Genomic DNA, 144,179 nt, shown 5'->3' with positions numbered 1-144,179 from the left:
AAGGACCTGCTGCTTGGATGGGATACCACATGTGGATAATACAAGAAAGAAATCGAGTGTTGTAAAATATCCCACCAAATCCGAGGCCGCCCTTTTTTGTAAATATATACATTTCTAAAGAAGACATTTTTAGGATTTTTTACAGAGGTATTGATTGTTGATTATTTCCATTTTATTTTTTTAATGTATGTTCCTGTCATTTCCTGCAAACCTAGTAAAGATATTCTGATAATTGAAAACATTCTCTATCATAAATAATAGAGGCTGAAAGTGGCAACTAGCAGCAAAAATTATAATTTGCCATGGAACTTCAGTCATATTTTATCTGAAATCTGACTAGATTACAGGGTCTGCATGCATGGTATGCATGGCATGACGACAAGCACGCACTGACATATCCCTAAAATCAGTTAGCTGCAACTTGTGTATCACACCCATCCCAGGTTCAAACCCCATTGTGGTATTCTATTGTATAAGCGGCTAAATAGGGTGATCATCATTTACTTTGAATGAGCCGTCTCACACATATTTTGTTTGAGGACAGCTGGATCAACCTCCTCTTTATTACATCTTCTCTGGTACATATGTACATGCTACACAAGTCAATCCATAAATCAATCAACACAATTTAACACAGCATTTAGTCAACACCTACCTCTGAAAATGTTTGACACTAACTTTTTACGCTTATTTCGTGCTAAAATCAGTTAATAACAGAAAACAAAAGTACAACTAACTTGTATTTGTCATAGTTTTGCTTTCTGCAAGCATGTAGCTTGATAATCATGATAATGAAGTACGCTTAAAACTATTTACTGTACACAATCATACGTTGCTATGCAAAACTGGTTCATCATGGTGTTGATAAAACTTTCGAAATGAAATGATTTCAGAAAAACTGCTGCACCCATTTTCACAAACATGGTATCATTCTGCTCTTGAATAATCAAAGAAACTCCATGAATATAAGTTGACTTAATATTTCAAATCAAAATGGAGAAATAATAAGTTTATTTTCATGTTATTTGCCACGTGAAACTTCAACGTCCTCCTACTCAGCACTCCAGTACATCAGCGTCACCAAAACTGTTCAGGGAGCTAGATCAGAGTTCACATGAACCAAACATGCCATCAAACAAACTTTCCCATTCGCTAATTATCTTAAACAATATGAATATATCCAAATTACCAATATCAAACTTTCTACTATGCGTTCAACATAGGGACATTTAGTGGGCGGGGCCTAAAATTGGACACTCAAGTGGGCCCATTGAATGTCAATTTGGGTTGCTGTAAATTGATTTTCCTCACAGTATTACTATAGAACCTAATGAAGCCAATATATTAAGTGGTACCACCTTTCTCTGTGTGGTGGCGCTCTAACATGGTTCTAATAATGAGCAAAATTATTTGTTTGTTAAACTTGTGACTAGGACTATAAGTATAATTACCAATGAATACGTATATAATTAACCCTAACCCTAAACCCAAAACTATAACCCTAAACCCTAAATCTAACTCTAACCCTAACCCTATAACCCTAACTAACTCTAACCCTAATCCTAACCCTAACCCTTAACCCTAACCAAACCTTAACCCTCGGACTATGCGGTTAGTGATATATGAGACCGTACGTCACGAATTCCTCCTCTGGTCAATTTTGTTTTATTTCGTGTTTAGAAAATATATATCATAAGCTTTAAAATGGTATATGATTTGACTTCAAACGAGCGTAAGAAGACCGTAAGTCTATATTTGGCATTTTGAGATATGATCATTTAAACTTTTTAAAATAAGATAATTTGGAAACCAAAGAAGCTATAATATTGATACTTCTCAGGTACATGGGTATAGGCAAGAAAAATCATTTTGTATATCAACCAAGTATATATCTGTAATATTGATCGATTTATCATTTTTGGACTTACGGTCTTCTTGAGCTCGGATTGAAACAAAAGCTTATAACTCAAAACTGAATGCAGATGTTGGAAATATTTAACCATATTGGTAATCTATGTGTAAAGACGAGCAATTTGACACCATGTTTGTTAAATTTGAAGGTTGTTTTTAAAATTTGACCTCCGTTGACCTTTAACCGGATGTGACCCTCTAACTCATTAACATGGACAATTTTTCATTTTGACCCCTCACGTGACCCCTATAGGGAGGGGGCCAAATTCCAATGTCAGGTCTTCATATCCAGAATGTCTCTTTTTCCACATTGCTGGTAATAAATACATAACAGTCATAATTGGCGGTCATTTCAAAACATCCACAAGTCAACGAGGTTCAGGAATTTCCTCTAATTGTTAATTGTTGGTTATACATACCTATACAAAATACAATGCTTTGTAACCCACCACTTGAACAGTATTTAGCCAAAGCAAACATAGACCAGAGCTATTACGAATAATTCTATAGACATCTATAGTCGAAGCTTATCATCTTCATCAACAATAAGATTATTGATTGGTTTAAAATGAGATACTTGTCGCACCAACTTGATGTACCTATGAATACGACCTTCATGCTCATTTTACACTGTAACTCAGAATACAATTTAGGACATTTACGGCTCACATATTGCCACCCATTATGGTTGCAGAAAGAAAATTAAAGCGTCCGGCACGTCCGCGTGATTTACCACGAAGACGACGCGGAGGTATCGTTGTTAATCGGTGATGAACAACGGTGAAACATTGAATCCCTAATTGAAGTACAACTTGTTCAGGTATATGTATCTGTAAAACGTGGATTCCAAAATCTTGTTTATATATAATATTATTGGATGCTTGTTTTGAGGTTCCCGTGTTATAGGTCCCCGTTGTTGAGATTTCCATAGGGCTAAAAAACGTGACCCCAAAATAACCATCCCATACAGGCTCGTATCCACGATTTGGCGATTGGTTGGACGTCTTGTTACAAGAGAGTTTGCGAAATGCAGTTCAAAAGCAGAAACTTCAAAGTCTAGAAGCTTATAAAGAATTATGTATTCAGAACCACTCTGCCGTTAAAGCCGCTAGAAGTCGAAGTGAACGCGAAATTCATAGTGAGCCGTAAATTATGAACGATATACGTCAGTTTAAGAAAAATAGTTTCAACATTCCCTCATAGACTACATAATTGCCTTTTATGTATTATTTAGTTAAAAGACTACTAATATTGGAAATCTAATTTGGTTTGGATAAAAAAACATGCCACATGCTGCTGAAAACTACTGATTGAATTAGATTAGAATAATTTTCTGTTCCAAACGTCAAGCTTGGTATATATATACTTTTGTGTGTGCTCATGACGTACACAAATTCATCTTGCGAATTGAAGTTTTCTCATGACTCCAACGGCAAGGGGATTAAGTTCCCGTATGGATAAAAATGGCCTGATTTTACTGGAGCGAGCAGTGTAGCGAATATCTGCGAAGTGTAGCAACTGTGAACATTATTTTACAACGTTCATTGTCATAGCTACACCTCTATGCAAATAAAGATGCATGTGATTCATGAATTGTATTCGATTATTTATCTTATTCATTTAGGCCTAACTAGTGTACCCCTATTTTGCAGAATGGTCTAACATGTGTCACTGCTATACGTGTACAATCTTTAAAAACACTCATCAAACACAAGTTATACAGTAGGCCAATATGAATGTGAACCAAATTATTATTAAAAGAGTAGGCCTATTATTGCACAAAATGTTTAAGCATAAACATCCCAAACCACCTTATTTTTGGAATTAACTAAATTATATTGGTACATATAACTCAAAATAGTAGGCTTCATTGCAGGGTTCTTTATATTTTCACATTAAATTACACTAATTATATAATTACACATTTTCTAACTTTGTGGTCTTGGCCAACTTTAGACGTGACTTGGCCAACTTTAGATGTTCATGTTTGAATTATTCTGAAATAAACTGCATACAGCAATCTCTACAAACTTTTTAGTAATCACCCATAGATCCTAGGATCGTTTTCAGGGGCCTCGAGCAATTCACTCTCATGAATATTGCTTGACAACATTTTCCAGTATGTCAGCGCTCTAATCGGAAACAATAGAACAATAAACCCTGCAGAGCGTTGGTCTTGATGATGTGTTTAATAATTTTAAATTTAATTTGTATAAAGTCGTATAAGATGTATGGATCCGGGGTATGGATGATGCGTGTTGAGGAGATGAAAGGGTATGACATTATGCATGGTGAGTTGGGGGTGTGTATGGGCGAGTGGAGTGTATGTTTGTTTTATGGTGGGGCGGTAGTAGCTTACATGTGGGAGTGGGAGTGTGAGTGTGATTTTATGAGGATGAACGCAGGTGTTATTTTTATCATAATTATTTTATTTATTATATTTTATTGCAATTTCTGTGTTTGTGCAATTGTGGTCTTGATGATGTGTTTTTAATAATTTAAATTATGATGATGTGTTTTAATAATTTATTTCTTAATATTTTTGAATAATTTATCATTTTGTATATTTTACATTGTTCAATTACTGTATTTGTGCAATAGTGGTCTTGATGATGTGTTAAATACAACTTGTACATAAATCGTATAACGTTGTGTGTGTAGGGGGTGTGTATGTGGGAGTGTGGGGGTGATTGTATGAGGAAGAATGCAGGGTTACTGTTATCATATTTTATTTATTATATATATTTTAGTGAAATATCGTATTAATTTAGGTTTTAGTCTATGTACATTAATGCATTGTATTTTAAAAACTTGTGTTTGTTAGTAATATTTTTAATATCCACACGGACATGTGGAAGATCAATATTGTATTGAACATGTTTTTACCGTGTATAAATTAAACGCGTGTGCGAGCCCAGACAAACGAGAATAGGCGTCGCGCAAGCGTACGGTACAAGCGAAGGCCTAAGGGTAAAAACGCGTGGAGCGTATACAAATAAAGAGCGTTAAAGTTAAACGTGTTTAATTAAAAAAATGCACGCAAAACGGAGAATACATAAAATATATTTTAAAACGTGGCGCAAGCGAGCGTTACAAGCGAGGCCTAAAGGTTGAAACGCGTGGAGAGAAAAGGGGAAATCGCGCGAAAAAGTATGAGAAAAAGGGAGCGCTGAAGAAAATTATGATTAAAATGTAAAACTGTTGAAACTAGCATTGAGTCCATTGGGTTGAAGGGTGCCGAGTCGGAAGATTAATTTCTGTTCCATGTCTCTTCTGGCTTGGTCGTCACCGTGGCATTTGTAGATTCCGGAAATCTTGATGTGTGTGGTGTTGTGTCCACTGCCGGAGAAATGCTGAGCTACTGGCAAACCTGGCATCCTGAGGCGGATTGATCTAAGGTGTTCTGTAAATCGATCCGCCATTCGTCGTTTGGTCTCGCCTATGTACAAGATGTTGCACTTTGTACACTGAATAGCGTAGATGACATTGGTGGTGGTGCAGGTGAAGGTTTCGGTGATTTTGACTGTTTCTTTAGGTCCCACGATGTTATCGGTGGATGATATATGCTTACAAGTGTTGCAGCGTGGTCGGTGACAAGGTGATGTGCTGCCTTCTTGTCGTCTGTCGGTAGGGCTGGTTATAGAAGAAGTTACCATCTCATCGCGAAGATTTCTATCGCGGCGATAAGCACACAAAGGAGGCGATGGGAAGATTTTCTTAGTGGTGCTATCAGCCTGTAAGATGTTGGCATTGCGCTTGATGATCTTGGCAATTCTGGTGTTGAGGGGATGGTAGGTGAGAACCAGAGGTACTCTATCAGATGTTTGTGATGCATTCGAAGTTAAAGCATCAGTTTGAGTCATGTATAGGCATAGAAATAGTGGCGTACCCAAATGCGGAGGGGCAGATTCACCCCTGTGAGAAGTCTTGGGAGGGGATGAGGGAGCAAGATGGGAGGAGGGGATATGGAGAATGAGAGGGGCCTACAGGAGGGGAAAAAGATGACAAATGAAGAAAAAGAAATAAGGAGAAGCAAATAAAATAATAGAAATATAAGAACAGAAAGAAAGAAAGAAAGAAAGAAAGAAAGAAAGAAAGAAAGAAAGAAAGAAAGAAAGAAAGAAAGAAAGAAAGAAAGAAAGAAAGAAAGAAAGAAAGAAAGAAAGAAAGAAAGAAAGAAAGAAAAAAAGAAAGAAAGAGGAAGAAGGGAAGAGAGAGAAGGAGGGGGTGATTAAGTTATTGTAGGCCTAGGAAAGAATAAGTACAGAGAAAGAAAAGAAAGGAATGATAAATAAATGTAATAATGATTATTGTAAAAATTAAACACATAATAAAGCAGCCATTCGATGAATGCCGTTATGCGTTACGTTATTAAAACGCACAGTCAGATGTATTTTGCACCTGCCAAACACAAGTCACCCAATTTCGAAAACTAGACGTTGAATGTACACTCTCAGGAGTATTGATCGGCAACATTTTCCAATATGTCAGCGCTCTATTCGAAAACAATAGAACAATAAACCCTGCAGAGCGTTGGGATTAGCAACAATTGTGTAGTATAATTGTATTGAAGACGAGGGTAGCAAGATTCATCGTTACAGGTGACGGTCACGCAGAAGGAAGGGGGCTCTGAGTGACCTATGTACACGAACAATAATGTTAAAGACCATCTGTAAAATTGACTCATACTGCAGTTACTGTCCGTTTTCCTATACACAATACACAGTGCTCTCACCATTGACGCGTGACCTCTACAAACAGTGTATGTTATAGGTATATGGGCATTGCCTAGTTAACATCAATGTGTGAAAAATAACCGGCCAATATTTTAACTATTCTCCAAACTTCTAGCAAATATATTTCTCTAACATGACCTAAAATTACAGCTAGGTTAGATGTTCAGAAGGGGTCGCACTTTCGTAGAATATGAGTGAGGGCAAAGCATAGCTAGCTCATAGCTAGCCAACTCCCCGTGTTAATTGAATGGAGATTTGACCGAAAATATTGAGCTATATTGGTAACGGACCGCTGCGTTCTGAAGGATGCCACAAAAAAACGGTACAAGCTACATTTAAACTATTCTAAATAGGTTCTAGAAAATATAGTTTTGTAACATGTCCTAAATTTTTAGCTAATTTAGATGTTTGGAGAGGGTCGCACTTTTGTGTTTTAGGAAGGATATGTAAACGACAAATAACACCAAAAATATGAAGAAATTATTTCCAAACCGTGTTAAGTCAACAATCATTATGTTGCTCATTTTCAAGAATGCTGGTTAACAAAAAGCAGGGCATTGTCTCATTTCGTGAACAAAGGTACACATACCATTGTTTCCTTTCGTTTCCTTTATAATCGGTTACCCAAATGAAGCTATAATACCAGCTTTATTGCGATGTCGCACATGTAAAACAGACACTTGTGCACAACCAGAGAAGATCTGATTTAATCAGTTGAGCTGCTTCAATGAGTGTTATCTTGGTTTAATAGCTTTTAATGGGGTTTAAGTCCTGCAAAGGTCGAGATGAATTCTACTGTAGACATGACTGCATCATGTAAACTGTTGATTTCAAGCAATGTCGGATTCAGCTGCTGCACACTCGGAATTGTGCTTATGACTTGATGAAAATCATCAATGGATTTTAAATCTTTAGTGTAAAATTTCAAACGTATAATTATACGAGCGTAATGTGCAATATTTCATTGACATGATTTGAATTTTACAGGAGAGTGTACAATATTTGTCTGTCTTTTAACATGTCTTGAGTGACAAAGAGAACAGTATTTACCATGATATTGATATGTCATGTATTTAATTTTACAGCAGAATGTGAAATATTTAGTTATCTTTTAATCTTTTTTAAGTGGAAAAAGAGAATCATTACACAGCCGTTGACGTTAGTCACGGCTGTGTCTTTTTTCTTACAGGATCTTCTTCTTTCTACTTTCTTTCTTTCTTTCTTTCTTTCTTTCTTTCTTCTTCTGCCGACCATTACATTTGCTCTAGCATTTACATACATGCATCGATTTTAACCTAACTTGGTCACAATCATCACTGACCATGCCCCCCTCTCTCTCTATGTGCCATATACAGTGACGTGGGCGACCATGGAATGCCAATCCATCCTGTTCTTTGCCAATCTCAACAGCTTGATGTTATCCACACCCGTCCAGGCTGCGATACTCTGAAGATATGTTGTCCTCTGGCGCCCTCTGTCTCTCCTTCCATTAATCTTCCCCGTAAGAAACAAACACTCAAGATCATCTTTCCTCATAGAGTGGCCCAGGAAATCAAGTTGCAGTTTCCGGATCTTCCTCAGGAGCATCCGTTGCCTGCCAGCTCTATGCAATACTGTTTCATTTGTGGTGTGACTAGTCCAAGGGATCCTCAACATTCGTCTGAGGAACCACATTTCCGTTGCTTGCAATCGATCTTCCATTGCCTTTGAGACTAACCAGCTCTCGCAACCATATTTCAGAATTGGTAGTACATAGCAATCTAAGACCCTGAGTCTTGTATTCATGGTGATATTCAAATTACAAAGGAGGGTCCTCATCCTTGTGAAAGTCTCTTTGCCATTGCAATTCTCCTATTGATTTCTCTGTCACACCTCCCATCTGTTGTGATCCAGCTTCCCAGATAGCTAAACCCATCAACTTGCTTCAGATTACCCTCATGGATTTTAATGTTGCAGATAGGAACATCCTTTTGCTTTGTAACTACCAGACACTCAGTTTTCTTGCAGTTGATGAACAGTCCTTTCTTCTCACTTTCAGTCACAACTTTGTCGACTATTTGTTGAAGATCTGACTCAGATGTAGCTATCAGGACAGTGTCATCTGCGTACCTTAGATTGTTAATATTTGTCCCACCAATCTTCACTCCTGGTAGATCCTCCAGTTCTCTTAGTATCCACTCGCTGTACAAATTGAATAAATCTGGCGAAAAACACATCCTTGCTGCACTCCTTTCTTGATTTCAACAAACTCCCCTACATCATTGCCCACTCTGATTGCTGCTGTCTGGTTCCAATACAAATTTCTGATAATTCTCAGGTCTTTTCCATCAACATTAATCTCACTCAAAATATTCAACAGTTCCTCATGTTTTACGGTGTCAAATGCCTTGGTGTAATCAATAAAACACATATACAGGTCTTGCTTCATTTCTATCGCCCTCTCACATAACATTCTCAGCATGAAAATTCTGGTCTGATTTTATTCCTTGCTCTCTTCATCAACACCTTCAGCAGGATCTTCACTGCATGACTCATTATGCTTATTGTCCTGTGTAACTCACATAATATAGCTCCAGGTTTCGTTGGTAAAGCGATAAAGATGGACTTGCTCAGCTCTGGAGGAATTTCACCTGAGTTATATATCTCATTCAACACTTCTGTCAACTTCACTATCCCCAACTCATCTAAGTTCTTAATCAGTTCCACTGCTAACTCATCAGGACCAATTGCTTTGTTGTTCTTCATATTGTGAACCACAGATTGCACTTCAGATTGCAGAATATCTGGGCCGTCAATTTCCCGATTGATAGTTGGCATTTCACCTCTCTCATCATCAAATAGTTCCGAGATATATTCAGTCCATCTTTTGATGATCTGGTCCTTCTCCACAATGATATCTCCATCCTTCGACTTGATACATCCAGCTGAGGTACACCCCTTCTTTCCACAAACCTCTTTAATAATCCTGTGCATTTCTTTGGGGCTTGTATGCCTCTGCTTCTCAAGCTCATCGCATCTGCTGTTGAACCATGATTCTTTTGCATCAAGACACTTCTTCTTGACCATATCATCAAGTTCCTTGTACTTGTTTTCATTTTTGACCTTTTGTTGTCTTCTCTCTTCCATCAAATCTAGAGTGTCTTTTGTCATCCAGCTATGTTTATTTTGCTTTTTCCTTGGTGGAATCACTTCTTTTGCAGTTTCCATGATCGACTCTAGGAAAATCTGCCATTTGGTATTGTCTTTGTCCCCTTCATCTTCCAGCACCTCAAATCTGTTGCTCACTTTGAGTTTGTACATATCTCTGATGTTGCTGTCTTCTTTTAATGCTGCGAAGTCAAGTTTTTTAGCACCTGTTTGCTTCCGTATCTTCTTGAGCTGCAAATGAATTTGACTGATAACTGGCACATGGTGACCATGGTGACCATGCCCCTACATGGCAATAAACTGAATCTCGACCTAGTCCCCTAAAATCCTCACACGCTTTGCGCATGTGCAAGTACTAGTCTGTGTCCAAGACTTTGCGTGTATTCATGATGTATTGACCAGGCGACCACGTAACTGTATTTGCCGTGCTTGAGATCACTTGCCTGTACTCGGTAGTCTGGTTCTGGTTCTGGTATAAAGACGCCGTTGTGCTAAAAGCATTATTAAAGTCGGTAGTCGGTAGCATACAAGTGTGCTAAAATCATGAAAAATAAACTGTTACTTTTATGATAAAAGAAAATGTGTAGGCCACTATCCATAGAAATATTAATGCTTTATGCAATCAACTATCATAATGCCGTGAGTTGGTTATAGGCATATGCCTAGCTTAGGCCCTTTAAGATTTTTTTTAAAAGGCACGACGTGACTGCATGTTAATTAGGTAGGAGTATTAATTAATTACATATTATTTTCTTTATTTTGAAACGAGTGGTCACATCCCAATATCAATTTTGGCACTGCAGATATAATTATTGCGATTTAGGGTTGATTTTATACATTGATATTTAAAATGCAGGGGTGTTTCAGTATCACAGTTAAGAAGTAAAAAAAAAAGTAGCAAATTGATAGGCCTGTGTCATTTTGAGAAAATGTCAAATAGGCCTAAAGATCAAATAGGACTAGGCCTAATTAAATATTTTGCAATTTTGGACGCCGGAATTATTAGGCTAAATAAATAAAAAAATAAGTAAATAAATAAACATGTTTCACGTCTCCTCTGGCTTTTTTTTTAGGTTTTTTCAATTTATAGGCCTATATATATATTTTTTTTTTTAATTCAGTTTATTATAGGCTAACTTTTCAAAACATACCTAGGCCTAGGCCTATGTCTATGAAGTTGAGATGCTTTCTATAGCCTAGCTAATATAGGCCTACAAGAAACATTTTTGGAAGGTTTTGTGATAATTAGAGGGGTCTTTCCCGGTACCTCTCGGAAAAACAACTTAAAAAAATGGCTTCCTCCTTTTTCGTGGGGGGGGGGTGGCATGACATTGAGGTGGCAAAGTAAAAATTGCCGCAAAAAGTGGAAAGTTTCTTAATTTTGGGTTTTTACTGGGGAGGCAAGAGTTATGACTGGGGGCATTTTCCCCCTCATGCCCCCCGTGGCGCCGCCACTGCCTGTTGTATCAAAAAACAGCCCTATGGATATTTACCGGCAATTTTGCGATAAAAAAATAAAAAGTCCCCTCTTCCTCTTCTTTTTTTAAAAACCCGGATGTGAAACATGTTTGTTTATTTTCTTTGTGTAAACATTTGTTTATTTATTTGTTTATATGTTTGTTTATTTTTTATTTGTTTAAAACTTTGTTGTTATTTGTTTGTTTGTTTATCTTTGTTGTTCATTTTGTTTATTTGCCTTTATTTTGTTTGTTTTTAAGTTTGTTTGTTTATCTTTGTTTTAATTATATTGATGATTTGTTTGTTTATAAGTTTGTTTATTTGTTTGTTTGCTTGTTTGTTTATCTTTGTTTACTTTATTATTTTTTTTATTTCTTTGTTTAAAAGTTGTTTATCTTTTTGTTAATTATATTGCTTATTTATAGGTTTATTTATTTATTTGTTATTTATGTTAATTACTTCGTTTGTTTGTTTATTTTTTTGTTTATTTGTTTGTTTATTATTTTGTTGTTTTTTGCACATTTGTTTATTCGATTATTTGTTTGTTTATAATTATGTTTGCTAATTTGTTTATTGTTTATGCGTTCGTTTGTTTATTTGTTTATAAGGGTTTTAATTTATTATCTATGTATTTGTTTGTGTGTTTATAGTTACTTCCAGAGTGGTGTAAATCGTTTTCATTTAATAAATTAATTGCTAACCGCTGCTTGTTTACTTGTTTGTTTACTTGTTTACTTATCTGTTTACTTGTTTGTTTACTTACTTGCTTGTTTACTTGTTTGTTTACTTGTTTGTTTACTTGTTTGTTTACTAACTTGTTTGTTTACTTGTTGTTTACTTGTTTGTAGACTTGTTTACTTGTTTAATTGTTTGTTTACTTGTTTGTTTACTTGTTTTGTATTTGTTGTTTACTTGTTTGTTTACTTCTTTTGTTGTTGTTTACTTGTTTTGTTGTTGTTTACTTGTTTGTTAACTTGTTTGTTTACTTGTTGTTTACTCGTTTGTTTACTTGTTGTTATTTACTTGTTTGTTTACTTGTTGTTTACTTGTTTGTATACTTGTTTACTTATTTGTTTACTTGTTTGTTTACTTGTTTGTTTACTTGTTTAGTTTTTGTTTACTTGTTTAATTGTTGTTGTTTACTTGTTTGTTTTCATGTTTACTTGTTTAATTGTTGTTGTTTACTTGTTTGTTTACATGTTTACTTGTTTACTTACCTACTTATTTATTTAATTAATTATTTAAGTATGTATTTATGAGTAAAATGAATGATTGAGTAAGACGGGAATTGAGTGAGTAAGTGAGTGAGTGAGTGGGTGCTTTGATTAGCTTATGATTGATTGGTTGATACAATTATTGAAATGTTGATTTATATGTTAATTGATATGTTGATTGATTGATTGAATGACTGAGTAAGTGATGATCTATATTGATCGCATATGAGTGATTGAATGAGTTATTATTATTTATGTATGTATTTATTTATCAATTTATTTTTTTATTTATTTATTTATTTATTTTATTTTTATTTATTTTATTTTTATTTTATTTTTTTTAATTTTTTTTTAATTTTTAATTTTTTTTAAATTTATTTATTTATTTATTTATTTATTTGGAGAAAGATGACTATCAAATAAATAAATATATAAATAAGTTAATAATTGTATTATTTATTTAGCTACCTATTTATCGTCCAGTTGATAGGCCTACCTTCGCTTCGTTTTATTTTAAAAAAAAATAATAAAATATTATTTCATCTTCAATAGCTTTCAATGACGCATATTAAAACTAAAAAGAAGCATTTTATTCCGGGATTTTATTTCGATTATTAATATTATAAATCCAGGCAGGAAGATCCAGGGTTATATCATTTATGCCCGGTAAGGCCAAAAAAAAAAGTGTTTGTTTGCCCAGACACGACCGACCCAAGAAATCAAAAAACATCATACATTTTTTTTAAATAAAGAAAATGATGTTTTTCACCATAAAAATGCCAAATTACACTTGAAAGTTAATATTCCTGGCAATCACAGCTTTCATTTTTCCCATTTAGCCCTCCCCAACCATGCCAACAATATTTTACCATCAATCAACATCAATATCAAGAACCAAGCATGACAAGTACAAGTACATGTATGGTCTGGGATTTTGTTCTCCAGCCTGATTTTGTTACCAAGAGGTTTAACTTTATATGGTATAAGGTTGAAATACATTCATACACTCCTATATCAAAGCAGCTAATCAGAAACGCGGTTAGAAAAGTATGCGGAGTACATTGATTGTGTATAATGTGCAATCCGCGTACTACGCGTAGTGCTTACGCACGCTATCGCATAGATTTTTCGGGTGGGTTGATGCATTTATATTTGGTCCTATTTTCCACCATTTTTAGTGATAGTAAACACAGCAAAATCACATGGTTTTTTTCTTCTCGTGTATGAAATACTATTCAAATAGGTTAATGAATGTGTATTACTTGTTGCTCGAGAAATTGGACTAAATAATGCACTTGCGCTACGCATCAACATCAGCATGCATGCATTATTTTTGTCTAATTTCTCTCCCAGCAAGTAATACACGTTCATTAACCTCTAATTTAAGTTTGACACAAGTACAAAATGTAAGACTGAATGTTGTATATTTTCTCTTACCCCACTTGCTGCAACACGTGTACAGATCTAAAAAAAAAAAAAAAAAAAATCGACCTACCGACCCACTCCTTTCTACCCCATGTCTGGGCAAACAAACACTTTTTTTTGGGCCTAATTATGGTAATAATTGTGGCCATAAATGTTGTACTTGTACTTGTAGGCTATCAACATCAAACTAAATTCCCCGCGAAATGCAGGCAATGTAGCAACGTTTCGCGAGTCGTGCATGACACCGTGATTTATTTATAGACTGCATGCACCGCGCGCTAGACTTGTGTGAAATGAATCGTACTTGTGCCGTGTGCAAATTTAGGGGAGTAGGTCGAGATTCAGTTTATTGCCCCTACATGTCACATGAAATTCGTGGGGTCAAAGGTCACGTAGGGGTCACAGGGGTCAAATACTTCCGGTATAAAACCAAATTCCTTCAAAAAATTTATTAGCTAAGAAAAACATAGGAGAGTGACGGTATGTGCACACAAGAATTAAGTTTACCTAATGTATATGTGATATTTTTTTTATTTGGGGTCAAAGGTCATTAAGGGAGTGACCGGTCCAAGACAAAAAAACATTCAAAATGTCCCTTCTATCACAAATAACATGGCAGAGTGATACTGTGTGTACACATGCATTGACATAAGCCAATGCCTATGGGGTTTTCGTAGATTTTGGGGTCAACGGTCATTAAGGGGTCACAACACGGCTGTGTTCGTGGTCTTAGACCACAGCTAAGTCTAGTTTATACCTGTATCATGATAAAACAATTTTGTATTGTTATGTAATCGATGCATTCATTTGATTTCACGAAGGAACTCTTGATAAACTTGATGCTATCATTGATTTACATGTACAGTCCTTTTTCCTAATAAAAGTGGCACAATTGTGATTTTACCCTTGCGTTGTTAACTAAACATATCTTGAGGTTAAAACAAGCAAATTGAACAGAACAAACGGCATTCGAGAGCTAAGTCTGTACCCTTGAAGTTGATCTAAGCATCATGTCACAACAGTATTTTCTAATAGGCAAAGAGGGCGCTTTTTACTTGCACATTTTTGAGACAGGCTGTATATATATAAAAGCGGAATTGTTTAACGTTTTATATGAAGAGGCATTACAAATACATTGTTATTGTACATTATTTTGTAAGAATGTTTTGGATCCTTCTCGTAACTCGACATCTAAAATACCATTATTGAAATGTTCATGTTTTTGATTTTGTTATTTCTCTTTGTTTTCACAAGGTCCACTAGCTGGAGCACTGAGTAAACGATTTTCAGCAAGATGGACAGTCATCATATTCTGCATAATATCATCAGTAGGATTAATTGTTGGATCTTTGGTTTCATCTGTACATATGTTATCGATAGCCTGTCTTTTTATTGGTAGGTTAATGACAAAGAACTACGTTTACCACAAAATAACTATAAACGATTTTCCTTATATGTTGTAAACTGATTTAGAAGTGTTTAAACATCGCTCACTTTGTAAAACTGTAGACTGTAATTAGTATCTAGTATTTATTGTATCAGAACAGCAAAAATAGGTTGAAAGAGTACCATAATCGCACAGATGTTACTCAAAAAGGGTATCACAAAATCAGTTATAATTAGGGTAAAATTTTGGGTGAAATAATTGTACTCAAAAACACCTTGAAACGTGTGCTTCTCTTCAGGCCTCTTTGGCTGATCGCTACCGGCGGATTTATGTATGTTCATCGCGACTTATAACAGTACTCGTCCGAGCCTCTCTTGAGCTTGAATACATGTTCAATGAGACCACCCGTGAGGGCCAAATGGTTTTGTCTTCTACACAACCAATGACAAACCTTTGCCTTATCTTTTCCATATTTCAGGTTTCGTCATTGGTGCCGAAGCAATTGTCGCGGGAGAACTCGCGAGATATTTTGATGACAAAGATTACAGCAAAGCAAGTGCATTTTCTCGTGCAGGCGTTTCCATCGGCATAACTATCATGCCACTTCTGACACAGTTCCTTAACGATGTCTATGGATGGCGTGGTACCATGTTGATTCTTGGTGGTATAAATCTTCATTGTGTGATATCTGGTGCGTTACTGAGACCTGTTTCTTGTAATCCACAGGATGTTCCAAATAGACAACATCGCGCGTCTTTACAAAATGAAACGAAATACGATTCCGAACAACAAGAGACTGGACAATGTTGTAAGATTGTGAGCAACATATTGTACTCTTTGGATTTGGAGCTATTCTGCAATGGTATTTTCCTGACTAGGATGGTATACTGCTTTGGTAATGGTTATTTACTGACAGGCTGGCTGATATATCTTGTACCTTCTGCCATGGATATTGGTATTTCTCCATACAAGGCCGCTTTTCTGGCAACGCTTGGTGGAATTGGAAACTTTTGTGCATATATTTCATATCCAGTAATAGCAAAATTGTTATCGAACAATATCATCTTGTATTCAAGTTCAGTTTCAAGTTGCTTGTTTCTTCTTTTACATCCACTTTCCTCCGCTCTGCATAGCTACATAGGAATGGGCATCTCTGCAGCTGGACTTGGAGTTGGGCGTCCATTGGGAATACTTGCGGGTGTTCAGATTGTAAAGGAAAATATCGAGCATAGCAGAATGACAAATGCCTTCATGTGGAACTTTGTGGCATACAGTATAGGATCAATTTTAAGTGGCTTCCTGTCAGGTGAGAATCAAGTGTATTTGGCATGTGCGAGGTGTGCGTGTGCGAGGAGAGGAGTAGGGATGGGCGTGTGGGAGTATCATAGATGGGATGGCAATGTGTGTGCGGGTGGGGGCCCAACTCCACTCCACTCCATAGAGTTGGGTCTTTCTTCCACAAATATTGGGTTAAAGTGGAGTTTTGTTTACCCTTGAATTCTGCTTTTCACTACAATAAACCTTCTGTTTTACATATTAGGTGCTTCTACTTGTGCAATTATTAGATAATTAACAAATTTATGTATTGTCCATAACCAGTATTTCAAAAAAGGGTGTAACTTTGAATTGATGTGATGGGATTCAATTTTATTCAATATCTATGCTGACCAACAGATCGTTCTACGGTTTCACGATTTAAATTACTATGTCCGATATTGCCGAGAAGGCATTGAGACAAACAGCTTGCATGTGAAATGTTCTAAAGGTTAATGATCGAGGATGAAAAGAATAGATTAACTTTATCATGTTTGTCTCCCTATGCATGAGCGCCCATGAGTGCGTATATTTGTTGGCCTTTACAATATTTTCTTATGTTCTTGATTAGGTATGAGGTATATTAAAATAAAAAATAGTTTTATTAAATGAAATCCTAGCACAAATAAATCGTCTTCATTCAATTCTATACTGTGTGCATATTTGTGCTCTCTTTAAAGCAAGTAGAAATAGCTTGTCAACTTTCAACATGGGAACATGTTATAAAGTATCTGTAAAAGATATAGCTCAGCGGCCAACAAAAAGTAATTGTCTATAGTAGGCCCTGTACGAGAAACAAAATTTTCTCTCTGAATTTTTACGTGTAAGAAAATCAATCGCATTATCGTGTTCACTCTACATGCTCTAGCGTAAGTTTGGGCCCTATTTGACTCATTGGAACGTTCGAAAGGACCCCCCCCCGCGACTGTCAAGGTAAAATGAATCAAGTATAGCTATTTATAACACATCTTCTTACAGAACTATAGCACTTAAAGTATACGGTATTAGAGTAAGAAGGGCCCAACTCCAGTTTGTATTAAATTTAAGAGCGATTATCTGAGAAACAAAGATACCATGGGTAAAAGGTGGAAGATGGGGGTCAGATCAGGTCAAATTTCAACCATATTTTGTCAATATACCGTATTAAGTTTGGACAAGTGTTCACAGTAACCAGTTTAAAAATATCTGGCATGCCTCCTCCTGGGAAATATGGGACCCCCTAAAATATGCCCCTAACACGTTTTCCCCTACCTGGTAAAATGCTGTTTTATACCATTTTTGACCAATTTTTTGCCACCTAAGACGAGCATCATGAATATAATTTTTTTTCACAACATCTTTTATCTTTTTTCTTCCTAGAAAAATTTAAAACAACCAATATTTATATTGGGATGTTCCATTTATTAACAGGGTTAGTAGCCCATATTTCACATTTTACAACTTTTGAAAAAAAAGTGAAATATCCCTCTACTTTGTGACGTCATTATAAGAGTTCCTCAATCTTTCTGAAATTGTACATTACAGGGGAGAACCCTTGCACATAGGTTATTCACGTAATGCAATAAAAATCATGGAGACTTTTTTTACTTTTCAGTAAACACAAACATGAATTATCTCAATGTATGACATTAGTATAATTATACTGTAGGCTATATTACACCAACATCAAGTGAATGATTTTTTCACTGTAGCAATCCCTTTTCTTGAGTCAATAGTCAGTTATTGCATTGAGAAGTAAAAGCATCGCATTTTAAGAATACTAACCAAGTGCAGGGGTGCTTCTCTTTTACAGCACATTGGTAAAATCGCCAGTAAATAATGCTCCTTGAATATGAGCTCCTAGCTCCTGTCACAAGCTCTCAGTGCTTAAACTGCTCAACAAAAGTTTGGAAAAAATTTTCAAGCATCTGTATCTCCAGTTATTTGTGACATATTCATATCGTGTTGCATATCAATGGATAACTACAATACTCCCCTTTTAATGACACCCCATTTAAAAGAGAATAATGGTCAATTTGGAAAATTCTTTTTGAGACCCCACTACATTCACAAGGCGTGTACAATGTTATTGTTTCAAATTGGGTGTCATTGTAAGGGGATAATTGTAGCTATCCATTGATTATGCAACACGATATGAATATGTCGCAAATAATTTGAGATACAGATGCTTGAAAAAAACTTTCCAAACTTTTGTTGAGGAGTTTACATGTTAGTGGTATTATGATTATTATCAGAGAAGATCTTCTCATCTTCTCTGTATTATGAAGATCACAAGCTTCTCTTCTCCTATCAGCACTTTGGATATAAGAACTATGCCTAGTAGGGACCCATGTCCCAAAGTACTAAATCCTAATATCATGGGGGGGGGGGTAATCTTAACAATCTTAAAACTAGGAGTGGGCTATAAATGGGTAGTGTTTTGTTTTGTATGGGCTGAGAATTTTGTGTGTGTTCTATTTGACCCAGGACATAATAATACCATATTTTCGGTGTGGGGTCAAAAAATAAGTGCACGACAAAAATCCAAAATGGCCGTAATTTTCCCTGAAAATAACATTTTTAGCCATGTATTTTTTTTTTAGTCTTTTTATTTGGTAGTGGTGTCTAGCAGCGGATCACTATGTACAAACTCAATGGGAAATTCCATTTTTTGTGCCTCGCAGTGCAAAAATGTTGGAATTTTCTTTAAAAACTAGTGTATATCAATAAATTTAATATCAAAAGAATTTGTTATCTGAACTTTTATTCTGTAAAATAGTTGAAACAATAAACTGCCTTGAGCTAATGATAGGGGCATGTGCTTTGAACTCAACATCTAAAATGGGTGAGTGGCATCACATTTTTCACGGTGGTCATTAGTTTTTTTAATGTATCATTGGAATAAAAATAGATTTGATAGTAAATGTGGTATCAAATGACAGATAAAACACCAATTGACCTTTTCGGTAAACCCCATAAGCCTTTGCGAGTACATCTGAGAACTCGTCATTTGACGTCACGCCGACTTGAAATGCGCAGTGAAGATGTTCGATAAACGATGTGCGCATTGACGAGTTCTTAGGTGTACTCGCAAAGGCTTATGGGATTTACCGAAAAGGTTAATTATTAATTATGGAAAGGTGTCATTAAGATATCTTGAACATCTATAGCATGGGACTCAATCCAATTGGCCAAGGCAGTGGTGGTGGAGGTAGCGGGGCACTCTGCACAAAACTGTAAGCCAAGTGTTCATTTTGGAAGCCTCGTAGGCGGTGTGCAAATATGTGGCGATTTTCCTTAAAAATGAGTGTTTATCAATAAATTTGGTATCAAAAGAAAGCTGACATTATTATCTACACTTTTATTTTGTACAAAGTTAAAATAGTTAGCTGATTTAAGGTATATGATAGGCCAATGTTCTCCAAGACAATAAGAAAATTAATCTATTTCAGACACTTTTTGAAGGGTTGTATCATTTTACGAAAGTGATAACCCCCATACATTTATATATTGCAGGAAAGCCCTTACTCCGATCTGTGAGAAATGACATAAAATAAGATGCAAGGTTAACACAGAATTGTTAATGACATTATACCCCTGTACCACTGTTGATGTTTTGACTCATTCACATAAATGTAGCGTTAGAACCTTACATGTGACCGTGTTTCTGAGTCTCTTGTTGGATTCCTTGTTCAATTTCCTTTCATAAAATGTATACTTTTATCATGCTGTGGGTATGGTTTGAAACATATGGGCATTTGAAGGTGAAAGAGTGTCGCGAATTTCAAAAATCAGTGTGTGACGAAAAGTCGGCGAGGTTTAATAAACAGAATGCTTTAAGGGTAGACGAGGTATTGTTGGTCGAAGCAACCTAAAAATCGATTTTCATTTAATATCTAGATCAATATATTATTGAAAATTAACACCTTGATGTTTTGCAAAAGTTCATTCTACAAATCGTATACTTTGCAAACTTGCTTAATTTATTGTTGTTAATGAGTTATGTACGTTTTACAAAAGTGTTGCTGTTTCAGTCCTCTTTACAACGTAACTCAAGAACCGCACCACCTATAAAAGTATATCTGTGATATTTTAATTCTTCTACCCACTCGCTATGAATTGAGCAATGCAGTTTTTGCCAAAGCTCACTACCATTCGTAAGATGCTGTGAACTACCAAATCACAACAGTTTAAAATAATTAATAACCTTAATTGTAAGCATTTACACTTATTTTGAAGCGAATTTCTCCAGTAACATTTGGCAAATTTCCTCATCATGTAGACATGTAAATTATACATTTTACCCCCGGAAAGCCAGTATCGGGGGTAATAAATTTTCTTTTCCTGATCTTTTGTCACATACCACTGTCAGCAGGAGAGAAGTCAAACCAAGTCGTGTGTAACAACCCTTACCCTTCTTCCCTGGTGACAGTGGTATGTAAAATATGATCACGGAAAGAAAATTTATTATCCCCTATATTGGTTATTCGGGGGTAAAGTTTGTAAGGACATGTCTGATATATGGGTAAAATTTACAAATAATATGTATAAATGGCCGTTGCCACGGAAACTGGAAACTGCCACAGGCACAATCTGCTGCTTGATAGTGTCCTAGATAATATCATCAGTGCCAGGTGGTTGCTGCCAAATATCATCTCAGCTCCGGTACCAGCGCGCAATAGGTGATCCACTTGGAAGGTTCCATCACTTCCCCATTACCATAAGGTAGAACCCAATATACCAACTTTAGTTGCCTCCCTCATCCCAGATGACAGCAACAACATTTTTCTGTGACCTATGACCTCTTGAAATTCATAAGTAGGCATACAATGCATGTTTTTTGTTGTTGTAATTTTGGGCAGAAAGAAAGAACAGTTTACCAACCCATTTTGCACACTTGGCTTCAAAATTAGGATTTTTAACATTTATAAAATTGCTGAAAAGGCCATTACACCCCTCTATGAAAATGGAACAATCCAAACTTTTTCTTGTCGTGACAAAATGTGTATAAATACTAAGTCTACAGATTGGCGTTACTATGTAGCTCTAGTCACAGATATTGGAAGTTAGTGCACATTTCAAAGTTTTTGTGTCTGAGAAGACAACCATAGGGGGTCAAATTGAGGGGGTCCAGTATCTCCCAGTCGGGGGTCCTCAAAAATTGAATACATGAATACAAAAGCCACCTAAGTCCATAGGAAGTGATTTTGAGAGAAAAACCTGTGTATCATTTTAATTCCTTCAGTTAGATTTACCTGGTCAATATGGTAAGTTTTACGTGCAAATGTGTGGATTAACCTGTATTAGGTATGACGATTAGCATTTCAGGGACTTCGTGGGGTTCATTTTAAATTTTGGACTTAGGTGGTTTTTTGAATCATATACAAAGACAACAATGTTAGAATGAGATTACCACTAGTAAGATAATACAAAATAAAGCACACAGGTATGTATAATGTTGATAAGCATTCTGCCATGTAATATAAACCACACACTTTCCTTTATTAAACCCATTTTTGTTCAAAAGTCACTCTCTAGCAATGAATGTGTTACAAGTGGACTTTTATACATAATGGATTTCAATCAATGTGTTACAAGACTCAAATCATGGAATTGGGTGATTCTTTCATACATGCTATTTTTCACATGCTTAATAGACACAGAGAATGAATTTGAGTTGTTCTTTCATACATATGACAGGCCTATGTATAGCAACAATTTTCCATGCTTAACTCAATTTGGCCAAAGTATGGACTTAGGTGGCTTTTGTATTCATATATTCAATTGTTAATACCTCCACTGTTATAATACTTATGGACACATGTATGATTGACGAAATATGACCAAAATTTGCTGACCCCCATCTTTCACCTACCCAGGCCCGTACGCAGGGGGGGTGCGGGGGGTGCGACCGCACCTCCCCAAATTTGCAAAAGTATACAAAAAGTCCCAAAATTTAAGAATTTGCGAGCGTAGCGAGCTAAAAAATCAGGTTTTTAACGCTTTTTTGGTCAAAAAAGATCCAAATTTGGGGAAGAAAGTCCACTTTTCACAAAAATCGCCCCCCCCCCTTGGAAAAAGTCCACTTTTTCAAGATCAGCACCCCCCCCCCAAAAAAATCTTGCGTACGGGCCTGCACCTACCACCTGAGTCTATCAAGTAAACTCTCTTAAGACCTGTGCTGTTGCCATGGAAACATCACATATCATTTCACATGTATGTAATGATCTATGTTCATGTATTTAAAGTCCCCTGAAGATGAGAACATTATGTCTCTAAAACGAGCAAATGTTTGGTATATTTTTCACCTTGCTTATATTTTTTTCAATAATAACTCCCGAAGCATGTAAAATCAATCTGACGAAGGAAGCAGTATTCACATGCTATAAATCTACAAGAGCGTACCCCAGATGTTTTTAAACAAAATGCTACAAAACATCTTGTTTTGTATTATTTCACAAACACCGCCATACTTTACCAAAAAACGTCATCCTAGTAGATTAAGACAACGTTTCATTACGACATGTGACTAAATGGGTTCCCTCTGAGCACCTATCATTGCATGACTTCCCTTAATACCTCAAACATTATCCACCATGTTCATTTCTCGAGACACTTTGGTCACCGTCAAAATATTGAAGTGTCTTACCAAGATAAAAGCAGCGTGTTTTTTCCGTGAATGTAGTACAATTCGGATAATAATTATCATAACAAATTACGCTTTCCGTTCTTCTTTCATTTCAGGATGGATATATGACGAAACTGGAAGTTATACTATATCATTTGTTGTTTTAAGCGCAGCTGCTCTCTTGTCAGTAAGCCCTCAGCCTTTCGTAGACTGCAAGCGCACAAAAGACACAACAGAAGCTACGCAATATTCTACCGTACCAGAGGATGAATTAAGGACTTCCCATGCACTACAAAAGTGTTTAGCACCAGAGTTTCAACTGCCACTTTACTTTTCAAATCCCATTGAACTCTATGCAAAAGCCCGGGGGGGCACTTCAATATGAAATGGATATAGGTGTAGGGCTGGCACTTTCGCACTAAGGGGCATTCGGTGAGAGCAAAATGTAAAAAATATGGGGTCATTGGGTGAGAGCATGATTTTTGGCATTCGGTGAGAGCAAAATGTAAAAAAATATGGGGTCATTGGGTGAGAACATGACTTTTTTTTAAAATGGAATCTTTGGGTGAAAGCCGAAACAGCGCCGCAAAAACCTCGAAAATCGAATTTCTAGTTCCAAATGGCTTCAAATTTCACTGTTTTTTTCAAAATAAGTAACAAAATCAGTGATAAATGAAAGTTGCTGTTCAAATTGAATTTGTAAGGGTCTTTGGGTGACAGATCAAATGGAAAAATAAGGGTCTTTGGGTGACAGAGCATGTGTTCGTAAAAAATATGGGGTCTTTGGGTGACAGCGATGCTGAAAAAGGGGTCTTAACAGCCCTACATACGCGTCACCTCCAAAGTTGAGTGCCCCCCCCCGGGTGCAAAAGATGTTGTATGGTCGATTTCAGAACAAAAGTGATGTGTGTATAAAGGATAATTCACACCTTCTGTAGATAACATAAAATGTGAAATCGACTGGCATATTTACAGTGTTTTTATAAATTTTATTGTTGACTTAACTGTCCAAATTCAAATTTAACCATGCATTTCTATGCAGTAGCAGAGCAGTGGTGTCATGATTCATTTGCTCGGTCATGTATTTCTATTGGCATGACTATCATGCCACTTCTGACACAGTTCCTTAACGATGTCTATGGATGGCGTGGTACCATGTTGATTCTTGGTGGGATAAATCTACATTGTGTGATATCTGGTGCATTGTTGAGACCTGTTTCCAGGAATCTACAAGATGTCCCAAACAAACAACATCACGCATCTTTATAAAATAAAACGGAAAACGATTCCGTACAACGAATCAACATTTTGTACTATTTTTGTACTGTAATGGTATTTTCCTGACTAGAATGGTATACTGCTTATGACATCAACAGGATGGCTGATATGTCTTGTACCTTCCCAGCAAACACAAAACGTTTTCGACATCATTCGCAAAAGGTTATAAAAGGTTGTCAGAAAACGTTTAAATGTCGGGTTATATAAAGGGTATATTAAGGGTATAAAACGTTTTCATAAACATGTTTTGATAATCTACTGCCCAGCAAACACAAAATGTTTTACACTAAACGTCTAAATGTCGGGTTATATAAAGGGTATAAAACCGTTTTAATAACATTCCAAAAACACTTTTGAAAACTTGATAGAAAACATTCTAAAGTATGTTATTTTGGGATTGATAAAATATTTTGCGAAAAATGTTTGCCCAAAATATTTGCAATAACGTTTTAAAAACGTTTTGTTGACCTTTATATAACCCTACATTTAAATGTTATGAAAATGTTTTGAAAACAACATCTTAGGAACATTTCTGTGTTTGCTGGGTGCAAATATTTTAACATAATGTTATATAAGCGTTGACAAAATATTTGGCAAAAAAATGTTTTCAAAAATATAAGGTAAAGTTAAATCGAATTCTGGAAATAAAATTTGCAACTTACATGCGACAGTTGCGTCCGGTAACTCCGAACTTCATCAGGCATCTGATTGGTCAATATACATAGGCTCAGATTACTGAATTTTAAAATGGTTGACCAATGTTTCACACTGTATATTATAAGATTTTAAAAAGAAGACAAAAAACATTTTACCGCTTTAAATCTTTTCGCGTAGGTTTCTTTTATTATAATCAAAATTGAATCTCAGGATAAAGTTTCGAAAGAAAGAAATGTGTTAGTTTCAAACATTTAAAAGGGCATTCCCCCACATTTCTCCAAAAAAAGTTGAGATTATTATATCACTGAAAACCTCTGGCTACCTAATGTTTATGAACAAAATATTTCTTGCAGATTAATTCGTTTAGCAAAGATATCGTGAAATTTGAATTTCGCTATACCAGAACGAAATTACAACCGTAAACATTGTCTATGGAGCAGTGTAATACTACATAATCGTGCATAACTCGCAAACGCAAAATCCCACATAAAATAATGACAGTATCTCAGAGTCATGATTCAGAAATTGAAGACATGCTTATAATGGAATATAGTGGAATAATACATGTTGCATCAAGTGATTACTTTCTCAAACCTTTATTTTCAGAACATAGTCAGCAATTTTATTTTATGAATGTATGTGTTGTTCAGGAACTTAAGGGCCATACAGAATCCAAATATTCGACGTAGAAAGTATTCTTTCAACAAGTATCATTACAACAAGTTTCCACAGACTGAGTGACAAACTTTAATGAGCTGTGATATCATCACCCAATTTACATCTCGGAACTAATCCTTTATTATGCTAAATAGCCTTCCCAATTTTACGTGCTGAAGGCCACACTCTCCATTCCATGTAAACATCAAAAGAGTAGCTAGCTATTTTCCGTGTCAAAAAATGACAGAGGATTTCTAGCGCACTTGTGAATAATATTTAAATGGTTTGCCAAATATGGGCATAATGGCCAATATTTATGAATATTGCATGATACTATAGGGAAAAGAGCCTGATGGTGTCCAAATCTGGCTAGAATATACCCAGCAAACACAAAACTTTTTCGACATCATTCGCAAAAGGTTTATACAAAAGGTTGTCAGAAAAACGTTTAAATGTCGGGTTATATAAAGGGTATATTAAGAGTATAAAACGTTTTCATAACCTTAAAAACATTTTTGATAATCTACTGCTCAGCAAACAAAAATGTTTTACAGAAAACGTTTAAATGTTGGGTTATATAAAGGGTATAAAAACGTTTTAATAACATTCGAAAAACATTCTTGAACACTTGATACAAAACATTCTAAACAGAATGTTATTTTGGGAGTTGAAAAAATATTTTTGCGAAAATGTTTGCCCAAAATATTTGCAATAACGTTTTAAAAACGTTTTCATGACCTTTATATAACCCGACATTTAAATGTTATTAAAAGGTTTTGAAAAAACATTTTAAGAACATTTCTGTGTTTGCTGGGTTCAAATATTTTAAAATAATGTTATTTAAATATTGACAAAATATTTGGCAAAAATGTTTGCAAAAATAGTTTACAATAACATTTTTTTAAAACATTAAAAAAAAATATTGTTGTAATGTGTTTTCATACAAAACGTTTTAAACCGTTATCATGACCTTTATATAACCCGACATTTTAATGTTATTAATACGTTTTTACCTAAACCAAAAGCCAAAATATAACTTATTTAAAACGTTTTTGTGTTTGCTGGGTACTTTATGGTCAATACTATCGAGTGAGTTTGATATTTTTATGAACGAACTGTAGCATGAATGGCAGCACGCAGTCATCCACATCCACATTCACTACGAAACGAAACGAAACACCTAGAAAGGTGCGACCATTGCCTTTTTTGTTCCTTATGATTAGAGGAAGAATTTGAGGTATTGTACAACGTGATCGGACCATGTTGGTTTTTTTTAAATAACTGAGCCCGCCATCTTGGATTTGACCCCAAACCTCATCAGAAAAATTGACAGCAAGGTTGATTTAATTCAGTGGTCCATGTAGAATAGATTTAAGTTCAAACAACAAAATAAACATGATTGAACTTCTCACCAAATGACGTAAGGCCCCAGACTGATGAGTGTGTGATTTATTACGTAGTCAATTCACCACACACGGGTATTTGGGAGATGTCCTCTAACTTTCTAATGTTCGTTATTAGATATATCAATTCTTTTAATCTTTTAACGAATGTGTGTCGACGGAAACTCAATTATGTTATGTCGAATGTCTCGTGGAAATATGTCATCGACCTAACGTCATCAAACATTCGTTAGAATTTAAACATTACTGGAAATAGAATGGGAATAGATTAAATAACGAAGACTTGTTGCAAGGAATATTATTTATAAAAAAAAAAGTCTGTAGCGGGCCTTAGTCAACTTTCCCGAGTATGTTGTGGCAATGATAGGACCTATATTGATTATCCTCTACGACCAATCAATTTCGATCCAGCTGAAAGTGTTGAACAAGATATTTATGCCTGGAACAAAAACTTTTCGATTATCTATTAATCGATTCATCTAACTGTGTAGACAAAACACAAAAATATCGATGATGAATATTACTGTCCGCCGTTACATATTTATATGCAAAGTTATTATATTTTTGTCGATACTGTTGCGCAAAACAATTCTGTATTTCAACAGCAGCCGGCCATGTTGTCGGCGTCATGTAAAAATTATTGAGTTATTGCGGTGTTCCGTTAAATGCAAATTAGGTGATGCGTTGTTCAAGTTTGCTTGGCGCGAACTTGAATGGATTGCAAAGGGAGTTATTGCAAAGGAACTTGATGGATCAGCCCGTTTTGTTTTTGATACTATATGGTAGGCCTATGAGGAATTAATACTTAGAGTAGATGATTGTTGTTAATACCAGTTTCAGGTTAATACCAATGCGAACTTGCGAATAACAACGCTACCAGATCAGAGGACCTGTACTGGTTATTGCATCTAAAACAAGCGGTAAGTTTTGATACAATTCTTTTTAAGTTGAAAATATATACTAGTAATTCAAAGTTAGATCAACTCATATATTGTGGCGAATAGAAAAACGGAATAATAAGGGCTGACATGAAAGGTAACAGACAGTCTAAAGACAGCAGGAAAAAAAGAAGAAAGAAAGAAAGTTAGTGCCCCTATAAATTCTGGTGTATATGGCAGAGGTAGTCCAAATAATCAGACCCAGAACAAAATATTAATTTCTGACATGATCTTGTACTGGTGGCAGAGGATAAAAAAGAGCAGTCATAACGAATTAGGTGAAAGTTGGGGCATGTGTAAACATTACAAATACGCCTAAAAATCAAGTTTGAAAATAATTAATTTCATATTTTAAATGATCGTGTACGCTCTTTTAAAATGAGTTTGGTTAATTTTCAAACCTGATATTTTGGCATAATTTACACATGTCATAACTTATACCTAATTGGATTTAGTCAAATTCAGTGTGTTTTAGAACAACAGAGCAAGTTTGAATTAAAGTCTTTAAAATCCCCAATAGAACACCAAATTTAAGTGGCTAAGAGAGTATGTGAATTTTCTTTCATTTTTATCATTAGTTTGGCTTAAAATGACCAGAAAACTTACCTGACAGTTGTTACTAATATTTTTTTAAATAATATTTGGCAAAACATAACCAAATTAAATTTTGACCGAATTCGTAATACCTCTTGATAAATTTGTGACTATTTTTGCATTTTTCTCAAAAAATAATAATAATAACACACTGGTAACAAATGTTATGTATATCCAGAGAAGATCTTCTCTGGTATATCATACATGTCATAGGGTTAAGGAATCCAGGTACTACACTGGAATTTCAGTGACGCAAGACAGGCAGTACGTTATTTATGATAAGAAAAGAGGTACCGCTAGAATGTACCTCATTTCTTAACATATGAACCACTTGTCTTGAATCATTGAAATTTCAGTGAAGTAATTGGATTCCTTGACCCTATAACATACATAACTTTTGTTACCAGTATGTAGTTATTTTTTGAGAAAAATGCAAAATTAGTCACATAATTTATCAGAAGGTGTAGTACCACCATAATTAATGTAAAAGAGTGGACCACTCGCCAATAAGTGAAAATGTTAATCTTTGAAAAGAGGTGGAAGTAACAAGTTAAAAAGTGTTTTTAGTAGAGATTTTATCTTCTTTTTTTTTCATTTTGTAAATAGTTGAGAATAAGTTTGACCATATTTTTGTATTATGCTAAAAACGTAAAATTTCACTATTTTTGACTAATTGGTTGGTACTAAGTTGTGGTCCATAGGTCAAATTACAAACAATATTACAATATAAAAATACACAAAAGAACAATCGATTAAAATAGTTAAGAAAAATATTCCACAATAGATATAACACACAAGAACAATCGATTAAAATAGTTCAGAAAATTATTTCACAATAGAATATAAACACACAAGTATCACATTATTGCATTAAAAAGATTCAGATTACAAATCATTATAAGGTCAAGTTATTTGTGATATTTACGCGGTTTAGATATTTCTGTATTTTCTTGTTCCATATTCTGCTTTCCATTCCCTTCTAGTTCCCACCTTTCCCTTATTCCTTTAACGCTCAAGTTTTCTTTATTTTATGTCCTTACCCGGCAAGCCTTACCCTTTCCCCTGCAATTTTGTGCACATTTCCTTAAACATTTGTTAATCCGGACGATCGTAAAATTCATGAAAATTCAGATTTTGGTATACCTTTGTCTTTGCCATAGATGTACTAAGTAGCCTGCTAGTGGTTCAGCCGAAAGCTAAAGATAAAATAAGACATTTACATGTAATCTGTAATTTTAAATGTATATACTGTCAGTATATAAATTAGCTAAACGTATTTGAATGGTGCTTTAACTTCGTCAGTACTGCTGTTTTCGTCGTTTTTTGCCAAATTTGTCATTTCAAAAATACCAAATGACAATTTGAATGACTTATCCTTCACCTTTAAGGCTGGTTCAAAGTGTATATTCGAAGGCGAATATTCGGCTTCGAATACTTTTTGGTCGTCAAAATATATGCGGCTTCGAATATAAAACTATGAACCGGAGAAAGATATATTTCTACAATTCACAGCGTTGCCCGACTGTTAACAAGTATTGCCCGTTTAATGTCTGAAAATAAAAATGAATAAATAAATTAATAAGTTAATAAAGAAATAAATAAGTCAATAAGTGACCATGCGTTTTAAGTGGAGATGTAACATTTTGCGGTTCATAATATAGGCCTACCCCGGGGAGGCCTACAGCCTATGTAGTTAAATTTGGTGTCAAACTAAAGCTTGTGATGAGACCAATACAGTAAGCATAATAAATAATGTAAACATTATTAACATTTGCATAATTTGCGGGGTGGAGGATGATCAGGAGATCAGCAAATTGAATATAAGTGACCCCAGTGGTCATATAATGCAAGAGGGCCATTTCTTTTTTCACATTTTGTTTACAATTCACTTTAAACTGCATACTTTAACACCATACAATCATATTCCAGGTAATTTAATTTGCTTTGAGAAGCAATTTTACATATTTAATTTTCTGTAATTATCAAACACATGGCTAATTGTTATCTAATCAAGTATAACATTATAATTATAATTATAGGCCTAGATAGTAATGCGTTGAGTTTTTAAAAGTAATATCCGCCTTTTTTTTCTTTCTTTTTGAAATGACATACTCGTTACAAAAAACAAATCAGCATGGAAAACATTTTTTTCGTCAGAGGCAGATATTTGGTCTATTCAGTGTCATAAAGCTACAAATAGACGATCTTTTAAATTCATTTTTAAATGGCTTTTTCTTTTTCAACCTTATTGTTTGTATTTGTAATGTTCACACAATTTGACAATGTCCCAACTTATACCTAATGTGAATCGAGCCATTTAACATGTGCTTGTAGGACAACGATTTTGAATGAAACATATTAATTGTGATATTTTAATTCCCCTAGAACACCACAGTTAAGCGTCAAGTCCAAAATTGTAAGTGGGTTTTCTTTTATTTTACCTCATTATTTCGTTAAAATTACTCGAAAACCCTCCTAAGAGTTGTTACTGATATACATTTCATAATTTTCGGCAAAGAATAGCCAAATAGTTGACCGAAATCGTATATTTGCACCAATATTTGACTGAAATCGTATATTAGCATTACCGCCCCTTCGTGACTTTATTGCTGCTAAATGTGAAACGAGATTACTTGAAATATATATTTCAAGAGTTGAACAAGTTTCAACTCTACGAATATATTTCTGAAATATGTCTATCTGATTGGTTGATGGTCAAGAGGATTACGGCATCCTCAAAGTCTCTTGCTGTAATTCTCTAATCGATATCTATTATAGGACCGATCTTTTGAAATCCATATACAACCGTGTCAAATGAAATAGTCTCGGATCATAATTTGTGCACGATACAACGTTGATACTTCAGATTTCGGAATTTTATTTAAAATAGGCATAAATCACCTTGAACAGGTTGAATGCTGGCAAAAGTAGATAAAATAACTATGGGTCGAATTTACATTAATCAGTGTCCTGGGCCAGGATAACATGTAGGACTCCTTCGCACTCTAAAACAATACTTCACCAAATGTCCTTGCTTTCATTTTCTCATTTAATTTATTTTTATTTTTATTAATTTCTTTATTCACTGCCTATATGGTCAATCCGGTATTGCCAAACATTTCTCGTCCATTACCCGTGTTAATCTATTTATTTATTAAAATGCACCATCTATTAAATTCCTGTAATACAATGTATAGTCCTAGTGTATTTTGATAACAAAGTTGTTTTTATTTTTGATTGGAATTTGGGGTTCCATAGATTTACAAGGGGTCAATTTTTACACGATTTCATATATAAAATATGTTTGGGCATGGCGGAATTAATATATGATTAAAAATAGACATACTCTTAGGCCCCCTTTTTTAATGTTTGTACATTATTAATATTAATGTACAAAATGCAAACGAATGTATATATTTGACTGTTTTGTAAACATTAATTTTGATGTTTACTCATAATTATGTCTGGAAAGTCAGGAAAAAAAAAAGGAGTATCGATATTTCCTGGGAAAGTGGATCAGATGAGCAGTGAGTAAAAACATTCGCTCTAAATGTTTATTTGATTTTTATTTTTTTAATGAATTTATTAGGCCTACTGGTAAAGTGAAGAAAAAAACTCCAAACGCACTCTAGGATTTTTCATCAGCAGCAGTAGAAATTTCTCTTGCATAGATTTTCGGGTGATCTCGCTTGGATTTAGCAAACAATGAACTGTTCACTTGTAGGTTATGTTTGTAAGCCTAAATATCATATTATTTGCATAAAACATAACTTACCATCACTACAGCATTGGAATGCTATTGCCTGCCAGGCATTTTCCTTTTTTTGGACGTCTTTATAGTCCCTTACTTTTATGTCATATAAAATGGGTACGCTTGTACCGCACTAATAACGTTTTCTTTCAGTTCGTTATCAGCCATTTTGGAACTATCCAGACGCATTTTGCACAACTGTGCAGGTTAATTTTCATTGGGGATTTTTGAAATCATCGTTCGTCGAACGATATTCAGGTGACCTCGAGCCTTTCATATAAATCAATAGTATCTCGCTATCAGTTGCGCGATATTTAATCCGACTCAACTCGGCGTGTCATCATATTTTATTCGTTGCCGTATATATTTTGACGTCACAAAAAGTATCATGATGCAGTCATGTCTACAGTAGAATTCATCTCGACCTTTGCAGGACTTAACCCCATTAAAAGCTATTAAACCAAGATAACACTCATTGAAACAGCTCAACTGATTAAATCGGATCTTCTCTGGTTGTGCACAAGTGACTGTTTTCATGTGCGATATCGCAATAAAGATGGTATTCATAGCTTCAGTTGGGTAACCGATTATAAAGGAAACGAAAGGAAACAATGTTATGTGTGGCTTTGTTCACGAAATCAGACAATGTCGTGCTTTTTGTAAACCAGCATTCTTGAAAATGAGCAACATAATGATTTTTGACTTAACACGGTTTAGAAATAATTTCTTCATATTTTTGGTGTTATCTGTCGTTTACATATCCTTCCTAAAACACCAAAGTACGAGTATTTCCAAACATCTAAATTTGCTAAAATTTAGGACATGTTACAAAACTATATTGTCTAGAATTTTAGAAGAGTACTTTTAATATTGGCCGGTTATTTTTCACACAGCGACGTTAACTAGGCAATGTACTATTACCTATAACATTAACTAAAACACCAAAGTACGAATATTTCCAAACATCTAAATTAGCTAAAATTTAGGACATGTTAAAAACTATATTTTCTAGAACTTTAGAAGAGTACTTTTAATATTGGCCGGTTATTTTTCACACAGCGACGTTAACTAGTCATATCCCCATACTGTTAACGTAGGGCTATTTGTAAAGGTCACGCGTCAATGGGAAAGAGCACTGTGTATTGTGTATAGGAAAACGGACAGTAACTGCAGTATGTTCGACAACGAATATTCGCCTTCGAATATTCACTATGAACCGACCCTTAAGCAATTTATCAACATTTTTGTTTTTTACACTTGAGCTCAGATCACTGAATGGGTCTTTAACCCTAAACATTCGACGACTGCTCATATTATCATTATTACACCAAATAAATACAAAAACGTTGGTTTTTTGTCTGTTTTGTGGTGGGTTTTTAAACATTTGTCAAAACTTTTCAATAACATTTAAATGCTGGGTTAAAAACTTTTTGCATGAAAAAAGCACCTCAAAATTGGGGTTTTATTGTTGACAAAATGTTAGTATCAGTAAACATTTAAACGACATGTCGGGTTATATATATAACAACGTATAAAACGTTTAAATAACATTCAAAAATATTTTTGAATACGTGCTGCAAAGTGCAAAATATTCTAACCTAATTTTAGTTTAGTTGATAAAATATCTTCAAAAATATTTGCCAAAAATATTTTGCAATAACATTTTAACAACATTCTTTTAAATGTTATTAAAAAGTTTTAACCAAAACACGTTTATAATCTTTTTATAACGCTTTGAAATCATTTTCCTGCCTTTTTGCTATGAAATTAATTTTCTCGGTAAAATATAAAACAAATTAATTTTTTCCTTCAGAAATGTCAGTTAAAAACCTAGTGCTAGGACATACATTTTTTTTAAATCCTGGTGTTAAAATTAGGCATGAAATTGTGTCTTTTAGTGTAAGATTTTTTATTTTTATAGGCCTTAACTTCGGCCGCGAGCTTTTTTCAGAATTCATTTTTTAGCGTTTCAAACTAATATAGTTTGTTAAATTAAGATATTTCCCACCTATGTAAGGCACATCGTGTAGGTCTATATATTATAGTTTTGTCAAAATATCTGTTTTGATTTCACCTTTTTTTACAAGTGACTGGCAAAATGTCCAACCAGTACTCCATATCTAATATAACCAGAAAATATTTTTGGAAATATCATTATAGTTACAAACATTTGACAACATTGGAAAATGTTTTGAAAATGTTTCTAACCTGATTATTATAATCATTCAACGTTTTAAAAGGTTTTTGAAGACTTTTGTGTTTGGAGAAGCTTTTTTTATATTTATTTTTTCTTGAAGTGTGTTTGAACTCTAAGAAGCGGCTATATTTTTCTCACGGCATTCAGATCAATATAAAATGTTAATAATAGTCACTAGACAAACAGTCACAAACTGATAGTAAACGCATCGAAAAAAGAAAGTGCCCCCTTGATTGGGTGGACATTGAACACACTTAGGGCCAGTTTCTCGAACCATGGCTAGTGGTCTTCCTAAACCATCAGGCTTAAGCCCAATTAGTCATATATACCAGCTCAGGTTACAATTTCACAACCTACATCACCTAGAAAGATAGATCAATCAAATGGATAGCCTGTTGGTTTAGGAAGCCTAACTGCTAGCCAAGCATGATGACCAAAACGTGTCCTTTTTGTAGAGGTTAAAAGGCGTTGAAACTCATAAATTTTCTCATTAATTTCTCGGTTATCCCAATTTATTTTTAAACATATTGTATGCAATATACATTTTGTAAATTCAATCGATTTTGAGAAAACGGCATAGGGCTACAGCAAAATTTAACATTAATGATGTACCAATAAAATGGCGTGCGGTATCATGCTGCGGATAACAAAATTGTCATTTTGGATTTTGTTGCTTTTGATTAATAATGTGCTCAAAGTTCTGACCAACCAATTAAGTGGGAACTTTCTTTTTGTGATGTGTTTGTTATGATTCTATATCGAGTCGATTTCCGAATTCTCAAGGTCGATTCTCGGGGATCGATTCAGGCAGTATTGATCTGATCATCTGTCTTGGGGTAAATCAGGCGCTGGCTTATATACGGTGTTACTGCTTGTTCCCCAACTTTCTTCTCTCTTTCCTTATTTCCACCTTTCATGCCGTCTTTCCTTCTTTCTCTTTTCACCTGAGACTAGTAACAACAATTGGTTTTACAATTCTCGGTATCCCTCACCATTCAAGTTGCATGTCCTTCTTAATAGGGTCCAAAACCTCAATTCCGTGACCATTCTTTGGCTAGTAAGACTTGATTTCACTTGATTCTATGGACCTTCTACAAAAAAACATTAGCCCACGTGTCCCTCGCAACAAAAAAAAAGATGGCTGCCGGCGCCATTTTGAATTTTTTAACCAGAGCACCTATAATCATGTACAAAGACACTTTTTCGGGTAAGTCAAGCACAAGGACCCGATTCTGACATTAGTTTGACATTATGGTGTCTTTTAACCCAAAAATCCAAGATGGCCGCCGGCACCATCTTAAAAATTTAGTTTTGAACCATGAGCACCTAAAAATCGTGTACAAAGACACTTTTTTCGGATAAATCGACCACAAGGATTTGAAATCTGACATTATTTTGACGTCATGAAATAATATTTGCCCAGATCTCAAATTAATCGTCAAACCTTACTAGCCAAAGAATGGTCACGGAATTGAGGTTTTGGGTCCCATTATTCTATCGATTTTTCTCCTTCGTACATGCTCCACAGACTCAGGCAGATAAGCATAATGTCTCTTGTGGCTTAATAGGGTGCCATCATGGCCATTGCGATATTAAACGGTCTTCAACACAGAAAACGTATCAAGAAATATGTCACGGTCTTGTTTGGCTGTAGACACAGATAACACAGATAGGCATATACTTAAGGGGATACTACACCCCTCGATAAATATGTGTCTATTTTTGCATATATCTCAAAAACTAATAACACAGTGGTAACAAAAGTTATGGTTTTTTTTTTTTGGTTTTTTTTCGGTTCGTTATTTATGATAAGAAATAAGGTACCGATAGGATGTACCTCATTTCGTATATGGAACCGCTTGTCTTGAATCACTGAAAATTTAGTGTAGTAATTCATTGGATTCCTTGCCCCAATAATATACATAACTTTTGTTACCAGTGTGTTATTATTTTTTGAGAAAAATGCAAAAATAGTCACAAATTACCACAGGGGTGTAGTACCCCCTTAATTGAGACATGTCTTCAATAAATGTCTAGATTGACACATCGTACTGTCAGTTTAGACGTAAGAGGGAGATTCTGGGAGATATGATTTGTGACTGGGAAGCGTTTCAAAATTCGACTTTATAACTATGATGTTTTATATTGTGTTTTCTGGTAAGACATATTCTTATTTGTTCAATGCTTTTGTTAAAGATATATCTAATCTGCAAGACACTATTGCTAAGAATATAGGTACGATGCATCAGGATCGTTCATGAATGTCGATTGTAACAGTCAGATCCAAAATAATGTATAGTAGGCCTACTCATTCCATAATATGGAATCCATAATTATATTTCAGTTCCTATCATGTAGGAACCTTGTCCACTCTGCAATTGCTGTAGTGTTGAAGATGTTGGCTCAAAGGTAGTCCGACGAGTAGAACCTTTTTTTCTAAGTTACCAGACTATACTCATTTCACACTATCATCACTATCTGACATGGTGCAAGAAAGACGAACCGCGAAAGTCCAGTGACCGCGCCGCCCCAAAAACGGGGAGGCGCGGTTAGTGTATTTTTGTGGTTAATCTTTCTTGAGCGATCAGAGTTAAAGTATAGTTGGTAACTAAAGAAAAAACAGGTCCTACTCGTCGGACTACTCAAAGGAGCCATTTGGGACGGGGAACAAATCTCTTTATGAAAAAGGACGAGGGGCACACAAATTGGACAGAGTTTTCAAAACGTCAACCTCCAAACGTGCCGACGTCAGCGCGCCACTAAGAAACACCACAGTCATGATTTGCAGAGTAAAAATGTTCCTGATATGAAATAAAATATGTTGAATGAGAAATACATTTTTGGATATGTTATTACAGAACTTATTTATTTAATTGACTATTGCCAAGACACGATTTTAAGTGTGTACTGGTAATTATGGAGTAACTGAGAAACGCATGCACACATTTTAAGGAACTAAAATAGTTTTTGTCTTCATAAAGAAACTGTTTGCTCGCAGCAAAGTAGTAATTGCGTTTTTAATCTTCTTTAATTTTACAGAGGTGTAGTTTCTCAACCAAGCACTTTGACACCAAGACGCACCAAAACCAGACATCGTTACTCCACTCAAGAAAACATCGGTCCAAAAGATGATATCTCAGTCAGATATACGGCCGTAACCAAGACTCGAACGGGCTGGGACGAGTGGAAGAAATCCAGACCCATAACATCAGCACCCTCTACTTCAAGCCATGCCCGTTTACACTTCAATGGTCTTCTTTCTTCCCCTTTTCTCTACTTTGCAAATAGGTATATTTTGTAACCCCGAAGGTTGGGTCCGGGGGTAGGGACCCATCTGCTACCATGGCTACTTTCCCATTTTTCCTCCCTCATTGTTTTTGTCTACTTCACCCCATATCATTCCTCATCTCCTCTTTTCTTGTTGTATCTCGTTTCTCTACACATATAGGTTAAATACCACTATTAGGGCCTGGGCGATGCATGGAAATACAAAGATGAATTATTTGTTTGTGTGGCAAAAAGACTGCTTTAAAATCACTGAAATTAACCAATTTATATACCCAAAAAAGTACATTTTGGGTTTTGATGCTTCAAAATGGTGTATTTTCTCTCATTGTATGGCAATTTTACTGTGATATTATCAAAATTCATCCGTGCGGCATCGATTTTTAGTAAATATTCGCCCTACCTATAATTGTAACTTTCAGCTTCGAGGACGCACTGTCATTTTACGGTGTTTACGGTTCACAAGAAAAGTATCATGTCAACTTATGCTGAGTTTTTGATCATTTGGCATCTAAATCATCTAGTTTCACCTGATATTGGTGGTAAGAGTTCTAGATATGAGAAAATTCCTCCCGAAATTAGCCATTTTCCCATTGAAAACCGTGTAATAGATTATTAGTGGTATTTAACCTATATTCCAAATTCACCGATTTTCTTCCAAGCACCATCACCATGATCACATTCCACACACCACTTCACTGACTTCAGAGTGAACATGAACATCATTTTATCAGAATAGTAACATGTTTGTTTTCTTTTTTATCTCGTTTCAGCTACTTTGATATTTTTATATGTTTTGTTTTCTTTTGTTATTCATTATGTTGTTTATTATCATTGTTTATGCGAATGTAACTTGCCGCTAGCTGCCGCGCCGCTGCGATTGCTTCACATTGTATCATAATGCTATTGTATTATCGCTATCAAGCCATGCCATGCCAAATAACTTTTATATAAATGTTGTTTATCTGTAATAATAATTAATAGTTTAAGTTAAGATTACTCAAAGGTAAGACACATTTTATTTGTTTATTTTGCATTTCTTACTTAACTATAATATCTTAAACAATAAATACCGGTACGCGTCTTTAACATATTGATTATAATGTAATATGAAAAATAAATTTTAACGAAATAAAATAAGTTGAAACTTCTTCTTCTTTCTGAAAAACCTAAAAGTTTTCAATTAATAGATTTACAATGTTATGCAACTTTCAAATAGCTTCGAACATTTCAAGTTTTCACTTATTAAGCAATTTCAGGCATTCTTCTGATATTCTTAGAATTCTTATAATAATAATTCTTATCTTATGATAATAAATAAACAGAATAAACAAATATGATAAAACAATATTAATCATTATCTATAATTGTAATATAGTGCAATGAAAGTTGAGTGATTATTATTGAAATTTATTAGAGAAAAGTTGCAATTGATTTTGATTTTCAACTACTACTACAGCGACATTATTAACAACGTCATTACCAACCACACTCTCGGCTGCATGTGCTTCGCACTCCTGTGAGAATGGAGGTACCTGTGATGACAGTGCTGGAGACGGAAGGTATTTATTATTCTTTTGCTTGATTTTGGTTGTATTTGGTATAGGTTGGATTCCGTAGGGAGATTTCTATTGTTTATTAATGTATTATTTTGTTAGCTTGTCTTGTTTCCTGTTTCTATTTATTAAAAGCCAACAGAAAAATAAATTGTTTGCCTCATTTATAACTGCTCATAATGTACGTCCACTTGTTTTGTGACGCACGTTGTTTGTCTTTTTATAAAGCCAGTAAGTTGATTTTTTTTGTCCCAGACATTATTTTCAACAATAGTCTCTAATATTTAATTTTAAACATCATTTTAGCGAACAATTATCAATTAGAAAAAAAGCCATTCATTATGTGTAAAAGCAAGTTGGGTGAAAGGTTTTGAGCAGCGCGTATTATATAATAATTTATCTGGATTGCTTATTGAGAAAAAAAGTTTTAAAAAATATCAACACAAAAATGCTCGCGTTGGGTATTTATTTTTTACTTTTTTTATCCATTAAATTCGAGATAAACTATCATCATTCCATGGGGTGTAAGAATATTAGCCTATCTGTCCAACATGAAACATTCAACGAATCATCTGAATAAATTGTAATAAATAAAACTTAACATTTTTTTCAGCTATGTATGCAACTGTACTGACACGGGATATACGGGACAAAATTGTACTGATGGTAAGTTGGGTTATCTTAATTATGATCGGTCGAAGTTGACAGAAGGTAAAAAAAAAATTGGGGTTTTTTTTCTGGAAACAGTATAAACACTTATAAATCGCGTGATAAACAAAGCCTCTCACGAAAAAATCTGTTACACTTGATAAACTAGGCCTATATAAAGTAGTAATTTCATTTGATCGCTAAGTTTTTCACTTCTGGTGAAAACTTTTTTGTGTGAGCTCCCTCTCGCGCGTGGCATTGTTTTGGAGACGGGCTGAAAATACCCCCAAAGCGCGTAGGATGAAAATTTAATAGGAAGACCATTGAAGATATATGAATGGAAATTATTAAAAGCTGATTTTGTCGATAAATCAGGTAAGATTTGGGGATGAAGATGACCTACCTTGACCTAAGGCGTCGGCACGGATGCTGATGCACTCTGCCTTGCCATCTGATCCATGGTGAATCCATGCCATACCACTCGGTCTTTGGCCATTCTTCCTGCTGCTGCTATGGAGGTGATATTTTTAGCCAAGCAGTCTGTTTTGATAGTGTCCATCCATCTTTTGGGAGGTCTTCCACGTGGTCTTTTTCCATGTACATTGCCCTCTATCACAATTTTGGGGTATCTGTCATTTCGCATTCGCTGAATGTGACCAAAAAGCGGATCCTTTTTGGGTGATTTTATCAATGATTGTGTTGTTCAGTCCAAGTGTGTCCCGTATTATGGTGTTGCGTATTCTGTCCAGTCGTGATACGCCCATGATCTTTCTCAAGCACATAATTTCAAAGACTAGAAGTCGATTTTCGTCTTCTTTCTTGATGGTCCAGGTTTCGGCTCCATACATTAGGATAGATAGTACTAGGACTCTGTATAGTTCAATTTTGGTGGCCTGTTGAATGTCCTTTGCATTCCATATGCTATGAAGTCTTTGGACTGCTCCTAGAGCTTTTCCTATTCTGTGTTTGATGTCTTCTCTGCTTGTGCCCTTCTGAGATATGGTGCCTCCCAGGTACACAAACTCATCCACTTGCTTGAGCAGATTACCATTAATGTTGATGTTAAGGTTGACTTTTTGGCTGCTGATAACCTGTACTTCGGTTTTACCAATATTGATCTTCAGTCCGAGGTTCGAGCTGCTACGAAAGACGTTGTCCACTGCAGTCTGCAGGTGACTAGCAGAGTCAGCTAGCAGCACAATGTCATCGGCGATGCGGAGTTTTGAGATCATATGTCCCTGGATCAATATTCCTATGTCGGTGTCATGGGTTGCGTACAGCATAACAAGTTCAAGAAGTATGTTGAAGAGTTGTGGGGATATCACACACCCTTGCCGCACTCCCACTATTGTGTGAAACCACTCAGTCAGGTCGCCATTCACACGCACAGCACTGTTTGATATACTGTATAGTGCTTTGAGGAGCCTGATGATCTTACTTGGGAAGCGAAGAATCCCATTGCTTTCCACAGCCCATCCTGCCATATGGTGTGAAGGCCTTTTCAAAGTCAATGTAGCAGCAATACAGGTTCTTGCCTTTCTCAAGGAATTTCTCTGCGATTTGGCGTAAGGTGAAAAGTTGGTCGACTGTTGATCTTCCAGGTGAAAGCCAGCTTGGGATTCTGAGATGACCTCCTCTGCTTTTTTCATGATTCTCGTTGTAGAATGGTGGTGAACACTTTCCTGCATGGCTCAGTAGGCTGATGCCCTGTAGTTTGCACAGTCTAGCTTGTCTTTTTTCTTGAATATGGGTGTTATTACGGCCTTTCCCCAGTCCTCTGGGAAGACTTCATTCTTCCATATTTTGTTGCACAGCCGGTGCAGGATTTTGACACCTGCTTCACCCGATGCCTTAAGCTCTTCAGCTGTCACGTTGTCATATCCAGGTGCTTTGCCATCAGATAGCTTTTTTATGGCACTGGTAATCTCATCCTTCAGAATGTCTGGCTCCTCTTCTGTGCTTGGCATTTGTGGGATGCTGTTTACTATCTCTTCATTAATAGGGTTTTGGTTGTTGTAAAGTTGTTCATAATTTTCTCTCCATCGGTTTTTCACATCTTGAAGTTCAGTTAGTATCTTTCCTTCTTTGTTCTTTACAGTCTGCATTTTGGTGGTTGGTTTGTTAGTGATTTTCTTTATTGTAGAATACACCTCTTTTGACTTGGCAGCCTGGTGTGCATTCTCTACATTTCTGCATAGGTCTTTCAGCCAAATGTCTTTGCAGCCTTTGGTTTTCCGTTTGATTTCCCTAGTGAGGTAGTTGTACCTTGTCTTTTTTTTTTTTTTTATCAGTTTCTCCTGCTTGACCTTTGAACGTTCTTCACTTAAACTGATGACCTCCTCGCTTATCCAGGGTTTAGGCTTTTGAGCCTTTTTGTTTCCCAGTATCTTCTTTGATGTGTTGCTGAATGCTGTTTTTATTGCTTCCCATGAGTCATTGATGTCAGTGTCTTCATCGTCAAGCAATGGGGCAAAGCTACCCCCAATTTCGACCTCATATCTCTCTCTTGTAGCTTGAGTCTTGAGTTTGAAGACATCATATCGCTTGGGATATTTTGGTTTAGGTTTAGTCTTGAATTTCAGTTGGATGTTTGCTAGTACAAGTTGGTGGTCGGATCCACGTCAGCACTTGGAAAGCTCCTTGAGTTTGTAATGCATCCTTTCCATTTGCTGCTGATCATAATAAAGTCAATTTTATTATGAGTTCTTTGATCAGGGGATTCCCATGTCCATTGTCTGCTGGCTTTGTTTTGTTTGAACATAGTGTTGGTGAGGCACAGATTGTTTGTGGCGCAGAAAGTTAACAGCTTTTCACCTCTGGCGTTTATGTTCCCATATCCATAGTTCCCCATTACATTTGCCCATTCTGAGTTGTTGTCTCCTACTTTGGCATTGAGGTCCCCATTACCATTAGAATGTCTTTTTTGGGCGTTTTGTTTATTTCATGTTGTAGTTGGTCGTAGAATTCGTCACGCTGTTTTCAGTATCTGCAGTATTGGGTGCATATACTTGGATGATGGTGATTGCTCCGTCTTAGTTTGAAATCTTGCAGACATTATTCTTGCTGAGATGGGGTTGTAGCCTAGGAGGGCATTTTGTGCCTGTTTGTTGAGAATCAGAGCGACTCCTGCTCTGTGGATGGTATCATTTCCTGTGCAAAGGATTTTATAGCCTTCCATGGTTAATTCGCCAGAGTCTGTCCAATGCGTCTCAGCAATTCCCAGTATTTCCCATTTAAAGTTTTTCATTTGATTAAGTAGTATTTCCAGGTTCCCTGGTTGATACAGTGTTCTAACATTCCAGGTCCCGATTCCAATACTTGTTTTTGTAGTTAGTAGTGCCACTCTTTCCTTTGGTGTATCAGCAACAACCCGTCTAATTGGGAGTCGGCTTGGTGTTGGTCCCGCTGGGAGAACCATCAAACCTTCCGATTGGCTTTAGGGCTGCAGCGTCATGGTGCTCTGTCCTTTGTAGGCCCATTAGAAGAAGTGGCGGGTTAGTAGTTTCAGGGCTTTAACCCTGGTGCTGTTTTGGTTCTTCATCATGAATCAGTTCCACTCATATGTAAGCTAGGCGGGTGAGTAATCCTCTCCTAGCCACCCTGGTCTGTCCGCCACCAACTGAACAAGTCAGTTGGCTCACAACCCCGCCACTTGAAGGTAGACCAGGGCGTTTACCCGTTATCTCACAAGTCGGTCGTCCCCTCACACTACATGCTACACTACTGTCTAAACTATCTACATGCTACATGCAAGATGCTACCAGGGACGGTCTCCTCCTTGTATGGTCCATCATAACAAGTATGATAAGAGACTACAGGCTTTTAGGGGGTCTTTTAGGGGGATGAAGATGTCCTTGCATTAATTAAATATATCTTGCATATGATTTGTCAAAATTAAACTGTGACAATTCTCAAAAAAACTAACAATTTTGTTTGCAAATTTAAGCTTACTCAAGTTGTAGTATTACTAGTAATATACCTGATCTCATGTACCAATACCTTGTGTATTGGTACATGATTCAGCAGTATACTTCAGCAATAGCGAATAAGTGGTCGTTTTTACTCTTTTCAAAAGCGTCACATGTACACCAAATACAGCCCCGAAATGGTCTACTTTTAGCGTGCCTTAACTCCGAAACAGTTTAGTCAAAGTTAAAAATCGATCCCCAACCCTTTGCTTACCTTGGGCGAATTTGCAGTATTTTCCGCTAGCTCCGTGTTGGAAAATGTCCGGTACTGCCGGTACAAACATAGAAATGGCCACATTTGCTTCAGTCCTGGTATGAATATTTCTTCCGTACTCCCATGGTTCCAACGTGGGCATCACGATGATTGTCTCCTACTCAATCTGATTGTTTCGTCCTGACGCGCATTGCGTCGATCCTAAAAGTGAGGACAGCGTGAGCTCTTACCTGCGTAAAAGTCTGTTCGACAAAGGCAATAAGGGTGATTGACAGCGCCGTTCATTGGGCGGAGCCATTACGGCCTGACAGCAGACAGGTTGCGCTGTTCTCTGACCTTGACTGTTCGTCACGTAGACATACCGTGACCTGGGTACACGTACAAAGCTGGGGGATGCGACTGAGGCCGCCATTTTGACACGCGGTATCAACTCTTCAGAAAAATTACTTTTGGTGACGTTTTATATCAAACAATTTTCGATAACGGATTTCTACTAGGATTTCATTTTTTTATTAATGAAGGTGCATGTAGTTTTGAGGAATAACACGGGATGTTTCGAGTTTTATTTCAACTGGTGGTGTAGGAAGGTGAGTGAATTCGTGAATGAGGCCGGGGATTGAGGTTTCGTTGCTTCAACGATCCGATAGTAGGATACGAATCGTAGGCTAAAACTGTCTAATGACGCCATGTTTATATGAAAACATTAGCTGTTGCGAGGTCAGTGTCGTTGAATTCGTTACCTAAATTCCTTTCAGGATATTCTGATTTCACTTATTTATGATGTGTACGAAAATTCACCATATAAACTCAAAAGTGTGAATGCAAGCTGTTATTGCTGACAATAGAAACATTGTTGCAAAGTCATTAAAAACAGGTATGTATTACAGACGTTCTTTGGCCGAAACGAGATACAGGCCAGTTAGGCAGTCTATACTAGTAACATATGGACATGGTAACTACAAATTTCGAACGTTTGAGATCTTCTCAAGTTGTAGCAGGTGCCATAGGGTGTCTTCAGTGTTAATTGTTTTTTATTATAAATGTCACAAAATATTAATATTGACAATAATTAACAACCTGTTTGACCTCACCATTGCTCACGTCACCTGTGTTTTCAAATGATGATCATATTTTGTGGTGAAAAATGATTACAAATGTGTAATTTGCAATCATTTTTGGAGCAACGATTTCTTTGTACCAACGACTAAGTATGTATGGAAATGCATATTTATGATATTAAACACATATAAACACATACAATGATACACAGCACCTGTTGAAACTCCCGGTCAGAGCTTACTCATACTTTTACAGAATATCATCAATTGGTTATAAGCTTTACATCTGGATTCATGTATTACCACACCATTATAATATTTTGCAGATTTCTTTAAATTACAAATTAAGCGAACTGCATTAACTGTCCAGGACATATTATTTTCCACAGGGATCTATGCACACGCTCGACGTCTGTTGCAGGGTTCCCGCTAGGGCCAAATATTACGGGGTCCATTTGGACCCCATAATCTGCAAAATTTGAAAATTGTGGGGTCCCAAACAATTTTTGGGGTCTCTAGGCACAAATTCTCACATGTTAGTCTCAAATGATGGGGTTCAGGTGGACCCCATATAATTTAAAAAAATTTAAAAATATGGAGTTCATTATAATTTTGCTGTGCTAAAGACCCCAAAACACAGTGTAGTGGGCACCCTGGTCTGTCGTCGTGGGCAGTGTTCGAAATAAGCACTTATCCTCTTGTCCTCTTGTCCAAAAATCACTGGGGACAACCATGTTGAGCTATGTACTTATCCCCTGGACAACCAATATATTTTACCTCCATAAGTATGACACATATTGGGGACAACCAAAATGTATTGAGGACAAGAAGAATTCATGCTTTAGTTATCCTCGGGATAACCTCCATATTTTCCTTATTTCGGACACTGGTCGTGGGCGAATACGCGATGGTTAACGCATGTATTGTACCTGATATTTCAGCATGTGTTTGCTCCACGCATGAACCACCAACGCAATGTGATTAGGCCTATCCATATGTGGTCTGCACTTTAATAACGGAAGGAAAGAAAGAACCTAGCACATGTTGTTGCAACATATTTTTACAGTCGCTTGAGTACAGTGAATATCTGAATACAAGGTTTGTTTAGAAATACTTGCAATTCCGGTGTTATGTTTCCATGGCTCACAATTACCCCGTTTACTTTGGGCAAAAGTCGTAATCGACTTAAGGGAACTGGAATGAGCGTTTTGAGCATTTCGACAGCATTTTTTGTGGGACATGAGAGCACATCAGACCTATCGAATTGCATTCTGAATACGAAGAATGTCTTTCTGGTATCAACTAATTATCATTTTATGAAATTCACGATATAATACAAATTTTATGACAATTTTTTTTTTTTTTTTTGATCGTCGGCTTTTCATCCCACCTACATACACATACACTTTAGGTTTATAAAGTTTACTTCGAGTACCGTACTGTTAAATATCAAAAATATCAATTTTTAATGATTTGCCTAAAAATGTGTATTACATTGTGAATTTCAAAAAATCAAAATTATTTGATATCAGAAGGCCATTCTTCGTATTCAGAATGCAATTTGGTATGTCTGATATGCTCTAATGTCCCACAATAAATACTGTCCAAACGTTCATTCCCCTTAAGCTGTATTTTGAATTACGACAGAATATTAATTCGTTTGGTGGATGTTTACACTACATTGGCTGAATTCAATTCCAAATTTGCATTCGCGAATATCGACTTTGTTTGGTACCAGTGGTTACGGCAGGTAAATACGAATTCAACAACGTGTTTGTTTACATTAGCAAAAAGTCGTAATTAATGACGACTTATTCAAATTCACTTCAAATGAATGATGATACAAGTCATCATTGGAATTACGACTTTTGAATTACGATTTTAAGACTGTACCTGTTTACTCTTGATAAGAATTAAGTCGATTATGACTTTTGCCCAATGTAAACGGGGTAAATGATTCCTGTGATAGACTATTTGTTTTAAGTATCAACTATGGAGTAACATTATTACAAGCAAAAATAATTTCTATGTTTCAGATATTGATGAATGTAACGACAATACACACAATTGTGACGTGTCAATAGCAACATGCAATAACACCGGTGGCAGCTTTGAGTGTGTGTGCAACCAGCAAGGATTTGGTGGAGATGGCACTGCAAGTGGAACAGGCTGTTCAGGTAATGGCTAAATCCAGGGCCCAGTGATTTATGTCAAAAAAATTGCAAATTGCACGGATTGTACAGAAAAAAATATGCACATGTTCCATACACAATCAGACTCAGAGTAAATTTCAAATGTAGTGCTTTCACATGACACTTTTTGACAAATCATGACACACTGTGTGATTTTCAATGAAGGGTTGTGAGGGGTAATATTGATATTAAGAATTACTTTTGATGGTGTGTGTCCCCCCCCCATCATTAAAAACACTACCCCATTTCTAAGATTATTTTTGCCTTAAATTGTTATTTTGGGGTGACTTTTCAAAACGTAAACCCATTTCTAAGGATGCTTTGTAACAATCTATATACCCCACTTTTTCATTTTTTATGGTTGATTTATCAAAAGATGGACCTATCTACAAATTTGTTGTGAAAAACAAACACATCCCTGTATACTTCAACATGGTAGTACCCTCTCCCCAACCCCAGACTCGGAGTGCATGGTGGGGGAGTGACTGAAATATCTCTGTGAGACAGGAAAATAAGAAACCACCAATCATGCCAATGAAGATGTTTGTTCATAATTTTTCTGAACTTATTTGTCTATATTCTATAGATATAGATGAGTGTAATGAAGGTACAGACTCATGCGACACATCAAGTTCCACCTGCGTTAACTTGGTTGGCTCTTACAACTGTAGTTGCAACTCTGGTTATGAGGCTGCTGGTGATGGCATCACATGCAATGGTAAGTAGCGAACTAAGGCTAAGGAAATAATTGCTTGTTCGTCCACTCAACCTCTCCAGGAGGCAAGTCCATGGAAGACCAGAGGGATGCTTAAAAGTCTCTCTGAATATGGAGTATGGACCCAGAGTTAATAAAAGAAGAAATAAACAAACAAACAAACAGGGTCAGCTCGGTAGGATTTTGTAAACAAAGATGACATCCAAAAGCATGCTTAATATTATATATCATTTCAAAGTAGTTTAGAAATGTTTAAAAAAGTGTTTGTTTTTTACAATTTAGGATCTCAAAATGTTGAAAACAAACCCAAACCCAAATACCTTTTACAGAATGTATCAAAGTAAAAACTTTTGTCCTGATTTCGGTAGAATGGGGGCCTAGGGGCTCACACTTCATTTAAAAAAAAATCAACTTAGCGGTGGTTTACAAGTAGCCTATCAGCAATTCAACTTGTCCACTGTATTTTTATAACCAGGACAGGTATCAATACCAAGGTCCCATTCCACAAAGACTAACAGTTTACACATGCTATGTTGAAAGTTCGCTATGTCGAAGGCACACTGTGTCTAATATGAAAAAAGGATGTCAAATTATGTATCATATTCTACATAGCGAACCTTATGTATATTTGACACATCAAACCTTTGACATAGCAAACTTCATATTCTACATACATTTGTAGTGAACCTTATGCCAAATTCAACATACCAAGCTTCAAAATGACCAAAGACCTTCTTTGCTTCAACATAGCACAACATGACAAACCGTCACCATAGCAGTTGATCCTAAGTTTGACTTTTAGTACTCAAGAAAAATCATAAATCTTAAACAGGTACATGTAAACATTTGTTTTTAACTTTCATGACTTACCACTGACCATTGCTTTTGTTTCTTAGATATTGATGAATGCACAAAAGGGACTGATAATTGCCTGAATGAGTTAGGCGTCTGCACCAATGCAGCTGGGTCTTTCTCTTGTGATTGTGCAGATGGATACACCGGGGATGGCACTTCCAGCTGTACAGGTCAGTATATAATCAAATCCCTGGGTGAATACATGTTGTCGCTTGAGTAAATAACTTGGACGAGGGGGCTATTCACTCAAGAATATCTTTAACCAACTCATCACACCCTCTACGGTAGTTGCCTGTAAAAGGAAACAGTCAGGTGTGATGGGTTGCCAGTATGTGACACCTCTAGTGGTGAAACATCACTAAAAATGTGACTCCAACATCTTCATTCTTCTTGGAATTGTGCGAAAGAACTGATTTCACAAAGTAGTGAATGGGTTGTATGCTGTGCCCCAAGCATATCATTAGTCCAGTTGCTAACCTTTATTTATAATCATTGCGTGTCACATCATATATACTACATGCCTTCATTAGTTTCAATCCCAAACATATTCATCATTACTTTTCCATTGTTTTCCTAAAATAATTGCAGATATTGATGAATGCTCTGATGGGACAGATGATTGCCACTCATTTCTTGCATCATGCACAAACACAATAGGAGGCTACAATTGCACCTGTAATGATGGCCTGTTTGGTAATGGCATAATATGTTTAGGTAAGTTTTTTTTTAATGTAATGATGGCCTGTTTGGTAATGGCATAATATGTTTAGGTAAGTTGTTTTTTATGTCAAGGCATATCAAGGCAATAACTGTTTTCGTTGTGGTAAAGCCGACTTGTTGGTGCATAGATAGTGGTTTACCTCTTTTTGAAGCCGCCCTGTTTCACATTTCTTGCATAGTGAGGCGCTCCGAAGCATGTTCCGTGTGCGAGCTATTGATGGAATGAATTCTTTTCATCACTAAAACAGTTTGATCTTGGAATTTGAACTGCAAGGTTGTGAGATCCAATAGAGTGGTGGAGATGAGGATCAAGCTTGAGCTGGCCTGGTAGTAGTTGGCACATGTGCTTTGGTGCATACTTCTTTAGGCTACAGATGCACTGTTTGTATGCTTGTTTGTATGTTTTCACATGTAAGATTGGACTTTTTATGAGTACAAGTACATGGTTGTGAGTACAAGTGCTTTGTCATGAGTACGAATATGGTATAATGACCAACCTTGATTACAAGTACTTTGGCTTAAATATGAGTAAAATTAAGTACTTGAATCTGAGTATGTGTACAGCAATTGTAAGTGTGTATGAGTACAATCCTTGAGTACTATGTGTCTCATGTCTGATCAGTCTGTTTTACCTTCCCTTCATTGAAGAGCCTTTCATAATTACTCAACACATTGGCATTGTCATGACTTGATATCAACTTGCTATTGCCTCTCCCCACCCAGGTGTATAATTGGGAACCAACTTTATTCAATGCTGGGAAGGTAACAGACTCGCTATAGAGGAGTTGTAATGATCTCCCTGCAGTAACATCAGGGTTTCAAATCCGACGCGAACCCGCGAACCGGTTCGCGTGAAGGTTCTCGCCGGGTTGCAACTGGGCGAACCAAAATTGGTTCGCGCACAAGCTTGGAAGTCTAAGATCACATTTTGTGTTATTTTTACCTTTTTTACTGCAACGGAAATATGATTTAATAATCTCATTAATCCATGAATATAATTCTGAAATGTTGGGGGAAAAAGACAAAGTTTTCATCATTTTAGCTGTCGATTACTTTATATTGTACGATCACGTACAGAGCATGAAAGTTTCGCCCTGGCCTGTGTTTACAACCCACCATCCCATAATAATAGATATGACCTCGCTAGTAATAAAAGCATCTATGTCATTGGGTAAATCACTTTCATCTTACGTATTTCCACCAATCACGGCAACTCTTTCTTACCAAAGAGTCGGGTCATATGAATAATTAATCATGACATGAATAATTAATCGCTAAATGGCATCGTCAATTTAAAGCTTATTATATAATTATTACACGCATGTGCTCACCTTAATAACATCATTAGTGCATTAAAAAAATATAATTCTGAAATGTTTGGGGGAAAAGGCAAAGATTTCATCATTTTAACTGTCAATTTATTGTACGATCACGAACAGAAATCACAGTGAGCATGAAATCCATGGCCCATGTAATTTTAGTGTTTATAAACGATCACCCCCATAATAATAGCTGTGACCTTGCTAGTAATGAAAGTCTCCTTCATTGGTTTGTATCACTTTCACTTTGCCTGTTTCCACCAATCACGGCATCTCTTTCTTACGAAAGTATCTGGTAAACATGAATAATTAATCGTAACTTGAATAATTAATCGTCAAATGACGTCGTCATTTATTACACACGTGCTCACCCTTTACCTGATGTACAAAATAATACGTGGAATAAATTTAATTTAATTTAGTTTGCATTTCATTTGAAAAGATATGGTTTAAAATTGCGAATCATATAACAGTACATACAAAAGCTATTTTAAGCAATTTTCAGCGAACATTTAAGGAAATTTGTAATAAATTTAGGTATGAATAGATGTAAATAGATATCAAGTGAAATTAGGGGTATTGCGGTATATGGTATATTTTCATGTTTTGACATCTCTTCATCATGTTCATCGCGTATCTAACAGTAGCAGATTGTGTCATCCGCGGCCTCAAATTCTCCAAAAATAGAACTCAAACGGGTGTAAAACCTTTTAAACTGCACTATATTTAAGACATGAATGTTATGTTGAGGTCTCATTAATGCATGATAGGTAAGTCACAGCGATAGTCGAAGTTTAATAAGCTAAAGAAATTAAAGTTGCTGAGCTTGCTGTGTAGTCAGTATTTTACGTTCGGTAAACTAAAATTACTTTCAGGATTCAAAGTTGGAACAGCTACTTTTAACAAAAAAAAAGATAATCAACTTGGTTTTGTTATTAATAATGTTATAGTAAGTTGCATACAAATTCCCACCTATTTATAGGGTATTATGATTTTACACGGTTTTTTTCTCAATATTTTGCGGGAATCGAAAGCCTGGTTCTGATGAGAACCAAAGGTTCTCGCAAAAAGCCATTTGCGAGAACCTAAACTGGTTCCCGCAATTGATTGCAAATTTGAACCCCTGAACATTATGAGTCTGGCCCAATCACTTTGAATGACAGATGCACTCCAGCCTGTGAACACAAGTTTATCCCTTTTTAATACCATACTTTACCTTTACCTTTTCTCCTACATAGAAACTTTAGATGAATGTTCGCTGGGGATTGACAACTGCGATGGTAATGCGACATGTTTTGACACTGACGACAGCTTCAATTGTATATGTGCTAGTGGATTTGAAGGTGATGGGACTACCTATTGCACAGGTAAATCAACAGTGGCCCTGATTGGTTAATTACATGATATAATAATCTAAGAAACCAATTAAAGTAGAGCTTTTAGATCTGTAAGCAATTTTAAGGTTACTCCCATTCAGCCATACTAACTATTCTTACTATATCTCTGATTGGCTCAATACATGATATAGCCCTCTGTGTTACCAATCAAAATAGTTCTTAGAGGCCAATAATTCAATTGGTAGTGCCCATGGTGTGAAAGACTGTAATAAACACTGCATGAAAAGAAAGATTATGCTTGTTTTCTGCAATTTTGGGTAGTAAAATAATAGTAATGTAGTAAGATGCAGCGAATTTGTTTAGGGTAATATGGAAGCCTGAGGAAAATGCTGTTTGAAAGTTCATACCTGAGCATAATGTCCAATTCAGAATACCAGTGCCCCCCTCCAGGTAAATGCAACCAAATTGAGGGAAATGTTAATGTCCAACTTTGATCCATGACAACTTGAGTTTATTTTTATATTGAGGACTGAGAACCAGAAAGCCGTAACTCACTTTTTAGCCATTTGAGATTTTGTTACCAAAATCCACCCACAGATTCTTAAAACCATCAAGCTTCAACCCAATCAAAGTTCATATTGCAGATATAGAACAATTCTACTTACATTTTGTAGTCACATCTCATTAGAGTAAATTTCAGTTTAGCCAGAAAACCTCAACTGGGAGTTAAGACTTTTTGGCCCTAACTCATATTTGTTTCAAACACTGAGATAAGGCATTCTAGCATGCACAATGTCTAATACCTTTATCATCCTACCCCATGAAAGACACAGTTGGTCCTAATTTGAGCCTATTATAATGTCCCAAACCAACATTATATGAGACATGATCAAGGGGAATGAGTCACATGTCGGCAATCAATTAGACGTTTTTTACATCATTTTCTGGCAGTTTATGAATGCCCTATTTTTTATACAAACCCCATCAAAATCGGACATCTGGTTACCAAGTTATGAGCAATTTATCAATGGCTGAAAACAATATAAAACAAAAGAATTTAAACACTGTTTTTGCCAATATCTCAAAAACAATATTATCAACATCCCGGGGCGACATCCGACTCATTCCTCTTGATCATGTCACATATTGCCGAGCATAATTTTTGCAATCATGTAGTGTTTTCATCATCATTCATTTTTATCTTCATCCATTAGACATTGATGAATGTGACCTAGACTTGGACAATTGTCACCCAGTGTATGCCAACTGTATAAATCTGGCACCTGATTATAGGTGTGCATGCTTCCCTGGGTATAATGGCAATGGAGTCAATTGTATTGGTGAGTACACAACTAAAAGGTAAAGAATAGACCTGGCCTGTAGGGTACTAAAGTTTGGTTTAGGTAAGGATGGGCTGCTGAGAATTTGAAAGTGGTCCCATCCATATACCGAATATATGGACTCATCACTATATCAAGAGTCAAATTTTTCTGCCAAATTCGATGCAAATTGCCAAAATATTCGGAAAATTTTGTTATTTTTTGTGACAATTTTGGAAAATTTATACCGAAAATACCTAGAAAGAGGGTCATTGATATACCAAAATGGCATATCGCTGTATGATCTTTCTTCTGAGTACCCTCTTGGGAGACTGGGAGGGAGTTTCTTAGCAGAGGGGTAGGTTTGGTTTTTTTCAGTGCAGCAGATTTAGGTAGCATTTTCAGGCATGTAGCACAAAATCTCCAGATTTATAGATGGTAAAGCAATATTAAAATATTTCCATGGAAATATAGTTGTATTTCTTTTCTACAGAATGTTAGTTATAACTGTCAGATATGCCCCTTTTAATTTTGGCCAGAACAGATGAGGTAACACAAAGAAAATGCCTATTAAATACCAGCAGATATATGTAATGAATGTCACTCGGTCGACCATGAGTTAGGCCATTCCTTGTGATGTGTTATGACCTTCTTGAATGCCATATAGTACAGTGTTATAAATATTGTGTACATGTTTGACTAATATTTCAACCATAATAATTCAATGACGTACTCCATTGTTTAATTCAAAATCCCGGATTTTTGTCACAACTACAGCACCTAAAGCCTTGATTTTTGCATAGTATGTTAGTTTACAAAAAGTATATCACAATCGTGTAAAAATCCTAATTTTAGACAACATTGAGGGCATCCTCTTCAGCAAATGTTACAAAATGTCTATGAAAATTAGAACTTTTAGGAACACTGTAGACTGAATTTTAAAAAGTGGTTTGATTCATATATCCTCTAAACTGACTTCATGAAAAAGATAGTTTTAATTTTTGCTTAGGCATTTCCATTTTATGCTTGAAAATATCCAGGGTTTTTTTCTGGATTTCCTAAACAACAACAACACCACTGCTAAAATAAGTCCCAAAAATATCAAATTGTCACACCCTACAGGAAACAGATTTTATTTTTGTTTAACCTAATGTATTTTGTTTTTTACCAATCACAGAGATCAATGAGTGTGCTGGACAGTTATGTAGCAACAGAGGCACCTGCACAGACCTTGTGAATGATTACAGGTGCAATTGTGATTACAGCTACTGGGGAAAAGATTGTCAATATAGTAAGTGCATTTGTGTGTGTGGGAGGCATTAGCCAGAGGGGTGTCCAGGTGTCATTTGGACACCCTGTTTTCAATTTGGACACCCTAAAATTCTAATTTTTATAATGGAGTGAATAGGAAGTGGAATAAGGTATTTTTAACCATTTTGGACACCCTAAAAACACCCCTCTGGCTAATGCTTTGTGTGTGGGGGAGGGGTGTATGTTTGTAATTACATGTACCTGCAAACCCAAACGAGGACCTACATATGGATACACACATCACTAACGAGGACACACCAGCGACCGTGGATGTTCATGATCTGCTATATATCCAGGACATCGCAAATAACGTAAAAATGCATTTAAAACGGGTCTAGGTATAGGGAGTTCAGGAGGGGCTACGGTTGGATAGGAAGTTGTCTGGTGTTTGTGGGGTAGGTGCGAGGTGTGTCGATTGAAATCGGGTGTGTGCGTCCTCGGTTAGATAGGATTAAATCATATTATGCAGAATGAGGTCCTGGTTTGGAGGTATTTACAAGTAGGGGTGTGTTTGTCAAGAACTGCAAACGATAAAAAATGCTGTAAAAATATCTGGAAAACCAGGACACCCAGGAAATGTGGATGTTCAGGGTTGTCCCTACCTTACCAGGTTATCGTAAACGATATATAAAAACTGCATACACGACTTGTTTGCTAGTGTAGCTGCAGGTCTCCATTGGTTTGTTAGGAGTTAAATAGGTCCACGTTTTGGCACTTAGCTTTGATCCTCGGTTGGATAGGTCCATGGTTGTCAAAAAACTGGGTCCTCAGTTGAAGGTCTGTACTTAAGTAGGGGTGTGTGTAGGGGTGTGGGGTATGTAGGGGTGGTTTTTTAAATGCTGTCAATCAGAGACATGTGAAAAATAGCACATGTAATGGAAACTGTAGTCCGTTTGTGCTTATGTCAACACCAGCAAACAAGGGCACACACATGAAAATTCTATGTAATTGTTGACATATGTGGTAACATAAAAAAATGACGGACATCTGTGGTAACAAAAAAATTACTAACACTTCTATTATTGATTTGTTTTGGTGCGTTTTGTTTCATTCAGATTCACAGTACGACACTATAATATCGCAAGTAGATGGCGCCCTCTATTGGTCGTTCGATGCATTAAACACCACAGGTGATGACAAATACGCCAACCAAAACGTCAATGCAAGTGAATTCAACGGCGACCCTCAGCTGACTACCATCAATGACTATGCCGTGTCAGGCTATGCGGTTCGCACAAGCGGGGCAGACATCACTGACTGTGTGAGCTTTGGGGATTTCTCAGGACACTGTGTGAGCGATCCAGACGTATGTGGCAGCGGGCTGTCGGTGTCATTGTGGATCCGATTGACGCTGACAGAAATCAAAGAATCAGGAACATATTACATTCTTACTTCAGGTAAGGTTGTGCAATGGCAGTGCCAGGGTGGCATGGGGGTAAATGCCCCCCTGTCAGAACTCATTTTACAATTTCTAAACTTTCTGATATCAACAGTATCAAGAACTGGCTCGCATTGTAAATATGCCAAATCATTGGAATGTGTGGGCATTGGTTGGGTCATCAAGACAAATCTCTACATGTTCTTTTAACAGATAAAAGGGAATATATAATAGCCATGTGATCAGACATTTGCAGCTTCTAGATAGGAAATCCTGCCTTCTGGCCTTTATGTACATTTCAACGGAAAGCCAGCATGTGTGACCAGTTTTTGAAGCAAAATGCATCATGGTTTTTTTCAGCTTCATATTGTTATTTTAACACTCTTTCCATGGATAAAATACTTTCAAAATTTAGTTCTTGAAAACATGAAAAAATTAGCATCTCCCATCCCATGTTGGTCATGTGCAATAATTTAGCTAGACATGTATTATTAGTAACTTTGATGATATCTCTCAAAGTTCCTGTTCTGCTTGTGTATTATTTGTGGAACATCACCTACAGTAATAAAGGTTTCATTCTAATTCGACATCAATTACCCACATTTTGCAGGTCCTCCAGATTCTGTTGGTTTTGGCATCTACCGTGGCGCAAAGAAGATTGGTGTCATCCTTGGTGATGGGTCCAATGAATGGAATGTAGAAGTACAGGACATGATCCCAGCTGACTTGTGGAAGAATGTCGGCTTCACCTGGGATGCCACTAAGGGTTTGAAGGTAAGAAAGAAGTTCAGAATTTTTTACTCTGTCTTAAGGGATCTGAAATGAGCGTTTAGAGCGTTTCGACAGTATTTTTTATGGGACATGAGAGCACCACAGACGTATCAAATTGCATTCTGAAGAATTGCATATTGAAGATATGGATTTTTTTCCCAAAAAGACCTAATTTTTTTTTGTTGTTTTTGGAAAAAAAATTCATATATTCAATTTGAAAGGTCATAATTTTCAATTTTTCGTCGGCATTTCATCCCACCTACATACCGTTAAGTATAAATCATCAGATTTATAAAGTTTACTTGAGTACTGTTAAATATCAAAATATCAATTTTAATGATTTGCCATAAAATGTGTATTACATTGCGAATTTCAAAAATCAAAATTATTTGATATCAGAAGGACATTCTTCATTATTCAGAATGTGATTCGATATGTCTGATGTGCTCTAATGTCCCACAATAAATACTGTCCAAACGTTCATACCCCTTCTCTTAAGGGCTCGAATAGCGACATTTTCACATATTTTTTGTTGGACCTAAGAGCACATCAGACATATCGTATTGTATTTGAATACAAGGGTTGTCCTTCTGATATCAATATCCAAGCCCTTAATTTAAATGTTATATGAGTGAATAGCCATACATAGTGGTACATTGGTATCTTGCACCTGGGAGCTGTGATAAAGTGCTCTGAAGGGCCAAGGGTGCAGGTATGGGAGTATATACCACTAAGTAATCAGCCCAATGAAATATACATACAAATGCACATTTTCTTTGCTCATTTTGAGGCCTAGTTTTCAGCTCTTTTTGAAGTATTTTATGATAATCAGTCAATTGCAAATCAATGAAAGTTTAATATATTATGTTACAATGTATGAGTAGATTTCCGATAAACTGCGCCCTCATCGTTTTTGACATGCTCTCAAGACTGCAAACCTGTTTCTGCCCACTTTTGAATTTGCGGACCTATTTCCTTGATTACTGACTTCTTTGGCGATTTAAATTCATGCATAGACTTAACACTTTTATTAAAGCTATAATTCGCTACTCTCTCTGATTATTAGTCCAAAGAGCAGCCCATAATATCTCAAAAAGTTTTGGTATTTTACAAGAACTCATTAGGGTTGCACAAATGGTGCATTGATTTAGTGGTGTGCTCCCGTATGAGCTGCTTCAATATGGTCAGATTTTGGTTTGCACACTACCCAATAACAGATACTTTGACCTTGACCACTCAATATTTCAGTACCACCTGTTACCATGATTCCGCATTTGAGCAATGACTTCCTCCATAACATAATCTTACACCCGCCAACCTCTAACCTACAGTTGTTAATAGATGCACAAGTTGTCGGAGAAGACCTGACTGGTGGCACTAGCTTCCTGGCTCCAATCATAGGTCTACTCACACTAGGATGTCGACATAATGGTGGTGATTTTACTGGTCAATCTACCGGTCTGTTTGATGAGTTAGCCATCTGGCCAACATGGTTTAATGGGTCATATCAGTATGAATGGATGATGGGTGGATGGGGTAAGTTAGAGTCATTGAGTTAAGATTATATGATAATTATATAGAATCATATCGTCAGTAGAGTGCAACACTAATGTAAGTGCAGTAGATGTAATAGCTGCCTTTTGTAAAACACCTACTGTTTGCAGCACAATCCCCTCATCGTGCACATTGTAAAGTGGTGATGTTATGTATACTTTCCTGATGGCTACTAAGCTAACCCCAAGATACCACCTTTACATGTAGTTGGGTGTTTTTTCTAGTGTTATTGGTTAAAAGTAAGTACATTCATTGAAATGTTGCAAATGGCAGCTATTGCATTCTACTGCACTTATGATGGTGTTGCACTCTGCCGACGATATATTTTATAGAATAAGGCTAAATAATAAACAAAAATGATTATGCGGTATGCATTTGCGGTTAATAACTGTGCATCAGTTGTTTGGAAGGGAAATGTAAAAAATCTAAACATTTTGCCTTTGGAACTGAGAAATATTGAACTAATGGCCCTTCAGCAAGTAAAACAGTTCGTCGCCAGAGTGCTACACTATCGTAAGTGACATTTTTGGCCAAAATGAGATTTTGACGAATTATGGAAGGCCATATAAAAGCGCACATTTTAAACTAGGTTTTAAGTTTCAAAATTGCTTAATTATTTTTTAATTAATAAAATAGAATATCGTAAGTGCAATGCAATTTTAAATAATGCATGCAAGACTATCGTATGTGCCACTTACGATAGTCTTGCACGCTAATTCTGTTTTTCATTTTTCTGCAAGACCATCGTATGTGCCACATACGCTACTTTATTGGGCCTAAACAACAAAATCACGGAATGCTATACCATCGTAAGTGCAAAACAGTCTCTAACACATCACTGGTAGTGACGCTGGCGGCTGTATGCGTTGTCATCATGCTGGCTAAGTTCATAGCTCCTGTGACTGGTAATAGAGGCGATAAATCCGGTGTTTTAGTTTTAGATTCATTAATAAATCTTGAGAGATAACATTACGGCAAAAGGTGTCTTGCTGTTGTAAATATTATGTGCCAAAATAAATTAACACTTGTTAAGAAACATAAAATGACAAAATATTGGATATTTGAGCCGATATTACGTATATCCTAATTTAGCAATGAATGCTACACTCTCGTATGTGGCACATACGATAGTGTTGCACTCTACACTTATTTCTATTTGAGTGCAACACTATCAGTATGTGGCACATCACGATAGTGTTGCACTCTACACTCATTTTAATTTGAGTGTAACACTATCGTATGTGGCACTTACGACATCTAAATCAGTAAATAATTCATCGATTTATTAACTTTAACACCATTTATATAGTTTATATTATTAAAATCAAATTGCTTTACATTCCCATGTCATTTTATGGCTACTTGAAACAAATGGCTACGCTAAACACAAAATGCTCCTCCTGTAAAACTGTCCAAACTGCACTTACGATAGTGTAGCACTCTGCCGACGAGTTAACCTACAGCCCTCAAGGATGTCCAAAGCCTTTTTCACGTAAAAATATCATTATGAACATATTATAAAAGTTTGTTATAACAATGGATGCGGGCGGTTAGCCTGTTTGACATTTGCAATGGCCCTCAGATCCAACAAAAAGGTTGGCGACCCCTGTGTTAGTGTAGAAGTTGTAAACTTCTGAGATGATTTGAGAAGGAAACACAGAATGATCTCTCATTACGGCCAGATGTCTATTCTATTCTATTTTTTTTTTCAAACTATGAGTACTTGATTTGTTTTGAGCCTAGGAAAGAAAAATCATCATCTTTGAATAGGATGTGGCCATAACATTAGATACAGGGTTTATGTCCGAAAACCCAACAACTTTAACCCTAACCTTATCCGTAACCTGAATCCTAACATACTGAACCTCATCCCTAATCCGAATCCTAACATAAAATGTCCTAAACCCTTTTTGGACTAATGACCATTCAGACTATTACCATAATGTTAAACTTGATAACCAATAAACCTTAAATCAATAATCTTACTGTTTTCACCTCCAGATCATGATGACTGTGTCATAGAGCCCTGTGTATATGGTGACTGCTTTGATGAAGGTATGGCAGCATATAGATGTGATTGTCATGATGGATACACCGGAACACTGTGTGACATAGGTAAGGAGAAAACCATCCTGCAGATTGCAGGTGGTTTCATCAGCTTGGCCCTCCCATGTTAAAACACTTTATCTCCTATTGCCTTTTGCTTTGGAAGTAGACAGACTAAAATGCAGCTGTATCAAAATGATAGATACCCATGAATTCTTGGTGTTTATTGACAAGCCTGCTTCCTCAATATGCAACATTGGATCATCTTGAAATGCCCAAGATTTATACTAGTTGAATGACCTTTTATATCATTCATAAGGTAGCTTCTATGTCACATTATGATGTGATAGTCTTGCCCATAAAGTTCAAAGGTCGATGCCCAAACATGTATAGGACTATTTGAGTGTTATTTGAATCATACATACAAGTCTATCCTTTAAGCCATGATGTATGACCTTTTGAAATGAATTTGGTTCATTTTTAAAACCGGATGTTTTGCCATAATTATAATTTTTACACATGTCCCAGTTTACACTTAATTGGAATCAGCCAAATGTGGTGTGTTTGCAGGATAATAGAACAATTTCAAATTTATGTCATAGAGCTCTACGATTAAGCCGGCAAGATATAATTTGAGACCGAATTAAAAAGACTAGTTTGCATCTGATGTCAGGGCAAAGGCGCGGCGTGATTGGTTGCTGACCTGCACAGTACAGCATTTTTGGTCTGGTTGACAGGATTTCAGACATAAACTAGTCATTTTAATTTGGTGTCAGATTATAGTAAGTGGAATTTCTTTCATTTTACCTCATTGTATTAAAGTGGACAGAAAACCTTACCAACAGTTGTTAGTAATATTATTTCATAACTTTTGGCAAGGAATAACAAGATTAAAATTTGACTTGAATCATATATAATGGCTTTAATCTACATCTTTGTCTTATCTTACAGAAATTGATGAATGTGCCAGCAGCCCATGTCAGAATGGTGGTATATGCACTGACCATATAGCAATTTATTCTTGTGAATGTCCATTTGGTTATAATGGACGTAGCTGTGAAGTAGGTAAGTTGGATGGCTACTTCATCAATATCAATATCAGCAGTAGATAACTACTCCATCAATACCAATATCAGCAGTAGGTAGCTAGTTCATCAATACCAATATCAGCAGTTAGATAACTACTTCATCAATACCTATATTAGCAGTATATAGTTACTTCATCAATACCAATATCAGCAGTAGATAACTACTTCATCAATACCGATATCAGCAGTACATGGTCACTTCATCAATACCAATATCAGCAGTAGATGGCTGATATATATATGATAGTGATAAAATTGTAGACAAATAAAACTGTTCTTATTTTTTTTTCTTCAGATATGACCCCTAATTATGATATATCTCAAGTTGTACCAGTATCACCAGAGATGTTAGGTAAGTAGTCATATAAATAAAAAAATATTTTAACTTTACCAAGTACAGAAAAAAAATTACCAGTCCAGTCCATTTCACTAAAACCCTTTCGTCGGCAGAGTGCTACACTATCGTAAGTGCAGTAGAATGCAGGCATGAGAATTTTCAGTTTAAAAACTGAATTCAGTTTTTTTTATAGTCAAAATTTCCGCAACTTTATTTAATTTCAGCCTGTTTTTGGTAATTTTTGCCCAATTTCACGCGCATTTTCAGTTTTTTCAGTTTTTTTTAGGAAAGTGCAGTCTCATGCCTGAGAATGTAATAGCTGTCTTTTGTAAAACATGTATTGTTTACAGCACAATCCCCTCATCATGCTCATTGTAAAGTGTTGATGTTCTGTATACTTTCCTGATGGCCACTAAGCTAACCCCAAGATATCACCTTTACATGTAGTTGGTGTAGTTGGGTGTTTTTCTAGTGTTATTGGTTAAAAATAAGTACATTTATTGAAATGTTGCAAATGGCAGCTATAACATTCTATTGCACTTACGATAGTGTAGCACTCTGCCGACGCTTTGTAACTCAAGTAACCGTTCATAAAGTTACGAATACCCAATACTAGGCGTAACTTTACGAAAGGGTCCCTGTAGTAAATTCCTATTACTTTTGAAGGGTACCGTTCGTAAGTAAGTTAAGTAAAATGGAGCTTGCAACTCTTTGTAAGTTACAAACGATTTCGAGACTTGCAAAGCTTCGTAAAGATGAGTGAAATGGACCCCTGGTCATCCTCCAAAGATCATCTTCAGCTCACTTATGGAATGCTATGCCTTGTCCAATTACCTCTTATCTTGGTGTCAACCCATCAGCGCTATTACGGTGGTAAAATCTGTTAATGCCTTGCATACTTCCGACATAAAAAATATATATTGTGTACAAAACAGAAAATTTGATCTTAATAACAAATTGTCAACACTCATCTTACAGTTGCCAGTTTGGTCCATCCTTACTACCAAGCAGCTTCAGAATACTGGCACTTTAGCGATGTTGACTCTCTAACCATCTATGGCTCAGACGACAGCACAGCTACTGGTCGAGGTAACACGGGAGTTTACCCTGTGCTGGGTGCCCAAGACAGCTGGATAGACATGGGAGACTTTCCGGGAAATGCCTGTCAGCACCCATTACCTGCACAACTGGGTTCACGCTCGCCATGTGGGTGAATTTTCAAGAAGATATGATTAATAATACCGTCGGAACAACAATAACTGTTGGGAATTCTACTCATAATAGTACAATTACGACCGAAGCTACAGGTATCATCTTGTATTCTGGACATTATTTAAGTGGTGGTGGAGTTGGAATTCAAATGGCGTACTTGAGTTCGGAAGAAGTGATGTTTAGAGGTAAGAGGATGGCTTCAGTGTCTTTGGCGATATTATTTGTAATTTCATAAGTTAAAGGGACAGTGAGTGATTTATTAAGCTTATTATGGTATGTATTGCATTTCTATATTAATTTTATTTTCATTTGCTGCGTTTCTATATTTTGTTTTCATAAATTGTGTTTCTATATTTTGTTTTCATGTATTGTGTTTCTATATTTTGTTAACACTGGTAACAAAAGTTATGTATATTATAGGAGCCTCAAGGAAGAACAGATGATTAATTGTGTTTTCAACTGATTGAGTGTCCCAGGTTAAAGAAGAAATAAAACAAACAAACAAAAGCAAGGAATCCAGTTACTACACTGGAATTTCAGTGACCCAAGACAAGCAGTACGTTATTTATGATAAGAAAAGATGTACCGCTAGATTGTACCTTATTTCTTAACATAATGAACCAGTGATTCAGTGAAGTAATTGGATTCCTTGACCCTATAATATACATAACTTTTGTTCAGTGTGTAAGTATTTTTGAGAAAAATGCCTAAATTAGTCACAAAATTTATTAAGGGGTATAGTACCACCTTAAAATGAAAAAGTTTGAATTTGATATGCCACATTTCAGTACACCAGTGAGCAAAGAAAATGCATGCCTTTAATTTCTTTATATGTTACTTATAATTACAAAATCTGGCCTTGTTACACTCAGGAACTTGCCACTTTTGCCGGTAAAAACTGTTTTTGCCAAGCGGTTAAAACCGTGGTTTTTTCCACCTGCGGCAAAAACCTGCAAACCCTGCATATTGTGTTTTTTATATTTTGTTTTCATATAATGTGTTTCTATATTTTGTTTTCATTTATTGTATTTCTATATTTTGTTTTCATATGTTATGTTTCTATATTTTGTGTTCATATATTGTATTTCTATATTTTGTTTTCATATATTGTGTTTCTATATTTTGTTTTTATATATTGTGTTTCTATATTTGTTTTCATATATTGTGTTTCTATATTTTGTTTTCATATATTGTGTTTCTATATTTTGTTGTCATATATTGTGTTTCTATATATTATTTTACTATATTGTGTTTCTGTATTTTGTTTTCATATGTTGTGTTTCTATATTTTGTTTTCATATATTGTGTTTCTATATTTTGTTTTCATATATTGTGTTTCTATATTTTGTGTTCATATATTGCGTTTCTGTATTTTGTTTTCATATATTGAATTTCTATATTTTGTTTTCATATACAGTAAGCAAAAGAATTAAGGTAGCAGTTGTGTTCACCCCTGTATATCCTAAATAAAGACAAATGTGTCAAAATTAAAACAAGCAGCCGATGCCTGTACTCTTTAGCTCTGATTTAAGACCTTATTTGTTGAAGAAACAGTGATCCAAAACCTAATGAAGATATCAAATAAAAAGTTGCACTTTCGTGTTCTAATCAATGAAAGCATGACGCTAGTTTTTCGTGCTAATCAATGAAAGCACAGCGCTAGTTATCTTGTTCGCGAACGCTTTGTGTACAAATCAATAGGGCATGCAATGTGGCAAACTGCAACTTTTAAATTAGAATCTTCCTTGGGTTTCTTGATCGTCGTGTCTTTATTTCTTGAACAATTTCAACAAATGAGGTCTTAAATTCGAGCTAAATGATGCAGCCATTGGCTGTTGGTTCCAATTATGACATATCTGCCTTTGTTTAGGATATACAGGGGGTGAACGTAATTATTTGGCTTACTGTATTGAATTTCTATATTTTGTTTTCATATATTGTGTTTCTATATTTTGTTTTCATATATTTTGTGTTTCTATATTTTGTTTTCATATATTGTGTTTCTATATTTTGTTTTCATATATTGTGTTTCTATATTTTGTTTTCATATATTGTGTTTCTTTATTTTCATATATGTGATGCGATCAAGCAAAATGAGTCTGATGTCGATCAAAATCAAAATTCAGTTTTTAATTTTATTACATAAGCCACTCTCAGAGATATATTTTGCTGAAAACCCCATCATAATTTGATTTGTGGTTCCAGAGATATGGCCATTTTAGTGTTGCTCATAACAATAAAATACAAAGAAGGTTGAATACTATTATTGGCTTTATCTCAAAATCAATATTCCCAACATCCGACTCATTTTGCTTGATCGCATCACATATTGTGTTTCTATATTTTGTTTTCATATATTGTGTTTCTAAATTTTATTTTCATATATTGTGTTTTCATATATTGTGTTACTATATTTGGTTTTCATATATTATGTTTCTATATTTTGTTTCAGTCGTGGATGGGTATACAAACTACACACAAATCACACTACCAACAGAATACATCCAATATTCCATGTGGACTCACTATACATTTATATATACCCCAGATAAAAACCTGACAGCCATGGTCAATGGAATCAAGGTATGGCTCTAGACTAATTTCAATCAGCCGTTTACACTGCGCATGTACTGTGTTATGCTTCGTAGTGACCACTGATTAACTTACAGTCGATATCGTGACGGTCTTCTGAAAATATTTAATGCGACTTTGGTTGTGCGCTGTAGCGAAACTGACTAGCGGCGCCCGTGTACTGCGTCGCTGTACTGCGCTGTTGTGACAAGATCACGCTCTGAAGTTCTAAAAGCAACAAACTCGGTCAAAAGGTCAATTTGGACACAACTGCGCATGCTCTATGCCACAGGAATCCTGTTGCAAAATCCGTCACTTTTTTTCCACGTAGTTTTCTCAGTCGTCATTCCAGACGGTTGACGACTGAGGGCAGCAGTCTAGTATGGCTCAGTGTCTTTGTTTTTATGGTTGTAATGGTGGTTTATTATTGGTGTTTTTATTGATGGGGAAGATGGTGATGGTAGTAAGGAAATTCTTGATGATGATGTTGCTGGTTTATTGATGCTGCCGATGACTGATTTTGATACTGGTGGTTGATGGTAATGATGTTGGTGATATCAGTGGTTGTAATGGTATGGCTGAGTTTATCATTGTTGTCAGGCCCGTATTCCGGATTTATTTTGTTGGTTGTGGCTAAAAAGTGGACACTTAGTGAATTTTTGCTTCACACTGCATATTTTACCATGTTTTCATTCTCTTTACTCTTCATCTTCTTCTTCTTCTTTTCATTCTCTTTACTCTTCTTCTTCTTCTTCTTCTTTTCATTCTCTTCTTCTTCTTCTTCTTCTTCTTCTTCTTCTTCTTCTTCTTCTTCTTCTTCTTCTTCTTCTTCTTCTTCTTCTTCTTCTTCTTCTTCTTCTTCTTCTTCTTCTTCTTCTTCTTCTTCTTCTTCTTCTTCTTCTTCTTCTTCTTCTTCTTCTTCTTCTTCTTCTTCTTCTTCTTCTTCTTCTTCTTCTTCATCTTCTTCTTCTTCTTCTTCTTCTTCTTCTTCTTCTTCTTCTTCTTCTTCTTCTTCTTCTTCTTCTTCTTCTTCTTCTTCTTCTTCTTCTTCTTCTTCTTCTTCTTCTTCTTCTTCTTCTTCTTCCTCCTCATCCTCATCCTCATCCTCATCCTCATCCTCATCCTCATCCTCATCCTCATCCTCATCCTCATCCTCATCCTCCTCATCCTCATCATCATCATCATCATCATCATCATCATCATCATCATCATCATCATCATCATCATCATCATCATCTCCTCCTCCTCCTCCTCCTCCTCATCCTCATCCTCATCCTCCTCATCCTCCTCATCCTTCTCATCCTCCTCATCATCCTCCTCCTCCTCCTCCTCCTCCTCCTCCTCCTCCTCCTCCTCCTCCTCCTCCTCCTCCTCCTCCTCCTCCTCCTCCTCCTCATCATCCTCATCATCATCATCATCATCATCTTATTCTCCTTTTTTCTTCTTTCTTCCTTCTTCATCATCCTTCTTCTTCTTCTTCCTGTTCTCTTCTTCTTCTTTCTTCTTTTTTCTTTCTTCTTCTTCTTTTTTCTTCTTCTTTTTTCTTCTTTCTTCTTCTTGACTGGTTATTGTTTGCACACTACCGAGCTTGAAAATAGAGTGCCAAATATCGCAAAGCGTTTACACTCAAGCAGGCTAGGCTGACATCAGGGTGCTGTGAATGCTGGCGACCATCAACTCTTGTCCAGTACAGGCATACCTCACAATCAGCATCACATACAATTCAAGCTCTAGCCTCTCAATCGCAATGTGTGTGACCCGGTTTTGTTCGAATTTTACATGACTTTAACCCCATGAGAACTACCTGCCTATTGGTCAAAAAAGGAGTTTTCATTATCAATTGGACCAATCAGCAACATTGTTAGAATAATTACACCACAAAAAAAAATGGGGGTGAATTATTTGCAAAACTCCATTCTGATTGGTGATTAAAATGAAGATATCATGCAATTGACCAATCACAGGCAATGTTAGATCGGCAGGTAGTGCTCAGGGGGTTAACGGCTCAAGCAGCCGCCAACTCCCATATTTAATATTCCCTGATATTAAATAAATAAACATGAAAATTATTAATTTTGTTGTTATTATTTTATTTTCAAGGTCGTCAATTTCACGATGGGAGTTGGTGATAACGAAGACTCCAATTGGGAGAACACACTGACTTTTGGCTCACAATTCTCTGAATTGAATAGTGCTTATTCAGTCGCTATCAGTGATGTGGTCTATTGGGATAGACACCTCCGAGATTTTGAGATCTACGTCCTGTTTGGTCTCACTAGTAAGTAATGTATTGTTTTAACTTAAGGTCATCTTAACTCCATGGGCATCACCCTCTATTTAGATTGGTTGCAAAGAGAGCTCTTCTTCTTCCTTATTAGTGCCTCCCTCATATGTATGAGTATTATTGCACTGCGTACAGACAAGCTGTACTTATTTTTTACTCAGGAACCTAGAGTAGATGAGTGTATATTTGAAGTACAGCCAACAGTACCGGGATGATCCCATGCTCTTTTCAAAAAGCCTGTGATGTTCTTTAACATGCACACTGCATTAATGTCAGAAATACATGCACACGGGACTGGCGGCTTAAAGTGCCCTCCGAAGCACTAAGCAAGTAGATTGAAGTGCCTTGCTCAAGGACACAAAGAGCCAGCCGAGCTCAGGCGGACCTCGGATTTGAACCCTCGACCCTTGGATTCACAGTCCATCGCCTTAACCACTAGGCCATGCTCCCCTCAGCTGAAGGAGATTAAGCTTAAGATTGCTGAGAGATCTAAAAGCTCTATTTTGATTGGTCACTCATTACATCATGTAATTAGCCAATCAGGCCCTCTGTAAGAAAGGCAGTAGTGCCTGTGGGATTAATTCCTTAGAAATTCGCCTTGTATGACCTTTAACATGACCTTTAACCTCTTGTACCCTTTCTTTGATTACAGGACAAGAGTTTGAATTATCCAATGATGCAGACTATTACTGGACTACCGATGGGTTTGTTAGAAGGGAACAAGCTGCTTTAAGTGACCAGTATAACCTACCCAACAACTTTCGTGAGTTGATAGGAGCAGACGACGTAGAAACACAGATGGCTCCTGGTAGGGACGGCAAAGGATATGCTGCATATGTGCTGGGAGATATGGCTAATCTCTGGTTGATCCTAGGTAAGTTTGTTGGGCTATTCCACCAAATATTGGTACTCCCACTAAGAAAACCGTGACCTTTCTCTAGTCCGAAGGGCTGCTAGTCCGAAGGTTCTCTAGTCCGAAGGTTCACTAGCCCGAATATAGAATAAGTGTTAGGGTTTAGGATTGGGGTTAGGGTTAGCGATCCTTATTCTATATTGGGACTAGAGAACCCGATATTCGGACTAGAAACCTTTTTCAGAATTCGGACTAGGGAATGGTAAATTACGTGTTCGGACAAGCATGGGATTTACAAAATGATAGTCTGCTTTGGTATGAGATCTCACATTTTGTGCATTTATAAATGTTGGGTAAGCAAACAGTAAAAAAAGGAAGAAGAAATGGGAAGAGCTTAAACGGTATGATCTCCAAAACTGAGGACTGAAAAAAATTAAATGCACTCAAATGTGAATTTTAAAGGACAAACTTGTTTTCTTTTGACTTTTCATTTTTTAAAGATAAAAAATGAGAACTCACAGTTGACCTTCTTTTGTTTTTATATTCATCTTTGTATTTCGACAGAATATGTTTAATTTTATATCCTGTCATTTATTTTGAACATTCAGGAGACTTTAGTGGTCACTGCATCAGCGATCCAGTCAAATGCACCAACGGTATATCCATATCACTCTGGGTTCAGCTTCCCAAGAATATGGATAATTTAACACACTTTATTCTCAGCTCTGGTGAACAAGTGAACAGAGGATTCAGTATCTATCAGAGAGACGTGGATAAGCTTGGTGCTGCGGTCACCGATGGACGTAAACGATGGGTGGCCGAGACCACTTATGTTCCTTTTGTTAAGCTTCAAGATGGTGAGTGAGGTTTATTTTAGAATGATAATTAGGGGGCAAATTCTCATAACAGTATTGTAAGTTATATCTTAGACAGGCTGTATCACCCTCCCTGTACTGTCTGGCTGCTTTGGCAATGTGTCAAACCATAAAGCTATGACAACAGCCACCTAGAGATGTGGTTAGTTAAACTGATATGAAGCCAAAAAAATAAAAGGTGTGCTTGCCCTTTCAGTGCAAAATTTATTTGAGACGGTAGGTCAATTTTTTTTTTTTTAAATTCCAAAATATTCTGTGGTATCTACAGCTTGCAATAGACTATTTGGTCAATGAGAAACAGTTATTAATTCTAGCTTGTTTGCTGGCACTGACTTTCAGTGAACAGTTCTTGGTCTTGGTCATTAACACCGAGGCAACTTTAACAGAATGCACACAAACTGTATGACTAAAAGTTCATGCAGTTCTAGAAATATATAGCATTTCTTAAATATACAGCATTCATTGACCTCTATAAAGAGAGATAGTAAGAATAGTGAGTATAGGGCTGAATAGGAAAATCTTAACATTAAAAACAATTTGTAGAAAGGTTGTCACTTTCTATAATTTAAATCCTCTGGTTTTACCTCCATTGCAGTAAACCTTAATAAAACAAGCAACGAGCAGAATGATTCCTACGTTGACCAGGCCTACCTTGGTCCATGGATCAACCTGGCCATCACATGGTCTCAAAGCGATGGTCTGTCACTCTACATCGATGGAAGGATCAGAGCCATGGATCCGGATGGATACCGGAAGTTCCGACTGGTTGACCAGGAGACGTGGCTCGTCATCGGTAGGAGGAATGACTACTTAGGCGATGCGATTAATATGACGTTTGAGGAGTGCATTATTAAGGAGCAGGTGTTGAAACCTTATGAAATCAGGGAGTCACTGGCTAAATTAGGTAAGGGACAAAACCAATAAGCACAAAAAATTCACTGTTTAGTTAGTTACATTGTTTCGTTTGTGCCCACCAGATTTGAAGGCACTGCTACCAAAGCCATTTGTAGTCAGAAGAGCTATCCGCTCCAGCTTGTCTATGCCTTGCCATGTTCTCACAGTGCCAGTTTCTACAACCATATCTACTGGCAGGACCTTCATCCACACTGTAGTTCACATTTGGAATAGCCTACCAGATGGAGTAGTCGAAGACATATCTGACAATGGCGCACCATCCTTCAAGAGCAGAGTGCATAAGCATCTTATTTCTTGTGTCTGATGCTTTACTGTACCCTTTCAGTCTTGTTGTTCCTAAGCTGCTGTGAAACACTGATTAGCCCATGTAGTTGTCTTTATAGTGCCTATATATGTTCTTGACCTGTGTCACTCCTCATGGGCTATTGTTCACTCTAGCATCTTATTTTTTTTTTAAATTGATTGTTAGATGAGGTGACACGTGACATCATACCAAATATTTTTGTTATTATTTATTCCAGATAATCTAGAATATGTGGATGCTACGTATTACTGGGACGCTCCTGGTCTTTTCTCCAACAAATACGACATCCTGCGTACCAAAGTATACGATGACACAGCAGACTTCATTGGTCCTACTAGCGGGGTTCAGCTATTGATGGACAAAAGTGGTGTCAAATTGACTGATAATAGTGCATCAATTACCTTGGGTAAGTGTACAGCAACAAGTTTGTCCTTTCCAAGTCACATAGTTGTATCTGTAAGCAAATGATACAGCAATTCTGTATTTTGACTGGGTGAGGAGGGTTCAGTACTTGTACACCCAGGGGCTACTCAAGTTTGATTTGGGGAGGGGGGTGAGCCACTGAGAATTTGAAAGTGGACCCATCAATACACCAATTTTGCATAAAATTAGGACCCATTGATGTACCATTGTAGTTTTGACAACTTTTTTGACAAATTATGCGGCAATTTCAAAAATGTTGGCTACAGTGAGGCGAAATTGGGCTATTTTCTAAATAAAATTGGAAATTAAATAAAGGACCCATCCATATACCAAAAGTGGCCTAAAAATGGGCCATTGATAAACCATATTTTGTTTTCCAGTGTAAAGTCAGTTAGTGATTGGAATGTAAAATGTCAAGTGGGTCCATGATTTTAAAGCTTTGTGTGTGCAAGGTCCTCGGTTAGATATTAAGAAGTTGTAGGTCCTCATTTGCAGGCCTTTACAAGTAGGGGTATGTGTGTGAATTGATAATGCTCTGATTTTAAATGTAGAATGTGCAAGAAAATAAACTTGCAGATCCCTTAGTCTAATGTGGCTTGTACCAGTACGTGCACTTGCTTTCAAAATATGTTTTTACTCTCTTAATTATAGGTGATTTCCGTGATAACTTTGTGAGCGACCCGTCCCTGGCTCGAAGAGGTATGAGCATTGGATTATGGGTAAAGGTAATCTTCACTTTGGATGGAACTGCTAGATTTATTCTCAGGTATGTTTTGACTTATTTGTTTGTTTGTAGTTCTCTTTTTTTTTTTTTTGGGTTGTGGACAAGGAGAGAACCTATGGTATCATATTCACCAAAAGAAATACAACTGAAATGTATAATATAGACACTATTATACTCATCTCATCTGAAGTTGAGAGCTGTTGAGAGTGACTCAGCGTGCCATCAGTGCTTGATACACGATTGTGTCACCTTGCTACGTGTGTGCATATGCTCTATGGGATGAGATATGCATGTAAGTGGGTATTTTATCACCACCATGTTATCTTTCCTTGTTTCTATTTCATAGTTCCGGTGCTCAAGTTTCCAGTGGTTGCCGTGGTATCGCCCTCTATGTACTGAATAATAACCTCCATCTTAAAATAAGTGATGGCAGTTACACCTGGGATGCTGTGTATAATGCAACGGTAAGGATTATGTGATCAAATGTTCTATTGCAGATGAAATCCATACACCCCAAATGGAAGATGTGATCTTAATCTTGCACACAGGGAGTGTGAGTTTCGAATGGGGTTACCTGAATTGGGTACTCCATTTGAAGTATGTACTCCCTGTGTGGGAGATTAAGATTGTGTCTTCCGTAGGGGACGTACAGATTTCAACTGGAATAGCCCATTATTATCTAACCAACTAACCAAATAAGGCAGATTTTTTTGCATGTCTTTGTTTCTTTCTTTTGTTTTCTTGGTTTTAAAACAAATAATGGACTTTAATCTTATACCAAAACTTCAATTTTTGAATTTCTAACAACACACAACTCTTGACTTTTGATGTTGAAGCCTGTGGCCAGCATGCAGATGTAATTATGTTGTTGTTTTTCCCTTTTATTTAGAACATTAATCCAGGAGAGTGGACCAATTTTGCATTTGTGTGGCATCAGACGGAACCACTGACATTTTACATCAATGGTGCCGAAACATTGCCAGCTACGTTTATGGTATACAATATGACTACATCAGACACCCATACCATGTTTATGATTGGACGGATGAATGATGCAGATACTGGATATTACACTGGTCTCGTCATGCATAGCTTGGTCATATGGAAGCAATATCTGTATCCAAAATATGTGCACAAAATGATGGGTATATCAAGTGAGTATTGAAGACAAGTTTAAAGTTACTATCTATCAGGGTCTTAGCTAGGATTTGACAAATGCCTGTCATTTTCACCAAAGCTGCCTGTCCAAAATTTGACCCTGAAAACATAAACCAGACCTCATGGGGTTCAGTCAATTCAAATAGCTATTGCTATTGTAGTGATTTATTAGTCAAGACTTGTTTTGGTTTCACAGAACTTATTCAAGCATTATTTTCAGAATTTGGCATATGTCTCAGGTATTAATATTGCCTGTCCTATGAGCAAACTGCCCGTCCAAAATGACAGGTGGGGCTGGGTAACTAACATCATGCTATCAATGATCCCCACACAATACAAACAAATTAAAACTTGTAGGGTTAGCTTAAAAGTGAAGTTTATATAATTCTAATAAGGTCTTTTTACATACAAAATTAACAAATAATAAAGCAGCAATACTGCAGAAGCTCTGTTCTTTTTTGTTTTTATTAATCCTGTACACTCATAAGGGCAAATTCCTTATTCTTAAGTATTGCCAAAGTTACAAATTATTCCTGTAATGTACTACTAATATGTTGAGACTGAAAACAAGTGTAACTTGGAATTTTTATTTTTGTAACAAAACCAATTTCTACCAATATCACCTCAAAGCCTAACAATGCTGTCATGCCCAAATAACTTCATTGGACTCCTTGAAAATACACTAGCGGGACACCCGTGCTTCGTGTAGTTCAGATTTTTTCATTTTATGTTTTTTATCTTACATTGAGGCCTACCATTAAAGCATTTGTTTCCAAATTTTGAGTTATATTGCTCTAGCAGTGTTGATATGAGAAGCAAAAAGGTGTGTAACAAATGCCACATAAGATTGTACATGTGGTGGTTACCACATTTTTGTTCACACCTTCTAATCTAAATATACCTCAGGTGCTAAATTTTATTGAGGTAATGAGAAGTGTGTGATACCAAAATCTCAGTTTTGATGAGGAAAAATGGAGGGATGAGGCTGTCAATCTAGTCTGAAGGTTCCCTAGTCCAAAGGCTCCTTAGTCAGAAGGTTCACTAGTCCGAACACGTAATATACCATTCGCTAGTCCAAATTCTGAAAAAGGTTCGCTAGTCCAAATATCGGGTTCTCTAGTCCGAGGGCTCGCTACACCGAATAATAAATAAGGTTCTCTGGTCCGAATATAGAATAAGGCTCGCTAACCCTAAACCCTAACCCTAACCCTTATTCTATATTCGGAATAGTGAACCTTTGGATTAGCGAACTTAATTTGGTTTTCGGACTAGTGACCCTTCTGACTAGAGAGAAGTCACAGTCAATCGGGGCACACACCTTTAAAGACATACATTTTTGCCCATTTATCTTGCAGGTATAGAAAAGTTCTTGTTTGACCAGTCAGACTACTACTGGTCATTTGACCTTGAAAACACTCTCATTCGATCCTTTTACTCTATGAATGAGGGCGCTATGTTTGCTGTAGATCGCCATCACCTTGGTCGTGCTATTTACACGGACGGTGACGACGATTGGATCTTGTTGGAAAATTTTGGAGATCACTGTATTACTAATCCGTCAGAGTGTCAGGGTGGTTTTGTCTTGGCGATGTGGATTAAGATGAAAGATTTATATCGAGGGGAGCTTTGTCTTGCTACAACTGGAGCAGATCTTTCAGGTAAGCTTAAACAGAGAAACAGGTATTGGAAGTTGCTTATTTGCTTCCTTGCATGGAAATTGGTTATTTGCATCATAAATACAATATTAAATCCTTTGCTGGTGCATTTCTGTATAAATAATATGTCATGGCCAGGCTCAGCAACTGTCATGACAACTGAGTCTGAAATTTGCTGACAAGGAGTTCCTCACCAAACGTTCGTGCTATTTATGCATAAAACGGCCAATCTATCTTTACAAAATGCATCATTTTTATACAAACAAAAGGCTAAAGATAGCATTATGAGATTTATCTTTTATTATTACACTCATCTGTTCATCTGCCTCCGTGGCCGAGCGGTAAAGACCGGGACTGATAATCAATGATGCTCGGAATCGTTGGTTCGATTCCAATCAAAGCCAGTGGAAACTTTTTTCTTCTTCAAAATTCATGATTGCATTCTGAAATGAGTAACTTGTTGGTAAATTGTGTATCATATCCTTAAAGCTGAAACAACTTATTCTCTCAGGATAGACAAGATACAAAGTACCAAAAACAAAAACTGTTAGGCACACCATGTTGACTACTGGTATACATTTAAAAACAATTTTAAAATCAAACTTCAACAGTCACGGTGTAGAGGGTGGTGTGGGGGCAAACATGTACCTATGGAGAGCAAAGTCTGGACTTAGTAGAAAACATCACCTGTCAGCTTTATAGGTAAGAGGGAGGGCCTTCATCCTGTCTAGGCATGCCTTTGGTAGAAACAAAATAATGTACTTTATTTGTGTCTCCTAATACATGCCTCTTTTCATGATTATGCATTATGTTATGTAAAATGGCACTGTGGAACCAATTTTAACACATAAAACTACATTTTGCTACTTTTGTTCTCACTAGGTGAGCGAGGCATTGCTATCCAACAGACTCCAGATTACTTGGTAGTCACAGTCAATGATGGTACATACACATGGTCAGCTAGTATATCAGAAGAACACTTTGACTATGACTATTGGCAATATCTCAGTGTTAGATGGGAAGGTGATGACGGGCTGTCTGTAGGCATCAATGGAACTCTACTGGGATCTCAGGTTAGTCATTATTAGTCTTGTTTTAGTCAGCTAGTGTTTCAGACTATGAACACTTTGACTATGACTATTGGCAATATCTCAGTGTTAGATGGGAAGGTGATGACGGGCTGTCTGTAGGCATCAATGGAACTCTACTGGGATATCAGGTTAGTCATTATTCAATTATAAATATTCATAAACAGTCATAAATTCACCAATATTATTCAATTAGTCTTGTTTTAGTCAGCTAGTGTATCAGAAGAAGATTATGACCAGGAATTTTGGCACTATTTCAGTATTAAATGGAGAAACTATGACGGGCTGTCTGTAGGAAACAACAGAATTGTACTGGGTTCTCATTATTTAATTAGTAATGTTTTAGCCAGCTACTATATCAAAATCTACAACTTCTGAACTCATATAGGAGTGGAATGTTGGACATATTACTTATTATGTAATTGGTCATTATTATATATATCAACCAACTACTTTCAAATTTTGATATTCAAAGAATAATTTGGCCAAAAAGTATATCTCAATGCTATGATTTTATCTTTAACTAAGTACACAAATACTAATCAAATACATGTTATTTTTCAGGCTGAAGGCACAAAAGACAGACGTGATAATATAAGATACAAGGATCTGATTATTGGAAGGTGCAGTAATATCAAGGATAAAGATGGTTACATGGAGACATGGGTGGATGATGTCATCATGATAACACCAAATACATCTCAATCACTACCAACTATTGATATGCTTGCTGGAGACCCAGGTAAGAAACAAATTAAAATATTATCATAATAAGAATCAGAAGTTAATAACGTGAAAATAGACAGGTGTCAGTGAGAACAAGGTGCCTTTTAGTAAACAACTTGCGCATAATAGCGCTAATAATGGGATGCACTGGAATTATTGCTCTTCTTATCAATGCAACACTTTGTTGGGCTAACCCAACTGGTAGCAAGCGCAGTGCCCAGATGTCCATTCCGGCCAATTTGGCAACATCTCTGGATTGAATTCAAATTCCTTCTCTCCCTATGGTGTATTTAGAATTTGATAAATGAACTGTGAGAGTATTTTGATGAAACACTATATCCTGTAATTTTCACAAAATGTGCTGTTTTGACCAATATCTATCAAACCTGTTCCTACAAAAATGATTACAAATTAAGATTAAACATGTTGATGCAACTTTCATTTGTTATTTCATGTCAAATTAGGAATGAATACCCACAATGAGATCGGATTATTGACATTCTTAGGAAATTCAGTCGACCACCCATACAAACTTTGTGAATGTCTCAGTAAAGCTGTAACCCCATGAGCACTACTGCTTTCCTTACAGTGCTCCTGATTGGTTAATTACATGATGTAATCATCTTAGTAACCAATCAAAAGAGAGCTGTTAGATCTCTTTGCCATTTTTTCTAACCCCCTTCAGCCCTACTGACTATTCTTACCATATCACTGATTGGCTCAATACATGCCTCTGTGTAACCAATCAAAATAGTTCTTAAAGACTAAAAATGTGGCCGATAGTGTGTTTCCCCAACATCTCTCATTTGCTTTCATTGTTTATTGCAGTTACCAATGGTTACCTATCAGCTGATGAATTTTACAACTTGACATCACCGGATAGCGGAGTTACATCTATGAACACCAGAGTAACGATAAGAGGAGGTATTGAGAGCAATGCCAGGGCAATTAATACTGGAGCTTATACCAATGCCTTTGGATATGTTGATGTTGGTATGTGTTGCTGTTTCTAAATGAATAGATTTTGAGATAATTATTTTGTGAAGTTAATTATTTTTACTGTCGAACATCTAGGCAAGGTGTCACTTTGGCCAAAATTCTTGGATGGGTGCATAGCAGTCAGGTCAACCAAAAAGGCACCTACTGTATTGTCTGTGATAGTTGCCTGTCTTATATACTCCTACAAACCTATTTGAAAATAATTCTTGCTCAAATTGGTTTTCTTGTAACCACCAAATTGACGGTCAAAATCCCTACTTAATCATTTATTGAATATGTAAATTCTTATAAACAAAACCAAAATTTACTCACTATACCATTTTTTGCCATGATGAGGCAGTGACGTCAGTGGGTATTTCATTTACTAGATTTTGCTTCAAATGCTTAAAGACCCCACATATATGCACACGTAAAGCAGCTGTCAAAATTTTGATGTCAATGCCACAATCCCATCAGTATGAAAACAGTATAATTTAACGGTTTTGCTTTTCATGGATGAAAAGCATCATCAGAATATTGATTGAACTACATGTCCATGTAGTAAGTCAATTTTGGTTTTGTTTGGAAGAATTTACATATTTATTATTTATCTCCAAACCTGATGAATTTATTCAGTGCATTTTTCATTCATTGTTATTTTCGCAGGTGACTTTGATGGTCGTTGTATCAGCAGTCCATATCTATGTATTGATGGAATTACATTTTCACTGTGGGTGAGGATTAGAGACACTTCCAATCTGAATCAGTCCGAATCAAACCCAGAGGGTGTTGGCTACATCTTAAGGTAGGTTACAATCAAGTGTTGGTAAGCAAACTGGCAACTTAGTCAAATGCTTATGGCTGCCTGCATAATAGCAGGTATTATATTATGCAGTTGTGAGAGACAACTTCATCATCAGGGGTGGATATCAAAATCATTGCCAACTTGAAAAAATGTTACTTATAATAAAAACTTTCCCTGTTAAAAGGAATTGGAACAATGTTGTTTTAGCAAAATAACTTGTTTCTTGCGTGCATTATTGTGTGTTTGTTAATTACTGGTAAAAACATTGTTTTGAAGCTTTTTGGCATTAGCTGAGGAATTTGATGAGTAAGATAAAATGTCGTCCAAGATGCAAATTGCAAATCTAATTTGTAGAAGATGTGATTGTTTTTTAAATTTTATTTAGTTTTTTTAGAAAATACAAAGACAAGATCAAGGCTATAATTAAAGGTAAACAAGAGCTATATACAAAGTCACAAATACAGTGAAGCAATGCAAAATATCAATGATATTTGTTTGTTTCTCATGCAGTTCTGGAGCCCAAAACAATGAATCGGCAGGGTTTACCATCCATACGGACACAGAGGTTACAACATTTGAAGTGCACGATGGCGTCTATCATTGGATTAATAGTTACAACTTTACCTTCAGTGGTTGGATGAATATTGCTATGACTTGGAATTGGAGAGATGGAATTGTGGCTTATGTCAATGGGATTATGCAGAGTAAGTATAGATGGACAGAATGACAGACAGACAGACAAACAAAAATTAAATAAATGTGGATGCAAAGTGATTATACCCAAAGAGTACCGACTCCAAAGTGCACCGTGCGTAGCGCTATGATAACGTAAATCCACCTTTTTTTTTTGTCACAGCATTTATCGGCAAGAGCCCAAAATGTGCTATTCCATTTAAAATCCACTTTCCCCTTGTGGAAGATTTTGGAAATAGCTTCCACAGAGGGAGTATGAATTTCAAATGGAATGAACACATTAGTAGCTCCATTTGAAACTTCCCCCTCCCTCGGTGAAGGATTCAGATTGTATCTTCTTCAGAGGGTGTATGAAATTTAAATGGGGCTGCATAATGTGTTCATTCCATTTGAAAATCATACTCCCGCTGTGGGAGATATTTGCAAAATCTTCCACAGGGGTAGTGTGGATTTTAAATGGATTAGCCCAATTATAAATTTAATTTGTGTCTTTAAGCTTGAGAGGGACAAAGATCTGTGTGAGTAGCACTAGTGAGTGTTGTTGGCATAACGTTTTAAATGCAGAATGCTAACAAGCAGTTGAAGTTAAAGCCATATTATAACATTTGCTGAGGAAGACGCCCTCAATATTTTCAAAATTCTGTTTTGTAAATGATTATATTGTACTTTATTAAACTAACATACCCTGCAAAAATCAAGACAATAGGTGCTGTAGTTTTGTCAAAATCCAAGATTTTGAATAAAACGCAGGAACCGTCGTTTTATTATTACGATGGAAATATTAGTCGAACGCGTACATGATGTTCATAACACAGAATGCGGGACAGATATACACATCAAAAGATAGTACCGTAACACAACTGAGGAAGTGATACACATTGGCGACATCGGCGCTGGTAGTAAATTCCAATTTTCTTTGCTTTTACTCAGTTGTTCGGCTCAAAATTAATAGCTGATAATAAAAGCTATCATTTTATGGCAAAGAAATACTAATCTGTTTTGTATGGAAATGTTATATGGCTTTAAATTGGCACAATCATTGGAGTTACCTATGTCTGTCTTTTTACTTTACAGCTCCGTATGAACCTGAAATAACCACAACTCCTTTTCTTACAATGTTTTAAACGCAAAATGCTAACAAGCAATTAAAGTTAAACAGATGCAATCATTTATGTCTGTCTTTTTACTTTGCAGCTCCATTTGAACCTGAAGTAACCACAACTCCTTTTCCTACAACCATAATGGTAACGTTAAACTCATCCATGGTCAACGCATCAATGGAAAACTCAACTACCGCAGCCACTCCACCCCTCACCACAGCTGACACCACTACAGCTGCACTCAACTGCAGTAACCCTGCCAATGCTAACGAAACCCTCTGCATGATGAATTCCACCACCGTGCCTCCACCAGGACCTACACCTGTACCAGTCAGGCCAGACTGCAATACGACACGCTGCGATGATGAGTACACGCATCTGTTTCTTGGTAAACGGAACGACAGAGATGATGGGTTTTTGAAAGCGGAGTATTCTGATTTTGCAGTTTGGTATTCCATACTTGATGATGAGGATCCGGAATTTGTAAAGAAATTGCAAGGAAAACAATTCTATGGAGTGGGTAGGTATCAGCACAGTCAATCCTGTCCAAAAAGTTTAAAATGTTCTTAAATTTTTTTTTTTTAATTTTGGAATTGTATATTTTCATGACCACATTTGGAATCGGCATGAAAAATTGATGAAAATGAGTACAATCAAGCCCACTACTTGAGATAGCTCTTGATATTTTGAGAAAATATCTTAAATTTGGACTTTATATTGAAGCCTATGCCCAGCATGCAAATCATTGAGCACGGGCATTGCCAGTCTTTTCCATATCATGATATAGCAGGGAAAAATTGTGCGATATATCACAGTATTTCCCTAAGCTTCTGTCTATGTTCAAAACAGCAATATGTACTAAGTTATACGAGTGGATATTCATACGTAGTGGTAGATAAAATGATTAAAGAGTTTAACTTCAACACTACACTATTTTTCGCTCACCTGGAACGTTTTCACTAGTTCGACTAGCGTCTTCAGCAGATGGTGATGCTGTGATGGTATCTTGTCTACGATCGGGATAACCTTCTCTGATGATGTCATTTGATTGACAGAATGACGTCATAGGATGTTACGATGTAGCGGCGCCCCCCTGGGCATCAGTAGGTTGTCCCAAATTGGGTCTATTTTGAGTCCTTTGTCATGATTCAGTCTCGGTTTCTGAGTTCTTATGTGTATAGCTTCCAGAACTCTGCGGGAATATTCTTTTTGTTCCCGTTCAAGCACTTTTACATTTTCCCAGTCAATCTGGTGTCCTTTTGATCTGACTATGTGCTCCCTGACCGCTGATTTGGAACTGCCGGCAGTGGATTTGTGTTCACTAATCCTTTTCACCGATGTAACTTGCATCACAATCAGCACAGGTGATCTCATACACAATACCAGATTGCTTAATGGGTTCTGTCTTGTCTTTTGGGGCTACTAAAGCAATCCTGAGCGTATTTTGTGGTTTGAAATTGGTAGAAACTCCCGCAGTCCTAAACGCTCTCGTAACTTCTCAGAAAGGCCTTCTATGTAAGGCAAGGTGACAAAACCTTTGTTGGCCGTCTCCGAGTCCGGGTTCTGAGAAGCGCGGTCTTTCTCCTTGGGCTGGCAGCGGAAGAAAGTCCAGTCTTTATATCCACAGTTCCTTAGGGCGTTTTTAACATGAGCGATCTCCTCCTCCTTATCTGTTTGATCTGTCACAACAGTTTCCGCGCGATGAAGAAGCGTTCTCACTACACTGAGCTTATGTTCAAGTGGGTGGTGAGAGGAGAAGTTCAAGTATTGCTCTGTATGTGTGGGGTTTCTGTACACCTTAACTTTGAGAGTTCCGTCTTGTTGGCGACAAACTAAGGTGTCAAGGAATGGAAGTTTACCTTCTTCTTCTTCCTCCCACGTAAACTTTATATTTGGATCAATGTTATTAATGTGATCAGTGAATTCTTCGATGTGCGTAGACTTTATCACCACGAAGGTATCATCCACATATCTTTTCCAAATACGCGGCGGGTGGGGAAAAGTTAGTTAATGGTTGTGCGCCAGCATGCAGGCAGCCAACCATGCTCCTGTTTTCTGTTTGTTTTTCTGATTTACCAAGCCACGGATCTTAGTATAAACCTTATCGGCAAACTTGCAAATAAGTCTTGCAATCTTGATCCACTTCCAACTTGGATTTTAAAGCAAAATGTGTCTGTTGTTTCTCCAATTGTTACTAAGATCGTTATTAATGCTTCTCTGCGAGATGGCATTTTCCCTGATGCATTCAAGGAGGCCATTGTTACACCTGTGTTGAAAAAACATAATTTGGATTCAAATATCCTGAAAAACTACCGCCCATTTCCAACATTCAGTTTCTCGCTAAAGTCATCGAAAGTATTGTTTCCTCAAGATTCAAAGACTATCTAAATGAACATCATATGTATGAAGACCATCAGTCGGCTTACCGAACTGGCCACAGTACAGAAACTGCTTTACTTAAAGTTAAAAGTGACATTCTATGTGAGCTGGATAAAAATCATGTCGTCGTCATGGCCATGCTCGATCTGACGGCGGCGTTCGATACGATAAGCCATACCACCCTCATCAGTCGTCTTCAAACCACGTTTAATGTTTCTGGTCCGCCTTTAGACTGGTTTAAATCATATATAACTGATCGTCATAGCCGTGTGTGCATTGGAAACTGTTTTTCGGATAATACCGATCTGGACTGTGGTACCCCCAAGGATCCATCATGGGACCTCTTCAATTCACTGTTTACATCTACCCGATTGGCAGCATTATCCGTAATCATAGCCTGATGTACCACATATATGCTGACGACACGCAAGTGTATACATCTTTTAATCCAAAAATTGCATCCCATTCTCAGCTGGCTGTTGATCGTCTGCAAAACTGCATTCTTGAATTAAGCAACTGGATGAAATCTAATAACTTGAAACTAAACATGGACAAGACCGAGTTCATTGTATTTGGCTCACCACACAATATCAATCTCGTCTCCTCTTCACTTCATCTTATGGTTGGCGATACCGTTATTAAACCTGCCACTTCAGTTCGTAACCTTGGCGTTAAACTTGACTCACCTCTATCCATGAATGACCATGTATCTGGACTCTGCCAAACTCTTAACTTCCAACTTCGCAATATTGCTCGAGTCAGGCGCTTCCTAGATACAGACTCATGCCATCACATCATCCGTGCACTCATATTATCTCGCCTCGACTACGGCAACTCTCTCCTTGCTGGCACCACCAACATCAATTTATCCAAACTGCAGCGTATTCAAAATAGAGCAGTGCATCTCATCTACGGCCTCAAACGTCGTGACCACATAACCCCGTACATCAAGGACTTACATTGGTTGCCCATCAGGGAGCGTGTCAATTTCAAGATCCTTACCATCATATATCAATGTGTCAATGACATAGCTCCACTCTACCTTCAATCTGGAATTCATTCCTACACCACATCTCGTCATTTACGCTCTTCCATGGATACTACTCGGCTCTCCATTCCTCCCACAATCAAATTAGCTGGCGATAATGCCTTCACTTCCTTTGGTCCTCGAATTTGGAACAACCTCCCATGCAACATCAGGGAGGCCCAAACACTGGCCAGCTTCAAAAAGCTTTTAAAAACCCATCTTTTTCCAATTTGATCCTTTTCTTGTTATTGCTATTTCTTTCTTTGTTTTCTCTTATTGTAATGCGCCTAGAGCTAAAATTGTATAGGCGCAATATAAATCGATATATGTATGTATGTATGGGGGGCAGATGTTAATGCCTGACTTTCGAAGTATTCCATGTAAGCATCCGCGGACAGGGGACTACAGGAACTTCCCATCGCACATCCATAGCGTTGAAGGTAGAATGTCTCTCAGAATACGCAGTAAGAAGTGCCCAGACAAAATCTCAAACAATCAAGCACTTGTTCCGGCTCAAGATTTTCTGCTTCACCTTTCTTACAGTCACTTTTCAAAAGCTCACCGACAACTTCCAGTGTCTTATCTACGGGGATGGAAGTGAACAGAGCAGAAACATCAAATGACACCAAGGATTTATCCGGATCCAATTGTAAATCGCGATGTCCTCCACGAAGGATTGTGTGTTGGAGATGTGATGTTCGGTGTTGCCAATGAGAGGAGATATAATCCCTGACACAAACCGCGCAAGAAGTTCAGTGAGGTGACCGATCCGATGCTTGATATAATCGGTCTCAGCGGGGCACCAGCCTTATGGATTTTTATCAATCCATAAAATTTTGGTACATCACAGACAGTCGGATATAATTTTCAATAAGTTCTTGAGTCAATGGCACCTTTATCCTTCAGGTCTTTCAATAATTTGATGAATTTGGTCTGATATTTCTGGAGGAGGTTAAACATTTTTATGTCAAATTGGTTCACTTTTTGTGACACTTTTTAAGACTTCGTATTGCAAATAAGTAAACAGCAGAGAATCCCTAGCATGGAATTATTAGTATTCTCGGTGAAGTCAGCATTGAATCTATCTTGCTATCTTTAATCTTCATACCAATTTCATGGGTCTGCAGGCTTAGTAGGATAGTGTATCTGAGGTTTACCCGCAGTGATTTTTGGAAGCTTTCGACTCGAAAGTCGGTCTTCTTTCTAACACTGCTTGTGTATATATATGTCACTTACACATGCGTCCAATTGTTGATATTTCAGATGTCACTACTGATCATACTGCACTGGATGGTCTGTCTGTGTGGACGGGAACCTTGGACTGTGATCGTAGACATAAAGTAGACTGTACTACCAGCCTAAATGAATTCTATGAAGTGGTAAGAATACTAAATCTTAATACTCTCATCTCAATTGGCACAGTTCATTAACCCTCCATTCAGCCCTTATGGCTCAAAATTTGACCCGACATTGTGGAGTATGAGTTTTTGTACCCAACACATGCAAAGGTCATTCTATGAGTGTGTAAACATATTGGGGGTCAAGGAACTGTGTCTTCATGGATGAGCATATTTTAGATCCTAGCGTAAGCCGAACATGTGGGCAACTGCTTTGTTTCATGATGGATAAGAGGCATATTTGAGAGTTCAGGAAAGCAAAGATGCCACTTTTCCCGTTTTTGCCAGAATTCCAGTTTTGTTAGCAAAACCAAGCAAAAAAAATAAATTTCAGGCAGCTATTTAAAAAAAAATGTAAACAAAGAAACAGACAAACCAGGGGAAAAAACTGGAAAAATTCAGTTATAGTTTCGAACATGATACAACAAGTTTATGGAAGTAAACGAAAATAACAATATTTAAAACTTTTGCTTGAATTTGTGGGGAAAGAAAATGCTCAACTGGGTGTCTTGAAGAATTCTATAGGTGCAAACAGGGCTTCACGAGGTCAACACACACATGCCTTGTTGATATTAATGAATTACACTCACTCCCTTGACTGGTACAGAAATGGAAAGAAAACATAAAATACTAAATGAACTCATTGTCATGATTTTCCAGAACTCTGATATGCACAAGGGATCAGTATTGCATGCAAGAGAGCAATGTACATGCCAGGGATGCAAGTTTACCAGGAATTCCAAAAATGGGTCAATAAAAAAGAATCTTGAAATGTATAAATAATAAAACTTTTTTTCTATATTATCTGGAAGTTACGTCAGACATAATACAAGGCAAATAACTCAATACAGGGTTCCTGCGGTCCTTGAAAGTCCTTGAATTTGAAAACACCCTTTCAAGGCCTTGAAAGTCCTTGGAATTTTACCTAAAGTATAATTTTGACAAAATTTGGGGAGTGGAGAGGAGCTGTCACTTTCGTTAATATGTGCCGCATGGAGAGCCGCTTCATGATTTTTGTGTTGTGGTAAGTCCTTGAAAATCATGCTTTTGGACCTTGAGCGTCCTTGAAAAGCCCTTGAATTTTCAAGGTGCGGGAAACTTGCCAATAACAATTATGAAAGCATCATTATATAAATATTCCTTCATTTTCAATGCAGGCTGCCCCAGAAGCAGTCATAGATGAAGCCCTGAAGGAGGAGATAGTTGTACGTCTTAAGAACTACTCTGATGCTGATGCATACATCACAGCGGTGGAGATGGAAATGATGACAGAATTAGTGTATAAGGTGGTGGACAGAGAGCTACCAGAGGTAGTCAATGTCACTGAAGCTGAAACAGATCTATCTGTGAGTATAGTATGTGATGTGATCAAGCAAAATCAGTCGGAAGTCGGAAATATTGATTTTGAGATATAGCCAAACAAGCTGGGGCTCAAACCCGCATCGTCAAACACTAATGCACCGGGGTCTAACATCTTACTGATTGAGCTAACTTGACTGCTATCAGAGTAAGCAAACAATTTATTGAAAATTAACACCTATAATGGATTTTTTACTTTTCTGGTAGGATCTGCTTGAAATTACCAGTAACCTGTTTTCTGCTCCAAGGAAACGAAGATGGATCTCAATTCAACAGGTATGTCACAATGTAAAAAGACCCTGGTTTTTAAGGTGAACAAGATGACTCTCTCTCCTACTTCAGGAAAGTTTTGTTATCCACTGCACATTTCTGCACTCTCTGTGTAGAGGTAGAGAGCAGCTTGGCCCGGTGATTAAGGACTTAAACTCTAGTGCAAGGGATCCTAGCTCTGGTGGAAGCAAACATCATTAACAATTATCTATTCTACATTGGACTATACACTCCCTATGGAAGACATGACCTTAATCTCACAGGGGGTGTAGATTTCAAATGGAGTCACCCATTCAGGTAATTCCATTGAAATTCACACTCTCATTGTGGAAGATTAAGGTCATGTCTTGGGGGTGTATGGATTTCAATTGGAATAGCCATTACTGCATTTGAATTGCAGGGCATTTGCTGTTTGTGACAAATAAATTACACTTGCGATTGGCTGTTTGTGCATCCTGCCTAGTCATGGGAGAACAGTATTGGAACACTGAATTATTCATCCTTGCTTTTTTTTGTAAATAGTAATAATAATAAATTTTTCAAAGTACCTAGTATTTTTTTTAAATATATAACCCCATGGGCACTACTGGTCATATTATTGGCCTCTAAAAACTATTTTAATTGGTTACAAAGAGGGATATGTCCTGTATTGAGCCAATCAGAGATATGGATATAGTCAGTATAAGAATAGTCAGTAGGGTTCAAGGTTATTAAGCTTAAAATTGCTAAGAGATCTAAAAACTTTATTTTTTTATTTTGGTTGGTTACTCAAATGATTACACCATGTAATTTTAATTACATGTTAAAACCAATCAAGGGTTCTGTTTGGTTTTTTTGTTTGGTCATAGAATGAGGGCGGTGCAACCCAGATGATGGGTAATCTGGATGGTTATGCCATGGAATTAGCTAACAAAATGCAAACTGATGAGAATGGTACAAAAGGAGCTCTTGACACTGTAGTAACCACAGATAATATTTGTAAGTATAATAATGATAAGATTGATTCAATTTTAGTCAAATTCTATTTAGATTGATTGATGATTGATTGGTGGATGGATGGATCACGCGAGCGAGTGAACTAGTCAATCAATCAGTGACAATGGAAAATAAAATCTATTTTATAATACTGTATAGCAAAGCTGAAACACACTGGAATATGGGAACATTACAAACATACAGTTTGTCCACTCTGAAGTACAAAGTGACAACGCACGTGTATACAGCGCGTTAACAGTTTGTAGTGCTGCGTCTCTGCTGCAGGTATGCGTGCCTTCAAAGTCGGCACAATGTGTGCATCCGCGTCTGTACTTTGTACTTCAGAGAAGACTGATTGTAGCGCACAATATCAAATTAGTGATGGTTAATCGTTATTCTTATATCAATATACAGGGGAAATAATTACGCATCGCACACTAGCACAATTAAACATGAATTTACAAAAGGAAACATGACATGCATAGGCAGCTATACCAGAGTAAAAACTCCAGACATACCTGCCTGTGCTGGGGCTTGAACCCGAGACCTCTCTCAATTCATGTTTAATTGTGCTAGTGTGCAATGCGTAATTCTTCTTTCCCCTGTGTTTATAACACTTTTATAAACGTTTTAAGAATTTTTTGTGTTTCCTGGATATTACTTTCATATCATATACTATTTTATTACAGTATTGAGTGTGTCCAGATTTGATATCAACTATGATGATCTAACCCCAAGGGCAGGGTTATCGTTCCCTAACTATGACGATGACAGGATTAATAGCATCTACCATATACCATTATATTACAGTATTGAGTGTGTCCCGATTTGATATCAACTATGATGATCTAACCCCAAGGGCAGGGTTATCGTTCCCTAACTATGACGATGACAGGATTAATAGCATCTACCATATACCATTATATTACAGTATTGAGTGTGTCCCGATTTGATATCAACTATGATGATCTAACACCAAGGGCAGGGTTATCTTTCCCAAACTATGAAGATGTAAGGGTTAATAGCATCTACCATATACCATTATATTACAGTATTGAGTGTGTCCCGATTTGATATCAACTATGATGATCTAACACCAAGGGCAGGGTTATCTTTCCCAAACTATGAAGATGTAAGGGTTAATAGCATCTACCATATACCATTATATTACATTATTATGTTTTGATGGATCCAAGTTGTGATAATATTGGATCCAAAACATAATAATGATAAAATGGATGCTTTCGCCCAATATTTATTGGTCTCGCTATGAGTTGTAAAATATTGGACTCGACTACGTCTCGTCCAATATTTTAAAACTCATAGCTCGACCAATAAATATGGGCTCAACCGATCCAATTTTATATCAGTATTGAGTGTGTCCAGGTTTGATATCAACTATGATGATCTAACGCCAAGGGCAGGGTTATCGTTCCCTAACTATGACGATGACAGGATTAATAGCATCTACCATATACCATTATATTACAGTATTGAGTGTGTCCAGGTTTGATATCAACTATGATGATCTAACACCAAGGGCAGGGTTATCTTTCCCTAACTATGACGATGACAGGATTAATAGCATCTACCATATGTGATGCGATCAAGCAAAATGAGTCTGATGTCGATCAAAATCAAATTTCAGTTTTCAATCTCATTATATGAGCCATTCTCAGAGCTTTATTTTGCTGAAAACCCCATTATAATTAGACTTATGGTTCCAGAGATATAACCATTTTAGTGTTGCTCAGAACAATAAAATGCAAAGGAAGCTGAATACTATTATTGATTATATCTCAAAATCAATATTCCCGACATCCGACTCATTTTGCTTGATCGCATCACATATACCATTATATTACAGTATTGAGTGTGTCCAGATTTGATATCAACTATGATGATCTAACACCAAGGGCAGGGTTATCTTTCCCTAACTATGACGATGACAGGATTAATACCATCAATGAGAGTTGGGACCATCCGGAAGACAAAATTACACTACCGAGTAATTTCTTTGATTTCACTTCCAAAGGTGAGTGAGTAGGAGGAGGAGTCAAATATTTGGCGTTTCTATTTGAAATTCATACATCCCCTCTGGAAGATATGACCTTAATCTTCTTCACGGGGAGTGTGAATTTTAAATTTTTCGTCTCAAAGCCCTTCCCAAGTTAAAAACCTAATGCGGAATGCATTTTTTTTGGGGGGTTGTTTTGCTCTTTATTTTTTTTTATCTGTGGGACAAGCTTTTTGACAAGAATGGACCACTTTTTCATGTCTTTAGGAGGTTGTAACACTGTGGTCAAGATGAAGAACTTTATTGAGATTTAAGATTTGGGCTATTTTAATAAGCGCTGTATGGGATATGAATGTTTCACTGCTTGCAATACTACAAATTTTGATGTCTGGCGATGTCAGACGTGAGATTTTTGTGTGGTGGATTTGAAAAACAGTGAAAAATGACTGAATAATGCGCAAAAACTGGGTAATTTACTAATGCGCGTTTAGAGGAACTATTAAATTAAGATGGCCTTACCACCAAGTGATCCCATTCAAAATTTTGAGCCAGCATACATTTTTCATTCATCAATTTTGTCTAAAAAAAGCTAAGTGAGTTTTGATAAGTAAATTATTTTCAATTTTGTTGACAACATTTTGTTGAGTCAGCATAAATTGTTTCTTCAATTTTATCTCAAAAAGAGCAAATTGAGCCATGACAAGTAAATTATTTTTAATTTTGTTGGACAAAGACAAGCCTTTGTATACATACTTTGGAAGTAAAGTATATTGTCATGATTTATGCACTTTTAAGACTTGTAAAGTTAACATGATTACAAATGTATTTTTTACAGAAACTGAGAGTGCCACAGTAGTTGGTTTCATGTATAACACAGTCAGTGATTTCCTGCCATTGGATGCCGCAGATGAGTAAGTACTAAAATGCACAGTCTTCTTCAATTATCTAATTCTCGCGATTCACAATGCTATGCGTAAGTCCAATTTCTAACCACTAGAGTCGATATCACTGTTCTAGCTAGTACAGCTGCACTTCGGTGTATGTTGTACATACGCAAGAAGAGGATGATGACATTCACAGAAAATAAAACCCTTGCGAAAATTAACACTTGTACTATATAGTTGCCTGGTGAAGCACTTAACTTTAGTGAAGCACTCAACTCTGGAAATTATAGAGAGGGTGCTTGGTGACTTCAAATAAGGGGTCATTCATCAACAGATTTAACACTAATGAGAAATTCTTATACAAGGGGGATCAATCAATGAATATTTGAATTTTGAAGTGTAACAGGCCCTGGTGAGATACACAGAGTAAACTGTGACATAACCAGGGACATAACCAGTATTTAGTTAATATTTTTTATCATTGTTTTGCAGGAAAATTAAGAACAAGAATGACATAAAGTTGGCGAGTCGAGTCCTGTCCTTGGAAGTGGAACCTAAGCTACGTATGGATTTACATAATCCAATTGTGATTGAATTGTCACATAAAGAGGTAAAGAAACAAAGAACGATTTGATTTGTACTGTGTTGTGCGTGATAAGAATCTGCATGACGTCGTTGGGCAGGAAAAACCTCCTATGTACTTGTAGCCCTTGAACATGTTTAAAACAAAACTGGCAAGAGGTTACACAGGTGGTTTTGCTTTAAACATGTTCTGGGGAAAATGACACAGGTTTTTCCTGCCCAACGATGATTAGTAAAAACTGTTTTTTTGTTATCGTTCATCAGGTTCAAAGAATACGTGAAAATAAGACAAATTGCAGTCTCGTATTTGACCTAAAGCATTACTTTTATTTTCTCAATATTCCTTTTCTATTCTTTCATTTAATGTTACAGCCTAAAGCAGAGGGAGAAGAAGCTCTGTGTTCTTTCTGGGATTATAATGCTAAGTGAGTAACCATATCAACCAATGTCTCAGCTAGGAATTGAGGTCATCTTTTGCTTTGTTACCTTGCATATCCACAGTATATTGTTGTGAAATAATTTACTGCTGATTGTCCTCATTTACCCAAACCGATATTGTGGAGCTGATCATGGCTGCAAAGATTTTACTTAATGTTGACCTAACCTAGCCATCCTGAAAGCCACAAAAAGATATAACCTGGTACCTCCCTTTGACTTGGGGCAATCAAGGAGATAGAACCAAAGAGTACCAGTTTCAGCAAACTTCAGTTCAAAGTGTGCGGTGGTTTGCGTTCTGCGTGTAACGCATTGTGCCAAAAACGTGCACTAAATGCACTCAATTTCAGGCATTAGCTGATAAATGCTGGAGGTACATTATTTGCCCTCTGATGAGGTACAGTACTATTTACCATCCATGAGAGACAAACCATTGTGGCAGATTTACCTTATCATTACACATAGGGCACTCTTTTGGTTTAACCCGCTGAGCACTACCTGCCGATCTAACATTGCCTCTGATTGGTTAATTACATGATATCTTCATTTTAATCACCAATCAGAATGGATATTTGCAAATAATTCACCCCAATTTTTTGTGTGGTGAAATTATTCTAACAATGTTGTTGATTGGTCCAATTGATAATGAAAACTTCTTTTTGACCAATCGGCTGGTAGTTCTCATGGGGTTAATATCTTTGGGGTAACACATTGCCACCTTGAAGCAAAACCTGACATGAATAATATTTATGTTAGAGGTAGTAGTCCTATCTTTTATACAGTAAAATCATATTTCCGGATTTTCAAAATTACGATCGGTTCAGGCAAGGACAATTTTTGATGCCTTAGTCTGAATGTAGTGGAAGCTCAAACTTCCATAGTCTAAAAATGTAAAAAGTAGTGATGTAAATACAATGTTTATAGAATAATAGTAAATTAACTATTGGGGGCCCACTACTTAAGTCATGTGTATGATCCTCATGGATGAAAATAAACCTACTACAGTCGGAATACGTCCAAACGGGAAGTAAGGATCAACAATCATCATTCTGATGATGCCTATCGACCATGAGAGGCGAAACTGTCAATAGTGAGTGAAAAGTTTTGGTTTTGTTCAAAAGAAATTTTTCTTACTGTATATCAATTAACCTGATGAATCTATTTAGTGAACGTTATTTTTTAATATATAATATCATTTGACATGTAATGTTTTTGTCTTTTCAGGGGAACAATTAATGGTGCCTGGAACACAAAGGGATGTGATGTACACTTTAGTAATGCTACACACACTGTATGTCACTGCTATCATCTCACACATTTTGGTGTGATTATACAACCTATGGATGAAATAGTAAGCACACATTATATTAAGCAAAATGAGAACAATTATGGCTCTTTAAGTTTTTCAGTTATCTCAAGACTGGAGAAAGCATATTCCTGTTCAGTTCACTTCACTTCACTTCACTTCAATTCAATTTTTCCAAATAGAACACTCTAACAATTTAGTTTTTACATTACTTATGTGATTTTCAGACAAGTTGCAATAATTTGAAGATTGCATTCCATTCCATGTAACAATTTAGCTCTGTAAGTTTTACATTGTCTGATTTCCAGAAGAGTTGCTATAATTTAAATACATTCATTTGTGTTTATTCTTTTACAGGAATCTGACCCTCATGAAGTCTATATCCAATTTATCAACTTTGGTGGAACAGGTCTCTCTATTATAGCTCTGATCACACTGATTTGTGTCTACTCTTGTGTCAAGTAAGTATGACAGTTATTGGACATCAGTTGGTACTCTTTTATTACATGTAATTTTAATATTCAAACTTCTCTTGATATATACACATATTTTGTCAAGTTTAAGAATTACTGTATCAAAATATGAGTGGTCTATCTCTTTGGGAAAGACCCAAAATTGCAATTTGCCATTGGTGTGGGAGCTATATAGGACCCACAGTACAGGCTCAAAGCAATTATTCCACTATAACCTTCCCAGTCTGTAGGTTGGGATTATTGGTATTAATTGTAATGCAATAAACCAACTGGAACGGTATAACAATTGGCAGGCATGTTGACGGGCAGTTCTAAGATGACAGCGGGACAGGTCTCTAGTTCGATTCCACAACCCGTTATACCTATCATCAGTTTTACTGTGTTATCTTGCAAGTTGCCCTGTGGAAGTCTCCTTTTTGTGGACATAATTTTATTTAAATGAGGATGAGTAATGTCGTATTGCATATGGTCTATTTCAGGTGGTTTTACATTTTTTATGTGCATGTCCAAAGTGTAAGAGTAGAAATGGTAACAGGTGTTTTACGCTTGGTTAATATTGAACTAAATTGTATTTCACTCATTTTGAAATTTATTATTCTAAGCTTCTGTACATTGAGCTATACAGAACGGGAATATATTTGTTTGTTGTTATTTTCACGCTAGCTACTTGAAACAGGTGAAAAGTGCACAAATGTAGCATGAAAATTGCCACTTAAACAGTACATTGATTTGATCCAGTGCAAGTTTGATACAGTTTGGAAGGGTTTTTTTTTTTTTGGTGGGGGGGTTTGGGGATAGAGTTCAAGCTTTGAAGTGATTTGATGTTTCCATCCTGTTGCATCTGTTGACTTTTTACTGAAATCTCTTTTTTTTTCACAGGGCACTACACACTACACGTAATGTGATTCATATCAACTTATGCGTTGCTATGCTGTTGGCTAAGTTAGGATATGTCATGGTGTTCATGGCTAAACTTCACCCGGTAAGTCTAAAATGCACGAGCTTATTTTTTGTTTGATTCATGTGGGAGATTAAGGTAATGTCTTCCATAGCCTGCATATGAAAATCTTGTCCAGAAAGGGCTTATTCACTCATTCCTCTCTTCTCGTTTGGATAACAACAATGCACTTCTCTATGGATTACCAGCAAACCAACTCTATCGTCTTCAGAAAATTCAAAACACTAGTGCTGCTCGAATTCTCACTTTCACCAGAAAATCTTGCCATATCACACCAATCCTAAAGGAACTGCATTGGTTTCCTGTCACACAAAGAATTGTTTTTAAACTTATGTTGATTGTATATAAATGTATTAATGATATTGCTCCGTCATTTCAGATTGCGTGTAAATCTGTAGCGGTTTGTATGCAGTTTTTCTACACCGCCTCATTTGCCTGGATGCTGGTGGAAGGGATCTATCTACTCATAGAGATGGAAAGTGTAGTGGGGGCGTACTTCAGAAAACATAGGCGCTACTTGGTTATCATTGGATGGGGTAAGTTGTCAAAAAATCAAAATTTCAATTGCTTACATTTTTCTCATTCTCTAAGTAGCTTGTCAGATTTCTAATAGTTTCTTTATTCAACACAAGTGTGTTTTTTCCTGTCGATTATAATTGCATCAACAATCGTATTACAAAATTAGCTTTGTGTGTCCACTCAATGTCGTCGACATTCTAAAATCATGTCATCACTGCTAATAAAATGTCAATCAGGCAATGAATGAAGTTGAATGCCTTCTAACATTTTCTTAAAATTTTAAGATGATTTGGAATCTGTTATAGTTGCCACCCCCACGAAAATATTGAAACGTTTTGTTTAATTCAGCAAATTTATAAATTGATGAATGACAAGAGTGCGGTGTTGTGTTATAACAATGAAAATTAAAAATTAAAAAAAGTAACCATTATTGCATGGTTTTTTTTTGCTATGCAGGTGTACCCGCCATGATCATGGGAGTGTCTGTGGCATTACATTTTGACAGCTATGGAACTACAGATCGTAAGTCTAGTTAACTGCATTGCCCCCCCCTAGCATTTCATTCTTAGTTGGTTATTAGATTTATTCACAATCTAAGTACAGACAAGATGTGCAGGGGTGTCCTAGGCTTGTGCTGGTATTCAATATAATAAGGCAAGAATTAAAGGGTATTTTGTGATTCTAGCATCCTCTTTTTAGGACATAGTTAGTACTATAGTTCAGTAGATAGATACCCAGGAGTAGATATCCACACAAAAAGCTTATTTCCAAAATTTCAGTTGAATCAGATATTGAATTTGCAAGTTACGCAGAATAGCATGTATTACGATGACCCATAGGTCACTGTATTGCAATTTCTGGCAAAATACATATTGGACGATGTCTTTGCCAAATGATGGAATCTGCAGGAAAGGTTATGCACACATTATGGTGTAGTCCTATGTTTCTGATAATATAAAAATCTGTTTTGGACTTGGAGGGATGAGGCTGTAGATCATGAAGTGCTCCTTAAAGCAGAGATGCCACTTTTCCGGTTTTAAACTGAATTCAGTTTTTTTGCGAGTCCAAATTCTCTCTTTCTTTTTTCTTTTTTTTTTCTTCTTTTTTTCGGCCCATTTTGGAGCTTTTTGGCCTGCATTCACATGCTTTTTCACGTGTTTCTCACCAGTTTCAGGTTTTATGAGTGAAACTGAGAGGCATCTCTTTTTAAGAATCAATGATTAATGATATTGTGATATGTTTCTCTTACAGGTGTTGGGTGACCTTTGAGGATGGTACTGTATACATGTTTGTAGGACCTGCATTAGTTATTGTCTTGGTAAGTTTTCAAATCATAATTGATGAAATTCTCATCCCAAATTAGTATTAATATCCACTTACAAACAGAAACAATCACTTATGTTGAATTCTATAAGTGCATGTTTATTATTAAGTTGACTTTTCAAATTGGAAGTGTGGGAATCTAAAAATATGATAAAATATACCAACAGTAATTTTATTTAGATTTTTGTGTGACAAATCAATAAAATATACTCACTGACTTGAGCTTTAGCCATCAGGCTGATGGCTTGATCACAAGTGATCTGGTCCACTGCATTTCTTGAAGTGTTTGGATGCACTCTCACTCCTCGGGATCAAAGTTTGTTTTCTGAGTCATGGATATGATCCATCGTGACTCAGAAACAAACCGTGATCCCGAGGAGTTGATTGCATCCAGCCCCTTCTTGCGGAAATGCAGTGGACCAGATCACTTGTGATCAAGCCATCAGCCTGATGGCGTAAAGCTCAAGTCAGTGAGTATATTTTATTGATTTGTCACACAAAAATCTAAATAATTTGATCTACAATCCTACCGATGCATCTGTTTACGGATACCAACAGTAATATGTGACATGATAAAGGGAATGAGTCACATGTCGACCCTGGTCAAAAATGAGTTTTATACATGTTTCTAAAGGGACATTCAGAACTTTCAGAAACTGAAAACGCCATGTTGATACAACTTTTCTTTCCAAGTTATGTCAATTTATCAATTGCTGAAAATGATATAAAATAAAAGAATTTGAACACTTTCTTTGCCAATATCTCAAAATCAACATTAGTGACATCCGACTCATTTCCTTGATCGTCTCACGTATGCTGGTGCAGGGTGATATGGAGTGCAATACGAAGAGATGAATAGACTAAAAAAATGTTTGTAATTATAATTAATTGTGGCATGATTTTGAAAATGATTGTATTTATAAATTTTGGTATCAAAGACACAAGTGTTAGAAGATGTGATTTTTTGAAATGGAAATAAACAGAATGCATCCATCATTAAGTAATTTTCTGTTAACCCAAGAACTGTGTGATCAAAGTACTATTTGCTTTAGGTCAACATGTCCATGGCATTGCCTATCACCAGACAAATATTGATGATGAAGATGACAAGAATTATCATATTATTATTATCATTATTATAATTATAATTTATTGCCTTTTGTATAATTATTGTTTCTAAACGTTATTATTATTACAGATAAATTTCCTGATTCTAGCCTTTGTTATGAGGCATATCGATGATGTTGCTGCTAGAGACAAAGATCACTTTTCTTCAAGAAGGTAATTTTTGATATTTAACAGGCCTCGAAGTAAACTTTATAAATCTAATGATATGTACTTAAGTGTACGCAACTGGGATGACAAACTGCAAAATTTGAGAAATTTTGACCTTGCGTATTGAAGAAATATAATTGGTTACCAAAAAGACCTAAATTGTATTCAGAATGCATTTCGATATATCTAATGTGCTCTCTAATTGTCCCACAAAAAATACAGTGCAAACATTGCTATCCGATCCCTTAACTCATCTGGCTGTTGATTTTCTTTTGCAGGGCAAGTGTTCGTGCTACAGCAATCTTACTACCATTACTAGGCATTACATGGGCATGTGCCATGTTGAATTCCATGTACACTACCATCGTCATCTTAAGATTTGCATTTGCTGTGCTGAACTCACTTCAGGTAAGATGACCAGTACTTGTCATGTGTAATATTTTTAAGTATGGAACTTAATGCTCTGCGTGTTAGCCATAGCCTTCAACATAAAAAATCCAAGTTTTGAGATATTTTCTCAAAATATTACGAGTTATCTCAAGAACCACTGAACCAATACTAGGCTTGTTTGTACTCATTTTCTTGCATTTTTCATGTTGATTCCAAATATGGTAATGAAAAATTACAATTCTGATTTTTTTTAAAAGAGAGTTAAATTAAAAGGGGTGGTCAGATTTTTTCATATCGTTGTTGGGCAGGAATAACCTCCTGTGTGTCATTGACCCCTGAACATGTTTAAAGCAAAACTGCCTATGTAACCCGCTTGGCAGTTTTGCTTTTAAACATGTTTAGCCACAAGTACATAGAAGGTTTTTTCCTGCCCAACAACAATGTTGTGTTTTGCAAATCACATTGAGACCTGTACCAAAATAATGTGATTCCCAATCTAACTGACCGACCTTGTCTTCCACAGGGTGGTTGAGACAACCAAACAATCATTTTCTGTTGGCCTTATCTATATTTTTATATAACAGGTCGATATTCCAAAACGTTGTTAGTCTGAAAACCCAATAAAAGTATATAAACCCTAATCTTTATCCTAACCCTAAACTTCACCCTAACCTATAACCTAAGCCCTAGCCTAACCCTACCCTGAACCCTAACTTTAACCATTTTCTAACTAATGACTCTTCAAACTAATAATGGCTGTTCCCATAATTTCTAGTAGCAGTGTATCTAATTCCACAATTTTGCTATTTTCTTAAAATTTTCCATTCGTTCGATGATCAGTGCATACTGCTGATGAATAATTGATCAAGTTGATTTGTTTTCTTGTAGGGAGTATTTATCTTCTTATTCCATGGTCTTGGTAGTCAAGAGGTAAGTGTAATTACAAGCAGCATATCTTATCAAAAACAAGGCATTAACCACATGGGTACTACTGCTTATCTTACAAAGCTCCTGGTTGGTTAATTGCATGATATAATCATCTCAGTAACCAATCAAAATATAGCTTTCAGATCTCTTAGTAATTTTGAGCTTAATCCTCTTCAGCCCTACTGACTATTCTAACCACATCTCGTGATTGATTCATTACATGATATAGGCCTTTTTGTAACCAATCGGCATAGTTTTAGAGGCAGGTCATTTGGCCGGTATTGCCCATTGTCTTAATAAAAGTGAACAAGTAGCTTTTGAAACTTCTAATTCTTTAGAGGTGTGTAAAATCACCTCTAGTTTTATTTTGATTTTGTTGCTTTCAATGTTTTTGTTGTTTTCAATGTTGTTGTTTTCAATGTTGCTGTTTTCAGTGTTGCTGTTTTCAATGTTGTTTTCAATATTGTTGCCTTTTCAGTGTTGTTCTTTTCAATGTTATTCTTTTCAAGATTGTTGTTGTTTACAAAGTTCTGCTCTTGTATTTGTTTTGCTGTGCTTAAAAGAAAAGAAAAATTGTGTTGCAAGTATCAACCTTACATTTGTTGTTTTGCGCCTACAGATCCGTATGGCCTTGAAGAAAGAAGACCTAGAAGTAGAATTCTCTAAAGTTGAGAAAATCAAAATTGTAAGTACATTTTATAAATTTGAAGCAAATAAGGTTGCCTTTTTTTGCTATTACAAAATGGTATACAATTAAGTAGATGTTGCAATCATGTTTTTATTTTTAATAGTTCTTTTTGAAGTCTGCACTTACATAGGAAGATACATAGGAAGAAGAAGACCTTTTTTGGCTTTTACTATATCTCACCGATCAATCAGTTCAGACCGATAGCAACAATTTCATGCTGAACTGCCCGATTAGTGTTGCGCAATATATTGTGAATGTATGTATAATGGCAATTTTACATGTTTGTATGCACCATACCGCGGAAACATGGCATATTGCCTCAGGGGATCGACGCTAAGTCAGGTACCGCGTGAGCAAACTCAAAAATAGTGCAAACAGCGCGAGCGTACACAAAAGAAACTTCGCGCATAAGATAAGCGATGTCGCCAGGTCTGTACGCTGTACCGGCGTCAGCTGAATTCGAGTACGCTTAGAGGGCACAGGCATGGAAAATTCCAATCTGTGTATTAATAATCTAAGGTATGCACTGTTTGCCTTCTCTTTGTTAGTTATTAGCTGTTTATTATCAAATCAAGTTTAATTCAGCAGCAATTACTCCATAATGTTAAATTCAATCTGACTTGATTTCTTGACAGAGACAAGAACGAATTGCACAGGGCAAAGAATCTGCAGCACCCCCTCTGCCTTCATGTAAGTAGATAAAGTACCTTGTATTATGTTATAAATATAACATAAATAATGTGTTCATTTAATAAATTCATTACGTTCGTCAAGAAAACTAGAAATATGTATAAAAACAAATGTGACTTACATAAAGTACCTTTGACAAGCGAATAAGCAAAGCGCTAGAAGAGGAAAGATGAGAAAAGGAAAAGAGCTACACAGTGTAAAGAGAGCGACACTGTGTCCAGAGGCATACTGAGTGGAGTTAGAGGTGTAATTTCCCCCACTTCCCCACTCCTAGTACGAAATACAAGGACAAAATTGACCAAAAGTTGTGTGTATCTTCCTTTGGACCAGTTTTGGCAACAATTGTCCTCATTTTGGCCCATTTTAGTATTAAATTTTTTGTGCAGAAAGCAGTTGTTTGCAGAACTGAAAGAGAAATATTATTTATTGGTTAGGGTGTGTTGACAAAATAAGGGAACACCCTTGAATGAAAAAAAAAGATCTTGTTTTGTATAATTACATACCAAAATGTGGAGAGAGGATGAGAGACATTGACAACGAGAGAATGAGAGAGAGTCAAAGAAGTGCAAGAAACATGAAATTAATAGATCTTGAAGAATTTATATACATCTCAAGTTTTTTATTCTGTCTGATTTGACCTCTTCCATTGCAGATGTTGCTTAAGACCAGTCTATGACCAGTTTTCATCCATGAGAAAGGCGCCCTCCAGAGCTAACTTGAAGGCACTATCATCAAGCTATTATTTTTCAGTAAAAATATTGAATTGTTTTTAAGGAATGACTTCAAAGTGAAGGATAAGTCCTTAGAATTGTCAGTAGGTATTTTTTCATATGAAAATTTTTTTTGCGAATATGACAATTTTAATAAATATAAAGCCCTGTTCATTTGTGAGCAGCTGAAAGTGTCCATACAGGCCGATGTTTCCAACCTCAGTACCATTTGCTCGCCTCAGCGGCAGTTGGGATTGGATTAAGAATTTCCTTTCTCTTGACCGAGAGGCTACAGTAAAATTGTTCACTTGATTTATCTGCAATTCTTTCCATAGAGGCCAGCATGCTTGTATAGGCTTTTTAGCCTGGCTTGAGCATTTTGTTTGAGCCTGGTCCCATCAGGACCCAAGCATGTCTCCATATGGAGTGACCATTTAAACAAACAAGCAAACAAACATTGACTAAAATGTAACCTTACAATTCTTAGGTCATATCATCTTTCTTATTTGGCCAAATTTTTATGATTTTACATATCTTTTTCGAAATTAAAATTAAAATTGCTCAAGAAGTAAAATAATAAATACAAATAATGTACAAATGTAAATAATGTGTTTTTAACAAGGATTTAACTGGTAGAAGTAATCACATTGTGTTGCAACATTTAGATTCCCATTAATATTTTGTAATGCAAAATGAATAATGCATCCTGTATTCAACCTACTTAGCACCCTTCAGTCACTTTTGGGGGTGCTTATTAAAACAATGATATGCAAGTAAAAATGGTATTACCACTCATAAGACTAAAAAAATTGTTATGTCCCAAAGCTTCTGCTCGCGTTCATTTTTCTTAGTGCGCCCAAATTCATTATATAGTTACCTTTTTCTTTTGTTTTTTAGTTTTTTGCCATAATATCATGAAATTCTGAGACAAATTTGGAAGAAAAGGTACTTGATTTGATTCTTGCATTGTTTAGGTATAAAACAATTGATATTTGTACTTCAATTGTGTAAATCAACCACAATTTTATGCTGTACTTTTGAACACTCAAAAATTACATCTCAATTCAAAATTTAGTTAAAAAAAATTCTTTAAAACAGATAAAAATCTTTAATAAAAAAACTCATTCTGCATTCTTTTTTGAAACTGCCATATGGGCTTTGAGACATAACAAATTTTTTTAGCCTAATCATTACAAAATTAGATAATGCTAAGCTGGAAGATTTAGAATGGTAATTTTATTTTGACATTTGATGGAATTTAGTTGTACAGGTCCATTGACAAGGGGGCATTGGGACAGTTGTCACTTTTAAAAAAAATTGTAGGAGAGTAGGGGCACTAATTAGGGTAGGGGTACTAGTTAGGTTGAATATGGTAATGAATATTTCCTTTATTAATAAAAAAAAATAATATGTAATTATGACAATGTATAATCAGTTGTATAATAATGAATGTAAAGAAATAATGTATAATAAATTTGTAATTTACCGTGTATAATGAAAAGTGTAATTAATAATGTGTAAAATATGATAGGAATTGAACATATTGTAGAATAATTTTCAGATATGTTAAAACATGAATAAGCCCAAGATGGCCTCTATTCAACCATGAGTTGTTAAAACAAAAACAAATTATTAAATTATTTAGAAATTAATGTTTAAAATAGTGCAGTACTAATCTTAATGTTTGTTATTGAAACCTAACTGTCAAAATTGTTTCCTATTAAATGTAATTAATGTTTAAAGTAGTGCATTACTAATCTAAATGTTTGTTCTTGAAATCTCATTGTAAAATAATTGTTAACTACTAATTGTAAAATTGTTAACTACTAATTGTAAATCTTTATTCCTTTATTCTTTTGCTTCAACATCTATCTATCTATCCATATATCTAATGGAAGAAGTAATGTTTTTCAGTTCCAAGTTATGTTTGTTTTTACTTATTTATACCAACAAAAATTTGACCCATATTTATACCAGAGGCCCCGATATTTAGCAAAATTCAACACAATTTTGTGAAATTTTTAACAACATTTCAAAAAGAAATTATAATTTGGTCTTCATTTAGGTGAAATTGTCTTTTTTTTTTTTTTTTTGAAAAAATGAATGAGTTTTATACCAAAAGTGACCAAGCAAAGGAGTCACAAGCGCCCTGAACATGAGATCCCTATTTGTGGCGCATCCTTGTGTGGTCATTTGTACTGAGTAGGAAACATCCCTACTAAAACCAAACTTGAACCATTAGTCTTATTGTGAACTGTGTAAAAATCTTATCATCAAGTCTTTGTGTAACTCTTTGGTGGGTAGTATTTTTACTGTCTACCAAACTTGTTTTATGAAGTGTGGTGAATTTAGTTGGAAATTTTCTTTAAAATTAATATAAAGTAAAGTAAGACATGACATTGCAATTAAAAGCAATAGTCAAACTGAGCTGAATCAAAAACCATTGTAATTTATAAATGTAGTAAATTTAGGTCTGGCCAGGACTGATTCCCCTTAACAGCTTTGGGAAGGTGAGCTTGAAACAATTATCTCATGCTCTTTTAGTACTTTCATGGCGTTTCATGCGCTTTCCATTACATGGTTACAATCTGACAGAACTGAGCCAGTCATAAGGGGTTGTGCAATTATTATGTGTAACCCAAAGGGGTGTGAATTCCAAAAATGATCTGCCAAAAATGTCTTGTGACCCTCCTATTGACATGTTGAAATATATGTTGCCCTCTCTCCTGTTGTGCCAAAAAATCTTTGCCCCCTCTTTACACATGTTAAATATTTTGGAACTCTAACAATTTTATCAATTTTAAACAAATTAAACAATTTTAAACAATTTAAAAATTGTCAAATTATGAGATTTGAGTGTGGTGAGCAGGAAAATTGACAATTGCAAACATTTTTTGACACCTTTTGGGGCATAATATTGCAAATGTGCCTGAAATCACTTGCCACACTTAACCTTTTGACCTGTCAAAAATTGGTTGTACCCCTCTTTCTGAAGCTTTCCCCCACCCCACCCTAGAATTCACGCCCATGGGTACAAATAATTGCACCTCCTCAAAGTTAGGGAAAATGTGCAATCAAATAAAACAACTGTATAATTTGTATACAAATCCTAGGTAAATAGACAACTGTAAAGTGTATGTAAATTAGTATCTAAATCTAAGGAAAGTTTACAATTGTATAATTTGTATCTACATTTTTGGAATGTAAATAAATGTATTTGTAAATATGTATACATTTTGTTTGTTTGAATATTCATGTGTTTTCATAGTTCAATGAAGGTTGTACGAAAAAAAGGTCATGCGACCCTTTATCAATTTTCAAATAAAAATTTTGAAAGCATCACAATTATTTTTCTGGAATATATTTTAAAATTAGATTAATGCCCGAGATGGTGCGTGTGGTGCACCGTGTTAATTTAATATAATTATGATGCCAACATAACCGGTAACATGACGTCTGCCTTACACCTTGGCCGTAACATAATTATATTTAACGCTTCATTTTATCAATTACATTCTATTTTGTATGATGTGTATTCCATGTTTATGACTCGGCAATTTTTTTAAATTATTTTCTGTATGATTGTATTTGATTCAATCCAAAGCAAACACAATAACTTTTTCGTATGAACATGCTCAAAAGGGTGCACAAAGGTTGCCCCAAAACATTTAAATGCCTTAAATTTCTGAACAGCATGACACAAATTGAGAGAGGGAGAGAAGAGAGAGGTTGAAGGTACTAATCACAGACGGAGGACTTGGTGAAGGAGAATCACCGTATAGCATATCTGCACAAAAGTGCGTTTCCAGGCGCCGGTCCCCATTCAAAACGAAGCAATATAATGACGCCGGACGGATTGGAAGTTTTGGACTCACATTAGTCCAACGAAAGCGCTGTTGCCGAGCAGAGTGTTCATGATATTGGTAGGGTTGACATGGCCGCTTGGTTTCATGACCTACCGTACCCCCTTTTTTTTTTTAATTTTTAACAAGCAGTTAACATCATCATCAAGCCAATATTATTGCCAACGGTACATATTAAACATAACATTTGGACCTATAGGCCAAACTGTAGATAGTACAGCGGCCCTGATTTGGTAAAATGATCTAACTTGAAATTAAAATTGCTGTTTCGAGAAAAAGAGCTTTTAAGTTTGAACACTTGACGTTTTTCTCTTTGAATAAAATAAATTATTAAACAGATCTAATGTCTTAGAAAATATAAAAATCTCATTAGTTGGTGGCATGGTGGTGATTTGAGGATGTCACCAATGGAAAGAGCGCCCTCACATTACCCAAGATATGGATTTATCTCAAAATGTCCAAATTTCAAGTAGATCGTTTTACCAAATCAGGGCCGCCAGAGACCAAACCCAAAATATAAATTTAAAAAAATATATATGGGTATCATGAGCCAAAAGGTAAATACATTCAAGAATATTTTAATAACATATTTAGGGGTCCAAAAGAAAATAACATCTCCAAGTAACATAATTATACAGGTGTCCAAAGTGGCATTTGAGTTTTGGGCACAAGTGGGCCTCAGAAGCCAAATATTGTAAAAACAAAAAAGTAAATATGTATGGAAACCGCTTCAATTTAAAAAATAAAGCATGCAGTTGTGGGCCAAAGACCTATATAGGGCCTACTGTGTATCAAAATAGCTCAAAATAAAGAAAACAGTGTGAAAAATGTCTCATAAAAATATGAGGTATTTGATCCAAATGGTATTGTTGGTAAGTGAATCAGCATCTTGTCCTCCCACAACTGGAAAATGACTGGCGTGTAACCTTTAATAACAATATTAAGAAATCTGCGGCTATTTTCGTGAGCCGAGCAAAAATGCAACTTGAAATGTGTATAGGCCTACGCATAGGTGGAAAAGTTATAGAATCGGACTGATACTTTGAAATGGGCGATATTGACCATAAGGCCCCGTATCCATAGGCTGTTCCCTTGTGGCGTGTGCCCTTGTTCCGTGTTTACTTTTTCCCATGTGACCTGCCACACAGACAACCTATGGATACGGCCACTAAGCAAAACTGTCTGTGTGGCAGGTCACATGGGAACAAGTGAACACGGAACAAGGGCACACGCCACAAGGGAACAGCCTATGGATACGGGGCCTAAGACGTTGTCCTGTCACCATAAGGCCTCGTATCCATAGACTGTTCCCTTGTGGCGTGTGCCCTTGTTCCGTGTTTACTTTTTCCCATGTGACCTGCCACACAGACAACGAACCTTTGTTTTGCTTAGTGGCCGTATCCATAGGTTGTCTGTGTGGCAGGTCACAAGGGCACACGCCACAAGGGAACAGCCTATGGATACGAGGCCTAATGGGCAGCAATGCGCTAACCCTAACCTTAAAAAGATCGATATTTACATACATAACTCAATATACATTTTATAAAGCAATAATATCATATTAGATAGTTTCAAACCTGTTTTGTTTGTTTGGTTTTTTTGTTTGGTTTTTTTAAAATAGGTACTAGATTTGATTTTCAAATGAAATATTGACGCCCACACGGTCACATCTATATTCGCTATTCGTTTTGGGTTGGGTTTTTTTGTTTGTTTGTTTTTTGGTGTGATTTTTTTGTTTTGTTTTTTTGTTTTTTTCATTGAAGATTTGATTTTCAAATGAAATATTGACGCCCCGTCTATTCGTTTATATTATACTTTTTATTTTAGAATATTATTGTGTTGCTGATGTTGACACAAACGTTGTGTGATAGAAGGACGCGAAAAGGCTGAAAGGCCAACTATGCATGGCTTGACTAGAAATTTCACACAATTTGACTTTACATAGGTAGATGGCTAACAAAAATGGCTATAACCAGTCAGTGTCGCACGCGTCATGAAGCCCGTTATGATAAGGATAATGAACTGAGTGCAATGCATTCGTCAAGATAATCGCACGCGCCGTGGAGTTATTGCATTTAGCTCGAGAGCCGATAGGCTCAAGAGCTAAATGCAATAACTCCATGGCAAGTGCAATTATCTTGACGAATGTATTTTACACGAAATACATTATCCGTCATACACTGAGTGTAGGCCTATTAAAACAATAGACAATATTAATTGCTGCATTCATTTAATTTATATTAGTTTTAATATTAGGGAAAATATCTTACATTTTAAAAACACCGTCAGGACATTGACCAGCTACGTAGCATTTAACTGGTAAAGAAACTCAAACCCGTATAAGTTAGCTATCAATGGTATCGATTGCGCCACACGTCATACTTTAGTAACTTATTCACGCATGGTTTGTAACCAATTGACTTTATGTTGTGATCATTTAATATCGTGGTTTCGAACACAGAGAGCACTGAACCAGTTGGAAACGATCGATTTAGATGTCCGACTAGTACTACGGTGAATATCAACTGGACTTTATAGCTCTATAATTTGAACTTTAAAATCTACTTATATTAAAACACACGACATTGGGATTTAACAATTTGTTCAGTATTATCATAGGCCTTCAAACACATGTGTTTGAAGGCCTATGGTATTATAAAGCATGATCATGATATTATGCGCTAGTGTGTGTTTCCAGGCCCGGCTATGTTATTTTAGATATAGGCCTACATGTATTTCATTTGTAAAATGCTGAATATTTTGCAATGGTGTCATCTTGTATAATTATGATCCACCTGTTTTTTGTCTTTTTTAATTAATAGAAGCTCGATTATTCTCATTTGATGTTTGATTTATTTGAGGTCATTAATCATAATTTATGACAATGATCTGCCCTTTGCACGAGCGATTGCCGAATAGGGTGCAACTCTACTAGTCTTATTACAAGACTGCCCTACCCCAACCCTAAACCCTAACCCTAAACTCCGTAAACGAGGACTGGACTCAAGTCTAACGAGTTGCACCCTATTCGGTAATTGTACCCTATTATAGAACACCGTTTGTAACTATACCATTTTAACACCACAGAATGTATATTCGTACTTTTTTGATGGTATATATACCGAACAGACAATTATATAGTAATGTTACCTCTGTGTCGAAAGCGCCACCTAACTCTACTATATAGTTATGTGAAAGTAGTATTTCTAGTATTTGAGCGTGCACGTATTATCTAGAATCTATTGTTTAGCGTGCAGGTTTTAGATAATGCATTGTTTAGCGTGCAGGTTTATATAATTTGGGCTGTGAAGGGTAGTTCGCGAAAATAATGCACGGGAGAAGAATACATAACGATGAATAGAAACGGGCACTAGAAGTGTATTTAAGGGTATACGAGGTATTGTTGGTCGAAGCAGCAAAAAAAAATCAATTTTCATTATCTGAATCAATATATTATTGAAAAATAACACTTTGGTGTTTTGCAAAAGTTCATTCTACAAATCATATACTTTGAAAACTTGCTTAATTTATTGTTGTTAATGAGTTATGTACGTTTTACAAAAGTGTTGTTGTTTCGGCCCTCTTTACACCATAACTCAAGAACCACAGGACCTACAAAAGTATATCTGTGATATTTGAGTTCTTCTACACGCTCGCTATGAATTGAGCAATGCAATTTTTGCTAAAGCTCACTACCATTCGCAAGATGCTGTGAACTACTTTGTTTTGGCTGCTTCGACCAACAATACATCGTATACCCTTAATACTCAAGTTCATTAATTCTTTCCGGCCGTAAACATCTTTCTGACACTTTACTATGCAAATTGATATGCATAACACAATCATTGAAAACAGCGTTGCTTTTATTTATACGGTGTATTATATTAAAGGTAATCATTTATATAACTTTATGTAAAATTTCAAAGTTTTAGGGGCCTGAGCTTTCGATCCTAGCAGGATCTTTATCTAGGATCAGCTCAGGCCCTAAAACTTTGAAATTTTATAAACAAACTATTTTTGTGGATAAGCAATTTACAATAGCTCACCATTTAACTTTATAACTTTAAGTACATAACTACAAAGTTAACTAATCGAGGACTTAAATTTAACAAACTTAAAATTAACAATTTTTAATAATTGCCATAAATTTGAATTAAAAAACCCAAATTATTTCAGGACATTCCTCGTATCTCTGAATGTCACCTCAAAGTCGTTTTTATAAAAATATTTTTCTCGAGAATTTATATTCAGAATAATGAGCCATTAAGCCGTGGACGTTGAATGCCGTTGCAATTCTGTCCTCATTGACGACACGTTATGTGTTACTAAAGACAAATTTGGCGCTTGACTAGCATGCGATGGCAACATCCCTTCATCCGCAGGCGCAACTTTGTTCCTACGCCCCGTCATCCGAAACCAACAGTCCACGAACGGTCTCGCCAATCTGTTATTATTATATCCAGCATTTTTGCGTGCTTTACCAGCTAGCAAAAATAACAGAACACACATGGTGATTTCTTCCAGTCTCATGAGCGATTGGAAAGTCCACCATGGCCAGGGCTCGACATAGGGGACGTTAGAGTAGATACCGAAGACGCCAGCGGCGCCATAGATGTGTGTCATACAGTGGATGAAGGCAGTGAAGGCGCACAGGACAACAGAGTGGAATAAACGCATGGCTTTCTTGTCTTCTGCAGCTGTAGAAGAAAAGTAAAATGAAAGATACGAGCATAATTGTTAATGTTTATACTAGATACCCAGCAAACACAACAACGTTTTAAAAACGTTTTAAATAAGTTATATTTTGGCTTTTGGTTTAGGTAAAACGTTTTAATAACATTAAAATGTCGGGTTATATAAAGGTCATGATAACGTTTTAAAACGTTTTGTATGAAAACACACTACAACAATAATTTTAAATGTTTTCAAAAAATGTTATTGTAAGCTATTTTTGCAAACATTTTTGCCAAATATTGTGTCAATACTTAAATAACATTATGTTAAAATATTTGAACCCAGCAAACACAGAAATGTTCTTAAAATGTTTTTTCAAAACCTTTTAATAACATTTAAATGTCGGGTTATATAAAGGTCATGAAAACATTTTTAAAACGTTATTGAAAATATTTTGGGCAAACATTTTTCTCAAAATATTTTTTCAACCCCAAAATTTATCAAGTTTTCAAGAATGTTTTTGGAATGTTATTAAAACGTTTTTATACCCTTTATATAACCCGACATTTAAACGTTTTCTATAAAACATTTGTGTTTGCTGAGCAGTAGATTATCAAAAAATGTTTTTTAAGGTTATGAAAACGTTTTATACTCTTAATATACCCTTTATATAACCCGACATTTAAAACGTTTGCTGACAACCTTTTATAACCTTTTGCGAATTATGTCGAAAACGTTTTGTGTTTGCTAGGTATGTTACAAACTGGGCTCAAAAAGAAACTTATAATTTTTCACATGAAAATCTGTCCATCAAAATGAATCAAATTGCACACAGGATTACTTCAATACTCTGCCCTAATGACATGTCAATATTCAAACGGTTACCTTACTGACACAACTGAAAAATGCATTGGCATTGGCTGTAGCACATGTAACAGCCTGGAAATTTCGGCAACATAGAGTTTTAAGCACATGAAGAAGTCAAAACAAATGAAGGTAATCGTTCGTTGGGTACGAGTGTTATTTTTGTGAGGCAATCCTGAGACAGTTGCTTTACACACACATCAAATGGGCTGAGACACGTGGTCCAGGAAGCTGTTCCATGTCAAGGCATTTTGCAGTTGCGGGCAACTGCTTGGTTAGTTCTGACATGTGTTTAGGGGCCTAGAGTAGAGTATTGAAGCAATCCTGTGTGCCGTAAATTTGGTTCATTTTGATCAGAATACTTTGTTTTGATGGACAGGATTTTAAGATCATATGACCATGTGAAAAGTTTCTTTTTGAGCCCAGTTTATAATTTATAATAAATAATAATTACATAATGCAAATACGTATCGCCCTTTTCGCACCGACCAAAACATTGGTTGCGGAGTTAAGTTATGTGCCAAAAAGGGTAGCAAAAAAAGGTGCATGGGAAAAAAGGAGGGGAGGGGACCGGGAGAGGGAATAAGAGGAAATAACTATTAAGCAGCGATATTTGAGACCCATGTACACTGTAAAAAAATAACAGTGAAATTTACAGTAAAATACTGTAAAAAAGGCTAATTATTTACAGTATTTGGCTGTAATTGATAAAACAGGCAAATACTGTATTTTTAGTTTAAATTATCTAGGCCTATCAAAGCTGAAATTAAAATTCAACGTTTAAGCAATATCAATATCATCACTACACTGTAAGAATGGTCACTTATACGATTAAGTACTAAATAGGCCTATCACGTGACTAAATTTTACAGTAAAAGTGTGTGCAGCCAATCTGCCAACCAAAACCTGTAAAATTTACAGTATCCTGTAAAAAAGATGAATTTTACAGGTTTCAACTGTATTTTCTTGACAGGAAACTGTAAATTTTACAGTTAGGCGATGTAAAAAAACTGTTCTATGGGAAGGGTGGACTTTTGAAGTCAGTCAGCATTTTTTATCCTAAACACATTCTCAAGCTCGAAAATAACTTGTCAAATATACCTATTTTACAGCATTTTGAGTGTGTTCATTTTTACAGGATACTGTAAATTTTACAGGGTTTTGTTGGCAGATTGGCTGCACACACTTTTACTGTAAAATTTACAAGATTTTTTTTACAGTGTACATATATTGGTATGGTCAAACTGGGGAGTAGAAGCTCCATTGGAATTAAATGTCAAGAGCGTGTGATTTAAGCACTGACAGTAAAAAAGCAATGATGCATGGAACAAAATGTGATTTGGAATGAAAATAGAAAAATAGTTTTTGACTTTTACAAAATGAACTTAATAAAAAGGGCTTTAAATGTCAGATTGCACGTACGGCAACATTTACATATCACCAAGGATTGAATTTGGAATACTGAATACACAAACACACGATAGCTATCTTAAAACGTTTTATAACATGCTTATTTTTTATATTGATATCTTCACACATCAAAAAAACAGTGACCCATTTTAATTTTTTTTTTTTACATAAACTTGCGATTGATGGTGAAATGATAATCGCTGTGCAAATAATTTGTACATATTTTTTTTAATCACTGAAGGGTTTTATTCGAATTTATTGCGATGTATGAGAATTCGTAGTCAATGCGTCATTTATATTTCAAAATACTATTTAATAGCTTTATATATTGTGCGGTCAAGGCTAGCGTCTCTTGTCACGTAGCTTCACGTAAGCGAATAGAAAGTTTTTCTTTGTTGCAATTGACGCCTTTGCCTCTTAGGCCAAAAAAATTATAGGCCTACTCAATAATTCATCGAAACTGTCGTTATGCAAGGTTTAATACCATTCCAAAGATTATGATCAGTTTCATGCATGTTGCTGAAGAGAATGCAGCACAGCAGATTTGAACCCACTTCTTTTGGCAATCAAGCTAACACTCGATATCTCCTCTCCTCTATATACACTATTCCACTCCACTCTAGAGCTCTAGTATCTCCCCCCTTCCTTACCTTCCCTCTTCCGATCCTCTCTCCCATGTTTCTCTTGCTCTCTCCCTTTACACACCCCTGCACCCCCCCTCTCCTCTCATTTCTTTCGAGCAATAAATAACTTGAATAAAAGTCAACTAGCCTATATTGGAAGTCATGCGACATGCATATGAATATAGACACTAGAGTTTTGTCTATTCTTTTGTAATTTCGGTGGAAATATTTCGATGGTCTATATTTTTCATAGGGAAATAATCTTTGGATTGTTTGACCATCTAAACCACGCTTTCAAATGTAGATTGACTTGTTCGACTTCTCTACTCGTGAATATTGCTCTGCGAAATTAACAAACTTTGATCAAGGTAACTTCAAACCTGATATTTTGCGGTCACACAATTATGTAACAAACTGAAATGAAAACCGAAATTGCTTTCTATAAGTTTTAAGTTTCTAACAAAGGGTATATACAACGGTATCGGTAATGACGTCAGTCAAGAGCTTAGGCAGGATAATAGGAAACCACGTGACCAAACCCAAAATTAATCCTGAAACTCATAACTTGAAACGACCAATTAATGATGATGACGATGATATTGATAGTTATTTACGATGACGTCATTACTGATGTTATTATTTTTATTATTGAACTATTGCAGAGTCAAGGTCATTTAACTAAGGTGGAAATATCATGGGATGAATTCGGACTATCTTCCTTTAATTCAAACGAACAATTAAACCGAACCATTTGACAATTCCATCTTTTGCTTTTCATGTTCAATTTTTAATTTTGTTCTTCTGAACTTAGAGCACTAAGCGATCTGTCAATGGTTTGACAATGTTATTTATCAACAGTATCGTCAGATATACCCACTCTCTTCGTGATATTTTAATAAAATAAGGAAAAACGCTCAATTACCTGGAATATTGGATATATTTCTCTATCACAGGCGTCATTAGCGTTGATAATCTCTGTCATTTTGTAGTTGTATAAAAGTATAGGCTATAGTTTGATCAGCTCGTAATTGGCGGGAATTGTTAGGCTTTTACCAATATTATAGGCTATAGTAGTGATTGTTTTCTGAGCCTTACTCGTTCATTTGCAACAACAATAAAAAAAATAATAGCAATAAATCAATAAATTGTTGTCATTACCATGGTCATAATTGAACTGTATTCTTAAAAAAAAACTCATTCCAATTTTGATACTTTTTATCTTAATAATTAAAATTAAATTCTGCATAATCTTAAGATGATGGCAAACTGAAAATATTTGGTAAAAATGTTGAGTAGTTGAGTTTCAATGGTCGTGACATTAAAAGGTGTAAATTACAGTTCTCAGTTTTCGGTAGTTGTAATTTACAACATTGTTTTGCCTGGAAAATGTCCGTAAATGAAAGAAGAAAAGACAAAAGAAGACACCAGTAATTAATATAAGATATCCCTGTGCATGTACATGTGATAGCAATTTGACTTCAAGAGTGCGCTTTCCAGACGTGGGTTCACCATTTAAAACGATGCAATAAGAAATAATGCTTGCATGTAGTCTTATAATATAGGCTATCCTTTAACATGAGTTTGGTCAATTATTTTTTAAAGTAATTTTTAGGCATTAATGTGTACACATATCTCAACTAATACCTAATTGGATTCAGCCAAATTCTCATTGTGTTTTAGTACAACAGAGCAAGTTTGAATAAAAGTCATAATTATGACTTTTAAATCCCCCATATAGAACATCACAGTTAAGCGGCAAATTAATATAAAATTTGATCGAAATCGTATATTAAGGCTTTAATGGCATTCAAATTTGTTGCTGATATCATATCATTGTAAAATTACTTATACGTACACTGCAAAAAACATTGAGTAAAAAATTACTCAACATTGAGCTCATCATGTTGAGTAATTTTTTACTCATTTGTTGAGTTGTGACCTATTTGCGCTCAATGTTGAGTAATTTTTTACTAATTTGTTTTACTCAACTGTTGAGTTGTGACCTTTTTACTCAATATTTTTGTAGTGTATACATTATTAGAAATATACGACAAAAACGTTGAGCGTTGATTTGATCATACACAATGAAATCTCCACCGTAACCAAATTTGAAGAAAAAAATGATTTAATGAAATTGTTAGTTTTCTTACTGATACATGTAACCAAGGTTATTGGTTATAACCGTTTGTGAAATCATGATTCTCGCAATCCGTGTTACATTTCGTTATAACCATGATATCACTATAGGCTAATATACACAAAATGCTTTTAAGAGAATTGTATAAGCATCGAAACACTCGCAACATTACACAATCAGTAAAATGATAAACACACGCCTGGTCTTGGGCTTTTTGCCTGTTTTTATTCTTTTTAAATTTACTATTACAATACTTTGCTGCTCAAGCGGGATAAACTTCCCTTTTCAATGTTGCGTCCTTCATTCTCAATGGGCTCTTTTGAAAATGACTGAAAAGGAACCGGGGCTCTATATAGGAGACATGAATAATAGTCTCTGGAGGTTTCTAGATAAGTAATGTTTTTATATAGAAAATTGCATTTTTACAGAATGTTGAATATCACAGCCTCGCGCATTACTGACATAGACCTATTAGTTTTATTTTCCACCATTTCATAACACTCTGATATAAACTTTCTGTTCTTCAGCAGCGATACCAGAATTTGTTTCCAAGGGCAATTATTTTCAGTGATTTTTGATCGAGTTTTGTTCTGAATGAACGGCAAATGTGGGTGTGAGAATGCCCAAGTGGTGGTATGTTCAAGTTTTTGTTGGTTAACCCAGTTGCCAGGTATTTTACCGTAAAATTTACATGCTTTCTACCGCATACCGGATTATGGGCATTCTACCGTACTTTTACGGTTACATGCTAATTATACGGAAATTAAAAATCGTCGATTTTACGGTAGAATGCTGGCAACTTAGTTGCCAGGTATTCTACCGTAAAAATTACGGTCAAATTTTTACAGTGCACTGCATTGTGAATTCGCTTGTCAGTCTATCGCTTTCATGCTCGCTTCGCTCGGTCGCTCTTATTTTATATAACACTTCAATAATATCCTTGATATTTTAGCTGAAGACCCAAAGTGATCAAATCTAACATCACCACCGGCTTATATTATACAAGCAACAAAATGTTTATGGTAGTGGTGGTGATATGGGGGTGTGTGTGGAGGGGGGTGAGTGGGGTGGATGACTCGACGGTGAATGGAGGGGTGTGTGTGTGGGGGGGTGTATGTTGATGATCACTATCGTCTTCATGGTCTTTGAGTCATCTCCAGATACCATAAAGTGTCGGTCATTAAAGTGTTTTAAAAATAATCATTGAAAGTAAATATACTCACCTACCGACGATTTACCAGCCTCCAAACTGGCGCTGAAGTTTTGCTTCAACTTATACGCTACTATTGAAAAACCCAATCCCAAAAACCAACTCCACGTGATGTAAATTAACTGGCAAAACAGCAACAGTATCTTTAGTTCCAGAACCTGAGTAACCAGTACGTCAACTCCAAGAACTAACGCAAAATGTCCAGCGCATATTAATGATACTGTTGAAAATTTTTGGAACTTAGGAGGTGCAAGAGACAGTTTTGTAGTGTCCAGCAGTACTAACAGTAACGTGGTCATGGACGATGTTAAGCAGGGAAAACCAACTGACCACATGATTCGTGAAACCACAAGAGGTACTTTCGTGTTGGATCCGTATGGATTTACAAAGAGGGAAACTGCACGTGAAATTCCAAGCACTAGTAATAAACTGTTCAATGTTATAGTTAATGATCTGATGACGATTTTCTTAACATCAGTAAGTAATGTAAGTAGAACAAAGACGGCGTAGAGAGCAAGCAACGAGAAAGCACATGGAAATAAGAATGTATGAAAAGGCAAGGCTTGACGCAGTGTGGCCCTAGCTTGAACCCAGTTTGGACCAGGTTCGGGCCACTGTTCTGGCTCGCTTTCAGGTTCGCCTTCTATTTCTGGTACACCCGTAGGTTCGCCTTTGGGTTCACATGGTTCGCCTTCTGGCTCACCTTCTGGATCTCCCTCTGGCTCGCCTTCAGCTTCACCACTGGGTTTACAATCCGCTTCACCTTCAGGTTCGCCTTGAGGTTCATCTTCGGGTTCACCTTCTGACTCGCCCTCAGGATGACCTTCTGGTTCGCCTTCAAGATCACCATCTGGCTCGCCTTCTGGTACGCCTCCAGGTTCACCTTCGGGTTCACCTTCTAGTTCACCTTCTGGTTCACCTTCTGGTTCACCTTCTGGCTCGCCTTCTGGTTCACCTTCAGGTTCACCTTCTGGCTCGCCTTCTGGTTCACCTTCTGATTCACCTTCAGGTTCACCATCTGGTTCACCTTCTGGTTCGCCTTCTGGGTCACCTTCTAGTTCACCTTCTGGCTCGCCTTCTGGTTCACCTCCTGGTTCGCCTTGAGGTTCACCTTCTGATTCACCTTCTGGTTCACCTTCTGGCTCGCCTTCTGGTTCACCTTCTGGTTCACCTCCTGGGTCACCTTTTGGTTCACCTTCTGATTCACCTTCTGGCTCGCCTTCTGGTTCACCTTCTGGCTCGCCTTCTGGTTCACCTCCTGGTTCGCCTTGAGGTTCACCTTCTGTTCACCTTCTGGTTCACCTTCTGGCTCGCCTTCTGGTTCACCTTCTGGTTCACCTCCTGGGTCACCTTTTGGTTCACCTTCTGATTCACCTTCTGGCTCGCCTTCTGGTTCACCTTCTGGCTCGCCTTCTGGTTCACCTTCTGGCTCGCCTTCTGGTTCGCCTTCTGGCTCACCTTCTGGTTCACCTTCTGGCTCGCCTTCTGGTTCGCCTTCTGGGTCACCTTCTGGCTCGCCTTCTGGTTCACCTTCTGGTTCACCTTGGTTCACCTTCTGGTTCACCTTCTGGTTCACCTTCTGGCTCGCCTTCTGGTTCGCCTTCTGGGTCACCTTCTGGCTCGCCTTCTGGTTCACCTTCTGGTTCACCTTCAGGTTCACCTTCTGGTTCACCTTCTGGTTCACCTTCTGGCTCGCCTTCTGGTTCACCTTCTGGCTCGCCTTCTGGTTCGCCTTCTGGCTCACCTTCTGGTTCACCTTCTGGTTCACCTTCTGGCTCACCTTCTGGTTCACCTTCTGATTCACCTTCGGGTTCACCTTCAGGTTCACCTTCTGGTTCACCTTCTGGTTCACCTGGCTCGCCTTCTGGTTCACCTTCTGGTTCGCCTTCTGGCTCGCCTTCTGGTTCACCTTCTAGTTCACCTTCTGGCTCGCCTTCTGGTTCACCTCCTGGTTCGCCTTGAGGTTCACCTTCTGATTCACCTTCTGGTTCACCTTCTGGCTCGCCTTCTGGTTCACCTTCAGGTTCACCTTCAGGTTCACCTTCAGGTTCACCTTCAGGTTCACCTTCAGGTTCACCTTCAGGTTCACCTTCAGATTCGCCTTCTGGTCCACCTTCAGGTTCACCTTCTGGTTCACCTTCAGTTTCACCTTCTGGTTCGCCTTCTGGTTCACCATCTGGTTCACCTCCTGGTTCGCCTTGAGGTTCACCTTCTGGTTCACCTGGTTTGGTGCGTACTGAACCCGATAAAACTGAAAATGATACCAAAAAGTAGAATACACAGATACTCCTTACGGCCATTATGAGCACAAAAATACGTTTGTTTGAGGTATCCCGGTGTTTGAAGATCGCCACTGCAAATGCAATCAGAATATTGCTCAGCAACGCGAATGCTTTACAATAACATATAAATTATCATAATACTTCTGATGTGATGAGTTGCCAGTCTGATGAAACCACTAGCATAGTGGTGGAACGTCATTAAAACGTGAGTAAATCACCTTCGTTTTGGAATGTTCAAAACGTACAAAAAAAGCTCGTATAATAGAGTTGCATGATCCATTCATTGACATACATGTTTTTTTCGCAATACATACCAGTTTGCCTATGTGTACAAATGATTTCACTCTCATCACATACATCTAGAAAATTATACCATCACAATGTTTTCATTGTCTTCTGACATTGGAAGTAGTTTTACACAAAAGTAAGTAGACCCTAAATCCTTTTTAAACAAAGAACATGAAATTCCGAACCTCTTCAAAATGATACACTTAGTTTGAATGTTACAAATGTAATGTGTCAGATGAATGAAATCTGGTCAAATTTTCGGTGCAGACAAAGCTAGAAGTCATTAACGATGTTATGCCTCCTCTCAAAATGATATCGCATCAACAAGATGACCAACCACATCCCATTCCACGTTTGAGAAATCGTTCTTGATAAATATGAGAAACGGTATTTTGCAAACGCAAATAATGCAGAACTACATATATTGCACAATTGCTTTTCACATGCAGGCTCCAGTTGACCAAGTCCAGATTATTTGAATTGACATTTACATAATCTATAGGCCTATACGTAGAAATACGTGAATAATGTTTTTAAACGACATGAAGGTACGAACATACCTAGTTCCTTTGTGAAAGAATGCCAGGTACCAGATAGGCTGAGGACACTGTTGCATGGATGCACATTAAGACTTCCAACTTTTTAACGAATATCAAACGTTTCATTAAACAAAAATCCGATGACAACAATATATTGCACCGAAGCGACTAAAAATGTAGGAAAGAAGGTGTTCACTGCACTGTTGATACTTTTTATTGCGTGGTTTGTTGTTTCCAGTCAGTGATCAAATATAGCTTTCAAGATATTCAACTACATATAAGACATCTGTCTCAAAATAGTCAGTTCCATGATGCTTATTGGCGAGTATTATCATGATTATAAGCTATTATCCAACGAAATACACAACCGGTTTCATATTCTGCAATATTATTCAACTTATTTTATTTTTTCATCTATGATTCGATAAAAACAGCTGAAAACGTTGGATTTTAATAGCCATTTCTGTCACTTTATACACAATCGAAGCGATAAATTGCATCTACCAAAGTGATTCAACACGCCCCTTTATATGAGATGCTTGACAATCTTCTTGATGTAATAGCTGTTAAAAATGCAAGTCAAACTACGATATAAATTGAAACGCATCAATATATAAGAATTATTGTAAGTGGCGAAATCTGTCTCTGCGATAAATATCCACCAAGTTGTTGCATTTATATATAGCCACCAGCCATCCTCGCAACGCTTGAGAGTTTAATTGCGCGCTGTGTCAAAAAGTGATACTGCGATGTTTTACTGAAAATCACTGAATGACGTCATCAATGAAAGGACGGGAAATAAATGGACATCAGAGCCAATGAGGGAAAATCGTATCTGATCTCCAGTTCTTGGGGTAAACGCCCGGGGTAAACGTGTAAAAGAGCAATTTGCTCACTCGGAAATTCGTTTTAAAAAAAAAAAAAATCAGTTGCGCCTTTGTCGTTGGCGTAGCCAGCACTTTTTAGAGGGTGGGTAAACAGGAGACACCTTTTAAGGGGGGAAAACTTTGACGAAAATTGTCAAAATTTGGCTAAAAAGTACACAAAGGGCTAAAACATATCAGGGCAGCATGTGAGAGTTCATCTTACAAGATGACCAATTTGACATCGTTAAAACCAAATGTTTACAAAACTCATTTATTCCCGGACTAATTCTTCCCTCTTGTTTCATTTTTATTTATTAACTTGTAATGTAAAGTCTGTAGTTTAAAATATATTTTTGTTCAGCGCTGAGGTCATGTATTTTCATGTTATGCGACGAAAAAACCTGTTCTACGAGTGGACGGACCTGTCAAGTAGGGTCGGTCGGTCGGGCTTTTTTCTTTTTTTTCTCTCTTTTTTTTTTGAAATGACCCAAAAAATCACCAAAATCTGTAAATATTTGCAATTTGGGAAAATACAACAAAAAAATTGTTCCTGAAATAATATTGTCGAAATTTGGGGTCGGTATTCATTTGTATAGGAATTTTCCCCCCAATTTGTTCAAAATCTGGGTCGGTCGGGCCCGTAGAACAGGGTTTTCTCGTCGCCTTACGGTGCTATATAATAGCCTCTTTGTTGTTGTTGTTGTTGTTGTTTGTTGTTTGGACCAAACTGTCGAGAAAATCCATTGACAAATATATTTATAAAACATTTATAAAACATTGCAGCACAATTCTTTATCATTAGCAGATTAGGGGCCTATATCACAACTTGTATGTTTTACGGTAAACGGCTCTATAAGCGCATGCATATATACATATGTAATAAGGGAGCGATCGATATTTACGACAGGGGGAAACCAGAAATTTTTTGGGGGTCTTGAGGGGGGACGCGAAATTTTTAGTTGAACCAGGAGGGGGGAATTTTAAATTTGAAATGGAGAAATTTGGGGAATTTTTTGTCGATATTTTTTCCAAAATGCCCATTACCCCCCCCTGCCGTAAATAACGATCGGTCCCTAATAACTCTGCTTTCAATTGTCATTCTGGTCAGAAACTCATAAGGCCCGGTTCATACTTTTATTCGACGTCAAGTATTCCAATTTCGATGCAACTAGTATGCACTTTTCAATATAATTCCATTCTATTTCCAGTCCTTCTAATAAATATTCGTTAGACAATGAAAATTCATTGAAACAGATATTGAATAACGAAATCTTGATGTATCGAATATGCCTATGCAACTCGGACGTCAAATGTATGAAATATGAATCGGCCCCAACTGCCTGCCAATAATCCATTGAATAGTACTGATTCGTCAATAATTCAATATTCAAGTAAGCGCCTGTACACGATTCAATATTACAACGCAGACCTGTAACGATTTAGTGCCTGGTGTTCGGTTTACATGGTTTATAAGGTTCCAAGAAAAGTTTAAAAAACAGAAAAAGAGAATCGTTAACCCGGGATCGTTATTCGGTTATACCTTACACCAAGCACAGACAATTGTCGATGTCCTCAGTATACGTTATTCATGATAAAGTCATGAATGACATCCAGACGGGGGATCCAGACGGGTCCAGTACAAGATCTAGTCCCAGATCCAGTATCAGATCCAGTAGGCCTATCAGATCCAGTATCAAATCCAGTATCAGATCCAGTAGGCCTATCAGATCCAGTATCAAATCCAGTATCAGATCCAGTATCACTTGATATTGCTGATCCGCAAGTGAACATTATTTTGTTATGGCCTGAATTAACAAGTGACATCTTCTAAAATGGCAGGCAGACAGAAGATAATTCATGGACGCATTGTTGTAGGGACGTTATTTCTATCCTATGTCCTGAGTGTGGGTTTACTTCAGATTATTGGTGCATATATGCCAGCTCTTTCTGATGAATTCAATGTTGGGTCTGCGATTCTTGGTTGGATATGCAGTTTTGGAAATGCAGTGTTGTGTTTGGCAGGTGAGTGTCGCAAATATGCCTCCCGATTAATTGACACGATCAAGGAGAATGAGTCGGATGTCGCTAACATTGATTTTGAGATATTGGCAAAGAAAGTGTTAAAATTCTTTTGTTTTCTATTGTTTTCAGCGATTGCTAAAGTAATGTCATTCGGAAAGAAAAGCCGTATCAACATGGGGTTTTCAGTTTCTGAAAGCTCTACATGTCCTCTTTAGAAACATGTGTAAAACTCATTTTCGACCAGGGTCGACATGTGACTCATTCCCCTTGATCATGTCATAATTATTATATTATATTATATTATATTATATTATATTATATTATATTATATTATATTATATTATATTATATTATATTATATTATATTATATTATTGATAGGCTGTCGTAATTAGAATTATGATACCCATTCGGGAAAAAATGAGGACCAAAGGTTTCCTGGTATCGCTGGAATCGGAGATCAGAAAACAAACTGGAAGTATATAAATATATATAAGTAAAAGTACCGTAGGCCCCCTATTCACATATGAAAAGAAAAAGAGAATACGATTGGTACTTTCTGGGATTTATCGAAAGCATTTCAGACCATTTTTAAATATTTTTAAAACACAATATATTACTATACATGACGGATTCAGAAAATTAGTTTAAAAATTACATCAGCAATAGAATGCAATACGTTTGTTACAATGGTATAAAAATCCAATTAGAAACTTATGGTGTGCCCCGGGGCTCGATATTGGGTCCACTTATTATTACCGTATATTGGGTCCACTTATTATTATTTATGCAGACGAAATTGTAGATACCTCGTCTTTGTTAGATTTCGTGCTATTTGCACGATAAAATAGATATGATAAGGAATTCGTGTGATGGTACAACTGTGAGGCCAATAAATAATTATCTGGGCGCTAATTTCGGATCCGCCAGGTAAAAATCATTGAAAAAAATCAATAATGATAATACTATGTGCTAATCGCTATATCATTCCAGCGCTTATCAATTCGTCGATCGTCAATGAGCTAGATCGGCTCAATTTGTTATGTACGTGATGCATAATATATAGATGGATACCCAATGAAGCACCAATTAAGATCTGCTTGCCTATGTTTATATTTCTTAATCATTTAAGGGCCTGTTGCTGGTGTGATTATCAACAAAGCCGAGCCTCGATGGGTCGTCATGATTGGTGGTTTAATTCAGGCATCAGGGCTTATTCTTACGTATCTAGCCAAAACGACTACCGTATTGTATTTTAGCTTGGGATTACTACCGGGTGAGTATTATCACGTTTGAGTACATGTACAATTTTTTTTCTCGATAAGTACAACAGCGACAACAAGGATAGATTTCACAGAGTTGCGACGACATGTCGGAAATTCCTAAACTCATCATAACCCACCAACCGTCGCAACTCTTCCACATGATTTAATTACGACGGATTTACAGTAGGCCGTATTCGCTGTCGTAGTGCACGTTAGAATATGACCGCTGCTAGGTCAACTGGATCATGCTTTCTTTGTTACGAACCACTGATCGAAATGACCACAACACAAAGCCTATGCATAAGAAAATTCGGAACTTGTGTAGGTATGAGGATGAGCCCAGGCTTGGAGCAGTAAACCAATGGTTACTAACGTGCACTACGACAGCGAATTGAAGGACTTCTGATGCGTTGTTAACACAAACGACGACGACAGGAAGCCTTGATCACCGTCAAGTGCGTGTTACGATGTCAAACGCATTTAAATCCACTTTTAAAACATGTACAACCGATATAGACGTCTGTACCTCGTCATGCGCAATGTACAATGAACATCACCTTGTTCATATGGAAACGATATAATATCAATACCATATAAATAAATACCGATATTCAATAATCAATTCTAACCGATTTGTATAACGGTTAAGGCACCACATCGAATTTGGTCCTATAGAACTATCGGTGCCCGGTTAGGTACCGATGACTCTTAGGCCTCGTATCCATAGGCTGTTCCCTTGTGGCGTGTGCCCTTGTTCCGTGTTCACTTTTTCCCATGTGACCTGCCACACAGACAACGAACCTTTGTTTTGCTTAGTGGCCGCTACGGTGCTGCAATAACGCATACGTATAACCAAATCGTGTTGAGTGGATACTCAGAGACAAAAGGAGCTTTAGCATTATCTCTGTTGGGTGTTGGAAGTTTACTTGTACGAATATTTCATGGCATTCCCATCGATGCCAAGATCATGTTGCCGTCGACATTGTATATGGTGACACTCATTGCTGCAGCTGTAATAACCTTTGTTAACCCTCTTGCAAACAATTATCCAGGATATGTAGTCTCTGCTACAGGTATCGGGGTCACGTCAGGGATTCAGATCCCCCTGCTCTATACGATTATACGACGAAATGTTGGTACTTGGCAGTTATCTACAGCAGTAGGACTGGAATTGCTTATCGATGGATTAGGGATAATGGTTGGCGGATACCTTGCAGGTACGTACATGTGTTATGTAATTTATTGACTTTATAGTCTACCATTTATTTGTGTTGTGGGGCATATAAATTTGTAAGCGCTCTTCCATAAGGCTTTGTCTGGAGCACTGTAGTGGGAGCGCCATCTATCTTATTCTACTTGCCGCTCCGTCGTGCCTTCGGCGCTTCGACGTACCCCCGGATCGTGAGGTATTTCGTGAGACCAATTCATATGACCCTCCATAAGATTGCCATGACTGCCGCACAGCTTTGGAATGCGTGTGTGAAAATACGTGACTGAACCTATCAACCCCAAGTAATTTTCGACAACAGGGACGGGTGTTCAGAACAGCATCGTCGACATAGCGTAACCATAAAACACAATTCTGTTAACAGGAGGCACGTTTAGCAAATGTACTAATCATGAATTATTGTAATGTTTTATATTTTATATCTTATCATTTTTCTAGGTGCAATACAACAGTTGTCAGGGAACTATAGCTTAAGTTTCTACCTAGTGGGTAGTGCATACACACTTGCTGTATGCTTCTTCTTGCCTGTCCTCTTGATGGAGAGAAGAGCAAAAACATGGATACCTATTCCTACTGCAAAAACAGAAGTTGGAACACGAGAGTGATGTGGGTACTACACCTCCCTGATAAATTTTGTGAATAATGTTGCATTTTTTTCAAAAATAACTACACGCTGGTAACAAAAGTTATGTATATTATAGGGGCAAGGAATCCAATTACTTCACTGAAATTTCAGTGATTCAAGACAAGTGGTTCATTTATATTATGTTAAGAAATGAGGTACATTCTAGCGGTACCTCTTTTCTTGTCATAAATAATGTACCGCTTGTCTTGAGTCACTGAAATTCCAGTCTAGTAACTGGATTTCTTGCCCCTATAATAAACATAACTGTTTTTACCATGTGTGTTATTATTTTTTAAGAAAAATGCAAAAATAGTCACAGATTTATCAAGGGGTGTAGTACCACCTTAAGTTTTACATGATCAGTGGTATCCTCATCGATCCGATGGTGCACCCAACATTAGACAAACAAAATAACTTTAAAAACAATAAAAAATAAAATAAAAGGATATTCGATAAGACAAAAAGTACATATAATTTTTTCTAAGATGAGAACGAGAGAAAGAGAGTTGGTGGTTGCGAGAGAGATGGTTGGAGGAAGAGAGCGATTGAGGGGAGAGAGGGACGAGAGGGAAAGAGCGGGGGAGGATGATAAGCAAACTTGCAATTAGAAAGTAGATAAAAAGTTAATCAAATGTTACAAAAAGATAATTACATGGTATACAATACAAATATAATCATATTCTCCCCAACACAATGATAACTTCAACCCTTTTGTAGTGACGACCAAATAGATTTTGATCCAATCAAAAGTCACTATTGTTGAAAGGACAATAAACTTGTATCTCTATAGAATTATTGGAGGCGTTTACCGTTGTCGTCGAAACTTTTTACCAAGAATCGTATCATAATTAATTAAATACGTTGCCCAGCATCACGAACAGTTTGACAGTAATTCTACTCCCCATTCCACTAATTTTCATTAAAAAAATATTATCCTGTTCTGCCAAATGAAACTTACCTCAATCATAATCATTTATTGAGTACTATCTGGAGATAAAAGAAAGAGTGCACTATTTTACTAATTTCTTGAAAAAGAGCCAAAACATGCATTTTTTTGCATGTTTTCTGACAATCGAGTCACAAAAATCAAAGACTTGGAACAAGTCTAAGGCAAGCACTCAAATTCTTGATTATTTGACAAAATTTTGCGTTATATTTCACTGTGATAATGAGGAAATATAAGAGCATTCTTTTGATACCAAAATCTTAATTTTGATAAAGAAAAATGGGGGAGAAAAAATACTATATGCAACGTTTCTGTACTATAAATTTGCGCTTGTAGGTTACTCACCTTTTCACAAATTGTTTTTTTCTTCTTCATCTTCTTCTTCTCCTTCTTTCAGAACAAAATGGCCATGTAGGAAATGGTCATGTAGGAAATGTAATATTTCATTACTGTCTACTGAATGGCGTTTCTGTTATTAAAAGTACAAAAAAAATGCAAGAACTGCAATTGACCAAAGAAAACATTAGTTTGGCATACAAGGCCATTGTAATTTCTTAAAACAATAAGCCTAAGTTTAAAAAATACCATCCAGTGGGTTCACTGGATAAAAACACTAAATGGTAATGTTTTATGTCACTTGTAGAGAACATTCTTCGTGTAATTGTCACGGTGTCCTTCAAATCGTTCAACCAGAGCAAATTACTTGGAACGTATCACGTCTTATGCTGTTGACCTTTACAAAACATCTCTGATAAGCACGAAAACGTCTGTGATATATCTCTATTGTATTTATAATTTTTTTTTCCGAGTCGTGGAGGTGGGTTCGACTATCAAGTTTTAAAAAGTGTTGATCAGATATTTATATTATAACGCTACATATTGTTTATTATATTGTAATTGTGTTCGAGCCATATGCAAGAAAGTCAAAATTTCCCTGATAATTGCGTGCGCACAATACGCAGGAAAGGCCACATTACTCTGATAATTGCGTTGGAAGCATAAGCAGGAAAGTCTACATCACTCTGATAATATTATTGTGTGCGCACCATAAGCAGGAAAGTCTATATTACTCTGATGAGATAATTACGTGGAGCACGTAATAATTGCGTAAAGCACCAAAAGCAGGAGAGTCTACATTACTCTGATAATTGCGCGGAGCACCATAAGCTGGATTTTCTACATTACCCTGATAATTGACCATAAGCAGGAAAGTCTACATTACCCTGATAATTGCGTGTAGCACCATAAGCAGGAAAGTCTACATTACCCTGATAATTGTGTGGAGCGCCATAAGCAGGAAAGTCTACATTACCCTGATAATTGCGTGGAGCACCATAAGCAGGAAAGTCTACATTACCCTGATAATTGCGTGGCGCACCATAAGCAGGAAAGTCTACATTATCCTAAATTGCGTGGAGCACCGTAAACAGGAAATTCTACATTACCCAGATAATTGCGTGGGGCACCATTAGCAGGAAAGTCTGCATTACCCTGATAATTGCGTGGAGCACCATAAGCAGGAGAGTCTACATTACCCTGATAATTGCGTGGCGCACCATAAGCAGGAAAGTCTACATTACCCTGATAATTGTGTGGAGCACCATAAGCAGGGAACTCCACATTACCCTGATAATTGCGTGGAGCACCATAAGCAGGAAAGTCTACATTACCCAGATAATTGTGTGGAGCACCATAAGCAGGGAAGTCTACATTACCATGATAATTGCATGGAGCACCATAAGCAAGAAAGTCTACATTACCCTGATAGTTGCGTAGAGCACCATAAGCAGGAAAGTCTACATTACCCTGATAATTGCGTGGAGCACCATAAACAGGAAAGTCTACATTACCCTGATAATTGTGTGGAGCACCATAAGCAGGAAAGTCTACATTACCCTGATAATTGCGTGAAGCACAATGAGCAGGAAAGTCTACATTATCCTGATAATTGCGTGCGCACCATAAGCAGGAAAGTCTACATTACCCTGATAATTGCGTGGAGCACCATAAGTAGGAAAGTCTACATTACCCTGCAAATTGCGTGGAGCACCATAAGCAGGAAAGTCTACAATACCCTGATAATTGAGTGGAGCACCATAAGCAGGAAAGTCTACATTACCCTGATAATTGCGTGGAGAACCATAAGCAGGAAAGTCTACATTACCCTGATAATTGCGTGGAGCACCATAAGCAGGAAAGTCTACATTACCCTGATAATTGCGTGGAGCACCATAAGCAGGAAAGTCTACATTACCCTGATAATTGTGTGGAGCACCATAAGCAGGAAAGTCTACATTACCCTGAATAATTGCGTGGAGCACCATAAGCAGGAAAGTCTACAATACCCTGATAATTGAGTGGAGCACCATAAGCAGGAAAGTCTACATTACCCTGATAATTGCGTGGAGCACCATAAGCAGGAAAGTCTACATTACCCTGATAATTGCGTGGAGCACCATAAGCAGGAAAGTCTACATTACCCTGATAATTGCGTAGAGCACCATAAGCAGGGAAGTCTACATTACCCTGATAATTGCATAGAGCACCAGAAGCAGGAAAGTCTACATTGCCCTGATAATTACGTGGCGCACCCTAAGCAGGAAAGTCTACATTACCCTGATAATTGCGTGGAGCACCACAAGCAGGAAAGTCTACATTACCCTGATAATTGCGTGGAGCACCATAAACAGGAAAGTCTACATTACCCTGATAATTGCGTGGATCACCATAAGTAGGAAAGTCTACATTACCCTGATAATTGCGTGGAGCACTATAAGCAGGGAAGTCTACATTACCCTGATAATTGCGTGGAGCACTATAAGCAGGAAAGTCTACATTACCCTGATAATTGCGTGGAGCACCATAAACAGGAAAGTCTACATTACCCTGATAATTGCGTGGATCACCATAAGTAGGAAAGTCTACATTACCCTGATAATTGCGTGGAGCACCATAAGCAGGAAAGTCTACATTACCCTGATAATTGCGTAGAGCACCATAAGCAGGGAAGTCTACATTACCCTGATAATTGCATAGAGCACCAGAAGCAGGAAAGTCTACATTGCCCTGATAATTACGTGGCGCACCATAAGCAGGAAAGTCTACATTACCCTGATAATTGCGTGGAGCACCACAAGCAGGAAAGTCTACATTACCCTGATAATTGCGTGGAGCACCATAAACAGGAAAGTCTACATTACCCTGATAATTGCGTGGATCACCATAAGTAGGAAAGTCTACATTACCCTGATAATTGCGTGGAGCACTATAAGCAGGAAAGTCTACATTACCCTGATAGTTGCGTAGAGCACCACAAGCAGGAAAGTCTACATTACCCTGATAATTGCGTGGAGCACCATAAACAGGAAAGTCTACATTACCCTGATAATTGCGTGGATCACCATAAGTAGGAAAGTCTACATTACCCTGATAATTGCGTGGAGCACTATAAGCAGGGAAGTCTACATTACCCTGATAATTGCGTGGAGCACTATAAGCAGGAAAGTCTACATTACCCTGATAATTGCGTGGAGCACCATAAACAGGAAAGTCTACATTACCCTGCAAATTGCGTGGAGCACCATAAGCAGGAAAGTCTACATTACCCTGATAATTGCGTGGCGCACCATAAGCAGGAAAGTCTACATTACCCTGATAATTGCGTGGAGCACCACAAGCAGGAAAGTCTACATTACCCTGATAATTGCGTGGAGCACCATAAACAGGAAAGTCTACATTACCCTGATAATTGCGTGGATCACCATAAGTAGGAAAGTCTACATTACCCTGATAATTGCGTGGAGCACTATAAGCAGGGAAGTCTACATTACCCTGATAATTGCGTGGAGCACTATAAGCAGGAAAGTCTACATTACCCTGATAATTGCGTGGAGCACCATAAACAGGAAAGTCTACATTACCCTGATAATTGCGTGGATCACCATAAGTAGGAAAGTCTACATTACCCTGATAATTGCGTGGAGCACCATAAGCAGGAAAGTCTACATTACCCTGATAATTGCGTAGAGCACCATAAGCAGGGAAGTCTACATTACCCTGATAATTGCATAGAGCACCAGAAGCAGGAAAGTCTACATTGCCCTGATAATTACGTGGAGCACCACAAGCAGGAAAGTCTACATTACCCTGATAATTGCGTGGAGCACCATAAACAGGAAAGTCTACATTACCCTGATAATTGCGTGGATCACCATAAGTAGGAAAGTCTACATTACCCTGATAATTGCGTGGAGCACTATAAGCAGGAAAGTCTACATTACCCTGATAGTTGCGTAGAGCACCACAAGCAGGAAAGTCTACATTACCCTGATAATTGCGTGGAGCACCATAAACAGGAAAGTCTACATTACCCTGATAATTGCGTGGATCACCATAAGTAGGAAAGTCTACATTACCCTGATAATTGCGTGGGGCACTATAAGCAGGGAAGTCTACATTACCCTGATAATTGCGTGGAGCACTATAAGCAGGAAAGTCTACATTACCCTGATAATTGCGTGGAGCACCATAAACAGGAAAGTCTACATTACCCTGCAAATTGCGTGGAGCACCATAAGCAGGAAAGTCTACATTACCCTGATAATTGCGTGGCGCACCATAAGCAGGAAAGTCTACATTACCCTGATAAATGCGTGGAGCACCATAAGCAGGAAAGTCTACATTACTCTGATAAATGCGTGGAGCACCATAAGCAGGAAAGTCTACATTACCCTGATAATTGCGTGGCGCACCATAAGCAGGGAAGTCTACATTACCCTGATAATTGCGTGGAGCACCATAAACAGGAAAGTCTACATTACCCTTATAATTGCGTGGAGCACAATAAGCAGGAAAGTCCACATTATCCTGATAATTGCGTGGAGCACCATAAGCAGGAAAGTCTATATTACCCTGATAATTGTGTGGAGCACCATAAGCAGGGAAGTCTACATTACCCTGCAAATTGCGTGGCGCACCATAAGCAGGAAAGTCTATTTTTGTATTATTTCATTGTTGGTTTTAAAATGCTATCATCAGTAGATAGGCCTAACAAAATATATTAAATCTTTCTCAATTTCTTTTTACAAATAAATACTATATCTTAAGTAGATAGCGAAAAAAATAACAAGGAAACGAATAAACAAACAAACAAATAACATCAAAACAAACTTTCCTAACAGACGTTTTCTAAAATTTTCTGGGTTGTTTAATTAAGCCCGTAAAGCCGTTTGCGAGTTCCAAGAAACTGATATGCAGGCCGTAAGCAGACTTGGGCGTTTTTTGACAGCAGATGATGCCTGATGATGCGTGATGTCGCAAAGGGCCTATAATGATTTGCAAATCACACCGTAAATTTTTCCTTGAGTAGATAACAAACAAACAAGCAAACAAACAACAGTGGGTACTATCTTGAGTGGATAGCAAAACCACAAAACATCAAAAATAATTTTTCCTAACAGATGTTTTCTAAATTTGTGAAATATTTTCTGTTGTTTTATTAGACCCCCGATTATCTTCAGAAGATAGCCGTTTGCGCGAGCGTTACGAGAAAATGATGCAGATCGTAAATGATGCATGTAGTAAGTGGGCTCGCGAGTGTTCACAGAAGATGATGGATGTCGCAACGGGTGAATTGCAAATTGCACCGTAATTTTAACATATCTTTATAGCTTTGTATAGCCGTTTTACCGGCCCCGGGATTTGCGCACTGAATCCTCTCATTTTGCGCACTGAATCATCATCATCTAGAACGCGTGTTGGGCAATGTTATTTTGGAACATTGTTATTTTGAATGTGTTTTGCTTTGCTTGCTATCTTCTGTAGATAGCATTTAGGGCCTGCAAAAGAAATGATTCATACCTCTATTCTTTTTCTGTAAGTTTAATGATTTTTTTAATGATATGACTGTCTACCGAAGATAGCAATCATGCCGGGTTTATATGAGACAGAAAAAAGGCCTAGTTTTTTGCGTACTGAATGAATCATCACTGTTTTTTGTTTTCTTTTCTTTTTGTTTTGCTTTTTTGTTTTGTTCCTTATTTTATTTCCTGCATGTTCCCAATAATCTCTGCTATATAAAGTGCCGTTTTAAATTTTGGTCAGCTTCTTCATTTTAACATTTCTTTATAGCTTTGCATTCGGCCTAATGCCGATTTTTTTTTTCTCTAGGCGCGCGGCAAATTATAGCCGTTTTACCGGCCCCGGGATTTGCGCACTGAATCCTCTCATTTTGCGCACTGAATCATCATCATCTAGAACGCGTGTTGGGCAATGTTATTTTGGAACATTATTATTTTGAATGTGTTTTGCTTTGCTTGCTATCTTCTGTAGATAGCATTTAGGGCCTGCAAAGAAAATGATTCATACCTCTATTCTTTTTCTTTATGTTTAATGATTTTTTTAATGATATGACTGTCTACCGAAGATAGCAATCATGCCGGGTTTATATTAGACAGAAAATAGGCCTAGTTTTTTGCGTACTGAATGAATCATCATTGTTTTTTGTTTTGTTTTCTTTTTGTTTTGCTTTTTTGTTTTGTTTCTTATTTTATTTCCTGCATGTTCCCAATAATCTCTGCTATATAAAGTGCCGTTTTAAATTTTGGGCAGCTTCTTCATTTTAACATTTCTTTATAGCTTTGCATTCGGCCTAATGCCGATTTTTTTTTTCTCTAGGCGCGCGGCAAATTATAGCCGTTTTACCGGCTCCAGGATTTTCGCACTGAATCCTCTTATTTTGCGCACTGAATCATCATCATCTAGAACGCGTGTTGGGCAATGTTATTTTGGAACATTATTATTTTGAATGTGTTTTGCTTTGTTTGCTATCTTCTGTAGATAGAATTTAGGGCCTGCAAAGAAAATGATTCATACCTCTATTCTTTTTCTATATGTTTAATGATTTTTTTAATGATATGACTGTCTACCGAAGATAACAATCATGCCGGGTTAATCTGAGACAGCAAATAGGCCAAGTTTTTTGCGTACTGAATGAATCATCATTGTTTTTTGTTTTGTTTTCTTTTTGTTTTGCTTTTTTGTTTTGTTTCTTATTTTATTTCCTGCATGTTCCCAATAATCTCTGCTATATAAAGTGCCGTTTTAAATTTTGGTCAGCTTCTTCATTTTAACATTTCTTTATAGCTTTGCATTCGGCCTAATGTGATTTTTTTCTCTAGGCGCGCGGCAAATTATAGCCGTTTTACCGACCCCGGGATTTGCGCACTGAATCCTCTCATTTTGCGCACTGAATCATCATCATCAAGAACGCGTGTTGGGCAATGTTATTTTGGAACATTATTATTTTGAATGTGTTTTGCTTTGCTTGCTATCTTCTGTAGATAGAATTTAGGGCCTGCAAAGAAAATGATTCATACCTCTATTCTTTTTCTTTAAGTTTAATGATTTTTTTAAATTTAATGATATGACTGTCTACCGAAGATAGCAATCATGCTGGGTTTATATGAGACAGAAAATATGCCTAGTTTTTTGCGTACTGAATGAATCATCATTGTTTTTTGTTTTGTTTTCTTTTTGTTTTGCTTTTTTGTTTTGTTTCTTATTTTATTTCCTGCATGTTCCCAATAATCTCTGCTATATAAAGTGCCGTTTTAAATTTTGGGTAGCTTCTTCATTTTAACATTTCTTTATAGCTTTACATTCGGCCTAATGCCGATTTTTTTTTCTCTAGGCGCGCGGCAAATTATAGCCGTTTTACCGGCCCCGGGATTTTCGCACTGAATCCTCTCATTTTGCTCACTGAATCATCATCATCAAGAACGCGCGTTGGGCAATGTTATTTTGGAACATTATTATTTTGAATGTGTTTTGCTTTTGCTTGCTATCTTCTGTAGATAGCATTTAGGGCCTGCAAAGAAAATGATTCACACCTCTATTCTTTTTCTTTATGTTAAATGAGTTTTTTAATGATATGACTGTCTACCGAAGATAGCAATCATGCCGGGTTTATATGAGACAGAAAATATGCCTAGTTTTTTGCGTACTGAACGAATCATCATTGTTTTTTGTTTTGTTTTCTTTTTGTTTTGCTTTTTTGTTTTATTTCTTATTTTTATTTCCTGCATGTTCCCAATAATCTCTGGTATAAAAGTGCCGTTTTAAATTTTGGTCAGCTTCTTCATTTTATCATTTCTTTATAGCTTTGCATTCGGCCTAATGCCGATTTTTTTTCTCTAGGCGCGCGGCAAATTATAGCCGTTTTACCGGCCCCGGGATTTGCGCACTGAATCCTCTCATTTTGCGCACTGAATCATCATCATCAAGAACGCGCGTTGGGCAATGTTATTTTGGAACATTATTATTTTGAATGTGTTTTGCTTTGCTTGCTATCTTCTGTAGATAGCATTTAGGGCCTGCAAAGAAAATGATTCATACCTCTATTCTTTGTCTTTATGTTTAATGATTTTTTTAATGATAGGCCTATGACTGTCTACCGAAGATAGCAATCATGCCGTGTTAATATCTGAGACAGCAAATAGGCCAAGTTTTTTGCGTACTGAATGAATCATCATTGTTTTTTGTTTTGTTTTCTTTTTGTTTTGCTTTTTTGTTTTGTTTCTTATTTTATTTCCTGCATGTTCCCAATAATCTCTGCTATATAAAGTGCCGTTTTAAATTTTGGTCAGCTTCTTCATTTTAACATTTCTTTATAGCTTTGCATTCGGCCTAATGCGATTTTTTTTTTCTCTAGGCGCGCGGCAAATTATAGCCGTTTTACCGGCCCGGGATTTTCGCACTGAATCCTCTCATTTTGCGCACTGAATCATCATCATCAAGAACGCGTGTTGGGCAATGTTATTTTGGAACATTATTATTTTGAATGTGTTTTGCTTTGCTTGCTATCTTCTGTAGATAGCATTTAGGGCCTGCAAAGAAAATGATTCATACCTCTATTCTTTTTCTTTAAGTTTAATGATTTTTTTAATGATATGGCAGTCTACCGAAGATAGCAATATATGCCGGGTTTATATGAGACAGAAAATAGGCCTAGTTTTTTGCGTACTGAATGAATCATCACTGTTTTTTGTTTTCTTTTCTTTTTGTTTTGCTTTTTTGTTTTTTTTCTTTATTTTATTTCCTGCATGTTCCCAATAATCTCTGCTATATAAAGTGCCGTTTTAAATTTTGGTCAGCTTCTTCATTTTAACATTTCTTTATAGCTTTGCATTCGGCCTAATGCGATTTTTTTTTTTTTCTCTAGGCGCGCGGCAAATTATAGCCGTTTTACCGGCCCCGGGATTTTCGCACTGAATCCTCTCATTTTGCTCACTGAATCATCATCATCAAGAACGCGCGTTGGGCAATGTTATTTTGGTACATTATTATTTTGAATGTGTTTTGCTTTGCTTGCTATCTTCTGTAGATATCATTTAGGGCCTGCAAAGAAAATGATTCATACCTCTATTCTTTTTCTTTATGATTAATGATCTTTTTAATGATATGACTGCCTACCGAAGATAGCAATTATGCCGGGTTTATATGAGACAGAAAATAGGCCATGTTTTTTGCGTACTGAATGAATCATCATTGTTTTTTGTTTTCTTTTCTTTTTGTTTTGCTTTTTTTGTTTTGTTTCTTCTTCTTCTTCTTCTTCTTCTTCTTTCTTTGTTTTTGTTTCAGAACAAAATGGTCATGTAGGAAATGTAATATTTCATTACTGTCTACTGAATGGCGTTTCTGTTATTAAAAGTACAAAAAAAATGCAAGAACTGCAATTGACCAAAGAAAACATTAGTTTGGCATACAAGGCCATTGTAATTTCTTTAAAACAATAAGCCTAAGTTTTAAAAAAAATACCATCCAGTGGGTTCACTGGATAAAAACACTAAATGGTAATGTTTTATGTCACTTGCAGAGAACATTCTTCGTGTAATTGTCACGGTGTCCTTCAAATCGTTCAACCAGAGCAAATTACTTGGAACGTATCACGTCTTATGCTGTTGACCTTTACAAAACATCTCTGATAAGCACGAAAACGTCTGTGATATCTCTATTGTATTTATAATATATATTTTTTACAAGTCGTGGAGGTGCGTTCGACTATCAAGTTTAAAAAAATGTTGATCAAATATTTATATTATAACGCTGATATTCTATATATATTGTAATTGTGTGCGAGCCATAAGCAGGAAAGTCAAAATTACCCTGATAATTACATGGAGCACCATAAGCAGGGAAGTCTACATTACCCTGATAATTGCATGGATCACCAGAAGCAGGAAAGTCTACATTACCCTGATAATTGTGTGGAGCACCATAAGCAGGGAACTCCACATTACCCTGATAATTGCGTGGAGCACCATAAGCAGGAAAGTCTACATTACCCTGATAATTGCGTGGAGCACCATAAGCAGGAAAGTCTACATTACCCAGATAATTGAATTGTGTGGAGCACCATAAACAGGAAAGTCTACATTACCCTGATAATTGCGTGGAGCACCACAAGCAGGAAAGTCTACATTACCCTGATAATTGCGTGGAGCACCATAAGCAGGGAAGTCTACATTACCCTGATAATTGCGTGGAGTACCATAAGCAGGAAAGTCTACATTACCCTGATAATTGCGTGAAGCACAATAAGCAGGAAAGTCTACATTATCCTGATAATTGCGTGCGCACCATAAGCAGGAAAGTCTACATTACCCTGATAATTGCGCAGAGCACCATAAGCAAGAAAGTCTACATTACCATGATAATTGCGTGGAGCACCATAAGCAGGAAAGCCTACATTACCCTGATAATTGCGTGGCGCACCATAAGCAGGAAAGTCTACATTACCCTGATAATTGCGTGGAGCACCATAAGCAAGAAAGTATACATTACCCTTATAATTGCATGGAGCACCATAAGCAGAAAAGTCTACATTACCCTGATAATTGCGTGGAGCACCATAAGCAAGAAAGTATACATTACCCTGATAATTGCGTGGAGCACCATAAGCAGGAAAGTCTACATTACCCTGATAATTGCGTAGAGCACCATAAGCAGGAAAGTCTACATTACCCTGATAATTACGTAGAGCACCATAAGCAGGAAAGTCTACATTACCCTGATAATTGCGTGGAGCACCATAAACAGGAAAGTCTACATTACCCTGATAATTGCGTGGAGCACCACAAACAGGAAAGTCTACATTACCCTGATAATTGCGTGGAGCACCATAAACAGGAAAGTCTACATTACCCTGATAATTGTGTGGAGCACCATAATCAGGAAAGTCTACATTACCCTGATAATTGCGTGAAGCACAATAAGCAGGAAAGTCTACATTATCCTGATAATTGCGTGCGCACCATAAGCAGTAAAGTCTACATTACCCTGATAATTGCGCAGAGCACCATAAGCAAGAAAGTCTACATTACCCTGATAATTGCGTGGAGCACCATAAGCAGGAAAGTCTACATTACCCTGATAATTGCATGGAGCATCAGAAGCAGGAAAGTCTACATTACCCTGATAATTGTGTGGAGCACCATAAGCAGGAAAGTCTACATTACCCTGATAATTGCATGGAGCATCAGAAGCAGGAAAGTCTACATTACCCTGATAATTGTGCGCGCACCATAAGCAGGAAAGTCTACATTACCCTGATAATTGCATGGAGTACCGTAAGCAGGAAAGTCTACATTACCCTGATAATTGCTTGGAGCACCGTAAGCAGGAAAGTCTACATTACCCTGATAATTGCATGGAGTACCGTAAGCAGGAAAGTCTACATTACCCTGATAATTGCTTGGAGCACCGTAAGCAGGAAAGTCTACATTACCCTGATAATTGCATGGAGTACCGTAAGCAGGAAAGTCTACATAACCCTGATAATTGCAAGGAGCACCATAAACAGGAAAGTCTACATTACCCTGATAATTGCATGGCGCACCATAAACAGGAAAGTCTACATTACCCTTATAATTGCGTGTAGCACCATAAGCAGGAAAGTCTACATTACCCTGATAAATGCGTGGCGCACCATAAACAGGAAAGTCTACATTACCCTTATAATTGCGTGTAGCACCATAAGCAGGGAAGTCTACATTACCCTGATAATTGCATGGAGCACCATTACCAGGAAAGTCTACATTACCCTGATAATTGCGTAAAGCACCGTAAGCAGGAAAGTCTACATTACCCTGATAATTGCTTGGAGCACCATAAGCAGGAAAGTCTACATTACCCTGATAATTGCATGGAGCATTGTAAGCAGGAAAGTCTACATTACCCTGATAATTGCATGGAGCATTGTAAGCAGGAAAGTCTACATTACCCTAATAATTGCGTGCGAACCATAAGTAGGAAAGTCTACATTACCCTGATAATTGCATGGAGCACCATAAGCAGGAAAGTCTAAATTACCCTGATAATTGCGTGCGCACTTTAAGCAGGAAAATCTACATTACCATGATAATTGCATGGAGCACCATAAGCAGGAAAGTCTACATTACCCTGATAATTGCGTGGAGCACCATAAGCAGGAAAGTCTACATTTACCCTGATAATTGCGTGCGAACCATAAGCAGGAAAGTCTACATTACCCTGATAATTGTGTGGAGCATCATAAACAGGAAAGTCTACATTACCCTGATAATTGCGTGGAGCACCATAAACAGGAAAGTCTACATTTCCCTGATAAATGCGTGGAGCACCATAAACAGGAAAGTCTACATTACCCTGATAATTGCGTGAAGCACCATAAGCAGGAAAGTCTACATTACCCTGATAATTGCATGGAGCACCATAAGCAGGAAAGTCTACATTACTCTGATAATTGCGTGGAGCACCATAAGCAGGAAAGTCGACATTACCCTGATAATTGCGTGGAGCACCATAAGCAGGAAAGTCTACATTACCCTGATAATTGCGTGGAGCACCATAAGCAGGAAAGTCTACATTGCCCTGATAATTGCGTGGCGCACCATAAGCAGGAAAGTCTACATTACCCTGATAATTGCGCCGTGGAGCACCGTAAGCAGGAAAGTCTATATTACCCAGATAATTGTGTGGAGCACCATAAACAGGAAAGTCTACATTACCCTGATAAATGCGTGGCGCACCATAAACAGGAAAGTCTACATTACCCTGATAAATGCGTGGCGCACCATAAGCAGGAAAGTCTACATTACCCTGATAATTGCATGAAGCATCAGAAGCAGGAAAGTCTACATTACCCTGATAATTGTGCGCGCACCATAAGCAGGAAAGTCTACATTACCCTGATAATTGCGTGCGCACCATAAGCAGGAAAGTCTACATTACCCTGATAATTGTGTGGAGTACCATAAGCAGGAAAGTCTACATTACCCTGATAATTGCATGGAGCACCATAAGCAGGAAAGTCTACATTACCCTGATAATTGCATGGAGCATTGTAAGCAGGAAAGTCTACATTAACCAGATAATTGCGTGGAGCACCATCAGCAAAAAAGTCTACATTACCCTGATAATTGTGCGCGCACCATAAGCAGGAAAGTCTACATTACCCTGATAATTGTGTGGAGTACCGTAAGCAGGAAAGTCTACATTACCCTGATAATTGCTTGGAGCACCATAAGCAGGAAAGTCTACATTACCCTGATAATTGCATGGAGCATTGTAAGCAGGAAAGTCTACATTAACCAGATAATTGCGTGGAGCACCATAAGCAGGAAAGTCTACATTACCCTGATAATTGCGTAAAGCACCAGAAGCAGGAAAGTCTACATTACCCTGATAATTGCGTGGAGCACCATAAACAGGAAAGTCTACATTACCCTGATAATTGCGTGGAGCACCATAAACAGGAAAGTCTACATTACCCTGATAATTGCGTGGAGCACCATAAGCAGGAAAGTCTACATTACTCAGATAATTGCGTGGAGCACCATAAGCAAGAAAGTCTACATTACCCTGAAAATTGTGCGCGCACCATAAGCAGGAAAGTCTACATTACCCTGATAATTGCGTAAAGCACCAGGAGCAGGAAAGTCTACATTACCCTGATAATTGCGTGGAGCACCATAAGCAGGAAAGTCTACATTACCCTGATAATCGCGTGGCGCACCATAAGCAGGAAAATCTACATTACCCTGATAAATACGTGCGCACCATAAGCAGGAAAGTCTACATTACCCTGATAATTGCGTGGCGCACCATAAGCAGGAAAGTCTACATTACCCTGATAATTGCATGGAGCATCAGAAGCAGGAAAGTCTACATTACCCTGATAATTGTGCGCGCACCATAAGCAGGAAAGTCTACATTACCCTGATAATTGTGTGGAGTACCATAAGCAGGAAAGTCTACATTACCCTGATAATTGCGTGGGGCACCATAAGCAGGAAAGTCTACATTACCCTGATAATCGCGTGGCGCACCATAAGCAGGAAAATCTACATTACCCTGATAAATACGTGCGCACCATAAGCAGGAAAGTCTACATTACCCTGATAATTGCGTGGCGCACCATACACAGGAAAGTCTACATTACCCTAATAATTGCATGGAGCACCATAAACAGGAAAGTCTACATTACCCTGATAATTGCGTGCGCACCATAAGCAGGAAAGTCTACATTACCCTGATAATTGCGTGCGCACCATAAGCAGGAAAGTCTACATTATCCTGATAATTGCGTGGCGCACCATAAACAGGAACGTCTACATTACCCTGATAATTGCGTGGAGCACCATAAACAGGAAAGTCTACATTTGCGTGGAGCACCATAAGCAGGAAAGTCTACATTACCCTGATAATTGCGTGGAGCACCATAAGCAGGAAAGTCTACATTATCCTTATAATTGCGTGGAGCACCATAAGCAGGAAAGTCTACATTACCCTGATAATTGCGTGCGCACTTTAAGCAGGAAAATCTACATTACCATGATAATTGCATGGAGCACCATAAGCAGGAAAGTCTACATTACCCTGATAATTGCGTGCGCACCATAAGCAGGAAAGTCTACATTACCCTGATAATTGCGTGCGAACCATAAGCAGGAAAGTCTACATTACCCTGATAATTGTGTGGAGCACCATAAGCAGGAAAGTCTACATTACCCTGATAATTGCGTAAAGCATCAGAAGCAGGAAAGTCTACATTACCCTGATAATTGCGTGGAGCACCATAAACAGGAAAGTCTACACTGATAATAGCGTGGAGCACCATAAGCAGGAAAGTCTACATTACCCTGATAATTGCGTGGAGCACCATAAGCAGGAAAGTCTACATTACCCTGATAATTGCATGGAGCATTGTAAGCAGGAAAGTCTACATTAACCAGATAATTGCGTGGAGCACCATAAGCAAAAAAGTCTACATTACCCTGATAATTGTGCGCGCACCATAAGCAGGAAAGTCTACATTACCCTGATAATTGTGTGGAGTACCGTAAGCAGGAAAGTCTACATTACCCTGATAATTGCTTGGAGCACCATAAGCAGGAAAGTCTACATTACCCTGATAATTGCATGGAGCATTGTAAGCAGGAAAGTCTACATTAACCAGATAATTGCGTGGAGCACCATAAGCAAAAAAGTCTACATTACCCTGAAAATTGTGCGCGCACCATAAGCAGGAAAGTCTACATTACCCTGATAATTGCGTAAAGCACCAGAAGCAGGAAAGTCTACATTACCCTGATAATTGCGTGGAGCACCATAAGCAGGAAAGTCTACATTACCCTGATAATTGCGTGGAGCACCATAAACAGGAAAGTCTACATTACCCTGATAATTGCGTGGAGCACCATAAGCAAGAAAGTCTACATTACCCTGAAAATTGTGCGCGCACCATAAGCAGGAAAGTCTACATTACCCTGATAATTGCGTAAAGCACCAGGAGCAGGAAAGTCTACATTACCCTGATAATTGCGTGGAGCACCATAAGCAGGAAAGTCTACATTACCCTGATAATCGCGTGGCGCACCATAAGCAGGAAAATCTACATTACCCTGATAAATACGTGCGCACCATAAGCAGGAAAGTCTACATTACCCTGATAATTGCGTGGCGCACCATAAGCAGGAAAGTCTACATTACCCTGATAATTGCATGGAGCATCAGAAGCAGGAAAGTCTACATTACCCTGATAATTGTGCGCGCACCATAAGCAGGAAAGCCTACATTACCCTGATAATTGTGTGGAGTACCATAAGCAGGAAAGTCTACATTACCCTGATAATTGCGTGGGGCACCATAAGCAGGAAAGTCTACATTACCCTGATAATCGCGTGGCGCACCATAAGCAGGAAAATCTACATTACCCTGATAAATACGTGCGCACCATAAGCAGGAAAGTCTACATTACCCTGATAATTGCGTGGCGCACCATACACAGGAAAGTCTACATTACCCTAATAATTGCATGGAGCACCATAAACAGGAAAGTCTACATTACCCTGATAATTGCGTGCGCACCATAAGCAGGAAAGTCTACATTACCCTGATAATTGCGTGCGCACCATAAGCAGGAAAGTCTACATTATCCTGATAATTGCGTGGCGCACCATAAACAGGAACGTCTACATTACCCTGATAATTGCGTGGAGCACCATAAACAGGAAAGTCTACATTTGCGTGGAGCACCATAAGCAGGAAAGTCTACATTACCCTGATAATTGCGTGGAGCACCATAAGCAGGAAAGTCTACATTATCCTTATAATTGCGTGGAGCACCATAAGCAGGAAAGTCTACATTACCCTGATAATTGCGTGCGCACTTTAAGCAGGAAAATCTACATTACCATGATAATTGCATGGAGCACCATAAGCAGGAAAGTCTACATTACCCTGATAATTGCGTGCGCACCATAAGCAGGAAAGTCTACATTACCCTGATAATTGCGTGCGAACCATAAGCAGGAAAGTCTACATTACCCTGATAATTGTGTGGAGCACCATAAGCAGGAAAGTCTACATTACCCTGATAATTGCGTAAAGCATCAGAAGCAGGAAAGTCTACATTACCCTGATAATTGCGTGGAGCACCATAAACAGGAAAGTCTACAATAATAGCGTGGAGCACCATAAGCAGGAAAGTCTACATTACCCTGATAATTGCGTGGAGCACCATAAGCAGGAAAGTCTACATTATCCTGATAATTGCGTGGAGCACCATAAGCAGGAAAGTCTACATAACCCTGATAATAATGTGTGGAGCACCATAAGCAGGAAAGTCTACATTACCCTGATAATTGCGTGGAGCACCATAAGCAGGAAAGTCTACATTACCCTGATAATAATGTGTGGAGCACCATAAGCAGGAAAGTCTACATTACCCTGATAATTGCGTGGAGCACCATAAGCAGGAAAGTCTACATAACCCTGATAATTGCGTGGAGCACCATAAGCAGGAAAGTCTACATTACCCTGATAATTGCGTGGCGCACCATAAGCAGGAAAGTCTACATTACCCTGATAATTGCGTGGAGCACCATAAGCAGGAAAGTCTACATAACCCTGATAATTGCGTGGAGCACCATAAGCAGGAAAGTCTACATTACCCTGATAATAATGTGTGGAGCACCATAAGCAGGAAAGTCTACAATACCCTGATAATTGCATGGAGCACCATAAGCAGGAAAGTCTACAATACCCTGATAATTGTGTGGAGCACCATAAGCAGGAAAGTCTACATTACCCTGATAATTGTGTGGAGCACCATAAGCAGGAAAGTCTACATTACCCTGATAATAATGTGTGGAGCACCATAAGCAGGAAAGTCTACATTACCCTGATAATTGCGTGGAGCACCATAGTCTACATTATCCTGATAATTGCGTGCGCACCATAAGCAGGAAAGTCTACATTACCCTAATAATTGCGTGGAGCACCATAAGCAGGAAAGTCTACATTACCCTGATAATTGCGTGGAGCACCATAAGCAGGAAAGTCTACATTACCCTGATAATTGCGTGGAGCACCACAAACAGGAAAGTCTACATTACCCTAATAATTGCGTGGAGCACCATAAGCAGGAAAGTCTACATTACCCTGATAATTGCGTGGAGCACCATAAGCAGGAAAGTCTACATTACCCTGATAATTGCGTGGAGC

The 144,179-nt window shown here is 36.9% G+C and overlaps 5 protein-coding genes across 5 annotated transcripts; 2 read left to right on the top strand and 3 right to left on the bottom strand.

The window, feature by feature from the left end:
* Positions 1-7,985: 7,985 nt before the first annotated feature.
* Positions 7,986-8,432, bottom strand: LOC140172582 (uncharacterized). The gene has a single exon (XM_072195723.1). The coding sequence runs from the start codon at positions 8,430-8,432 to the stop codon at positions 7,986-7,988; it is 447 nt and encodes a 148-aa protein (XP_072051824.1).
* A 669-nt stretch (positions 8,433-9,101) lies between these two features.
* On the bottom strand, positions 9,102-9,947 carry LOC140172581 (uncharacterized). The gene has a single exon (XM_072195722.1). The coding sequence runs from the start codon at positions 9,945-9,947 to the stop codon at positions 9,102-9,104; it is 846 nt and encodes a 281-aa protein (XP_072051823.1).
* A 27,916-nt stretch (positions 9,948-37,863) lies between these two features.
* Positions 37,864-101,444, top strand: LOC140172580 (uncharacterized). Its single transcript, XM_072195721.1, is given in 57 exon segments — positions 37,864-37,962; positions 39,419-39,521; positions 40,129-40,181; positions 47,440-47,580; positions 48,182-48,313; positions 49,207-49,335; positions 49,754-49,879; positions 52,443-52,571; positions 53,756-53,881; positions 55,038-55,151; positions 56,227-56,568; positions 57,160-57,323; positions 58,652-58,856; positions 60,876-60,989; positions 61,872-61,985; positions 62,304-62,360; positions 63,324-63,485; positions 63,488-63,742; positions 66,010-66,140; positions 68,229-68,406; positions 69,065-69,286; positions 69,874-70,122; positions 70,736-71,044; positions 71,577-71,765; positions 72,434-72,548; positions 72,853-72,970; positions 73,396-73,660; positions 75,020-75,322; positions 76,202-76,392; positions 76,972-77,149; positions 77,962-78,126; positions 78,778-78,916; positions 79,427-79,620; positions 80,804-81,225; positions 83,561-84,304; positions 84,659-84,764; positions 85,379-85,494; positions 86,670-86,858; positions 87,079-87,147; positions 87,990-88,119; positions 88,806-88,925; positions 89,984-90,151; positions 90,969-91,044; positions 91,510-91,627; positions 91,972-92,024; positions 93,259-93,385; positions 93,698-93,801; positions 94,693-94,795; positions 95,151-95,307; positions 95,747-95,816; positions 96,542-96,608; positions 97,812-97,894; positions 98,167-98,296; positions 99,167-99,208; positions 99,825-99,890; positions 100,529-100,583; positions 101,236-101,444. Coding segments are annotated over 57 exon segments (8,796 nt in total). The 5' UTR covers positions 37,864-37,904; the 3' UTR covers positions 101,247-101,444.
* Positions 101,445-109,337: 7,893 nt separating this feature from the next.
* Positions 109,338-118,374, bottom strand: LOC140172578 (uncharacterized). Its single transcript, XM_072195720.1, has 4 exons — positions 117,639-118,374; positions 117,365-117,604; positions 116,088-117,332; positions 109,338-109,853 (listed from the first exon to the last, which is right to left on the bottom strand). Exons 1-4 carry the CDS (start codon positions 118,372-118,374, stop codon positions 109,420-109,422), a joined length of 2,655 nt encoding a protein of 884 aa, XP_072051821.1. The 3' UTR covers positions 109,338-109,419.
* A 3,507-nt stretch (positions 118,375-121,881) lies between these two features.
* Positions 121,882-125,168, top strand: LOC140172577 (monocarboxylate transporter 13-like). The gene is made up of 4 exons (XM_072195719.1): positions 121,882-122,071; positions 123,203-123,346; positions 124,388-124,552; positions 125,002-125,168. The coding sequence occupies exons 1-4, from the start codon at positions 121,882-121,884 to the stop codon at positions 125,166-125,168; spliced, it is 666 nt and encodes a 221-aa protein (XP_072051820.1).
* Positions 125,169-144,179: the final 19,011 nt, after the last annotated feature.

This window comes from Amphiura filiformis, chromosome 16, assembly GCF_039555335.1.
Source record: "Amphiura filiformis chromosome 16, Afil_fr2py, whole genome shotgun sequence".
Taxonomy (NCBI): domain Eukaryota; kingdom Metazoa; phylum Echinodermata; class Ophiuroidea; order Amphilepidida; family Amphiuridae; genus Amphiura; species Amphiura filiformis.
This window is presented reverse-complemented; position numbering and strand designations above follow the sequence as displayed.

What these genes read in the sequence shown, in the direction of transcription:
- LOC140172582 (XM_072195723.1), bottom strand. Translation starts at nt 8,432, where the DNA reads ATGAATACAAGACTCAGGGTCTTAGATTGCTATGTACTACCAATTCTG.
- LOC140172581 (XM_072195722.1), bottom strand. Translation starts at nt 9,947, where the DNA reads ATGTACAAACTCAAAGTGAGCAACAGATTTGAGGTGCTGGAAGATGAA.
- LOC140172578 (XM_072195720.1), bottom strand. Translation starts at nt 118,374, where the DNA reads ATGGCCGTAAGGAGTATCTGTGTATTCTACTTTTTGGTATCATTTTCA. An exon ending in GCCAGAAGGTGAACCAGAAG is followed by an intron (nt 117,333 to 117,364) that starts GTGAACAGAAGG and finishes AAGGCGAACCAG; the next exon opens with GAGGTGAACCAGAAGGCGAG. An exon ending in GGCTGGTAAATCGTCGGTAG is followed by an intron (nt 109,854 to 116,087) that starts GTGAGTATATTT and finishes TTTCTTCTACAG; the next exon opens with CTGCAGAAGACAAGAAAGCC.
- LOC140172577 (XM_072195719.1), top strand. Translation starts at nt 121,882, where the DNA reads ATGGCAGGCAGACAGAAGATAATTCATGGACGCATTGTTGTAGGGACG. An exon ending in TGCAGTGTTGTGTTTGGCAG is followed by an intron (nt 122,072 to 123,202) that starts GTGAGTGTCGCA and finishes TAATCATTTAAG; the next exon opens with GGCCTGTTGCTGGTGTGATT. An exon ending in GGTTGGCGGATACCTTGCAG is followed by an intron (nt 124,553 to 125,001) that starts GTACGTACATGT and finishes TCATTTTTCTAG; the next exon opens with GTGCAATACAACAGTTGTCA.